Source organism: Mesoplodon bidens, assembly GCF_964165515.1.
Source record: "Mesoplodon bidens genome assembly, chromosome: 8".
Classification (NCBI taxonomy): Eukaryota; Metazoa; Chordata; class Mammalia; order Artiodactyla; family Ziphiidae; genus Mesoplodon; species Mesoplodon bidens.
This window is the reverse complement of record NC_138165.1, coordinates 1,400,757-1,502,815: the sequence shown is the minus strand read 5'-3', so window position 1 is coordinate 1,502,815 and position 102,059 is coordinate 1,400,757. Positions and strand designations below refer to the sequence as shown.

The 102,059-nt window shown below is 38.3% G+C and overlaps 1 protein-coding gene across 4 annotated transcripts; it reads right to left on the bottom strand.

The window, feature by feature from the left end:
- Window positions 1–4,404: 4,404 nt before the first annotated feature.
- MAP3K2 (mitogen-activated protein kinase kinase kinase 2) lies at window positions 4,405–97,655 on the bottom strand. 4 transcript variants are annotated; one of them, XM_081243119.1, is made up of 19 exons: window positions 97,163–97,655; window positions 77,280–77,310; window positions 73,662–73,691; window positions 48,365–48,433; window positions 43,812–43,930; window positions 43,096–43,136; window positions 41,498–41,597; window positions 36,276–36,389; window positions 36,020–36,107; window positions 32,316–32,446; window positions 31,305–31,384; window positions 29,951–30,018; window positions 29,682–29,774; window positions 28,773–28,979; window positions 27,196–27,344; window positions 26,684–26,815; window positions 22,092–22,221; window positions 17,234–17,411; window positions 4,405–13,636 (listed from the first exon to the last, which is right to left on the bottom strand). In XM_081243119.1, exons 4-19 carry the CDS (start codon window positions 48,369–48,371, stop codon window positions 13,411–13,413), a joined length of 1,863 nt encoding a protein of 620 aa, XP_081099245.1. In that variant the 5' UTR covers window positions 48,372–48,433; window positions 73,662–73,691; window positions 77,280–77,310; window positions 97,163–97,655; the 3' UTR covers window positions 4,405–13,410. The 4 variants fall into 4 exon arrangements, with proteins under 4 accessions (XP_081099245.1, XP_081099246.1, XP_081099247.1 ...); XM_081243120.1 differs by lacking the exon at window positions 73,662–73,691; XM_081243121.1 differs by lacking the exon at window positions 77,280–77,310.
- Between the last annotated feature and the right edge of the window lie 4,404 nt (window positions 97,656–102,059).

Sequence of the window (102,059 nt, the reverse complement as noted above, 5' to 3'; positions counted from 1 at the left end):
ACAACGTCATAAATCAACTATACTCCAATAAAATATTTTTTAGAAGTCTACAAATAACAAATGCTGGAGAGGGTGTGGAGAAAAGGGAACCCTCCTACACTGTTGGTGGGAATGTAAATTGATATAGTCACTATGGAGAACAGTATGGAGGTTCCTCAAAAAATTAAAAATAGAACAACCATATGATCCAGCAATCCCACTTCTGGGTATAGATCCAAAGGAAATAAAAACAGGGTCTCAAGGAGATGTCTGCACTCCCATGTTTACCGCAGCATTATTCACTATAGCCAAGGTATGGAAACAACCTCAGTGTCTGTCAGTGGATGAACGGATAAAGAATATTTGGTTTAAATATACAATGGAATATTATGCGGCAATGAGAAAGAAGGAAATCCTGCCACTTGTGACAAATACTGTATGATATTACTCATATGCAGAATCTAAAAAACTCTGAACTCATAGAAACAGACAGTAGAGTGGTGGTTACCAGGGGTTGGGGGTGGGAAGAAATGGGGAGATGTTGATCAAAGAGTAAAACTTCCAGTTAGAAGATGAATAAGTTCTGGGGATCTAGTGTACAGGATGATGATTATACTTAATAACACTGTATTAAATACTTGAAAGACGGGGACTTCCCTGGTGGTCCAGTGGTTAAGACTTTGCTTTCCAATGCAGGGGGTGAGGTGGGTTGGATCCCTGGTCAGGGAGCTAAGATCCCACATGCCTCAGGGCCAAAAAACCAAAAACATAAAACAGAAGCAATATTGTAACAAATTCAATAAAGACTTTAAAAATGGTCCACATTAAAAAAACAACCACCTGTAATAAATAAATACTTGAAAGTTGCTGAGACTAGATCTTAATCTTCTCATCACAAAAAAAGGAAATGGTAATTATGTGATGGATAATGCTACAGTGCTTATCATATTGCAATATGTAAGTGTATCAAATCAACACTTTGTACATCTGAAACTTACATGCAATGTTTTATGTCAATTATATCTCAATAAAGCTGGGAGGGTGGAAAGTATTTTGTACAAAACAAAAACACCCACATTTATCATAGAAGTTTTTAAATTACAGATAAGTAAAAGTAATAACCATCACTTGAGTGACATATATATTCTCTCAATATTTTTTCTAGCTATTTTTAAACGAAAAGTGGGATCAAACTATACATCTTATGTAACTTGCTTTCTTTCAGTCGATAATACGTGATGAAGGTTCCATTGTACAGATACATTACAATTTATTTGCTCAATCCCTGCTATGGTTCATTTTATGTGTCAATTGTCTAGGCTAGGGTATCCAGTTGTTTGGTCAAACACAGTCTAGATGTTGCTATTAAGGTCTTTTTTTTTTTAGATGTAGTGAACATTTGCAATTAGTAGACTTAACTAAAGCAGAATTCCCTCAATAATGTGGGCAGGTCCCATCCAACCAGTTGAAGGCCTTAAGAACAAAGAAAAGTTTCTGAAGGAAAAAGGAATTGTGCCTCCAGACTGTGACCCGGAAGTTTTGCCTCTCTGAGAACCTAGGCTAGTACAGATTTTGGTAAAGGGAAGTGCTGTAATAAATACCCCAAAATGTGGACGTGTCTTTGAAATCAGGTAATGGGTAGAGGCTAGAATTTTGCAATGCACGATAGAGGAAGCCTATAGTGCCTTGAAGAGATGGGTGGTAGAAACATGGACATTAAAGGTGATTGTGCTGAGTGCTCAGACGGAAATGAGCACTATTTTATTGGAAACTAGAGGAAAGATGATTCTTGTTATAAAGTGGCAGAGAATTTGGCTGAACTGCTTCTGTTGGGTGGAAAGGAGAACTTGTAAGTGATGAACCTGGATAAGATTTGGATAGGCTGAGAAGATTTGTAAGCAAAGGTTGAAGGTGTGGCCTGGTTTCTCCTTGCTGCTAAGTTTAAATGTGAGACGAAAATGATAAATTGAAGAAGGAATTGTTAAGCAAAAAGGAGCCAAAATTTGAAGATTTGGAAAGTTCTCGGCCTATCCATTTGGCAAATAACTAGAAAGGATGCTCTGAAGAAAACACCAAGGGTGTGGCTGGACAACCATTTGCTAAAGAGATTAGGCTTGTGACTTGTGGATCCAATCAACTATCAGCAGAAACCCTGACCACTTGGAAGGGGACAGAGATGGGACAAAATGAAGAAAGGTTGGTAGACATCAGGTATTCTACAGGCAGGAAAAGGATAGATAGAGCTTTTCGGCTGCAAATGCGTTATCCTTAATTGAGGGCAGTTCAGATGCCAGCAGGGCTGCTGTTGCCACCACAGGCCCAGAAGAGACAGGCCAGGGTGCAGGTCCACTGACTCTCGACCACCTTCTTGGTTCTGAGGGGGCAGTGCAACTACCCCAGTAGGTTCCTTAAGACAGGGCATGGAGCCAGTGAGGATTCTTCTCAAGTCTTAAAATCTAATGAAACGTGCCCTGCTAGGTCTCAGACCTGACTGGGACTTGTGTCCCTTTTTTCCTGCTGACATCTCCCTTCTGGAATGAAAGTGTCTATCCTCTCTCTGCCTGTTCCACCACTGTGCTTTGGAAGCAGATAACCAGTCTGGTTTCACAGGTTCACAGATGGAAAGGAATTTTGCTCCAGCATGAATCATACCTCTTATCCATAATTGATTTGGAGAATTTAGATGATGACATCTGAGTTGATGTGGTTTAGATGAAATACTGGACTTAGAGTTGACACTGGAACGATTAAGACTTCGGGGGAGGGCTTCCCTAGTGGCGCAGTGCTTGAGAGTCCGCCTGCCGATGTAGGGGACACGGGTTCGTGCCCCGGTCCGGGAAGATCCCCCATGCCGCGGAGAGTCTAGGCCCGTGAGCTATGGCCGCTGAGCCTGTGCGTCCGGAGCCTATACTCCACAACAGGAGAGGCCACAACAGTGAGAGGCCCGCGTACCGCAAAAAAAAAAAAAAAAAAAAAAAAAAAAAAAAGACTTGGGGGAAGTTGGACTGGGGTGGAAGTATTCGGTACCTGGGAAAAATATGAATTTTCAGAGGCCACAGGGCAGACTGTAATGGGTTTGTGTTCCCCACAAAAAGGTATTTTGAAGTCCTAATCTCCAGTAGCTCAGAATGTGGCCTTATTGGGAAATATAGGTGTCTTTTTTTACATCTTTATTGGAATATAATTGCTTTACAATGGTGTTATAGTTTCTGCTTTATAACAAAGTGAATCAGTTATACATATACATATGTTCCCATATCTCTTCCCTCTTGCGTCTCCCTCCCTCCCACCCTCCCTATCCCACCCCTCCAGGTGGTCACAAAGCACCGAGCTGATCTCCCTGTGCTATGCGGCTGCTTCCCACTAGCTATCTATTTTACGTTTGGTAGTGTATATATGTCCATGCCACTCTCTCGCTTGGAAATATAGTCTTTACAGAGGTAATCAAGTTACAATGAGGTCAGTAGGGTGGGCCCTGATCCAATATGACTGGTGTCCTTATTTTAAAAAGGGCAACACACAGAGGGAGACCACCACACGAACACAGGAGGTAGAGACGGGAGTTACAGCCACATGCAAGGAATGTCTGGGGCTACCAGAAGCTAGGAAGAGGCAAGGAAGGACTCCCCTACAGGTTTCAGAGGGAGCACGGACGGCCCTGCTGGCACCTTAATTTTGGTCTTACAGCTTCCAGAGCTGAGGCAATAAATTTCTGTTACAAGCCACCCAGTTGTAGTACTTTGTTGGACATGTAGAACCTCAATTTTGGGCTTTTATGGATATATTTTAGCACATCTGCAATCATATTCCTACATACAAAACTGTTGTGTCAGAAGATATACAAGATTGAGACTGTTGACTTTCATTGCTAAGTTGCCCTCTGCAGCACTCCTCAACCTTTTTGGCACCAGGGACGGGTTTCATGGAAAACAATTTTTCCACCGATGGGGGAGTGGGGTGGGGGGAATGGTTCAGGCGGTAATGCAAGCGATGGGGAGCGACGGGGAGTGATGGGGCGATGAAGCTTCACTCGCTCACCCGCTGCTCACCTCCTGCTGTGTGGCCCAGTTTCTAACAGGCCGTGGACCGGTACCGGTCTGTGGCCCAGGGGTTGGGGACCCCTGCTCTATATGCGGCATTAACTTAAATGACCTCCAATACTGTGGGAGCATCCATTCCTTACCCTCTGACTATAATAGACTTTATGTTTTTAATCACCGTTGATCTCTGATTTGGGTAATCAAAGTGTCCAGAGAAATATGCCAGAGTATGTTGGGTAGAACATTATAAACTTGTATCCTGGGAAGACTTAGTTGCAGTGTTTCTAGGTTGGTCTGTTACTGGTCTCCTAGAAAGTGATCAGCTCAGGCAAAGGAAAGACAACCGTGAGTGCAATGTGTCCAAGAACAGATCTGGACAAAGCAGTCACAGTGGAAATAAATATCAGCTTTATTAACACTCAAAGTGCCATTCATTTATATTCATTCCATAGTCCAGAAGGTTACTTAGAGTAAGCCTTTGCACCACAATCTTTCAAAAAATGAACTAACATGTAAGAAAAAGCAATTTTCATTGTGCTAATTATTGCAGGCCTTCATGCACAATAAATCTAAACAAAGATGGGTGCCAACAATATACAAATTTCCGTATAAACAAAGTCATTGATCACTAACAAAATATAAACATGGTTTCTTTCACATTAGATTTTAAAAAAAGGCTATTTACCAGCAAGAAAAAACAAGTACATAAAATCTGTAAAACTCAGAAATTTTATACATTTTTACAAGCACAATTTTGAATGAACACAAAGTCAAAATGTGCATGAAATGTGGCACACACCACACTGTATCTGGCTTCTGGTAGGTTTTTCTAATCATATCGGCTCCTTGTAACATAATAAGCTTAGTGACATTCAACTTCAACAGTGGACTTTATTCCTAACATAAGTAATTTTACACGGTACCGCATATTAAAAACAAGGTTTTCCTTAAGCACAACAACATTGTCAGATTGGAACTTTAATTCCCAATTCTTTTTCTGCCAGTTACTTAAAATACACAGTACGGTATAAAGACACAATGTATGTTTGGACATTTCTAAACCAATTTATAGTCAATTACAGAGAATCAGAATTTATCAATATATTGTTTTATGAATGAGGTCTGACCTTGCCCAGTAAGAAAAAAACTGAAAGTTGAAATCTTTGGGGTAGAATAAAGGAAATATTCAAAAACAACAGTAGGCCAGGCCAACAGCAACTGGAGATATAAAAACCTTTGACATCTCTTCAAAATAATTCAGTTTCTCACATTTTTTCATAGTTCTGAGAATTCAAAGACTGTTTTACTGGACAGTGTTTTTGCTACTGCTTAAAACCTATTTTTTTCTCTTAATTTGCATTTCATAGAATTCTCAGAGAGAATTCAATGTTGTTCTTTGCAAGAGTATTTTAATTGATATATATCTAAGTAAATCTGCATCCAATTTGTGGAAATACAAATACATTTTGAATGGTTAAAAACAAAATTAAAAAAATATTTTTGATCAGCCAGCTGAAAATATATTCATATAGTAAATAATCTCTCAGAAAGCTTTATATATATTTAATTATTCTAACTAAACAGTACCCTTATAAAACAAGTTCATAAAAATGTAGAAATGAAAATAAGAAATTACTGGGATATATACATGTACCTACAGACAGAAAAAGACATCTCCACACACACATCCTCTGATACACAGAGTTACAAGCATACTTTCCACTTAGTCATGGATTTTAGAATACATATAAAATCAGAAAGTGATGTTGAACTCCTGAGTTCTTCAACAAAGATAGAACCATAGATATGTATACTTTGTAAAAGCAAGAAAGTCCATTTAAGTCAGTAATAGCAGTGCAGTTACTGACGGCTACATCTTGAAAGAAGTTTAAACGTAGAGACACAGACAGTAGTTCAATGCACGCATTCATGATGCTCATACACCCATCAACAATTATTGGTCAGAGTAGTAAATCAGTGTACAAATTAAACATTTCCAAAAATGTGCAAAAAAGTCAACCTTGATAGGAAAAGAACACCTTTGTACATAATTATAAACTGCCCAGCATTCAACTGAGATTAAAAACGTTTACAGAGAGAAACGAATGGATTAAATATAGAGAATTTAATGGCTACATTTAAAAATGTACATTAGGTCAAAGGGTAAATTTACAAATTGATAATCATAGTTTGCAACAATTAAAAGTTTATTCTCAGATTTATCCAAGTTTACTTTTATTTACAATGATATTTGAATAAAAAGAACCATGTGAAATGTAAGAGATGTCAGACATTAAAAGTATTTTTGGTATTAACTCTTTTATAATGTTTCAGAATGCAGGGTAGCAAATTTTAAAACCAACAGCAATAGAAAAAATGTAAACCTTTTACTTACTAATTACGATTGTATTAAAAACAATTGTTTGTTTTTAAAGAAGTATTCTTATCCTTAGACACTGTATTTTCACTTGAACAGGGTATATTGCAAGGGTTTGGCCTACTTTTTTTTTTTTGCCCATAAACCTTTCCAGCTCAAATGTTTCCACTAGTTCTCTCTTCTTATTCCAGGTGGAAAACAGTCTTTGGAAAAAATGAGAACATGACAAATCCATTTTGGAGCCTAAGTATCTAATAGAGTTAGGATGTAATTTTGTTACTTATCTTTCCCCTCCAAGTAATGCTAATGCTAAAGTCACCAATTGTTAGTTACATAAATAAGTGAACACAAAAGTGCTTTTCAGTATAGTCACAAACTTTACTGTTCTCAACTGGCATTAAGGGACTCAGAAATCCTACGTGGGGACAAATTCTGCATGTATGCTGGAGAGCAGACTCGTCCTTACGTTCCAAAGTGTCTATGGCACAAAAAGTCCATAACCTACTTTTCTTCACAGCTTTCCTGAAATGCCCCTCAAGTCAAACACAAGTTCATAAATGTTAAGACATTAGGAAGAAAGTACACCACCAACCTGAGGCATCATATGTCAATGTATATGTATATGCGTTTATGGTCAAGTGACATTAATAAGATTGGCACGTGTACAAACTCAAGCTCATAATGTCTATATAGTTCCATAATAGTTGAAGTAAATTCCTGCATGTCTAAATGCAAACACTGAGCACCTGTCTTTAACTTGAAGGATAGATTGAGATACAAATTCTACTAGTACCTGTTTTATTATTTTCATACTATTAGCTTACGGGTGGGCAGAAGTAACAGTGCTAATCATTTTGGCTGTATGTGCAGAGAATATAAAAGCTTTGGTTTAAAGTGATTCTGATAATACAGATTGTAAATACAAACAAGAAGTCATCAGGCATAGGGAATAATAGTACTCATTGATTTAATGCCTTTGCTGTTATTAACAAAAATATCATTACTGTCAATTAAAATGCACAATTATGAAAAATATGAAAAATTACATAAGAGACTGTATACAGGCAACAGGTAAAATTTATTCTTTTCTTTATGATAGCTGCGACTCCTCCCTCGACCTTCTGAAACGAAACCATGTCTGCTCTCACTATAACCTAGAGAAGGTTCTCTAGACTCCCCTGAGAGCTCACTACCATCTACAGCTTTGAAAGGTGAGTACAGAGAGATGGTTGGCCCTGATACTTTCACACCTATTATGGCATCCTGTCCAGACTGTGGCAGAAGTTAAAGCAAAGCTAAAGACGACTATGAAGTAGCAACAGTGGCTTCACAGCACGCCTTCCCTAGCCAACCAAAAAAGAGGTAAAATTTCCTTTTGAGCACTTGGTAAGCTAAGGAAGCTTGTTTTGATAATGTCTGGCAGAATTTCTATTCCAAAGAGCTCATGAAGAACTATGCAAAACCAATTACTTTCTACTTTAAAATTATATATAAGCTATTATACACACATACAAATTCAATTTTAATCTACTTTTAGCAACCAAGAGCTTGGCAATTTACAATAAATATCTTTATTAAACAACCGTTTGTACTAGCTACTTGTGGGAAATGTGCTGGCATTCCATCATCAGTAGGTCACACACATTTGAGCTGTTCTTCCAAGAACAGAGACTAATCTAACTGGACATTCACACCTTTCCTTCCTTCCCACCCCTACACCAACTCCAAACACACACACACACACACACACACACACTCACACACACACACACACACTTCACAGAAAAGTAAGGTGGAGTTTTAGTCAAAATGTTAGTTAGAAAGTAAGGATTAGAATTTGCTATCCCTGGATTTCTTGCTCATTGCCCTAAGTCTCATTGCCTTAACATCTGTAAACCACTTAAATGAACTCTTTAGGACAAAAACCACCTTTCCAGTTCTGCTTTGAAAATCATAACTGAACCACAACATACAAAAAATTTGGACAGTGCCAGTGTGATTGAAAATCAAGTAATCAACCTGGAAAACAATTCACTATGTCTCTTTAGAATTAGAATACCTCTTTCTATCCTTATCTTAGGAACTTGTGTCTAGTAAAACTGCAATGTGTCTATCACAGAACAATGCTAATGTTTCTCTTCTAACATATTAAAAAAAAAGAGGTAGAAAAGGGTAGGAGGAAGAAGCAGGCATTAAGAAACGTTTAAGGGCCAATACACAGTCTAAGGCCAAATCAACTCTTGAAGCCTAGTGATTTTGGAAAAACCTTCATTTCGGTGGGTAACTTGAATTATTATTGATATAAAACAAAATTAAGGCATACAGAGAAAAAGGCACTACGAAAAATTAACAATTAAATTACTTTCCGTTGACATTTTAACCAATGTTAAAATTCAAATAAATATGAACAGTGCATTTGTAACTAAGGCCAAACTTCATATAAAACAATAAGATCTCAAGAAATTTTCCTGATCTTAGTATAAATAACACTGTTGACAGAATTCAATTTCTATCAAATGTTTTGGGTATTTTAACAATTTAGACCAAAAGAAAATATCTTTTTCTTTAAAGGAAAAAGCAGGAAAAGACACTATGTAATGGAATAAATGCCCCCATTGCTGGAACTGTTTGAGCAGAGGCTGGGTCTTGTAAGAGGGAGTCTTGAGAGAGAGGCTGCTTGATCTACGCGGATCCCTCTAATTTGGGGATACTTTTAATTGCTGTTGTAATGACATTTTAGTTTATAATAGACAATGGTTACCCAAAATTGCTTTCCCTCACTTCATAAGAAATAACATTTTAAAACATCATTGCTGAACTTTCAGATTCAGGATATGCCATAAAAATAAGTAACTGGGGGCTTCCCTGGTGGCGTAGTGGTTGGGAGTCCGCCTGCCGAGGCAGGGGACATGGGTTCGTGCCCCGGTCCAGGAGGATCACGCATGCCGCGGAGCGGCTGGGCCCATAAGCCACGGCCGCTGAGCCTGCGCGTCCAGAGCCTGTGTTCGCAACGGGAGAGGCCACAGCAGTGAGAGGCCGTGTACCGCAAAAAAAAAAAAAAAAAAAAAAGTAACTGTTTGCCCATTTTTCCTCCTAGACTATGACCTCCTTGTTAATTTAGTACCTGACATAATAAGCCACAATACTGAATAAGCAAATGAAAAGGATTCACCATATTTTTTTAAAAAATCAATAGATTCCTATACTTGGTTGACACCAGGTGATTTTATATCATGCTATTGGTCCCAAATGAAATCAGTGACAAAGAATTCTGCTGTGGGCCAAGGAGTTTGCATCTGGCGAACATCTTGGCTTTTGCACCCAAGCTTAGTTGTCCTATAAACTATTCAGATTTGATTTTCTCAATGATTTCATGTATCTTATAACAACTCCATCTCAGAAATACGACACACCAGACCTGACATATATAAGAGCTGAAGTAGCAAAGAAAGCTACTCTAAAGAAATAGTTTCCTCTTTTTAATGTAGCTTCTACTGGGAATAAGATAAAGACTCCTTCAAGTGAAAGCCAATTCAATTTACTATGAAATAAGTTTTAATTTTTCTTTTATAGTTCAGCCTGTGCATTAACATTTCAATCTCTTATATAAATTATGTATGTAAGGTTGACTGTGCCTTTGAAAACTTTCTAAGGCAGTAGTCTTTAACCATTTTTCAGGTTAGAAACGTGTTTTGTAAATGAGGAAAATTAAAGATAGTCATACTGAAAATTTCAAAGTCTGTATATTTTTAAATACATTTTAAAGAATTATCATCAAAACTTCCATTAGTCATTATGATATTTTTCAACCCTTTTATTCAATACACTTTGTTTGCAATGTAAAAGATCTTATATTTGGTCCAAGCCTAAATCATGCCATTTTGAATCTCTCAAGGCCTAAGTAGAAAGATATTTCCTGAAAAGCACATATAAGACTGCTAGTGAATCTTCTCCAGCACCAAAAAGTCTGCCACTATCAAAGCAGAATGCATTTTAAAGGCACAAAGTTAGCAGTCTGGTCATTTTCCAGCCTCAGCAAAGAAACATTACAGTATAGAAGAATCAGTTGTGCATTTAAAAAACAAAATACATTTAGAGTCATCTTAAAAAGTTCAAATTTCATTTGCTGATCCATACCATTATTAGAAAGAAAAAATTGGAGTGTTATTTTAACTGCCCCTGATAGAGGTGGTTACTTTGAAAATTTTCTTTTTTAAATTTAATTTTGGACTTTCATACCTCACCCCACTTTAACCTTTTTTGTTCTAGTAGTTTTTATATATATTAACTTTTACTGTGGTTTTTGGTACCTTTACAACTTGTCTGAAATAAATTCACATCACATTTTTATATAACTCTGTAAACTATGTCTATTCTTAAGTCTTTACATAAAGAACAATACTTTTCCATAGCTAGTAATAATTTTCTTATAAAACAAAGGTCTTGTGCAGCAGTGTTAAAGTAGTAGTTTCTTTTCAGGTGATTTTATTTTCTATAGCATTTCAAAAAGAAAAAGAGACTGAAAAAAAAGCAAACAATTTTGCTTTGGGTTTCACAGTCTCCCAAGATTTCTCTTTAAAGAGCATCTGTCTCATATTTTGCACTGCTGATTACCCTGACAGACCAAAAATGAGCCAAAAGGAAATCACAACCACACAATACAAAGAAACAAAGGAAAAGCCCACTGGTCCAGATACCATGATCTTACTCAAGTAGAAGAGATGCCTTCACTCATAAAAGATAAAGAAATTATAATAGATCCACATCCTTGGGGACTATGTTTATAGCACAAGATTTGGCAGTTGATTTCCCAGGGGGAGGAGGCCAGTAATTCAAGTTCTTCCTTGCAAGCTGCTTCCTTTCATTATAAGGGTATGCGAGAAGCTTTAACAACTATATTTGTGCTTTGACTTCTTCTCAGACTAGCTAATGGAATTTCAAATATTCCTACAGGGAATGCCAGATAGGACCCTGATACAGTAAAGCAAGATCTACTTAACTTCCGAAACAAAGTATTTTAAAAGAGTTCCTAAAGGAGCATACCTTTTAGCCGAAAACAAAATACCTGAGTCCCTTATGAATCCCATGAAAGGCATCACAGTTAGGGCCTCCAAGAAGAATACTATTTTCTAGACCTTTAAAAAAAAACGTACTTAGCATTTGCTTTAATACGTTGAAAAAAATTGCAAGTGGCCAAATTACCGATATCATTCATGTTTTTCAGTAGCACAAGCCCATTAGAGATAGTGGGAGTTTCCCAGCTGTCTCATTGCGCTTCATGTCGTTGCTCTTATACTAGAAATACCTGGCAGTTTTTAACCTTCCTATAAAGTAGCTAATACTTTGTTTTAATATGCCTTTCTTTTCCCACAATTATGAATTGACTTTTGAGGAAAGAAGACACATAGATGACTGAGTTCAACAGGCTCCGTGTTTAAGTTCATTTTGTGTCTAAAATGGAAGTTACTGATTTGGGTGCAATATGCGGCTGGAAGGGAAAGGATTGTTGCTGGCTGTTTGTTGAGACCTTTCACCCTCGACTTGAAGTAGTGGTATCTTCTCTTGTAAAACCTTCATTATGCATTACATCACTCTCTGAAGCTTACTTTTTGCAAGGAACCTGCTTTGTAAATGGCCATTTTCGTTTATAACTGGGGCTGGTATGTACATCAGGGTTTCTCAACTTCGGCACTTTTAACATTTGGGGCAGGATAATCCCTTGTTGGGGGGTTGGACATGCTGTTCTTGTATACTTTAGTTTGTTCAGCAGCATCGCTGGCCTCTAACCACTAGATGCCTCTAGCACCCTCCTGGTTGTGACAACCAAAACTGTTTCCAGTCATCGCCAAATGCCAAGCAAAACTATCCTCACCCCAGCTGTGAAAACCACTGTTTTTACATGCTAACTGTTTTTTGAGGTGCTTTAGTAGTCTGTGATCCAAAGAACAAGAACAAGGGTTTCATATCATGACACTAGCTTTTAACACATGGACACTGCAGGTTAAACTCCTAGTTCCTAAACAGTGTTATCTATGGGGAATCAGGAGCTAGAAACAGGAAGATATAGTATATATGATTTTGATTATTTCTCCTTCCCCTTGATTTTTGGGACATTTCCCCTTGGGTAAAGAACACAGTTTAAAAATACACTAAACAACACTTAGTTCTTCATTATTTCTGTTGACCGGCAAATGTGGTCTCTTCTACTGCGTACACATTTAATTAGAGCAATCTCCTTTTGTCTTTTAATTTGGATTTGCTTATTGACTTCCCATATCTGTTTTAAAATAAAACAGTATCTTTTCTTTTTTTAAGCAGAAAGCTATCCCTCAAGGTTTACAGATTCCAGTAACATGGATCTATTATAGTGTATTTGCTTATTATACTGGTTAGGATTAACAAACAAACATACCTCCTAGAGATTCATATTTTCTATCAAGAGTCCTACTGAGCAAAAAGCTTGGTAGACAGAGGTTAGGATCTAAAGAATACAGATACAAGAAGGAACCTATATTCTTTAAGCTGAGTACCTATCCTAAACTCAAGTTTAGGGCTCAACCCCACAAACAAGAATCTATTTTAAATACTATCACTAAAAACTACAAATTATACATCATTTTCTTCTCCTTGTTTTCCATGTCTCCCCATCACTGCCAATCTGTCAGTGACACAGGGAAAGACTCTACAGTCTTTAGGTATTCCAAATGACCTTTTTGTACTAAAAAGAGTGACTATGTACTAAAGTGCTTTATGTCTCTGAACCACATCAGTACATTATAAAAATTTAAAAACAAAAAAGTTTCAAGTTCTTGTAAGGGAAAAAAGATTAAATATAAAAACTTTAGGAGACTATTATTATTAATCAAATTTAACCAAGAATCAAGAGAAACACTTTCCCTCTTGTCTTTTTTTTCTCCCCCATCTCTCTTTTTTATAAAAAAGAAAAGTGCAGTCAGAGAGAAGGTGAATGAATAGATGGGAGCTGGGTAGAGGCACAGGAGAGGTTACTGGCTGCTAGTGATAGTGCACAAACATGTGCCTTAAAAGTTCATCAGCGGAAGGTCTCAGTTTGGCCTCTACAAAGATCCGTTTGAGGAAATCTCGAGTATGGTCTGAGACATGGGGTGGCAGCTTAGGGTTCGTTGGCTGAGTGGCAATTTTAAAGATGGCAGCCATTGCTTCAAATTCTGCCCAAGGAGGCTTTTCCGTTAGCATTTCCACCACAGTACAGCCCACGCTCCTAAGAAGAAATAAAAGAAAGACCTTACACAAACAACATCATCATGAAGTCAGCTAACTAACTACAAAATGAGAAACAGGCGTGAAGTCCATATACATTTAAATACGACTTGGTTTCAAATGTAAAATTTCATTAAAAGGCTGTAAAAATTGAGGTCGGCGCTCAGCCTCCCGCACGGAGCCTCTGGGGTCGGGGTCGGGGTCGGGGTCGGGGTCGGGGCTGGGGCCGGGGCCGGGGCCGGGGCCGGGGCCGGGGCCGGGGCCGGGCGGGCGGTTCCACACGCCTCGGCAGCGGCTCCCTCTCCTCACTTCCGAGTTGCCCAGGCGCTGCCGCCGCCGCCGCCGCCGCCGCCGCCGCCGCCGCAACCCGGGCAGCCCCGCGGGGTCCCCGGGCCGCCGCAAAGCGCCAGAAAGACGCAGGGGTGCGCGTGGCTTCGGCGGGCCCGGCCTGCAGCGCGGCCAGCACCCGACAGCAGGGACACCTGCCCGGGCCCCGCGCCCCCTCCCGGTACTGGAGGAGAATCCCTCCGCTCCTATCGTCTTGGCGGACACTGAGGGCGCGAATGAAGACAACCCGAGAGAAGAAGGCTTCGGGGCAGGAATGAGGCGATTAAGATCGACTGACACGGAGACCTGACAGAAAGGGCTGAAGAAACGGGGTTTTCTGAATTTGAGGAGACTTTAAGTGAATTTATGTATTCTTAAGGAAAAATATATCCATACTTGATGTGGTATCATTCCCAAACCTGAAAAATGAGCAAAGTCTGTTTTAAAGATAAATATGCCTGCAGACACTACTGGACCTGCCAACAGGGATTTGTCAAGGGCACAGGGCAGTTACAGGGGAAGCATTTTATGTATGCAGTCTTGAAGAAAAATTTATGTTTGGATTCTAGACTTCAATGAATTCTGACAGTTGTAGAAACAGATGGGAAACACTCAAATATTCCTCTTGTTGCACCAAAAAGTTAATTTGTGGTACATGAAATGAATATTGTTTTATAATAACTGTTTTTAGTGAAATACTTTCTAGTGCATTTTATTGACTCTTCTTAGTTTAACAAACAGTTTAAACACCTAATGCAAACTTAAAATGTGCTTTTCCTTCTGAAAGCTGGTACTGTTTTGAAAGAGCTTTCTAAATGTAAAGTAGTGAGAATTTCAATTTGGGTAAAATGTTTGCATAACTTCCAATATTTGACGTTTGTTAAACTAAACTCTGGGCAATCAAAAATGAATAAAAAATAATGAGGAAATGAATTGGTGCTTCCCTCCTTTTCCCAGGATAAGGGGAATGAAATTTATCATATTTCTTTTTTCTAACTTCTTCTTTTGAATTGCTTTGAAGGCATGGTTTTTATTGCTTATTACTTTGGGCTTGTAGTTCTCAATCCTGACAACACTTCAAAAATCTTTGCCTGGGCCCCATTCTTGAGAGATTCTCATATAACTGTTCTGATATGGGCTTTGGGTATAGCTAGTTTTTAAGCACCAATCCTCCTCCTTCCCTCCATTCCTCAAATGTGTGGATAGGTTTGAGAACCACTAGACTAACGGTGGTTTTTCCTGTTTAAAGGAGATAATCAATTTGGGCTTTGTTTTTATATTGCTCTGTTGATGGCTGTTACAACTAAATTACTGTCATTACTATTTCATTGTTAAATAAAGTAAGCAGAGCTTCCCTGGTGGTGCAGTGGTTAAGAATCTGCCTGCCCATGCAGGGAACACGGGTTCAAGCCCGGTCTGGGAAGATCCCACGTGCCGCGGAGCAACTAAGCCCGTGTGCCACAACTTCTGAGCCCGCACACCACAACTACTGAAGCCCATGCGCGGAGAGCCCATGCTCCGCAACAAGAGAAGCCACCGCAATCAGAAGCCAGTGTACCACAACGAAGAGTAGCCCCCACTCACCGCAACTAGAGAGAGCCTGCGCGCAGCAATGAAAACCCAACACAGCCAAAAATAAATTTAAAAAAATAATAAAGTAAGCAGCCTGTGTTTGAGCTAAAAGAAAAAACAAAACACAAACCTGTAGTTTAAACATAAAAATCAATGAAAATAAACTAAAATTTAAGCTCTCAAATTTGTTAGGCAAAGAATATTATTCATTTTATAATTTTTGCTTTATATAATTCTCTAAACTGACATTGAATATAATTGTTTTCTGTCTTTATCTTACAAAGAATACAAACGCTAGAAATTCTTTGTCTTTAGGTGCCTAAAATGCATATCTATCAAAAAAATTTCTCGGGGCTTCCCTGGTGGTGCAGTGGTTGGGAATCTGCCTGACATGCAGGGGACATGGGTTCAAGCCCTGGTCTGGGAAGATCCCACGTGCCTCGGAGCAACTGGTCCCGTGCGCCAGAGCTGCTGAGCCTGTGCTCTGGAGCCCATGAGCCACAACTACTGAGCCGGAATGCCGCAACTGTTGTGGCCTGTGCACCTAGAGCCCATGCTCCGCAGCGGGAGAGGCCACCACGATGAGAAGCCTGCGTACCGCAGCGAAGAGTGGCCCCCACTTGCCGCAACTAGAGAGAGCCTGTGTGCAGCAGCGAAGACCCAACGCAGCCAAAATTAAATAAATTTTTAAAAATACTTCTCAGTGGGAAGTAGGAAATGGCCATTTTATGTTCTAACTTAAAATTATTAAGCAATTAAAGGTTAACTGAATTATAAGACTAATAATAAAGATTAATTACTTTTAAAGTTCTTCAGGGAAATAAAATGAAGATAGCTTTCTAATGCTGAAATTTGCTCAAGATGAAATCCTTCCTGGGACTTCCCTGGTGGCGCAGTAGTTAAGAATCCACCTGCCGGGGCATCCCTGGTGGCGCAGTGGTTGAGAGTCCGCCTGCCGATGCAGGGGACACGGGTTCGTGCCCCAGTCTGGGAAGATCCCACATGCCGCAGAGCAGCTGGGCCCGTGAGCCATGGCCGCTGAGCCTGTGCATCCGGAGCCTGTGCTCCACAATGGGAAAGGCCACAGCAGTGAGAGGCCCGCGTACCGCCATAAAAAAAAAAAAAAAAAAAAAAAAGAATCCGCCTGCCAATGCAGGGGACATGGGTTCGATCCCTGGTCCGGGAAGATCCCACACGCCGTGGAGCAACTAAGCCCGTGAGCCACAACTACTGAGCCTGTGTGCCACAACTACTGAAGCCCACATGCCTAGAGCCCGTGTTCCGCAACAAGAGAAGCCACAACAAGAGAAGCCACCGCAGTGAGAAGCCTGTGCACCGCAATGAAGAGTAGCCCCGGCTCACCACAGCTAGAGAAAGCCCATGCACAGCAACGAAGATCCAACGCAGCCAAAAATAAATACATTAATTAATTAAAATAAATAAAAATAAAAATAAGTTGTCCTCTGTTAAAAAAAAAAGAGATCCTTCCTAAAGAATGGAAGACAGGTTCAAAACTCTATTTATTTAGTCACTTATTAATAAGCCTCAAACACACACAGTTAAAATGATATTAATCCTTGTAATCCTGACATCCCATTTCAAAAGTACAAGAAATAAATTTACCTCAGTAAATTCCATCCTGGGTGGAAATATGTTAAGAAGGCATGTGCTTTCGGTCAAATCCCCCATCAAAACCTACCAGATATCTGCTTTTCTGCCATAGCCTTCTCCACTAATCACTTCAGGGCTCATCCAGTATGGTGTGCCTGTGACAGACTTCATTCCTGTCCCCGAAAGACAGATGGTTTGAAGCCGTTTGCTGGCCCCAAAATCTCCCAGTTTGACGTTGCCTGTTGAATCTCGCAGAATATTTGCACCTAAAATAAGAAATAGCCTCATTTCATTATTTTTATTGGCAATCTGGAATACAGAGTAAGAGAACAAGGGCAGAAAACTACTTAGCAGACTCTTCAATCTGTCTCCAACGTCAGGCTGCTCTTCATCTGCCGAGCAGTACCTGGCACAATGCCAGTCATACAGTCAGTGTGCATTAAAAACTTGTTACATGAACACTGAATATTGAGAGTCACCTGTGTGATTCAAGACCTAAGAAGGTTCTCCCACTGAAAAGGACTGGTGCAAGTGGGAGGCGAGGATGAAAAAGAAGAGAAAGAGGGAAAGGACTAAGAATGTGAAGTTCAGAGAAGGATGAAGAAAGCAGTAGCAGGCTCTTGGCCCCAGTTTCTCTGTCATAAAGTAAGAAGCCCATGTCTATAGATTATTTCCCTGAGGACCTAGCAACTCCTCAGGAACCTCTTAAGGGACCTTCATAATCAAAATTCTTTCATTCTTCATTCTCAATTTCCGTACAGTATATTTTAAATCTAATCTAAGCATGCTTTGAGGTTTCTGTTTTAAAATGTCATTTACTTCTATAATACACTTTTAATTTTATTTATTATAAACTGACCTTGATAGCCTGGCTGAGGTGGTGTTGGCAGAGTCCTCCCCTGTAAAGTTACTCTTTCCCCTTTTCCATACTTAGCTCTCTGGAAGAAGTTCACTATGTGTAAAGGAGTGAGAAGTTATGCTCCAGGCTTAGTAGTTACATATATTGGGGATTATTCTGCATGGGAGATTTGTCTCTTCTCTCCCATGTATTTATTCAACCATCCATTTCTATCAGTCTGAACACATGGATATTAACTTTATACTTTGGGTTATAATCCAATGACTTTTTGCTCAAGTTGTTCCAGCTTTGGCCATTGGGAGCTCTCTCTGTTGGCTCCTGTGTCCCTCTGCCATACCTCAATCATTGCGTTCTTGCTTGATTTGATTTCTGGATTATTTGTTTGTTTCTTAGTATCGTCTTACGTTCTGGTACTAGAAGATGCTCCAGGCTCACCTTGTGTATCCCCGGTACCACTTCTAGAATCAGCCATTTCTCCTTTTACTGAAGAATGGTATCAGAAACCAAGATCTAGGAGCTAGGTTCATTTATTTTTATTCTCTATTTTCCCCCCTTTATCATTCTTTAAACTCAATCTTTTTTCTGGGATTGTAAGTCTAGTTTCTTCTTACGTAAATTATTTCTAATCTTATTTTTAGCTTTTTCTATAAACTACCTGTTTTTAAATGAGCAACTTACTTTACTAGCTTATCTAATTTTAGTTTCTAAATTTACCTCAATCATTTTTAAGTCTTCCTAACCTTAATCATATTTTATATTAAAAAAAAGATTCCCTATTTGTTTGTTTGTTTTTTAATGGCCTCTAAGAAGGAGAGTGAATAGTGGAGAAAATCTGTATTATAGACTGGAAAGAATAGACTGTCCATCCCCACCATGAACTTCTGTACCTGTCTTTCTGTTCTCCCAGCTAATTTCCCAGTCTAGTCAAATAAGGCTTTTCAAAGCCTCTCTCCAGGGAGGGTTAAGGATCCATTCTCTGCATGCCATAAACCTAAGTATGCCATGGTACCAGTGATTCTCTAAGACAGCACTGCCTTTTTAACAACTCCCGCTGTCCAATTCTTAAAGAAGGACTCTGTCAAAAAAAAGCCACCGTGTCTAAAATATTTAACCTGGGGAAGGACAAGAAACAAGCCAGTTTTTACTGGTTACCAGCTGGGAAGGAACAGTCCCAGGCAGGTCACAGACAGAGAGAGCTATCTCCAGGGAGTAATCACCAATGCTGAACCAACGGCCATCCATACAAAGGGCTGAGGAGAAAATGTATAGCCAGGTTCCCAATACAGTTATCTAAGTTTTTAAAAACTTACTTTGGATATGTTAAAAGTAAGCTATGAAGGAGAGTTTTCAAATATACAGAAAAGCAGACCAAACCGCATATGAACCCCTCACACTATCTGAATCAAATGAAAGACGACAACGCGATCAATCAATAGTTCAGTCCAGGGCTTCCCTGGTGGCGCAGTGGTTGAGAGTCTGCCTGCCGATGCAGGGGACACAGGTTCGTGCCCCGGTCTAGGAAGATCCCACATGCCGTGGAGCGGCTGGGCCCGTGAGCCATGGCCGCTGAGCCTGTGCGTCCAGAGCCTGTGCTCCGCAACGGGAGAGGCCACAACAGTGAGAGGCCCGCGTATCAAAAAAAAAAAAAAAAGGTTAGTCCATATCTTTAAAAGATAAAGACTCTTATCACACCTAAGAGAATGGACAGTAACTCCTTTAATATTATTAAATGTACACTCAGTGTTTTTTTGTTTTTCTTTAAAAAACCAGAATTCAAATAAGGTCCTTACATTGAGAATCACTAATACATCTTTTAAGTCTTTCCTAAAGTTCCCTCCAACCTTTTTTTTTTCCTTTGTAGTTTATGAAGAGACTAAGCTGTCTGCCTATAGCTTTCTTATTGTCTAGATTTTGCTGAGTCCATCCCAAGGAGTCACTTAACATGTTCATCTGTTCTATATATATGTTCTATAATTCTCCAATTTGGTAGCTGAATCTAGAGGCTTGATCAGATTCAGGTTCAAAAAAAATTTTTTTTTTGCAAAACTACTTTGTAGATAATGATATAGTCTATGAATAGGAAGTATGTAACGATAGATTGTCTGTGTGAAGTGATGTTAACAGCTATTAATGTTTAGTGCTTATGTCTACTAATCTGTCAGTCATTGTAAAATGGTACTATTCTATCATTCCTGCTTCATTTGTTAGCCAAAATATTTTTGTAAAGGTAAGTTTCCTTTCATCCACCATTTAGTCCTCAGTACAGATCATAAAAGGTCCAATAAAGAAACCCTATTATGAAATAATGAGTTGGCTCCCTAGCAACAATGATCAATTAATTTTTACCCTAGGTTCATTATGAACTCATAAGTCTAAACTTAAAAGTCATCAACTAGCTTTCCTTTGCCCTCGCCATTTAAAAACTGCTCATTATCAAAATTTAGGAAATACATAAAAAGTAAAAAGTATGCAGGAGAAAAACAACTATCACTCATTCTGCCACTTGGAAATAATCATGTAGAGATTGTAAAATTAAAGTATGACCTAGAAGAACAAACTTGAGATCATACTGCTTTATCCAATTTCATACCTTACATTTTTCTTATCGATATATTTCCCCTATAATGTTTTTAAATCAGCTTGTTTCCAACCTCCTCATTTTACTGGCAAGGATAGAGGAGGATCCGCTTGTGGGGCAGCTCCCCTTGGTTCCTTTACCTTATCTTATTATCAGGGGTAAAGAGAAACTGGCTTGAATAGAGATTATTCCTAATAGAATAATTCACAATCAAATCATTTTCCTATGTGTTTTTTTTTAATTGAAGTATACTTGACCTACAACACTATGTTAGTTGCAGGATATACAATATTGTGATTCAGTATTTCCGTACATTACAAAATGGTCACCGCCTTATGTGGCTCTTTAAGCTTTAGGGTTTTGAACTTGATAGCTGAGGTCTGCCTAAGCTGGGTAGACCCTGAGGTGAAAGACAGGCTCCTATTTCTTTCAGATCATGAGCCATGCTGTCATCCTCTAAGACTCACTAGGTAAGGTCCATTCTTTACATGTGATCTGGCTCAGACATTCTGCAGCAGATCCTACTCTGTGACCAGACACTGGTTAGGAATGTTCTCTTTAGCCTGAATATGGCCATATTCAGGGTGTGATATACCACAGAAAGGAAGTAAATTCCTGGTAGCTCGTAAGAGAACCTAGAAAGACCAATGAAAAAAAATTTTCAATTTATTATTTATAAATGTGTGTTGTGTATTTGTTCATTATTCTCGTCAAATGATTGAATAAAGTGATCTTTATATTCGGGTCACAACCTGGTTTTTACAGAATGAAGCCTCTCAGTGTGCTTTGCAGTACAGTTTTATGACTCTCAAACTTACATACCTCCACCACTATTCTGTCTCACTTCATGCAGTTACCTTATGTAACTGATCCATGAAAAGAGTTGAGTTTTTGAGTTTTAAAAAATGAGCTTAACTGAGTTGCAGTTTATCAAAGCTCAGTCTTGGTCTCTCTTCTCATTCTCTCCCTTAGGTAATGAGGTCCACTCTCTCAGCTTTAAATATGATCTCAGCATAAAGTACATCATCACCATAACTAACTTTTGAGTGCTTTCTAGGTACCAAGAATGGTTTTAAGCATGTTATATGCATTAACTCATTTAATCCTTGTAAGAATCCTGTGAGCTGTTCACTATTATCACCCTCCTTAAAAATGAGGAACTGAGGCATAGAGATATTGTCTCGTCTAAGGTCACACATGTGGTGATGGATAAAGCCTGAATCTGAATCAGGTCAAATTCAGAGCCCCTATTCTTAATCACTACGTTCGAATGCCTGTGCGCTATATGTGAAAACATGTCTCATTTTCATGTTCATTTGAACTTTACTGATCCTGTGAGCCCCAACAGGAGAGCTTCCCTCTTGTGGCGACCTGAACAACACAACTAGCTGGAACTGTTTTCCCATGGTATTTTAAAGGTACATGTATTAAATGTTGAATTTCTTAACCACAGCACATGTTTCGTTAAAAGAAAAGAGCTGTGTACTTAAAAAATACCTCATTACTTACCTTTTATATCTCTATGAACAATCATGTTACTGTGCAAATAATGGACTCCCTCCAGAATCTGACGGGTGTATTTCCTAGTCACATTCTCAGTAAGAGCTCCATATGCTTTTAGTTGGTCCTTAATTGAACCCTAGGATAAAAGAAGATGAAAGAAAACTTTAGTATGGTTTGAAATGAAAACTACTAGTAAATCTTTATTTTTAAAGATGTGTACATGGGTATTTATTATTCTTATCAACTGAATAAAGTGATCTTTATTTTATTTTTAACATCTTTATTGGAGTATAACTGCTTTACAATATTTTATTTATTTTTAATTGAAGTTTAGTTGACATACAATGTCATGTTAGTTTCAGGTGTATAACATAGTGATTTGACATTTAAATGCATTACAAAATGATCACCACGATGAGTCTGGTAACCATCTATCTCTGTATAAAGTTATTACAGTATTATTGACTATATTCCTTATGCTGTATATTACATTCCCATGACTTATATATCTTAAAACTAGACATTTTAATTTGGAGCATCCTAGTTCATGACTGGGAGGCTTTAATTGGACAGCACAGGAATTCTCAGGAAGGACATTATATGCCATTAATTTAACATAAAGCTCTACTATATTCCCTGACTAGAATTGTGGAAGGAAGCCTTTAAAACTTTTCTTTGACTGATACCCTTGTTTCTATGACTATGCCGGTTCTATCTCCTGTTTCTTGCAACTGTATTCTTTAAAATTCTCCAGTGCTTTTATCTTGCATTGTTTTTACCCTGAATACATTTTCGACTTTCCTACTTGCTCTTCTGTATACGTCCTACTTTAATTTTGTTTTTGTTCTTACTCTGTTTTTAAAACACAGTTTTATTGATACCTGCAAATTTACTTCTCAGGAGAAAGAATGGGTATGATTAGAAGATCAGAACACACGTGAGATTTTAAAGTTTTTCTTTTATATACTCACCATTTTAGTTCAAAACGTGAGAAAATTAAAAAGGAACTTCTAATTTTCTTACATGTTTTAGGCAGGATGAGGTGCCATCTCTGAGAATAGGGAATCAATCTGGTGAGACATAGGCACCTGAATTTTGAAAAAGCTTCCCTGCTGACTCCAATGTGCAAATTTGATACATAATCACGACTTTAAAAGATGGAAATAAAATGCTTCCTGAGGGAAAAAATCTTTTAGAGATAACATATCCAAATGTTCCTGTCTTTCCTTGAATGTGGTAAACTGTGTACTTTGTCATATAAAAATAGATCCTTGGATTTTACAGGTTTAGCCATTTGCTGTTTCCACTATTCATGAGCAACCCCTGAAGAGACAGCAAGATGCAATTCTGCTGACCCCAACTTGCAAACACGTGTGGAAAGCCTTAGGCAGTGAGTCAACCCAGACAACCAGTCATACCTATAACTCAATGCGGCTTGTTCTTCAGTCAACTTATTATGTCTCTACTTGCAGTAATGCACAAAATAACCCAGCTAGAACTGAGCTTTCCAAACTCTAAGCCCCCAGATACTTGTAGGCTGCAAATGAGTGTCAGACTTACAGATCCTCTGGGACCTCAGGCAGCTGGGCCAGTGGCCCATGGTGCTAACAGCTCCATCAGTGTAGTCTGTTTACTGCTGTGTAACATGAAAATATTACCTTCTTCAGTGGGAACAACTGGAATGGGCTGGAAAGCACTGTGTCAGATAAAGAGAGAGAGAGAGAGAGAGAGAGAGAGAGAGAGAGAGAGAGAGAGAGAGAGAGTGTGTGTGTGTGTGTGTGTGTGTGTGTGTGTGTGTGTGTGTGTGTGTGTGAGAGAGAGAGAGAGAGAGAGAGAGAGAGAGAGAGAGAGAGAGAGAGAGAGAGAGAGAGGAACAGAGAGAAGTCAACTGCTAGGCCAGGTATTGGAAATAAAAGAAAGTGACGGTTCTGGTGTGAAAGTACTTCTAGATAGACTAAGGAATGGAATGTTATTTTGGGAAAAACTGAAGAATGGAATGACAATTTTGGCAAAGCTTGAATCCAGGGCTTAAAGGGGTCCATTATACCAAAGTTAGTTAAAGAAATTATATCGCATCATTTACAGACTTGGAGATTCAGGAAAGTCTAGGAACATCTATGTCCATCCCATATATGCCATGGGCTTGCCATACACATAATTCATTTAGATTGTCAGTGAACTATCATTAATTTAGTAACATGCTTTTCAAATTCAAGGAGTGATAACCTAGACTTTGAAAAGACAGCTCCTTTACAAAACCTAATGAGAAACATGATCTAAACGCCTCTTCCTGAATAGTTCTAGTTTAGTCTTAAGATTGCTAAATATATAAAGATTACCCATATCTCCATTTGCGATGTAAACTGGTTCTAACCAATGAGCCATTTTAATTAATTTTATCTTCAACAATCTGGGTCTCTATTCACATTTATTCATAGTTATTTCCTTATTTTTAATTTAAATATTTGTTGCACAAACAGTAATGGGAATCTGAATAAGAGAAAAGTCAATCACAATCCCAACATAATACATTTTCATTTTTCTAAGTTTCTTCTGTTCTTGTCCAAATACAGATACTTTTAAAAAACCATTACCAATATTAAAAAGCATTTTATATTCTTTTCCTCTCTCTAAGTACTTCCTCCAACTTTGCTACATGAGCTTCACAGTTTTAATTTTTAATATATACTCCCTTGGACAATGCCATCATAATTTACTTCCACTGGGGGAATTGATATTTCCACTTTTTCCATCACAGACAGTACTAAAATAAAGGTTCACAGCTTTCTCCGTCTTTTGGATTACTGCTGTAGACTAAATTTTAAAAAACAATTTACACTGCCAACATAATCTTTGAAAATAAAAAAGCAGCAATGATGAATAACAGTGGTGTCCCTATAAACAATTATTCATGAAGATAAAAATCAAAGTAAAATTTACTGTTGCTGTTGTAAGACCGAGGATGGTTTAAGACCATTACAATCGGCCTGTATTCGCAGGCCTCACATCTGGGGATTCAACCAACTGCTGATTGAAAATATTTGGAAAAAAAAATTCCAGAAAGTTCCAAAAAGCAAAATTTAAATTTGCTGCACTGGCAACTATTTACATAGCATTTACATTGTAGTTGTAACTATTTACATAGCATTTACAGTGTATTAGTTATTATCAGTAATTAAGAGATGACAAAGTATATGGGAGGATATGCGTAGCTTATATGCAAAAAATACTACACCATTATATAAAGGACTTGAGCATCTTTGGATTTTGATAGCCGTGGGAGGTCCTGGAACCAATTCCCTGGGGATACCAAGGGACAACTGTACTATGAGATACTGATCCACAGTTTTATTGATCCATAAGATTAAACTGCAACCTGTACATTCTACATGCAATTCTAATAAGCTATTTCCTCAAAGACCCATAAATCAAGCCTTTTTCTAACATATACTGCCTATTATAAGAATGAACGTATTTTTAAGTGAGTAAATATACCACCATCTTGAAAATCATTAGTATTAGAATGTACTCTACAAATACTAAAAATAATGAAGAAGGAATGACAGAGTTTTTTGCAAATCACATTTTCCACCTCCCAATGAAATTACTGACTCAGGCAATGACTATCAATCTGTGTTAAAAACATTAGGTGGATGGTTGAAAAGGAACTGGATATTCCTATGTGCCACTGCTGTAAGCCCAGATTACTTTCTGGTCTTCAGGAAAAAACAAAACTTTACAATGGAAGAATCAGGACGTCAATCATCCTAGTCAAGCAGTCAATCTTAGCATCACTACCAGTAGAACAACCAGAAATTGTATGTCTCCTAATGGGATGCACAGCATCATTTAGGATGCATGCAAATAAATGCTGAATTTGAATATAATTTAGATTTTAGATCTAACTTGGAGTTTACAGGAAATACAGGGATAAACGAACAAACTAAACACCACCACGAGGATGCAAGGGGAGAAATCTATGAGATGAGACTGTCAACAGAACAACTAGTTTGGTCTCTTTCTTTTTTTTTTCTTAACGTCTTTATTGGAGTATAATTGCTTTACAATGGTGTGTTAGTTTCTGCTTTATAACAAAGTGAATCAGCTATACCTATATGTATATCCCCATATCTCCTCCCTCTTGCATCTTCCTCCCACCCTCTCTATCCCACCCCTCGAGGTGGTCACAAAGCACCAACAGCTTGGTCTCTTTGTCAAATCTGTCACCTAAAACTGTTCTAGATTAAAAGAGGAATAAGAGGCATAGCAGAAAAATGTAATGTGTGGTCCTGGACTAAGTCCTGGTTTGGATAAACCAGTTATTACAGGTTATTTTTAGGGCATTTAGGGAAATCTGAGTATAGACTGCTATGATGTCTGTAACCTATTTTAGTATACTTTAGTATCTTTAAAAAATGAGCTAAAAAATACAAAGATCGATGAAGAAGACAGAAAATAAAATTATATTACCCAGTTCTCATTTAAAACTCTTCCAAAATGTCCTTAACATTTTATAATCAAAGTTTTGTTGTTTTTCTTTATTCTCAACTAAGACTTTAAATAGAATATCTCTATTTTCAAAGGATGTACTAACTTACCCCTGGCATATATTCCATAAATATGGAAAGTGTTTTTTCTTGGGGATCCCTCAAACAGCCATAATACTGAACAATTCGCTCATGCAGCAAGTTTTTCAACAACTGAATTTCACACTCAAGTGCATTTACTTCCTGAAAGACAGAACTCACTGTTAAGTCTTTACAGCATTGCTAGTAAAAGCAAAAGAATTCTAACTTCATGGACCATCAAGGTGATTTCACTCTGTAATTTTCACTTCCCAAGGAACAAACATTTTAAAGTCTCTATCAATAATAACTATTGTAACAGTCCTTGATGGTATGCTAAAGCAACACTAAATCACATTAGGAATATAACTGAGTACTAAAAGAGAAAAATCCATAGTACAAAGCAAACAAACATATCTAGTTATCTATTTTTTTTTCAAATAATTTGTATTGAGGAAAAACAAAAAATTCTATTATGTGTTATATTTATTTTAGTAAAAATGCTTCTTATAATGTGACAAAGTAGCTTATGCAGTGATTCTTACCTTGCTGGTCTCAGGGCTATCTGGGTCAAACTGAACTTGCTTAACAGCCAATTCTCTTCCTGTATCAACATCATAACAGAGGTAGACCCTGCCAAAGGCTCCCTGGCCAAGCAGTTTGCCCAATCTCCAGTTGGTTGGAGCACGGGGTGCTAAAAAAGAACATTTTCTTAAAATAGAATAGCCCAATGGCACACAATGGTTAAGGACTACTGCATTAATGATATCCTTAATTGAATATGCTTGGATATTAAGGGAAAATCATGTTCATCCAAATTCATAATGATCATCATCTTTGAAAACTGTAAGAATTCTAAACCCAAACAAGGTTCAGATCCCTATGACTAATTTTTTCCAATGAGATTTTTTTCACCTGATTATAAACGTAATAGCATCTTTCACTCAATTTAAGATGCCACTGATTATGTAAGATGCACTACTTCTAATCTTTACTGCAGTAAAATCTGTAGTTAGTTTTTCAACTGCCTACAACGTAGAAAGCTGGAAAGACCATCGCTCTCATTCTAACAACAGGAAATCTTGAAAGCAGTCAGCGGGGGGAAAAAGCACATTATACACAGAGGAACAAAGATAAGAAATACAGCAGACTTCTCCTCAGAAAGTATACAAGCCAGAAGACAATGAAGAAATAACTTTAAAGTGCTGAAAGAAAAAAAACTGCCCAGAACTCTATACCCAGAAAAATATATCTTTCAAAAATAAAGGAGAAATATGAGTTTTTCAAACAAACAAAAGCTGAAAGAATTTATTACCAGTAGACTCGTACTACAAGAAATGGTTAAAAACAGTTCTTCAGGCAAAAGGAATTTGATACCTGACAGAATCTTGGATCTACATAAAGATCTACAGAAATAAACTGGAGGTATATTTAAAAGACATTCTTCTCCTATTTTTAATCACTTTAAAATATAGTTGTCTAAGGCAAAAATAGCAGCAATGTAGTGAGTAGCAGATATGAAAGTAAAATATGACAACACTAGCACAAAAGAGAGGAATTCAGAGTATAAAAATATTGCTGCAATAAATATCTTTGAGCATGAATCTTTTATACATTGCTTACATGATAAAGTTCAAATACTTCACAGTCCAGCCTTAGTTACCATTCTAATTCTACTTCCACTGTTTCAAGTAAGATACCCTCCACTTCAGCCAAAAATGAACTATTCCCCATTTTCAGAATATATCATGGCCTCTTGCGCATGTCACCTCCTTAACTGGTGAATTCCTATGCACATCATTCTCCCCATTAGATTACATCTTAGAGGCCATATTTGAAATCTCAGAGCTAAGCACTCAATAAGGATATGCGGAATGAATGAATGAATGACTAATTGGTAACAATTTTCCTAATAAAAGCAAAGGACAGAATCATTTAAAGTAACAGCAGTAATACCATGCTTATACCTGACATTACAACCACCTTTAGAAATACCATTTTTACCTCTTTTGGGATTCTGGTCTCACCATGAAGACTGGCTTGGTATTTATTCTTTTTTAATAATATAAAATTCTGCAAAGGCTCTGCTACACATTTCACTATGCTAATTTCTATTACTCACAGCGGCTGGGTGGGCTGATGTCCATTACAGTCAAAGTAGGATTGTCTATGTCACTTCCCCTTCTTCTTATTCGACTCTCATCATACTCTGGGGTAAAGATACTGCTTCCACTACTAGTGCTTAAGGAGTGGTCTGTAGGACTGAAACTCACAGGAGACCGGAAGCTGGTCCCCTGGGTCCTTCTAGCTCTTGGAAAAGTTTTACGACCTACAAAGTGAAAACAGAATTACCTTGCAACTTTTATTAATATATTATAATTAAAAGTATTTAAAATTTGTAACATAAGGAACAGAAATTTGTTCTGTGACTAGGCCAAGAAACTAAAACAGCAATTATTTGATTATATGTTTTAAACTTAAGAATAGTATTTTTTAAGAGTGCAAAGAAATATCTTTGTTAACACTGAATCATGAAGTAAAAAATAAAAATACAAAGAAGAGAAAAGTGAAAGCAGAAATGAAAAGTGGGGAAAAAAGAAACAGAATCTGAATATAAATTCAAATAACCTCATGTTAACACACACGCATTCATAAAAGCATAGAACTCCCTCAGTTTTGTATAAAAAGGAGAAAAAATATATTTTACTCTCATTTCCAATAATGATTTAAAATACAAAATAAAAATTGGAAAGTTTATAGGCAGCAATTTTTTTTCCTTAAAAGGACAATTCAAGTATGCATTTCAACATCAAGGAATAATTTTCTAATTAATACCATTTTTAACCACTCCTTTCTTTTTTCCAGGGGAAAGATAAGTATTATGAGGTAAGTTGGCATAAAGCTGTTATTGTCGTTTTAATTATGATCCAATATCTTTAAAAAAAGTTTTAAGCAGAAAACTAAGTGATATAGGAACAAGTTTATTTTTCTGAGATTTTTAACAAACTGTTCTTTGATCTAATAAACTTACCATCATTATAGTCTTGATGATGATATGAAACATGATACCTTCTTGGATATGTTCCTCCTTTTCCAAATTTCTCAAAGATAGGGTTATCATAGTCTATTAAGACACACAAGAAAGTTGTATACAAGTTATACAAAAGTCAAATATTTCCAATGATGAAAAACACATTTACTCATTTTTATTTGATTTTTTAAAAAAGTCCCTTCACCCTCCCAGTCAAAAGATTACTCAATGACATAACATTTAAACATTTAGAATGTGAACAGTCTAACCTGAAAATTCCTGATGATTATCTGGGTAGCTCTGGGCCCTAGGCATTCGTGATTTTGGATAGCTCTCTCTAAAAGTAGAAAAAGTCTTGTTATTTTAAGACAAAATATTTAAGACATTTAAAAAAATCTCTATGCAATACCAATATCTATCTGTATGTATGTGTATATATACATACATACATATATAAAATAACATATATTTTATATATACATACATATATACACACACACATACATATATATATATATACATATATACGCTCTCTCTGAAACATTAACTGAGAAAGGGGGAACTTCTTTTCAAACACTTATTTGGTACATGCACCACAAAAAGCCTGGCTTTTAAAATTAACCCACAGAGTACAGTGGTAAGAATGATACATTTTGGAATTACAGATGCATGGAAACACCTGTGTTTCAATCCTAGCTCTGCCACTTAAACTAGCTATTGCAACCTTGGCAAATCACCTTTCTGAGACTATTTCTGCATTTGTAACAAGGAGATAATAATGTCTAACTCATCAATTTTATACCTCAGGACAGTGTCTTTCAAATATTAAGTACTCAATAGATAGCTTTCACAACACAATTTCCCTGAATTTCTTAAATGTTTTAAATATCTATCTTGAGATAGACATGGGCACAGACAAAGGTTTCATGTACATGGGTAACAAAAAATTAAACATAAAGTTCCATACAATATTAGTTATATTTTCCAAATTTGCTTTCATAGACCAATTCCAGAGATTAAATAGGTCATGATCTTAATAGAGATATTGACTTTGCATGCTACAGGTGAACACTGTCCTATTGAGACCAAGAGAGAGGGAGCACTTGTAACCAAAAATTCACAGGTGCAACTTGCCCCAGCTTATATTCCTGAACAGTTGTCTCACAAAAGTACTTAAACTTTAATTGAGCAAAATACTGGGACATAATTACCAAGAATATATGTTATTTATAATTTGGTGCCAGAATGAACATAATCCTGAAAGGTGCAACAACTCAAGAATCTCCAAAACAAATCCTATTATGAAAAATTTGACAGCAGTTTCACCAACACAGGTTTAAAAGTAAACGTACATAAATTCTAAGTTTGCCCTTAGTTTCAAACACAATTTAGCAAGCAGGAAACTCAAAATATTATAATCAGATATCATTTTAACTAAAAAAGATACGGAGCCCATGAAGTTAAGAAATTTGTCCAAACTGAAAAAATCAATTTGCCGTAAGTATAGATGAGTATCAACTACATTCCTCTGAATGTAGCACAAAAGAGTTGATACTTCGACATGTTATATATATGCATATTTACCCACATATATTAAAAAACAAAAACTACAATCAACATTACCCATCCAGAGGGCTATCAAGTGATGGACAACTTCCTGAGCCAGAATTTTCAGGGCTGCTTAAAGATAATGGGTCCAGCATCTAGAAAAATAAATGGGTCCACCTTGAGTCTGCATGATATAACCAGAAGTTACTGTTTTTTAAAAACAGCTTTATTGAGATATAATTCATGTATCATAAAATTCACCCATTTAAAGCATACAGTTCAGTTCAGTGGTTAATACTGAGAATGTATAACCCTCACCATAATCTCAGAACACTTTCAGTACCCAAAAAAGAAAATCCATATCCAACAGCAGTCATCCCCAGAGTTATTCTTTTTTAAATGTTTTAAAAATAGTTGTCCTTGTAGGTAGGCTACAACTTCAAAATTTCCTAACAAAAATAAGAATTTTCTATTTCTTTCTCTCTGGATTTTATCTAAATAATTAAAAGCTAAAACACTTCACATAATTTTGTTTACTGAAAACTGAACAAAGGCACCACCCAAATTGAAACAAATGACACCATGACTGCTACATTATTAGAAAATGTAAACTCCTGTAATAATATAAGCAGCCAATGTAATGTTAAGAGAACAATAGCAAATCCATGAAAATACTTCAATACCACAAAACTTTAAAAAACATTTTAAAATGTTTTAGAAAGTAGACAAACCTCAGCTTCACAAAGTTAAATATTTATAGTTTTATTGTGTCTTTCAAATGTTAATGTATAAAAATCTGAATGTTAATCCCAGGATTATAAACAAATGCATTCATTCACTTATGGATGAGCAACGTAAGAAAATCAGCCTTATTCCACCTTTCTTTATAAATGAATGCACACAGACACATGTAAATTAGTGGGGTTTTTCCTATATTTCTACTATTTTGTTTTCTTATAAAGGAAGATATGGGATTGGAGAAGAGGTAAAACAAATACCCCCTCCGCCATATACCTGCCAAACCACACTATTCCCTGACAACATCCCTTTAAATGAAATTAAAAACCACATCCAAATTTTGCTTACTTGGTCCATGCTCTCTGGAATGAACTCTCCTTCACTGTTGATACTGGTAAATGACCCATTCCGGGCAACCTGGTGTAATTCATCTGGAATGTATCCAGGGGGAGGGGAGCTTCTATCTCTACTAGTGGGACCTCAAAGGAGAAAAATTATATGATTTTATAAATTCCAGCAGGGAACCAATTCTTGTTTTAATTAAATATACACTCAAAATTTCTGGATTATAATACAAATGCTTTTAGCAACTGAAATCTAGTTTTTATTAAAGCTTGTCGGAGCACTCATGTCTGTAAAACTTCAAATGTTTTTATTCCTTTCTAAACTCTCACCTACTGTAATTATTAACCTTATTGTAATATTCACTTACATTTATTAGGTGGTATGTTCTTCTGACTGCTGACAACTGCATTATGAGTATTATATTGATAATAAAGACTTTTAGATAAATGCCACTGCTTCTGCACTTGCAAAGGTCACTTGTACCCTGGTATATGTTACCTCTTAATGTAATTTATGGAAGGCATCATGATGTAGTGGAAAGAATATGGGCTTTACAGTCTAACCTCAATTTAAATCTCAGTTCCAGTTATTTACCAGCTCTGTGTCTTTGGGAAAGTTATCCAATCGCCATGAACCTGTTTCCTCATCTGTAAACATGGGACTAAATCTCTCCTTTGCAAGGGTGTTGTGATGGCAAAATTATTCATAATGAACATATGCTGTGCACATCTGTCTACATGATGTTCTTTTCATTGCTGCTCTTTAATCTTTAGAAACCTAAAGTGAGGTTACTTCTTAGTCATTTAGTCAACATTAGAATGTTTCCAATTTGGAATCCTGGACTTTATTCTTGGGTACTTAAAATTAGGCTTTTGGTGGCAAGCCATATTCCTGGAATTTAAATTTCTTCATAGTTTAGAAAATTAGAGAATCTAATACAGTTCATCTAATTATGCTATGTTTATTAATACAGTTTCTCAGCTTTCCTCCTTATTTTTTGAAATTAAACTATAAAAAAGATATGATGAAATCATGTGAGCATTTGAGTTCTGGTCAGATTTAAAGCAAAAAAGGCTTTTGCCTCATGTAAAGGGGTCACTGTAAATACGTGTCAGCATTTGTTAGTGAAGAGATAGGGAGAAAGAAAACAAAGTGATTATCAGAGATATGCGTGAAAAAGATAATTTTTCTACACGGGACTCCAAAATTATTAGGAACTACTGAGCCAGTGGTTGATTTGGGCTTTGTAAGAACTATGATCACAATGTCCCTAATATTTTTATTTCTTCCATATGCCCTATTTATAAACGAAGATAAATATACTCATTATTCGAAGCAGATAGGGAAGAAAAAAAGCTTAGAAAATTTCTTCATCTTCTTACTTAATAACCCATTTTTTTGAAACTTTCTTATTAATAGGTATGCCAATGCACTCTTGGTCAAAACCTCCACACCAGCATATACTCCCATCCCAAAGGAAGTTCTTCCTCTATCTTTTGTAAAAATAATTGAAGGAGATAATGATCAATACATAAGGAAAAAAGATAATGGTCGTATCTATCAAAGCCATTTCAAGTTTAAAGAGGTGCCAAGAAAAGACTAGTAAATTTTATACTTTACAATTTCCAGTTTCTTCTTATGTTGGCACTGAAGTCAAACAAGAATATTTATTAGTAGAATAACAGTGAGACATTCAGTACAGTTTTACATCAAAATGAATTTAAAATGTCAATTTAATGTATTTAGCTTGTTCTGTCTAATGCAACTAAGATGAATTAGCAATTTTTTACTTTAAAATGATAGGTACTATAATGATAAGAAAAAGGATAAAGAAAGAAGTGTATGATTAATAATAGTCATGCTTTCTAGTTTGAAAAGCAAAATGTAGTTTAAAAGTATTCTCTCAGGGACTTCCCTGGTGGTGCAGTGGTTAAGAATCCTCTTGCCAATGCAGGGGACACAGGTTCGAGCCTGGGTCTGGGAAGATCCCACATGCCGCGGAGCAACTGCGCCCATGCACCACAACTACTGGGCCTGTGCTCTAGAGCCCATGAGCCACAACTACTGAGCCCTTGCGCCACAACTACTGAAGCCCGTGCACCTAGAGCCCTTGCTCTGCAACAAGAGAAGCCACCACGATGAGAAGCCCAGGCACCATAAGGAAGAGTAGCCCCCACTCGGCACAACTAGAGAAAGCCCATGCGCAGCAACGAAGACCCAACACAGCCAAAAATAAATAAATAAATAAATTTATTAAAAAGAAAAAAAGTGTTCTCTCAATTGACTGCTACAACAATCCCATGATTTAAAGATGAGGACAATGTTATTGGTCTCAGGTTAATTATAGAGCTGGAATTTGAATTCAGGTACCCCTAATGTTCTTTCATCAAAATTTTAAATTATATCAAAATGCATCCAAATGAAGACAAGCAATTTTTATTTTACTTGTATATTATCTCTGCTGGTCATACTTCCAACACTTCTGAAACCCAAAGTAAGACAAAAGACAGACACTTAGAAGGAAGTAGTCATAAAAAAGCTTTTGGGTACCAAAACAGAAGATGAATAACAGATTTTTTGGTTGGTTCACATGTTAATTTAATCTTTTCTTTCATGACTAACAATCCTCTTCTATCACCAGTCTTAGATTCCCTTCCTGCTTCCTCCTTATTCATCTGTTTTATGTCTCCTACTTCCCCCTTTAAATCCATCCCTCACATATGTTTTCATGCTATCTTTAATACTCATATTCACTGCCCTGTTAAAAAGATTTATAACAGTGTTTTTTGAGCAATGAAATGTTTTTATCATATAAAAATGTAGATTATCAATGTTTTATACAAATTGAAGAAGATATACAGAACTGGGGAGTTCAGAGCACCTCTGCCCAGCCTATGCCTCTCTAATAGGCCTCCTTTAAAAAAAAAAAAAAAAAAAAAAAAAGGCACACAGGATCCGTTTTTCTTTTTACCATAAATTTAAATATAAGTGTATTTTTAATGACTAATAAAGTAATTATAAAACATAATCTGGAAATTCTTAGCAATCTTTCTTTTGGTAGCATTCTTGGCAATAACTAAAACTTAGAGAAAGGTTTATGAACTTAGTCCATCCATTAATTTTAATATGTTAGAATTACTTCTTTTAATTTTTTTCCCTTCAGCTTATTTGTACAATTAAAACGCTCTTGAGGTTTCCTCTTAACTTGTTAAACATCAAAATACCCTGGGTAGGGCCTCCCTGGTGGCGCAGTGGTTGAGAGTCCGCCTGCCGATGCAGGGGATACGGGTTCGTGTCCCGGTCTGGGAGGATCCCATATGCCGCGGAGCGGCTGGGCCCGTGAGCCGTGGCCGCTGGGCCTGCGCGTCCGGAGCCTGTGCTCCGCAACGGGAGAGGCCACAACAGTGAGAGGCCCGCATACCACAAAAAAGAAAAAAAAAAAAAAAAAAAAAAAAAAAAAAAAAAAAATACCCTGGGTATATAAAGAAAGGAAATATTTAAACTGGAGACTGCTAATCGTGTAATACTTGACATTAACTTTTCAAGGGACATCAGATACCAGAACATAGTTAACTGAACTAAATTACAAAGAGTACAGAGATAGGCTGCTATTTATCAGGATTATGTTTAGGTGTTGCCCTACCTTAAAGGATGGAGATGAAACCAAGAAATCACCCATTTCATGATTTTGACGCTAGCTTTCTTACCTACTATAGAAAGTCTTTTTTTCCTCTCTGCTCCAAATACTGTGTTATCCAAATCTTCTAGTGATGGCAATGGCTCTAAGTTAGTAGCCTATGAAGAAAAAAAGATTCATGCTATTCTTCCCCTTTAGGGCTTTAATCAGAATCCTTTCCCCTACCAAATATAACCCAGGCATTCTATGTAACTATGTTTCATATATTGACTTTTACAAGCATTAATCCTATAATCCTCACTGAAAAAAAAAATCCCAATTCATACCTGTGTACTTCCATTTATTACAAGTAGTATTTTGAGGCTCTTCATATGAATACTACGATCCAGCAGTTCCACAGCTTTGTCCAAGTCATCTTGGGTGGTTAATGGAATCACCAACTAAACAAAAGGGAACATAGGAATTGTGTAGCCATCTCACCAGGTCAAGTCCTCCCAGGAGCATCTCCATTACTATGGAATTATAAATCTCAAAATACCTTGCTCTTTGATTTGTCAGTATAATGAAATTCTGAATGAATACATGTATCTAGATTGTTTTGCTCTTCCCATCCTACCATCGCTAAAATCATAAAATGAATATGGATTAATAAATTCTTTTTCTTTACTGAACATTAAACTCTTCTAGAAAACACATTTAAAGATTAAAGATCAATTTTCTAGGATATTTCCATAATATTATTAAACTTAAGCTATAGTATCTTCACCTCAAAACAGCATTAAGGAACATATACAAAAACTATGTAAAATGAAAGTACTATCTTTTATCAGCATTGATGAAAGTTTTACTTTTTTAATAGCAACCACAGATTCTCGTCCTCACCCTGTATGCTTACCAACATACAAAATACAATGAGCATCAGTGACGGATGCCATGGAGGGGTGCCACCAGTAATGTACCTGCAATCTACAGCCTACCTGGCGCTCTTATCTCTGACTTGACCACTACAGTCTAAAACAAGTAAGCTAAATGGGTGAGCCATCCTACAGTAACGCCTGAATGTTGAAATCTGCTTTCATTAGTCCTCTCTCATGGATCAGATGTTTTAAGGGACAAAAGCACCTGAACAGCCTGTGAGGAAAAAGCATGATTCATACTACTAAACAAAATACTTCTTTTTTAAAAAATGTAAACTTAGTAGCTTAAGATGACTTTGTCAATAATCTTCAAAGTACATTCCGTTTCATTGAAAGGACAGGATAAAAACAAGTGAACATATTCCATACTTGTGAGCCGGCACTAACTAACACAGTATATAAGCCAATCAAACATAAAGGCCTAGTTAGTTAAGGGTCCTCTACAGTACAAATACCTTGCGGGTAAGGACTCCCCCTAAGCCAACAATGAACACAGAGCACATCAAAAACCAAATACTTGGTAAATATTGTTTAATAAATATCATAGGGTAAAAGCTTCATCTGCACCCAAACCCACTAGCTGACATGGTGTGCATTCATTCTCCATAGATTTCTTTATGAAAACTATTCCTTGTTTTAAGAAAGGCTGCCAGACACAAATACAAAGCAGAACTAATGTGAATTACATCATACAATCTGCTTACATTTACTTACTCTGTACTTGAAATTATATTCCCAATTTCTGTTCATATAGCTAGTTTTTTTTAACATTTTTTTATTAGTTTCTGCTTTATATAGCTAGTTTTATACTGTCACAATTTAGCTACTATCAGGCCTTTTTTTCTCTGTGAGAATTTTTTTCTAATAAAAAAAGAATATTAACTGGTATCATAGAACAAGTCTGATCTACTTAATTAAATTCCTTTCATTTTCCTATCAATCATGAACCATATTGGTACACCTTGTCCCCATCTTTAATAGTTTTTAAATTATATTTTAAGCACTAGAAAACATTTTAAAGCAATGAAGAGGATTGTTCTGCCAACTTTTCAGTTAGGGGGAAACGTGAATGTTTACTTTAACTACACATTACTTATAATTGGATTGTTTACTTCTCCAAGATACTGCTGCTTTGGAAGCAAAAGACACTAATTTAAATCACAGTAACAAAGTATGAACATAAATGATTCTGCTCTTCTTTAGCTTACAAAAGTGAAATCTGGACATTCTGGAGTACCTGGAGTGGCACCCTGGACTACTGTCTGTATCACTGATGTAATCCCTTATATGTACTGAGATCACTTATTACAAATTTTAAAACAAGGACTAAGAGTCACGAACAAGTTCCACCCTACCTAAATTATACTAAATAAGTCACCCAATATTTCCCTGCTTGGTGAATTCATTTTGGCCTCATTCATAAAATCTATTTGTCTCTGGCTTATTACTGATAAATTCAGTTGTATGTTAATAAAAATCATTTCTGGAAAGGAAACTAAAAATTAAGTCCAAAACCCCATTAAATAGAACCTAAATTTGAAATAAGTTAATTATCTTCCTAACTTTACATAGTGAAACATGAAAACTGCCCATAGAAAGGCTTGTCCTCCTCTACCTATCTAAAATGGGAAAGGTCTTAGAAAACCCACTTACTTTTGCCTGCACACCCCCATTTATCTCCTGTGACAATACACACACACCCGACACTTTATTAGATAAAGAGTAGCCTAACTCACAGATCCAACCAATCCCAGCTTAAATTTGCTTGTTTCAATTCTGGCAAACCAGAAGTTTAAAGTCTTTTAGAACAGAGGATTTTATATTACACGAGAAAAAATATTTATAGAACTGGAAAAGCAAGCAGTCTAAATGAGTTTTTAGCTTGTCTACAAGTCCACGAAACTAATACCCCTTGTTAAGTCTTTCCCTGGTGCCCCCAGTGTCCAAGGACATGCCCTGGGCTTGTCATGATGTGAATCAGGACATGGTTAACTCACAGAATCACAGATTCTCACAGAAACTCAGAGTTGCAAGACAATTTTAAACAATGTAATGTTCCCCCAATGCCTCCTCCACCACATTTCTGCCAAGAGGCTACCCAGCATACTGGCAAAACCACTCTCAGAAATCCTTTAGAAAGCATGAGAAAAAGAAACGGAAATGGAGACATTTTCCAATTTTTAGACAACGGGAGAGGGTTCCTAAAACTACAGATCAATTAGCTTGATGTCAATCCTCACGAAAACCCTAGAAAAAATTATATGCAGGCACCCCTTGTTTTAGTGTGCTTCACTTTACTGCACTTCACAGATACTGTGTTTTTTACAAATTGAAGGTCTGTGGCACCCCTGCTGCAAGTCTACTGGCACCATTTCTCCAACAGCATTTACTCCCCTTATGTCTCTGTGTCACATTTTGGTAATTCTTCCAAATATTTCAAACTTTTTCACTATTATTATAATTGTTATGGTGATCTATGACCAGTGACCTTTGATGTTACTATTACAAACAGATTACAGTTTGCTGAAGGCTAAGATGATGGTTAGAATTTTTTAGCAATAAAAGTATTTTTAAGTAAGATTTTTTTTAGACATAATGCTATTGCACATTTAAGAGACTATATTATAATGTAAGCATAACTTTTATATGCACTGGGAAACCGAACAATTCATGTGACTAGTTGTATTGCAATAGTCACTTTATTGTAGTGGTCTGGAACTGAACCTGCAGTATCTCCAAGGTATGCCTATAAACAAATTGGGAGAACTCAGAAAACAAACAGCAATTTTAGGAGCTCAGACAGGTACAATATGAACAAATCATGTCAAACTAACTTCATTTTTCTTGACAGAACTACTAAGCTCACAGATCAAGACAATATTGTAGTCAATGTATCTTGGTATTTGAAAGTTTTCCATGATACAATTTTAGACCAAACAAAACCAAAACAAAGATATAACTGGGTTCCTTAGAATCATAACATGAGATAAAGATTCAAGTATGTTTATAAAAGATACTAGGAAACACGGATTGGGGAATGGGGAAGACAGGGAAGAGAAGGAGCCCCATAAAGGGTATCCGATCCAGCTAGTTACCACCGTGGGTAAGCGGGGCCCACCCATCCCCACCTCCCACCACATCCTTGAGCCTCATATCGCCAATCCCAATTCCCCACCGCCATATGTACTTCAGCTTACACCCTACAGCCATACCTCTGAAAAGCCCTCAGAGTCTCAGGGGCTGGCAGATGGAAACCAGGCCAGCACAAACAGAAATAAGTATCACGAGAGGGCCAGGCAACAAGAGGTGTTCATGGCTAACTGAAAACCCAAAAAAGTATTTGAAAAATAAAACTTTAAGGTATTACCACAGTATAACACTCACCACTTTGTTCAGAAATATTATTTGGATATGGATTTTTACTTTATCAAAATATTTTCCACTTTCAGTTATAAGTGGTTTCTTGAGACAAGCTACATTAGCATGTTCTTTTGCTTTAAAAAAATAATTCATTTGAAAATCTAGTGTTTCAAATATGTTTATTAGCACAATGCTCTAACATTTGCAAAGTACATTCACATTTTCTCAAATTAATTTTTACCGAGCTTTCCACTGTCACTCCATTCCCACTGACACTTTTTCTATTCCTGACACACAAGTCTTTTCCATCTTAGGATCTGCGTGTGCTCTGTTCTCAAGCTGCTCTGTCAGGAATGTTGTTCCCCTCAAACTCTCTGCAGGGTTGGCTTTTCATACTTCAGATCTCAACAATTAAATATTACCACCTCACTCAGCTCTTCCTTAGTACTACCTAAATAGGACACCTACTGCCCTTGTCTTTATCATAACACTTTACGCATTTCCTTCAAAGAACTTCATCTATTTAAACAATTCAATTATTAACTGTCTGCTTCGACCACAAGTCTATAAACTCCATGAGGAGCTGTAATTCATAAATCATAGCCATCATGCCTGGCAAGTTCAACAGTATTTTTCGACAGGGAAAAAACCAAATTAACCAGTTAACTAAATTGTCCCTAAAATTTTTTAAATCTCAAGATCTTGATCTGAGATCATAGGACTTGAAAGAAATCTCAGAGATTTGCAATCCAAATTTTACAGAAGGTTGCAAAGGGATTCCCCAGAACACAGAGATCCTGCATGTCACAGTGAGCCCTTAAGATTACACGTACTGACCCCCAATATAAACATGATGATCTAATCACGTCCTTACAAACATGAAAGTAATCCTTTAAGCTTTAACTAAACTGTCCAACTACCAAAGCTCTGTTGCTGTAGACAAGTATACAGTATGAAAAGAAAAGAGAGTTCATCAATAAAGAACAAAGAGTAAAAATAAAACACAAATAAGCAGCAAACCTCTAAGTAATGCATATATTTCCTCCTTTAATAGATTCTCAATTATTTGCACAGTAGCACCTTTCAGTATCTTCCACAATGAAAAAACTCATTTTAATAAGTTAAAATTTACTTTTTATCTTATTCCTCTCTAAAATACCATATCCTTATCAAGCCCCAAATAAAAGCACAACCATCCTAAAACAATCTCTTAAATAAACACACTGTTTTCCAAAATAAGAACTATTGAAAGTTAAACTGTACATGTTTACCTCATTATTGGTATAATGTAGGTCCATAGACTGTCCAAAGGCAATTTTAGCTTTAGACCTCAGATCTTCCAGTTTAACTGGTCTGGGAAACTGAAGGATTCTATATAGACAGAATTTTTATATATTTTATTTTCTTAGGCATAGTTAAACAACTTACTTGCAACTTGGATAGAGAAATATAAAATTAAGTTAAAATGTAAACATTCACTTAAACACTACAATGGCACATTTTTGATCAAATGCACCAATATTTCAACACAAAGTTTAAGAACTCTGAAGTTTGTTCTATCTTAATAAAAATTATAAAAAGGAAATTCTCTAAATGTTTTGCACTTTATAATTTGTGCTGCAAGTGTTACATGAACATAAAAGAGCAATGTAAAATGTTCATTGAGGAAAGTGATTAAACTTAACTATGTGACATCCATACAATGAAATGCATCAAAACTGTTAAAAAGAATAAAGCTGTTCTCCAGGGATCCAAATTTTGATTCCTATACCCTTATCAACTCAACATTTATGAGCACATATATATATCGTGTAAGCATATCTCCCCCAGATAAATATCTTTAAAGAGTTAAAATTTTTTAATTCTAGAATTTTCTTTGTATTTCACAAAGGATTGACTTGTGTTGCCCCTGGGGACCATGCACCTAAGCTTGGAGACTACTCTACTAGACCGTAGTTTTTTTAACAGGAGGGATCATGTCTATTTCACTTACTTTATTCCCTTCATAGCCTAGCATATAGTAAGTACTCAATAAATAGTGCTCAATGAATAAAAAAATTGAGAAAATATCCATAAAGAATTGTAAATAGGAAAAAAGTAGATTGGACAATACATGTATGGTATATCTGGTATGTCCCCCCCTCTTTTTTTTAACCATCTCTGTGTAAAACATTTTTACATCTTCAGGTTGTATGATTTATGAGCCTTTTAAAATTTCTTAAAATGGATAGATCTTTCAATAAATTAATTTAATGAGACACTAATAATAGAAGTAAAATCCCATCTTCTCTAACTCCTATTAGGTCTTGTTTAGCAATTCTGTTGTCAACCACCACTACTACGACTTCCACCATTCCACTGAGATACAGATACCCAGTTGAAGGCTAGGCTTCCACCTCCACTAAGTAATTTGTAGTCACCATTCCAACTCACTTTTCTCAATGTTGTTAATTAAATACAGGTCATATGATTAAAGTCTCTTGAGAATAATCAAAATTGTGAATTTAAGTCCACGCACCTAAATTCTATATAGTATCTGAAGGGATGATACAATTATAATAAGGAGAAATACATTTAATTTCCACTGAGTAAAAATTTTTAAAAATGGTAATATTTAAAACTGCATTATGCAATGACCTTATTTCCTAGTACTGCAAAGTAAAAACATTAATCATTTCTGATGTTTAGCCTGAATTTTGACAGGTTCTATCTTAAGTCCAAGTACACATTACAGTTACCAAGGACTATTCCATTCTCAATTTGTAAGCCAAGAACCTTCATTAAAATCTAAAAGCAACCTCTAATGGTCTTTACTAGGACATGCATTTGATTATATCAATAAACCAACATATAATGTTTCCTTCCTTACCTTTTTTCTCCTCTGTGTTCAAATTTGACTCGGACATCATTCTGTAATGAAATAATAAATCATTTCAGAGATCAGATAAAATTTCCAGAATTTCTAAATCACTTTTTTTTTCTTAGTCACTCATTTAAAATAGAGCAGAGGGGGAAGGAGGTTTCATTTTCAGTGTCAACTCCAATCAATTGATAGTGTCTACCAAAGAGCTGAGCTGAGAATTAGGTTGCTGAATCTGGGCTCAACAGGAAAGAGCACCAAGATCTATCAGTGATGGCATCATGGGTCTGCGACATTTGTTAATTCTGTTAGAGGGAAATATAGAATACTGTATTTCCACTTTTTATGTTAGACATCCCAAACAAATTTTATATTATACTCCAATAAAAATTAATTAAAAAAAGAATCAAAATGGTCTTCATCTGTAAATATACAGAATAATAGACTATTTTAAATAAAAACCATTTGCTTGTGTTACGTGCCTTAAGAACTGGATGAAGTATCAACTCTAGAGAGAAGTTACCACATTAAATGAAACTACCATTTAAAAAAACAAAACAAAACAGACACCCTATGGAAAAATGTATGACAAATAACAAAACACTTGATTCGAAAGTGTAAAAGCTAATCACTTTAAACAAGCCCTCTATAAGATTAGGATATTCAAAGAAAGTAATTCATAGAATAATGATATATATTTATTAAAAAATTATTGAGACAAATACCTGCTTTTTTGGTGATAAGGATTTTGCTTTTCTGGTTTCCTGTAAGGATAATGCTGGTCGACTGGCCTTATGAAGAACAGCCAAATCTTGCATGATTGAGTTCAAAGCTTGCTGATCATCTAGGTATTTTTAAAATAACATATACACAGAATTGTAATTTCAATATGTATTTATCATAGACACCAATACAAAAATTTATAGTAAAATTTAATGCAAAAATACATTAATTTAATGCAAAAATGCATCTAGAACATTTTCAATGCCTACATTCCTGCTATTTTGGTGAAATAAAAATTTAGTCATTTAAAAACTGAAGACAAGTAACATTAAAACTGCACTAGATGGGCTTCCCTGGTGGCGCAAGTGGTTGAGAGTCCACCTGCCGATGCAGGGGACACGGGTTCGTGCCCCTATCCCGGAAGATCCCACATGCCGTGGAGCGGCTGGGCCCGCGAGCCATGGCCGCGGAGCCTGTGTGTCCGGAGCCTGTGCTCCGCAACGGGAGAGGCCACAGCAGTGAGAGGCCCGCGTACAGCAAAAAAAAAAAAAAAAAAAAAAAAAAAAAAAAAAAAACTGCACTAGACTCAAGCACTTGCATCTTACTTGCATAGGTGTTCACACGAGACATTTATAAGGCAAGTAAAGTCATTCTGATGCTTCTAATGATGTAACATCCTAGCATATGGGTCAAAACAGCCCTGTTATGACAAATTCTTTTCTATGACTCCTAAACAAAACATCAACAAGACATCTGAAATCTTAATTAAAACAAGTGGGGAAAAAATAAACAACTTTCTATAAATACCATCATTATTTAACATTTATATTCAAAGTATGGAACGCCTTTTAGAGTTTTTCTCTTTCATCAATACTTCAAGTCAGAAACAAAGAAATGCTTTATCAGTGGATGAAGACCTACTGATACTTGGAAGTGTTTTTTTTTTTAACTTCTTCACCATAACGTTCAACAAGACTACATTTAACAAACTATTTAATGGTTTCAGCACTAACAACTTAAAAGAAAAAAGTAATGAATCCATAAAACTGAATGAAAGGATCATGAACCATGAACTTTTAATCTCTTCCAAACACATCAAAGATTTCTTTTTAAGACTATAAGCATGAGCCTCCTAGTAATGTCAATTATATGATCTCTGGAAAACTTCAGAGACAATTTAATTGATTTTCACTAGTAAATCAACTCTACTAATGATAATCAACAACTGGTAAATAAAGGAACTGAGGGACTTTACAGCTTACATTTTAAAATGTAACCATTTTGGTGAAGAATAATTTATGTTCCAGAGCAGTAGTAATTAAAACATGCTTTATCCTGTAAAGGGAGATCATTAAAAAGAATGAGGCAAGTCAATGGCTTCATCAGTCTTTCAAACACACAAACAGCTGACTTCTCTAACATGTTAATTTTTTATAACACTCAATATATTCTGTTCTACAGTGAAAAAACTTGCATATTAAAATTAAAATAATGGCTCCAAAGGTTTTGTTAATAAATTCCAGGTCTGGAGAAAATGTTAATCCTTCACAAAGTATTCTCTGTAAAATAAAATTTCTACATAATATTAGCTTAGCCAAACAGTAACTGAGCCAGATGGGTATAATGTAATCAAAACATGTGTACTGTATATGGGCCCAAGCCAGATTATGTCATTTATTGATAAAAATAAATCGTCCCTTAGGAAAAGAATAAGTTGAAAATGATCTGAACTGGAATAAAATTATCTGATGTAACCTTCTTAAGAAAAGTAAGACCCTTAATTCTATACTGGGGAAAGGAAAACTCTTAAACATATCTATGTTTTATTTTCTTCATTAAACACTTGAATTTAGGCACTTTCACAATATTTAATGTTTAATATTACATGTTTAATATTATAACACCAAAATAAATAAATGCCTGGGAAGGCTTTGGCTTAAATCTCTTATCATGTTTACATATACTAACTTCCTTGTTTAAAAAAATGAATACTGTTTTCTATAGTACATGTAAAAAAGTAAAGAGAGCCATCTGAATAAAAGTAACTTCTTAGGGAGATGACAAACAACTGAAGGGTTACTTAATTGAATTCCTTCTTTTTCTGGAATGAAGGAGAATCAGATGGTAAATTAGTACCCAGTAGATAACTTACTTTTGATAAGATGTAAGCTAACAAATCCCCAAAGGATCAAGCAAAGTGGTGGACATACACTACAAGCACTGTTCTAACTATTCCTAGACTGTTTTACTCTATTAAGAATCTCTATGGTGGTTACAGGCACTAGGAAAATTAGACAGGTTATAAACGTCATAGGATCATGAGTTGATCCAAATGGCAGAGAGGATGCTTGAAGGATCCCAGAGCCTGACCAACAGTCACACAGGAGAAGCAGTGTATTTCTGACACACGTTAAAAGGACAGTGAGTTGAGCAGAAAACCGGAAAATACTTGGGAAATAATTTCAAATAAAAAATTTATCAGAAATGTTTAATTTGATATCTTATATTCTTATTTTACTTTAAAACTACAGGAGAAAATCTTCAATCAAACATTCAATTATCTGTGACACACTTTTAAATATTCAGTTTCTTGTGATTAGCTTTGTACATGTTTTTAAGCAATGAATGTTCTTTGCACACTATAAGTATCATTTGAGAAGTATGGTATAAATCAATTTAATATAAAGTTCAGACTGCAAGTGAGAGCAACAAAAATGAAAAGTTGGTATGAATTCAGTAAAAGGATATCCAATTTGGAATTGGAGGCGAAGGTGACAAAAGTGGAGAATTTGGACCACATGATGACACTGCACTCATGGTTAAAAAAGGAGAAAGTAGGGCTTCCCTGGTGGCACAGTGGTTAAGAATCTGCCTGCCAATGCAAGGGACACGGGTTCAAGCCCTGGTCCGGGAAGATCCCACATGCCGCGGAGCAACTAAGCCCATGTGCCACAACTACTAAGCCTGCGCTCTAGAGCCGGCGAGTCACAACTACTGAGCCCACGCGCCTAGAGCCCATGCTCCACAAGAGAAGCCACCGTAATGAGAAGGCTGCGCACCACAACGAAGAGTAGCCCCCACTTGCCGCAACTAGAGAAAGCCTGCGTGCAGCAATGAAGACCCAATGCAGCCAAAAATTTTAAAATTTAAATAAATAAATAAATAAATAAAAGAGACAGTAGAAATTTAGAAAGTAGGAAAGTGGAGGATTGTTTTACACACTTACCACGAGTAGACACACTGAAAGTGTGCTAGCCCTTCCACTAAAGAACACGGACAAATTAAAGTTCCTTGGCCTAAATGCCATGTATATACATATATGAGTGACTAATATATTTTTTTTAATTTATTTATTTATTTTTGGCTGCATTGGGTCTTCGTTGCTGCACACAGGCTTTCTCTAGTTGCAGCAAGCGGGAGCTACTCTCCGTTGTGGGGCACAGACTTCTCATTGCAGTGGCTTCTCTTGTTGCAGAGCACCAGGCCTAGAACGCATGGGCTTCAGTAGTTGTGGCTTGTGGGCTCTAGAGTGCAGGCTCAGTAGTTGTGGCGCACAGGCTTAGTTGCTCTGCAGCATGTGGGATCTTCCCGGCCCAGGGCTTGAACCCGTGTCCCCTGCATTGGCAGGTGGATTCTTAACCACTGCGCTACCAGGGAAGCCCCAGCAGACAGATTCTTAACCACTGCACCAACCAGGGAAATCCGAGTGACTAATATTGATACATTTGTTAAGCAAGTGGTAGGAAAAGTGTGACAAAGACAAACATTGGCAAATACATGTCAGCATTAAGATACTGTTATAAGATACTGGTCTAAGTTTAAAACCTTAGCTTCCAACTACCCAGTCCATTTTTCCCCATTTAAGATAGGACAGGCCAGTTGCTCCATTTCTTTCTAGTGTGTCACTGTCCAATCCCTGCCTCACATTGGAACGCTCAATCCCAAGGAGAAAAGAGAAGAAAAGAAAGAAAAGAGAGTAAAGAAGAAAACAAAATGATATATAAACTGAACACCCACAATCCATTCCCATACTTTAGCCTCTCTTTCCATTAACATTATGACACCACAGGAAATTCACAAGAGTTGTAAAACATATCCTCTTCAAGCACCAATGATTTACTGCTCTATTCTTTTATGAAGTTTTATGATTTATTATTTTTATGCAGCTATTTTCTTTAGCCTATCTATATTATTACACTGTTGAGTAATTATAACAATTCATTCTTCAGCATTTATTCAATCTTTAAAATCAGGTTTCTTTACCAAGTATTCTCTCTGGCCACCAGGTTCTAAGAAAATCACAATCCATCCTAACAGTTTATTTTGAATGTGTCCATACTACGTCCTGCATAAACTGGTTATCCCAAAACTGTAAAAGGCAACACAAAAGTGCTTTAATTGAAAATCTATTAAGTAAATAAATGTAAAATATTACATAGATCTACTTAATCATAAAATTTCTTCATAAAAAGCTTATCATACACACAGAGAAAAAGTTTTCCCTCCCATTTTATCCTTTAATTATAGATGAGAAATGCTTTTAGTTGGAACTCACCCATCATGGCAATCAGCTTGACTATGTGAAAATTAGGGAAATGGTTCTCTCATCAGCATTCTCTACTGCCTAAGAAGGTAAAAAGATGAACATGTTAATAAGACGAAGGAAGAGAAGAGGTAGCCACAAAAAGAGAAAAGTCAGTATAAATAACACTAATGTGAATGTACAATATTATTACTTTACACATTTTGCTGGGGAGAAGTGCTTTCTTTTTTCCAGATATTCAATTATTGAGAAGGAACTGAAAATTATTATTATTTTAAATTAAATTTACCTCAGTATTTTTCAGGTTCCTATCTATCTAAGCTAAAGCAAAACAAAACAAAACAATTTTTGAGAGTCAAAAAACTTAAGAGATAATCTAATAAACTCAAGTTCTGGGACTTCCCTGTTGATCCAGTGGATAAGAATCCGCCTTCCAATGCAGGGGACGCGGGTTTGATCCCTGGTAGGGAAACTAGGATCCCACATGCAGTGGGGCAACTAAGCTGGCATGCCACAACTACTGAGCCCACGTGCTCTGGAGCCCATGCATCACAACTACAGAGAAGCTCGCGCACCACAACTAAGACCTGACGCAGCCAAAAATAAATAAATAAATATCAAAAAAACCAAAAACAAAACTGAAGTTCCCACAGGGCAATGGCAGATATAAAGACTGAGTGGCAAATGTCATATTTAGAGACATCAACAAAATAGTAAAGGCCTACAAATCTCCATGAAAGAAAATACTATCACAATCAACAAAAAGGAATTAACCCAAAGTTTGCAGCAGTCTGGGCAGCATTTAGGAGTCACAGTAAAAAGAGAGAACCTTGTGGCATTCTGACCTTCCCTATTCCTATCTTCCTGCCCCTTACTCCCAGCTCCAAAGTAGCAATCTAAACCAACAGCCCACAGTCACCATGAAAATGAGCAGACTGGCAGCAACTGGAAAGCGCAGAATGGAACTGGAAGGCCTTCAAAGTCTGATTCCAAAAAAACTGTCATTATGTGGCCTATCTAATGGTTGGCTGATAGACCCCATTTGAAAGGCTGCCTTTATTTAACCTGACTCAAAGCTTTTCCATTGCAAAGAACTTGGGAGTGTTTGCTGAAATCAATCAGGGACAACATATGTCAACTGTCTGAGGAAAGGGAAAATAGTTGGGCAAACAATAGGTTAAGAAAAAACTTTTTTAGAAAAGCTGAGAAATGAGATGTCAACAGGGAACTCTGAAAAGCTCCAACAGACTCCTGGGACTCTAGAAGGTACACAAATGCCCAAGGCTGTTGCTTACTCAAGAAAGGCCTAAGAAGGCCCTCGGCTTTCACCTCTGGCTAACTCTGAGGCTCTGTGTAGCAGTAAGTAAAGGATAAGGTGGAGTTGTAAATGCCTGGGAGAATGTTAAAGGCCACCCCCAACACACACAGAAAACCACTCAAAAAAGACTTCAAGACTTATCTGTTCCAAGTATCTAAGGAAATCTGTGTCTAATCATTAGATGACAGCTAAACTAAGAGCAGTCTTCAGTGACCATATATGACAAAGAATACAGACTTTAAAAAGTGAGTTCTGAAATGTCACTAAACAAACAAATAAGAACAATAAACAAAAAACACTGAGGAGCGAACTTCCCTGGTGGTCCAGTGGTTAAGACTCCATGTTCCCAATGCAGGGGGCATAGGTTTAATCCCTGGTCAGGGAACTAAGATTCGGCATGCTGTGTGGCACAGCCAAAAAACAAACAAACAACCAAACAAAAAACCACTGGGGAGGGAGAAGAATCTGATTTCCAGAGGTGGCCCATTATAATATTTTAAATGTCCAGTTTTCAAGAAAAAAATGAGACATACAAAGATATTAGTCCATACACAGAGAAAAAGCAATCAACAGAAACTGACCCTGAGAAAGCCTAAATGTCAGACTAACTAGACACATAAAAAAATTCCAGATTCCCAGATGAAAAGCAAGTGTTCAGCATAAACTATATTGTTTGTATAAGCAGCTTAGGCACAATAACCCATTCTTATCAGTTAGGCAGGTGGGAACTCTCCTGAAATCCAAGTTCTCAGATGCCAGCCAATGATAAGCAGTTCATTCCAAGGATAAGCAGTGAGGCTCTGTTAACTCTTTTCTATACAAACAGCAGAAGGAAATTAACAGACAAGTTTAAAGAAACTGCATAAAGCAGTAATTATAAGAGTGTTGTTGGGTGTACAATATATAGATATAATTTGTACAACAATATACACAAGTTTCCCTTTGTGTAGTAAAAAGGAAAGAGGAGGGATGGAGTTAAAAGGAAAGTTTTGTATGCCACTCTAAGTGGCATTAACTCAAACTACATTGTTTTAAGTTGAGATGTTAATTTTAATCCCCAGGTCAACGGCTGAAGAATACATTTTTTTAAATGGCAAAAGAAATGAGAGAATTAAATAGCACACAACAAAATATCTATTTAACACAAAGAAGGCAGTAAGGGAGGAATGAGGAACAACAACAACAAAAAGATACAAAACACACAGAACACAAACATAAAATGGCAGATGTAATCTTATCTTATGTGTAATTATATAAAATATAAGAGAAAGGAACAGACCAGTTAAAAGGCAGAGATTAGCAGACTAGGTTAAAAAACAAGATCTAACTATATGCTGTCTACATCAGACACATTATAGATTCAGGCACAAAACAGGTTGAAAGTAAAAGACTGTAAAAAGATATACCATGCAAACAGTAGCCAAAGGAGACCTAGCTATACTAATAGCACACAAAATGAATATATTATACACAAGAACTGAATATGAAACTGTGATTAAAAATCTTCCAACAAACAAAAGCCCAGGACCAGATGGCTTCACAGGCGAATTCTATCAAACATTTAGAGAAGAGCTAACACCTATCCTTCTCAAACTCTTCCAAAATATAGCAGAGAGAGAAGCACTCCCAAACTCATTCGACAAGGCCACCATCACCCTGATACCAAAACCAGACAAAGATGTCACAAAGAAAGAAAACTACAGGCCAATATCACTGATGAACATAGATGCAAAAATCCTCAACAGAATACTAGCAAACAGAATCGAACAGCACATTAAAAGGATCATACACCCTGATTGAGTAGGGTTTATCCCAGGAATGCAAGGATTCTTCAATATATGCAAATCAATTCATGTGATACACCATATTAACAAATTGAAGGAGAAAAACCATATGATCATCAAAATAGATACAGAAAAAGCTTTTGAAAAAATTCAACACCCATTTATGATAAAAACCCTCCAGAAAGTAGGCAAAGAGAAAACTTACCTCAACATAATAAAGGCCATATATGACAAACCCACAGTCAATATCGTTCTCAATGGTGAAAAACTGAAACCATTTCCTCTAAGATCAGGAACAAGACAAGGTTGCCCACTCTCGCCACTATTATTCAACATAGTCTTGGAAATTTTAGCCACAGCAATCAGAGAGAAAGAGAAATAAAAGGAACCCAAATCGGAAAAGAAGAAGTAAAGCTGTCACTGTTTGCAGATGACATGATACCATACATAGAGAATCCTAAAGATGCTACCAGAAAACTACTAGAGCTAATCGATGAATCTTGTAAAGTAGCAGGATACAAACTTAATGCACAGAAATCTCTGGCATTCCTATACACTAATGACGAAAAATCTGAAAGAGAAATTAAGGAAACACTCCCACTTACCACTGCAAGAAAAAGAATAGAGTACCTAGGAATAAACCCACCTATGGAGACAAAAGACCTGTATGCAGAAAACTGTAAGACAATGACGAAAAAAATTAAAGATGATACAAACAGCTGGAGAGATATACCATGCTCTTGGATTGGAAGAATCAACATTGTGAAAATGACTATACCTCTCAAAACAATCTACACATTCAGTGCAATCCCTATCAAACTACCAATGGCATTTTTCACAGAACTAGAACAAAAAATTTCACAATTTGTATGGAAACACAAAAGACCCCGAATAGCAAAAGCAATCCTGAGAAAGAAAAACTGAGCTGGAGGAATCAGGCTCCCTGACTTCAGACTATACTACAAAGCTACAGTAATCAAGACAGTATGGTACTGGCACAAAAACAGAAAGATAGATCAATGGAACAGGACAGAAAGCCCAGAGATAAACTCACACACATATGGTCACCTTATCTTTGATAAAGGAGGCAAGAATATACAATGGAGAAAAGACAGCCTCTTCAATAAATGGTGCTGGGAAAATTGGACAGCTACATGTAAAAGAATGAAATTAGAACACTCCCTAACAACATACACAAAAATAAACTCAAAATGGATTAAAGACCTAAATGTAAGGCCAGAGACTATAAAACTCTTAGAGGAAAACATAGGAAGAACACTCTATGACATAAATCACAGCGAGATTCTTTTTGACCCACCTCCTAGAGAAAGGGAAATAAAAACAAAATAAACAAATGGGACCTAATGAAACTTGAAAGCTTTTGCACAGCAAAGGAAACCATAAACAAGACGAAAAGACAACCCTCAGAATGGGAGAAAATATTTGCAAATGAAGCAACTGACAAAGGATTAATCTCCAAAATATACAAGCAGCTCATGCACCTCAATATCAAAAAAAACAAACAACAATCCAAAAATGGGCAGATGACCTAAATAGACATTTCTCCAAAGAAGATATACAGATTGCCAACAAACACATGAAAGGATGCTCAACATCACTAATCATTAGAGAAATGGAAATCAACACTACAATGAGGTTTCACCTCACACCAGTCAGAATGGCCATCATCAAAAAGTCTACAAATGGTGCTTCCCTGATGGCACAGTGGTTGAGAATCTGCCTGCCAATGCAGGGGACACGGGTTCGAGCCCTGGTCTGGGAAGATCCCACATGCCGCGGAGCAATTGGGCCCATGAGCCACAACTACTGAGCCTGCGCATCCGGAGCCTGTGCTCTGCAACAAGAGAGGCTGCGATGGTGAGAGGCCCACAGATCACGATGAAGAGTGGCCCCCGCTTGCCACAACTAGGGAAAGGCCTTGCACAGAAATGAAGACCCAACACAGCCAAAAATAAATTTTAAAAAAAAGTCTACAAACAATAAATGCTGGAGAGGGTGTGGAGAAAAGGGAACCCTCTTGCACTGTTGATGGGAATGTAAATTGATACAGCCACTATGGAGAACAGTATGGAGGTTCCTTAAAAAACTAAAAATAGAACTACCATATGACCCAGTCACCCCACTACTGGGCATATACCCTGAGAAAACCATAATTCAAAAAGAGTCATGTACCACAGTATTCACTGCACTATTTACAATAGCCAGGACATGGAAGCAACCTAAGAGTCCATCGACAGATGAATGGATAAAGAAGATATGGCACATATATACAATGGAATATTACTCAGCCATAAAAAGAAACGAAATTGAGTTATTTGTAGTGAGGCGGATGGACCTAGAGTCTGTCATACCGAGTAAGTCAGAAAGAGAAAAACAAATACTGTATGCTAACACACATATATGGAATCTTAAAAAAAAAAAAAAAAAAAGGTTCTGAAGAACCAACGGGCAGAACAGGAATAAAGACGCAGATGTGGAGAGTGGACTTGAGGACACAGGGACGGGGAGGGGTGAGCTGGGACAAGGTGAGAGAGTAGTATGGACATATATACACTACCAAATGTAGAATGGATGGCTGGTGGGAAGCAGCTGCATAGAACAGCGAGATCAGCTTGGTGCTTTGTGACCACCTAGAGAGGTGGGATAGGGACGGTGGGAGGGAGACACAAGAGGAAGGGGATATGGGGTATATGTATATGTATGGCTGATTTACTTTGTTATACAGCAGAAGCTAATCCACCATTGTAGAGCAATTATATTCCAATAAAAATGTTGGGGGAAAAAAAAGCATCATTATGATGTGAGAGCCACCATCATCCATTTTAAAAGTACAAGACAAGCTCTTTAAGAATCAGACATTTTACATCATTCCTTTTACTCCTTGAAATTATATTTCCATTTCACTTCCCCCACAGAATTTTTTTTTTTTTTTTGCGGTAGGCAGGCCTCTCACTGTTGTGGCCTCTCCCGTTGCGGAGCACAGGCTCCAGATGCACAGGCTCAGCGGCCATGGCTTACGGGCCCAGCTGCTCCGCAGCATGTGGGATCTTCCCAGACCGGGGCACAAACCCATGTCCCCTGCATCGGCAGGCGGACTCTTAACCACTGCTCCACCAGGGAAGCCCCCCCCACAGAATTTTATCCTGATGTTATACATTGATATTTTTATGCTTGACAGTCTTTTATTGATCAGTCTCTCATATATCACAGCAACAAAACATGTATGCAAATTTGTTTAAAATTTGTTTCCTATAACCGTAAATAATAAATAATTATTAAATATAAAAAAGAATATATTACAAAATCATTATTAGTGGCAAAGAAGGACATTTATAGTGAAAAAATTGCCAACTTATCAACAAGATATAGTAATTATGAACATGTATGCACCTAACAACAGACTCTCAAAATGCATGGGAAAAAAAAAAGATAGACTTGAAATAAACAATTCAAATATAACAGTTGGAGATTTCAATGCCTCATTTTCAATACTGGATAAAAGAAGTAAAAAGAAAATCAATGAAAAAACAAAGACTTAAATAATGCTATAATATGCTATACAGATAAAATAATGCTATATAGATAGAGAGCACTATATCTATAGAGCACTCAACTCCAAAACAGAAAAATACATTTTTCTCAAATACATGTGCAGCATTTTCCAGGACAGACCACTTGTTAGGCAATAAAACTTATCTCAGCAAGTATAAATAGATTTAAGAAATATGACGTATGTTCCCTGACAACAATGAAATGATATGAGAAACTGATAATAGAAGGAAATTTGGGGAATTTACAAGTATGTGAGAATTAAACAACACATTCCTAAAGAACCAATGGAACAAAAAAGAAGTCACATGGAAAATTAGAAAATGCTTTGAGAAGAATGAAAATAAAAACAAAACATACTGAAAATTACTGGATACACCTAAAGTACAACTTAAAGATAAATTTATAACTGTTGGGAACTCCCTGGCAGTCCAGTGGTTAGGACTCAGCACTTTCACTGCCATGGCCCGGGTTCAATCCCTGGTGGAGGAACTAAGATCTCGCAAGCCATGAAGCATGGCCCCCTCCAAAAAAGAGAGAGAGAGAGAGAGAGAGAGAGAGAGAGAGAAATTTGTAACTGTTAGTGTTTATATTAAAAAAAAAGAGAAAGATCTCAAATCAATAAACTAAACTTCTACCTTAAAACACCAAAAAAGGACGAGCATGTTAAACCCAAAGCAAGTAGAAGGAAAGAAACAATAAGGATTAAAAGTGGAAACAAACCAAAAAAAACAAAAACACAATAGAAATTTTTTGAATCAATGAAACAATGGTTCTTTGAAAAGATCAATAAAATTGACAAAATTTTAGCTAGATTAACCAAGGAAAAAAAGAGGGAAGATACAAATATCTAAACTCAGGAATTAAAGGAGAATTACTACCAATCTTACAGAAATAAAAAGGATAAGGCAATACTATGAAGAACTGTATATCAATGGATTAGATCACCTGGATGAAATAAAGAGATTGAATTAGAAATTTAAAAACTTTTCACAAATAAGAAGTCCTAACCCAGATACATGGCTTCAAACATTTAAGAAAGAATTACCACCAATTATTTTTAAAAAATAATACTGAACCTAGTATTACTCTGATAACCAAACCAGACAAACACGTTACAAGAGAAAACTACAGATTGATAACCTTGTGAATATAGAAAAATCCTCAACAAAGTACTAGCAAACCTAATCCATAACATTAAAAAGGGGGACTCTAGGGCTTCCCTGGTGGCGCAGTGGTTGAGAGTCCGCCTGCCGATACAGGGGACACGGGTTCGTGCCCTGGCCCGGGAAGACCCCACATGCCGCGGAGCAGCTAGGCCCGTAAGCCATGGCCGCTGAGCCTGCACGTCCGGAGCCTGTGCTCCGCAACGGGAGAGGCCACAACAGTGAGAGGCCCGCATACCGCATAAAGAAAAAAAAAAAAAAAAGGGACTCTACACCATGAACATGTAGGATATATCCCACAAAAGCAAGGTAGGTTCAGCATACAAAAATCTATGTAATAAACCACACTGGTAGAATAAAAGACAGAAAGATACATGATCATCTCAACAGACAAAGAAAATGCAAGTGCCAAAATCCAACCGCCTACTCAAAAGACTAGGAAAAAAAGGAAATTTCCTCCAGCTGATAAAGGGGATCCATGAAAAACCCACAGCTAGCATCATACTTAATGATGAAAAACTGCATATGTGCCCCCTAAGATCAGGGACAAGCAAGGATGTCCAGTCTTGTCACTCATACTTAATATTGTACTGGAGGTCCTAGTCAGAATATGAGGCAAGAAAATGAAATCAAAGGAATCCAGACTGGATAAGAAGCAAAACTATCCCTATTTGCAGTTGACAATCTTGTATACAGAAGATCTAAGAAGTTCACAAAAACAGTATTAGAGCTAATGAATGAGTTCAGCACAGTTGCAGGATACAAGATCAACACTGAAAAATCAGTTGTATTTCTATACACTAGCACTGAACAATACAGAAATAAAATTTAGAAATAAATTCCATTTATAACAGCATCAAAAGAATAACAAAAAGTCTTGTACACTGGAAACTATAAAACATTATTGAAAGAAACTGAAACAGATCTAAATATACGGAAAGACATCCCATGTTCATGGATTGGAACAAAATATTTTTAAGGTGACAAAACTCTCAAAGTGATCTACAGATTCATTATAAAGCAGAAACTAACACACCACTGTAAAGCAATTATACTCTTAAAAAAAAGTGATATACAGATTCAATGCAATCTCTACCAAAATCCTCTATCAAAATTCCAATGGCCTTTCTTTGCAGAAATGGAAAAGCTGATCTTTAAATTCATAGGGAGCTACAAGAGACCCTGAAGAGCCAAAACAATATTGAAAAAGAAAAATAAAGTTGGAGGACTCACACTTCCTGATTTTAAAAATTACTACAAAATTATAGCAATCAAAACAGTGGGGGTACTGACATAAGGAGAGAGACTGGTGGAGTAGAACTGAAAGTCCAGAAATAAACCCAAACATCTATAGTCAAATAATTTTTGACAAGGGTGCCAAGACAATGGGGGAAAGAACAGTCTTCAATAACAGGTGCTGGACAACTGGATATCCACATGCCAAAGCATTAAGTTGGACCCTTACCTCAAATGATATGTAAAAATTAACTCAAAATGGATCAAAGACTAAATGGAAAAGGTAAATCTATAAAACTCTAAGAAGGGAACAGAGGTATAAACATCATTTTCTACCTACCACCCTTAGTTTTTGAATGCAGAACTTACCTAAAGTGAACAAATTTTAAATATACATTTTACATATGCATTTACCCACATAACCACCAAACAGATAAAAATATAGACATTTCCAGGACCCATAAAGGCTCCTTTGTACCCATTCCCAGTCACCCTTTCCCCACAAGGGTAACCATCATCTTGACATTTATTGCCATAGATTAGTTTTGCCTTTTAAAATTTCATGTGAGTTGAATCATACAAGACAAACTTCGTATTTTTTTCTTTCTTTTTTTGGCCACACTGTGCAGCTTGCAGGATCTTAGTTCCCCGACCAGCAAGTGAACCCACAACCTTGGCAGTGAAAGCATGGAGTCCTAACCTAAATGGACCACCAGGGAATTCCCTGTATTTATTTTCACTTGATATTTTATGTCTCTGAAATTCTTCCACATTACCTGTATGAGTATTTTGTTCACTTTCATTGCTGTGTAATAATATTCCATTATAAGCCTATACCTCAACTAATTTACCCATTCTACTACCGATGGACATGAAGGCTGTTTCCAGTTACTGGCTACTACAAATAAAACTTCTATGAACCTCTCTGAACGTGCCTTTTGGTAAACATAAACACGTATTTCTGTTGGATATATACCCAAGGAGGGAACTGCTAGATCTCTAAGACATGCATATAGTTAGCTTTAGCAGTCATGGCCAAACATTTCTTCAAAGTGATTGTGTTAAATATATATACTCTCACCAGCAATGTAAGAGAGTTCCAGTTCTTCCACATCCTCAGAAACACTATTAGTCATTCTGGTGGTTGTGTAATATCTCACTATAGTTTTAATTTACATTTATATGATGATTAATGATGTTGAGTACCATTTTCATTGGTTTACTGGCCACTTTAATATCCTCTTTTGTAAAATGACTGCTTAAGTATTTTGCACATTTTAAAATTTCAGATACAAGAACTTTGTTGGATATGTTCATTATGGTCTGTGTCTTCTCCTTACACTCTGTCTATGATATCTTCACTCTAACAAATTTAATGGAGTCAGTAAGTATATAGTGGAGAATTGGGGCAAGTCCTTGATGAGGTGATCAAAATTAACATCACATATAAAGGACGGATGAACATCCTGTGTCTCTAGATGTGATACTCTGAGAAGGACACAACATAAACTAAGCAGTTTTCTGAGAATGTATAACCTAAATACAATTCATAAAGAAACTTGAGACAAATAAAAAATAAGAAACATTGTATTTAAACAAAAAGGGAGATTGCGTTCCTCAGAAATGCCAGTGAGATAGAAGTCAAAGAAGGGCTATGGAAATGTTGCAGATTCAAGGAGAGTAAAGAGACATGGCAACTTAATCCATCCTGACCCTAGACTGGATCCTGTACTAGAGGGAAACAATGCTACAGAGATCATTATTAGGTCAACGGACAAAATTGGAATACGCTCAGTTACTATTTATTCAGAAAGGCTACATTCCAGTCACTACTGTCTCTGCTATCCTTCTTCCTTTTATTCCCAACATCAGAACCTTTATTATATGCATAATAAATGATAAAAAATGGGCATGTGTGTTTTGGTGGTTATTAACTGGCATGAAAGATATTAGAAATGAGTTTTCATTCATGAAACTGGTGGGGTTCAAATAAGTAGGCTGGCTAAAATACCAAAGAAACACCCCTCTACTCTTGCATGAACAACGTATAAGAGCCCATATTCTTTACTCTCTTTTTAAAATTTTTAGACTGTTTTTATTGAATTATAGTTGATTTACAATGCTAGTTTGTGGTGTACAGCAAAGGGATTCAGCTACACATATATATACATATTATTTTTCATATTCTTTTGGTTTATTACAGGATACTGAATATAGTGTATTATGGTTCCCTGTGCTACACTGAATCTTTTTTAAAATCTATTTTATACAGATTAGCTTGAATCTGCTAATCCCAAACTCCTAATTTATCCCTCCCCACCCCCTTTCCCCTTTAGTAACCACAAGTTTGTTTTCTGTCTGTGAGCCTGTTTCTGTTTCGTAAGTTCGTTCATTTGTGTTATATTTTAGATTCCACATATAGTAATATCACATGATATTTGTCTTTCTCTGCCTAACTTACTTAATATGATAATCTCTAGGTCCATCCATGTTGCTGCAAATGGCATTATTTCACTCTTTTTTTATGGCTGAGTAGTATTCCAGTGTGTATATATACCAAATCTTCTTTATCCATTCATCTGTCAATGGACATTTAGGTTGTTTCCATGTCTTGGCTATTGTAAATAGTACTGCTATGAACACTGGGGTGCATGCATCTTTTTGCCCCAATATATGTCCAGGAGTGCGATTGCTGGATCATATGGCAATTCAATTTTTAGTTTTTTAAGGAACTCCATACTGTTTTCCATAGTGGCTGCACTAATTTACATTCCCACCAACAGCGTAGGAGGGTTTCCTTTTCTCCACACCCTCTCTAGCATTTATTTGTAGACTTTTGAACGATGGCCGTTCTGACTGGTGTGAGGTGGTACCCATTGTAGTTTTGATTTGCATTTCTCTAATAATTTGCAATTTGAGCATCTTTTTGTGTGCCTGTTGGCCAGCTGTTCACCTTCTTTGGAGAAATGTCTATTTAGGTCTTCTGCCCACTTTCTGATTAGGTTGTTTCTTTTTCTGTTATTGAGCTGTATGAGCTGTTTGTATATTTTGGAAATTAAGCACTGGTCGGTCACATCATTTACAAATATTTTCTCCCAGTCCATAGGTTGTCTTTTCATTCTGTTTATGGTTTCCTTTGCTGTGCAAAAGCTTTTAAGTTTGATTAGGTCACATTTGTTTCTTTTTGCTTTTATTTCTATTGCCTTGGGAGACTGACCTAAACATTGGTAATGATTTATGTCAGACAATGTTTTGCCTGTGTTCTCTTATAGGAGTTTCATGGTGTTATGTCTTATATTTAAGTCTTTAAGCCATCTTGAGTTTATTTTTGTGTGTGGTGTGAGGGTGTGTTCTAACTTCATTGATTTACATACGGCTGTCCAGTTTTCCCAACATCACTTGCTGAAAAGACTGTCTTTTTCCCACTGTATATCCTTGCCTCCTTTGTCAAAGATTAACTGACCGTAGGTGTGTTGGCTTATTTCTGTAAAAGCCTATATTCTTAAAGATAGTGCCAAGGTCAGTCATTCATTTTGAGGATTCTGGTTATTTGATGCCGCCAATAAGATTAACCAACTCCTGCCTCTACAATTTTGTTGCATCTATATATCAAGTGTATCTTTCATGCAAGGTATGGCTGAAGTACCTTAAGGATAGAAAGTTGGGAAGTTAACATGTTTACAAAGCAAATGGCACTTACTATTTTTGAACTTGCTTGCTAATAAATGTTGGCGAAATAAAAGTCTATTATATTTGGCAGAATTTAGTCTAAGGTTTACTTTCATTATAAGCCAATAGATTACAAGGAAGCAGCTGATCTTCACGTAACTTCATTGATTGGTAGCTACTTTATTTACCTAAAAGAACATAATAATTGTGCATAACCAATTTGACTTTGTTCAATTCATAACACCCAACTTAGGGCCTCTGCACTTGTTTTTTCTACATCTAAGAGTCTTTCCCCAAGTCCTTAAATGGCTGCTCATGTCTACTGACCATCCAATATAAAATATTTCTCCCACTCACTCAATTATTGTTTTTGCATCATCCTATTTTTGCTTCTTGATAGAACTTATCATGATACAAAAATACTTTTAATTTAGTTAATTTACTTATTTATTGTACCTCCACCCCCAATGGCACACAAGAGCCTTAAGAACAGAGACTTTATTGATATGGTTGGTTACTGCATCTCCTATGCCCAGGACAGTGCCTGGCTCATAGAATGCACTGAGTATTTTAGAATGAAAGACAGAAAGCAAAGAAGTGGGAGGTGGGGGATAAGAGAAGAGAGAAGTTAGCTTGCAAAGATAAAAAACTAAATCTAAAAGAACAGGGGAAAAAATAATTATAAAAGAACAGGGGAAAAAAGGTCTACACAAATACTCACACTGTAAGAAAATGAGCAAGACATTAGTAAGACAGTTCTGCACTCCACACTCAAAAAGCCCATGGACCCATAAAGAAAAGAGGAAAAGACACTGCTGCAGTGTCATGCATGTTAACAGAGATATGTCACTGAAATATAGGTAAGAAAAACCCAACTGTGTGACAGTATTTTGCCATACTGTGCTACAACTAATTGTTTAAAGTGCATTTCATTATAATTAAGCACACCCCCATCTGCAAGCAGACCATGAATTCACTGAGATCAAACAAAATGTTATGTAACTCTTTATCCTCAGCAACAAATGACAGTCAAAACTGGTACTCAATCTAAATTTGTTAAACTGTTCTAACAAGACTTTAATGACTTTCACGTTTATAGGAAACTAATGATTAGAAGACTCTGTCCTGATATGAATAAATTACAAGCTAAATGAGATCTATGAAAGTGGTGTACAAGAAGCTGACGGTAAATTGAGAGCATCTCATGACATTTCAGCCTATAAAGATTCAGTCTAAGCAAAGATGACCTATATTCTATGTATCATGTAAAAAAGTTTTTTAAAATTCTGATTGTATGTGGCTTTATTTTCCAAAATATATCCTTTGTCCTGGAATCATTCTCATCCCAGGATCTAATCAAAATACACTTAAAACAAAGTAACCTATTTCTGAAACTCAATAATTCAAACAACTTTCTAGAACACTAAACCCACAAAAATATATGTTAAAAATGAAAACTATAATTTATATTGAAATATCATTAACACTCTATAATCTTCTGAAGCTTTCCAAATAAAATAATTTACACTGACCACACATTTCATGTCACTCACAACCTATCTAAGGTCTTTATCTAAAATCATTTAGGCTTAGACTTGGGAAAAGCCTTTATATCACAGTGTTCCTCACTGTCCAAAACCTCAATTATAAGCATTCACTTCAACAAGATGGCATACTGAAAACTTATTTTCATGTTCTTGTGTAATGTCCTCCTGTTAAGCACAACTGGACCTAGTGACTCTCTTTTCAACAAAAAGAACAGGAAAAAAAATGATGAGATGTCATCTCTGAAATTAGGTTACAAGAAGACTGACTTCTATCTTGCTCTCTCTCTCTCTCAGTAGCATCCTCTGAAGAAAGCCAGACAACATTCTGTAAGCTGCCCTATGGAAAGGCTCACATGGCAAAGAAACAATATCTCACCCAACATCCAACAGGGACTTAAGCCTGCCAATAGCCAACTGAATGAGGAAGCAGGTCACACCCCAGGTGAGCCTTAAAATGACTACAGCATGGCCAAAAAACTCACTGCAGCCTTGTAAGGAATCCAGAGCCAAAAGTACCCAGATAAGCTGTGCTCTGATTCCTGCTCCACATAAACTGTGAGATAACAAATGCTTGCTGTTTTAAACCCCTGAGTTTTGAGGAAACTTCTTATGCAGAATAGGTAATTAACAAAGAGGCAAAAATTAACTTTTTATATCTATGTAAATGTTGATTGATATTTCCAGACAAAAATAAAATACTAACTAAACAGAGATGTATGAGCTATAAAGTGATGCCATTCTAACAATACAAATGCCATTCTGCCTATACATATATACTTACATACTTTAAATCCTTAAAGTATATTTAAAATATTTACACTTCTATTTAATATGTTGTTACTTAAGATTCATAAAACAGATAGGACATTTTTGATGCATAGTGTCTTTCCGTCAAAACTGAATGGATTCACTGCAGCATTGTTTATAGGAGTAAAAAGTGGAACCGACCCAAATGTCCATCACCTGAGGAGTTGATAAGAAAAATGTGATATATCTATACAGTAGACTATTAGTAGGCAATATAAAGAAATAAGATACTCAGGAGTGACATCAGCAACATGATGGACTATGAAGCTCCAAGCCCTTATTCCCCCACAGAACATTTAAAGTCAGCCGAAAGCTGGTGAAATAGGAGCTCTGGAAAACAGTTAAACTAGGAGTTCTGGAAAACAGTTAAATGACTACAACAACCAAGTAAATATCTAATCAAGTAAAAGCTACATTCAAAATAGAAACAAATTTTGTGGCATTTTTATTGACCTTGCTCCACCCCCTCCCTACACAGTCTTGGTCTGGAGCAAACAGCCTGGTTCCCAAATCCCTCCCCCAAACTAGAGGGAACAAAGCAAATTTCTTTGCAGTGTTCTAAGCTGCTGGGAGCTGCTTGAAGGACTGACTGCTCTCTGTTGTACCTAACTGAGAACTCAGATGGAAAAGATGCCAGTACTATGTGGGTAAACTGCAGGGGGCCTACAGACCTGCAAATGCCTGGAACAAGAGATTATGATACATACAACAGATCATCTAGGGCCCTGAGGAGAAGATTCAAGGGGAAGATTCTTTGGAAATTTAAGACCTTTAAAAGTAGTTGTGGGGACTTCCTTGACAGTCCAGTGGTTAAGAGTCTGCACTTCCACTGCAGGGGGCGCAGGTTCAATCCCTGGTCAGGGAACTAAGACCGCACATGTGGTGTGGCCAAAATAAATAATTTTTTTTTTTAAAAAGGAGTGTCAGGGGCTTCCCTGGTGGCGCAGTGGTTGAGAGTCCGCCTGCCGATGCAGGGGACACGGGTTCGTGCCCCTATCCCGGAGGATCCCACATGCCACGGAGCGGCTGGGCCCGCGAGCCATGGCCGTGGAGCCTGTGTGTCCGGAGCCTGTGCTCCGCAACGGGAGAGGCCACGGCAGTGAGAGGCCCGCGTACAGCAAAAAAAAAAAAAAAAAAAAAAAAAGGAGTGTCAGATATAGCAGAAAGGTCAGAGTTTGGGGTACAAGGTGCAGGACAGTGGGACCCCATTAACCTCCAATGGAGGTTAATGGTAGAGAGACTGGGATCAGCATTTTTAAAAAAAGGGCAGTTGTGGATATGGGGAAACTGAAGAAGTCACATGGAGATTTAGCAAAAGGTATGCCCAGAAAAGGCCTGAGAAGACAAAAAGCCTTCACACTGGGCTGATCCTAAGCCCCAAAGCACACTCGGCTTATTAGTGAAAGACTGGTCTGATAAACACAGAACAAGTCTGCAAAGGCAGGGAGAAGTGATCATTTTTTCAAATGATTAATTTTCAACAAAAAATGACAAAGCATACAAAAAACAAAAAACAGGAGAACATGGCCCATTCAAAGGAAGAAAAATAAGGTGGGAAAACCAGCCCTAGAGAAGCATAGGTGAGGAACTTACTGGATAAAGACTTTAAAACAACTGTCCTAAATATGTTTAAAAAGCTAAAAGAAAACACAAAGAAAAAAAGAAACAAGGAAAACAATATATAAACAAAATTACATTATCAACAAAAAGAAATTACAAAAGGGAACCAAACAGAAATTCCAGAGCTGAAGAATAAAATAAAGGGGTTCAACAGTAGACTTGAGTATAAAGACAAATCAGCAAACTTAAATATAGAATATTTGAAATTATCAAGGCTGAGGAATAGAAAAATATAATAAAGAAAAGTGAACAGAGCCTAAGGAACTTATGGGACACCATCAAGCAGACCAATATATCAATATAAACATTATAGGAGTCTGAGAAGAAGAGAGTGAAAGGGGCAGAGAGATTACCTGAAGAAGTAATGGCCAAAAACTTGCCAAATGTGACAGAAGACACGAATTTACAAATCCAAGGAGTTCAATAAATTCCAAGTAGGACAAACCCAGGCAGGTCTACACCAAGACACAATATAATCAAACTGTTGAAAGACAGAGAGAATCTTGAAAGCAGCTAGAGAAAAGTGACTCATTATGTAGATCCTCAAAAAGATTATCAGTAGAAACTGTGGAGGCCACAAGGCCGTGGGATAATACATTAAAAGTGCTAAAAGAAAAAAAATGCCAACGAAGAATTCTGTATCTACCAAGAGCTAAGGAAGTTCATTACTATTAGTACTGCCCTACAAGAAATGCTATGGAATTTCTTCATGTTCAAATGAAAAAACACTAGACAGTAACTCTAAGATATATGAAGATAAAGACCGCCCGTAAAGGTAAATACATGGGCAAATATAAAAACCGGCATTACTGCAATATTGGTCTGTAACTTCACTTTTTATTTTCTACAGGATATAAAAGACAAATGCACAAAAATAATTTTAAATCTACGTTAATAGGAACACAATGCATAAAAATGTAATTTGTGACACTAACAATAAACAGGGATGAACAGAGCTATATAGAAATAGAGTTTTCATATGTGATTGAAATTAAGTTGATTTCAATTCAAAACAAACTGTTATAACTTTAGGATGTTATATGCAACCTCATGTGTGTGTGTGTACACACACACACACACACACACACACACAACAAAACAGAATATAGATTTTAAAAAAAGGTGAGAAAAATCAAACTGCGTCACTACAGAAAAATCAACTAAACACAAAGATAGGCAGAGATGGAGGAAATGAGGGACAAAAAAATACAAAAATACAAAAAACAAATAAAATGCCTTCTCTATCAGTAATTACTTTATCTGTAAAGTAATTAAGCATTCCAGTCAACAGGCACAGATTGGCAGAACGAATTTAAAAAGCATGATGCTCCTGTATGCTGTCTACAAGAGACTCGCTTTAGATCTAACGACACAATAGCTTTAATGTGAAAGGACAGAAAAAGATATTCCATGCAAATAGAAACAGAAGAAAACCAGAGTGGCTATACTAATATCAAACAGAATAGACTGTAAGTCAAAAATTGTTACAAGAGACAAAAAAGAACATTAAACACTAACAAAAGGGTCAATTCATGAAAAAGATATAACAATGATAAACATCAGAGCTCCAAAATATATAAAGCAAACTGATAGAACTGAAGAAAAAAATTGACATTCTTAAACAATAACAACAGTTCACTCAATACCCCACTTTCAATAATGGATAGAACGACCACACAGATCAATAAGCAAACAGAAGACTTAGACAACACTAAGAGCAATTAAACCTAAAAGACATATACAGAACACTCCACCCCAAAACAGAATATATATTCTTCTCAACTCCACATGGAATATTCTCTAGGATAGATCATATGTTAGGCCACAAAAAAGTCTTAAAAATTTAGTAAGATTGAACTCAAAATATTTTTTCCAAGCACAATGAATGAAACTAGAAATCAATAGCAGAAGGAAAACTGGAGAAGTCACAAATATGTAGAAATTAAACAGCAAACTCTTAATCAGCCAAAGAAGTCAAAGGAGAAATCATAAGGGAAATTAGAAAATATCCAGAAACAAGTGAAAATAAAAACACAACATACCAACACTTTTGGGATGCAGTAAAAGCAATGCTAAGGGAGAAATTTATAGCTGTAAACGCATACATTAAAAAAAAAGATTTCAAGGGACTTCCCTGGTGGTGCAGTGGTTAAGAATCCACCTGCTAATGCAGGGGACACGGGTTCCATCCCTGGTCTGGGAAGATCCCACATGCCACGGAGCAACTAAGCCTGTGCACCAAAACTACTGAGCCTGTGCTCTAGAGCCCACGAGCCACAACTACTGAGCCTGCATTCTGCAACTAATGAAGCCCATGCGCCTAGAGCCCGTGCTCCACAACAAGAGAAGCCACCACAGTGAGAAGCCCGCAGACCGCAACAAAGAGTAGCCCACACTCGCCGAGCAACAAAGACCCAACACAGCCAAAAATTAAATAAATAAATAAATAAATTTTTTTAAAAATAGAAAAGATTTCAAATCAACGACCTAACTCTACATCCTGAGGAACTAGAAAAAGAACAACTAAACCTAAAGCTAGCAAAAGGAAAGAAATAATAAAGATCAGAGCAGAGAGAAGCAAAATAGAGAAGAGATAAACAACAGAGAAAAATCAATAAAACCAAGAGTTGATACTCCGAAAAGATCAACAAAATGGACAAATCTTTAGCTAGACTAAGAAAAAAGAAAAGATTCGAATAACTAGAATCAAAAATGAAAGAGGGAACATTACAGAAATAAAAAGGATCAGGGAATTCCCTGGCAGTCCAGTGGTCAGGACTGCATGCTTGCACTGCAGGGGGTGCAAGGGTTTGATCCCTGGGTGGGGAACTAAGATCCCACATGCCATGTGGCACTGCCAAAAACAAAAAACAAAACAAAACAAAAACCCAAAAAAAAAAAAAAACCCTCCAAACAAGAGAAGCCCAGGGACTTCCCTGGTGGCACAGTGGTTAAGAATCTGCCTGCCAATGCAGGGGACACAGGTTTGAGCCCTGGTCCGGGAAGATCCCATATGCCGCGGAGCAACTAAGCCCATGCACCACAACTACTGAGCCTGTGCTCTAGAGCCTGCGAGCCACAACTACTGAGCCCATGTGCTGCAACTACTGAAGCCTGCATGCTGAGAGCCTGTGCTCCGCAACAAGAGAAGCCACCGCAATGAGAAGCCCATGCACTGCAATGAAGAGTAGCCCCCACTCGCCGCAACTAGAGAAAGCCCACGCACAGCAATGAAGACCCAATGCAACCAAAAATAAAATAAATAAATAAATTTATAAAAAACAGAAAAGCCCAGAACCAGATGGAAGGAACACTTCCTAACTCACTGGATGAGGCCAATATTACCCTGATACCAAAACCAGACAAAGCCATTACAGGAAAACTATAGACCAATTATCTCTTATGAATACTGATGCAAAAATCCTCAACAAAGTACTAGGAAACCAAACTAAGCAACATATTAAAAGGAGTATTCATCACAACCAAGTGGGATGGATTATTAAAAGGCAGGATGGTTCAACACATGAAAAGTCAATGTAATATATTATATCAGTGGAAGGAAGGGGAAAAAACACACAATCATCTCAACTGATGCAGAAAAAGCATTTAACAAAATTCAATACTCTTTCATGATAAAAACACTCAACAAACTAGCAACAGAAGGAAACTTCCTAAACATAATAAAGATCATATAAGAAAAACCTATACCCAACATCATACTCAATTGTGAAAGACTGAAAGCATTTCCCCTTAGCTTTTCCTGGTTCAGATTAGGAACAAGACACAGATGCCCACTTTGCCACTTTTATTCAACATAGCACACTGGAAGTTGTAGTAAGAGCAATTAGGCATGAAAAGAAACAGGCTTCCAAATTGGAATGAAATAAGTAAAATGATCTCTGTTTGAAGGTGACATGATCTTATATGTAGAAATACCTAAAGACTGTACACACACACACACACACAAACATACACAGAGTGCTGGAGCTAATGAACAAATTCAACAACACTGCAGGATACAAGATCAACACACAAAAATCAGTTACATTTCTATACACTATGAACAATCTGAAAATGAAATTAAGAAAACTCCATTTACAATAACATCAAAAAGAATAAAATACTTAGAAATTAACTTAACCAAAGCAGTGAAAGACTTATACAATGAAAACTACCGAATGCTGCTGAAATAAATTAAAAAGACATAAATAAATGGAAACACATCCCATGTTCACGAATGAGAAAACTTAATACTAAGATGTCAATACTATCCAAAGGGATCTACATATTCAGTGCAATCCTTATCAAAATCCCAATGGGGGCTTCCCTGGTGGCACAGTGGTTGAGAATCTGCCTGCTAATGCAGGGGACACGGGTTCGAGCCCTGGTCTGGGAGGATCCCACATGCCGCGGAGCAACTAGGCCCGTGAGCCACAACTACTGAGCCTGCGCGTCTGGAGCCTGTGCTCCGCAACAAGAAAGGCTGCGATAGTGAGAGGCCCGCGCACCGCAATGCAGAGTGGCCCCCGCTTGCCACAACTAGAGAAAGCCCTCGCACAGAGGCGAAGACCCAACACAGCAAAAATAAATTAATTAATTAATAAACTCCTACCCCCAACATCTTAAAAATAAAAAAATTCAGTGTCCTTATTTAAAAAAAAAAAAATCCCAACGATTTTTTGTTTTTGTGGAAATAGAAAAACCCATCCAAAAGTTCATAAGGAATCTCAAAGGATGCCAAATAGGCAAAACAATCCTGAAAAAGAGCAAAATAGGAGGACTCACACTTCCTGATTTCAAAACGCACTACAAAGTTACAGTAATCAAAACAACATGTGGTGCTGGCATAAAGACCAATAGAATAGAGTCCAGAATTAAACCCTTGTATATTTGGTCAAATAACTTTTTACAAGGGTGCCAAGACTATGTAACAGGGAAAGAACAGTTTTTAAAACATTTGGTGATGGGAAAACTAGACATTCACATGCAAAAAAAAAAAAAGAAAGTAGCCTTACTTTACACCAAATACAAAAATTACCTTAAAATGGATCATAAACCTAAATGTAAGAGCTAAAACTATAAAACCCTTAAAAGAAAATCTAGAGGGAAATCTTCATTTTTGCAACAATGTCTTGGATGTGACACCAAAAGCACAGTCAACAAAAGAAAAAATAGATAAACTGAAGTTCATCAAAATTTAAAACATCTCATGGATGAACCTGGAGGACACTATGTTAAGTGAAACAATCCAGTCATAGAAAGAAAAATAACGCATGATTCCACTTATATGAGGTATCTAAAATAGTCAAATTCATAGAAGCAGAGAATAAAATAGTTGTGGGGTTGGGGGGTCAGCAGGTGGTGGAAATGGGGCATTGTTATTCAATGTTCATAAAGTTTCAGTTATGCTGATTAAGTTCTAGAGATTTGCTGTACAACACCTGAAGTTATTAATATGGTATCGTGCACTTAAAATTTTGTTTAAGAGGTAAATATGTTAAGTGCTCTTACCACCACCAAAAACAAGGGGGGAGGGGGACACAAGGAATTTGGGGGAGGTGTTGGATATGTCTATTACTCTGATAGTGGTGATGTTATCATGGGTGTTCATATATGTCCAAACTCATAAAATTGTATACATTAAATATGTGCAGTTATATTTTTTTTATCAATTACACCTCAACATAACTGTTTAAAAAATGTTAAACTTCTGTGCCTCAAAGGACACAATCAGCAGGGTGAAAAGGTAATACATGGAATGCGAGAAAATGTTTGCAAACCATTTATCTGATAAGAGGTTAACGTCCAAATATATAAAGAACTCTTACAATTCAACAACAAAAAAACAACATGATTAAAAAGTGGGCAAAGGACTTGAATAGACATTTCTTCAAAGAAGATATACAAATGGCCAATAAGAATATGAAAAGATGCTCAATATCACTAATCATTAGGGAAACTAATGCAAATCAAAACCACAATGAAACACCATCTCACACCCCTTACAATAGTTACTATCAAGAAAAAAGAAAATAATAAATGTTGGCAAAGATGTAGAGAAATTGCAACTCTTGTGTACTGTTGGTAGGAATGTAAAATGGTGCAGTCACTATGGAAAACAGTATGGTGGTTCCTCAAAAAATTAAAAACTAAGTTACCATATGATCCAGCAATTCCACTTCTGGGTATATACCCAAAAGAATTGAAAGCAGGGACTCAAACAGGTTTTTGTACTTCCATTTTCATAGGAGCATTATTTACAATAGCTAAAATGTTAAAGCAACCTAAGCACTCACTGACAGATGAATGGATAAACAAAACATGGTGTATATGTATACAATGAAGTATTATTCAGCCTTAAAAAGGAAGTAGATTTTGACATATGCTACAACATGGATAAACTTTAAGGACATTTTACTAAGTGAAATAAGCCAGCCAACAAAAATACAAATACTGTATGATTCTACTTATTTGAGGTACCTAGAGTAATCAAATTCATACAGACATAAAGTAGAAAGGTGGTTGTCAGGGGCTGGGGTCAGAAGTAAAGGAGGAGTTGTTGTTTAATGGGTCTAGAGTTTCAGTTTTGCAAGATGAAAAGAGTTCTAGAAAAGGACGGTGGTGATGGTTGTACAACAATGCTAATATATTTAATGCCACTGCACTGTACACTTAAAAAAATAGTGAAGACAGTAAATTTTAAGTTATTTTTATTTTACTACAATTTTAAAAATACCAAAGAAACAGCCCAAAACACTTACTTCTTGCAAAATCCCAACAAGACTCAAATCTAAACTTAATGATCCTGCACCGTGCTTTCCTTCAAATGCAACTTTTTTTTTTTTTTTTTTTTTTTTGGCTACATTGGATCTTTGTTGCTGTGTGCGGGCTTTCTCTAGTTGTGGCAAGTGAGGGCTACTCTTCATTGCAGTGCGTGGGCTTCTCATTGTTGGTGGCTTCTCTTGTTACGGAGCATGGGCTCCAGGCGCGCGGGCTTCAGTAGTTGTGGCACACGGGCTCAGTAGTTGTGGCGCATGGGCTTAGTTGCTCCGCGGCATGTGGGATCTTCCTGGACCAAGGCTCTAATCTGTGTCCCCTGCATTGGCAGGCATATTCTTAACCACTGCATCACCAGGGATGTCCTGCAACCATTTACTTTTAAAATGTAGGGTTTTATTTTGTATTTTAAATGATCTACTAACATTGTAAATACCTCCATTTCGTATGCTTTGAGGACTACCATTCACTCATGTCTTAAAAAAAAAATTATTAAGCGTCCACTCACTATGTGCCACATATACGGTAGTAAACAAAATCCCTGTACTCTTGGGGCTTACACTTTAATGAGGAAGACATACAAGTGAATACAAAGTGCCAATGAAGAAAACAAACTCAGTGAATGAGTAAATAGGTGAGCTCTCTAAAAACTGAGAAGGTATCAGTCTGAAGAAGAGTCAATGGGAAAACTCTCAAGGCTAAAGAATAGCACACACAAATGCCCAAAAAGCTTAGCATGCTCCAGGAACTGTAGGAAGGACTGTGTGGTCAGTACTTTACAAAGCAAAGGGGAAGTGGCAAGAAATAAAATGAAAATGTAAGCTACAGCCACTACCAAGAAAGTTCATAAAGGAATTTGACTATCATATACAATAGAGTAGAAAGCCAATAAGTGGTTTTAAGCAAAGATAAGATATGATTTGATTTGGGGTTTTTTGTTCGTTTGGTTGCATTTGTTTTTGTTTTGTTTTTAAGTATGACATTGGGGGACCTCCCTGGTGGTCCAGTGGTTAAGACTCCACGCTCCCAATGCAGGGGGCCCAGGTTCGATCTCTGATCAGGGAACTAGATCCACATGCCACAACTAAAGATCCAGCAGGCCGCAACAAAGATCTCGCATGTAGCAACAAAATATCCTGCGTGCCACAACTAAAGACCCCGTGCAGCCAAATAAATATAAATAAATAAATAAATAAATATTAAAAATAAATAAATAAATATCACATTGGCTGCTGAATGAATGTAACAGCCAAAATGTGTATCACGGGCTTCCCTGGTGGTGCAGTGGTTGAGAGTCCGCCTGCCGATGCAGGGGACATGGTTCGTGCCCTGGTCCAGGAAGATCCCACATGCCGCGGAGCGGCTGGGACCGTAAGCCATGGCCGTTGAGCCTGCGCATCCGGAGCCTGTGCTCCGCAACAGGAGAGGCCACAACAGTGAGAGGCCCGCGTACCCCCCCCCCCAAAAAAAATGTGTATCACTCATAGAATGGATACACTATAAATTCAGGCACTGAATGTTATTCAGTTGGTTCATTTGCATTACTACAGATACATGTAACAAAACATGGATATTTATTCATATTGAGCAAACAATGCTTGAAGTTAAAAACATATGTTGAGCAAAATAGCAAACAAAAAAGAATGCTTACAGTGTGTTTTCATTTGTAAAAGAGGGGAGGAATGACTTTACAGTGCAGATATATAACAAGTACTACCTCAGCCAGGTGGCCAAGGTCAACATTACAGTGATAAATCAAGTTTATATTCAATGTTTAATATGATGTTATCAAATATGATGAAAATGGCACTTTACCTTTGTGGTCTTCCTCCAAGGACTCATAAACTAAGTAATATGAGAAAATACCAGTCAAAATGAAATTTGAGAGACAGTCTATGAAATATCTGATCAATATTCTTCAAATCTGTCAAGGTCATTAAAAACAAGGAATGTTTGAGAAGCTACTACAATCCAGAGGAATTAAGGCATTATAAAAACCAAATGTAATCTGGCATCCTAGATGGGATCCTGGAATGGAGAAAGGGCAGCGAAATCTGAATAAAATATGAGATTAATAATGATGTATCAATATTGACCCCTTACTTGTGACAAATGTATCATAATAACATAAGATGTTAACAATATGGAAACTGGGTGCAGAATACAAGAACCCTCTGAACTATCCAAAAGTTTCCTGTAAATCTAAAGCATCCCCAAACTCAAAAAATTATTTAAAGAATGAACTGTAAGAGAAACAGAAGCAGCAAATACCGTTATAAGGTTACTTAAGGTCCAGAAGGAGATGATGGTATATTAAAGTGTTTAGAATAATATGGCAGCAGGCAAGATGGAGGGAAAAAAAAGGATTCATGGTATATTTTGAAGACAAAATAAAAAGAGCTTGGACTTCCAGTTAATGCGGAATAAAAAGGTCAGCAAATCCTCTTCCCCAAAAATAAGAATAAAACTGGACAAATTGCCAAAAATTACTATTTCAGGGATCTGGAAATTGCCAAAAGATAAACAACAAATTGAGAAGTATTTATTCAGGGAAAACTACCAGAACTTCAGGTAAAGCAGTGGGAGTCAGCAGATTCCCAACACTAACCCAGTTTGGTCTACATAAGAACTTTCAACAGGGCAGAGCTGGCCCTGAAATTCAGCAACTCCTGCTAAAGGGCTTGACTTGACTTGGTGTGAAAGACGAGAAGTCAAGCTAAGTGACACTGTCAATAAAAGGAAAAAACAGGGTAAAAATGAACAGAGAAAACCAGTAGCTCTGCTAGGAGAAGGAGGAAAGGGTCTCAGCTGGGGGCAAAGTCAGACCAGTCAAAAATTTAATGTGAAGATCTTGAAAATGAGAGAGCCACAGAAGTGCTGGATGAACTGTACAAATCCCTGGCTGACTAGGAAACTATGGGCATATGTAGACAGAGGAAACCCAAGAGGGCCAGGTACAAAGTAAAAAGTAAGGTCCACTTGGCTATTGCCTTAAATTTGCACTCTCCAATTCACACACATCACACCACAGAAGATTTTTAGGCCACAGAAGATTCTATAGGGTATTTTAATAATAGTAGATATATGTCATTATAAATTTGTCAGGACTCATTCAATATATAACACAAAGAGTGAACTCCAATGTAAACTATGGACTTCAATGAATAAGAATGTATCGGGACTTCCCAGGTGGTCCAGTGGTTAAGACTCCACAATGCAGGGGGCCCGGGTTCGATCCCTGGTCAGGGAACTAGAACCCTCATGCCACAACTAAAGATGCCACATACCGCAACGAAAGATCCCGCACATGTTGCAACTAAGACCCGGCACAGCCAAATATAAACAAACAAATAAATAAATAAATATTTTTTTAAAAAGAATACATCAGGGCTTCCCTGGTGGCGCAGTGGTTGAGAGTCCGCCTGCCGATGCAGGGGACGTGGGTTCGTGCCCCGGTCTGGGAAGATCCCACATGCCGCGGAGCGGCTGGGCCCGTGAGCCATGGCCGCTGAGCCTGTGCGTCCGGAGCCTGTGCTCCGCAACGGGAGAAGCCACAACAGTGAGAGGCCCGCGTACCGCAAAAAAAAAAAAAAAGAATACATCAATACAGGCTCATCAAATGTATCAATATCACACTAATGCAAAATGTTAATCATAGGGAAAACTGGGAGGGGTGAGGAGGTAAATGGGAATTCTGTACTTTATCATCAATTTTCCTGTAAACCTAAAACTGCTCAAAAAAAAAAAAAGTAAAATTCCTTCCTTTTCACAGTTGGAAGGCGGGGGGAATACAATGAGATTCCAAAAGAATGGCCATATATCCTTGTTGGCAAGGATGTTGTGCAACAAAAACATCCACATTGCTGGTAAGAATGTCAAACAGTACAACCACCTTCTGAAACAGTTTGGCAAAATCTTACAACCCATCCATTTCACTCCTACATACTTACTCAAGAAAAATGAAAGCATATGTCTACACAAATGCTCATAGCAGCGTTATGTGTAATAGCCCCAAACTGGAAACTCAAATGTCCATCACCAGGTGCATAGTTAATTTATGGGGACACAAAGCAGATCATTGGTTGCCTAAGGACAGTGGAAAGAGGCAAGACAGTGATGGGACTACAAAAGGGCATGAAGAAGCTTCTGGGGGTGGTGGATATGTCCACTATCTTGATGGGGTGATGGTTTTACAGGTGTGTATGTCCAATTTTACCAAATCACATACTTTAAATGTGCAGTCTGTCAATTACCTCAATCCAGCTACAAATTTTTTTCTATAATGCTACTAGCACTGCAACTCTGACCACTGGCTTTAAGCCAACTTATGAGTTACACAAGTCTCACTACCTTACAGACACCCCTTGCTTTTGATTTTTAAAAAATTACGCAGACTGGTGAACCCTTTATTGGCCAGACTACAAATGAATTCTGACTCTAAAAAAATAAAGTCTGCCATCATTTGTCAGACACATCCCAATTTCAGGTATTCAAAAATTTGGAAGACAGTTTCAAAGGAGTACTTCCCCAGTAATACTGGTCACTTCCAGTTAGGAAGAACTGGGTAGCTGGGGGTGAGAGTTGCACTGTGTATCTTTTCATCGTTTCTGAACTTTGTACCATATTATCTACTCAAAAGCATAGAAAGATGAAATTTAAAGAGAACTTTAAAAGTGTCCCCAAAACATCTTAAGTACTGATATAATAACAACAATATGTAGCCTCCTAGAATGAGTAAAGAAAATACTTACCTAGATGCAATAAATCTGGTTAATTCTTAATAATTTAATAGCGCTAGCTCTAATGTAATTTCAAACTGGTTGCATGATCACCCTCATGTGCAGGCAATCATTTGTAAACAGGCCTGCACATCCTCAGAAAGGCAGAGAAAAATCTAATGTCCATTTAGTGGCCCCTGTTGTCATGACAATCATCATATTTAGGATGTTTTTGCTTCCTTTCTGTTATCAAGTTCTAGAAGACTTTTTAGTTAATAAAATGTTTTATTATTTCTTGAACTGACATTTCAAAAGAACAGGTAGTTTATCTGGCAAATCAAATTTGAGTTTTCACATTTCCTTGGGAAGCAGAGTATTGTAGTAGAATGTTTTAGAGTCACACAGGGGCTTGCATCCATAACTCTGGCCATTCTGAATACAATCAGAGTATTCATGGTCTTGTTTATAAAATGAAAATATCAGAGGTCATATTCCAGGTTTGCTTTAAGCACTGAGTAAGATGATACGTATAGCACCTAATACAAATACCTAACATAGAGATTCTAACTTAATAGATGTCAGTTGCCTTCTCTTCCACCAAACAACTCAGAGCTAAAGGCAGGTTAAATTCTAAAAAGCAAATTCTAATTTTTCTCCTTTTTTAAGTATAACACAGTAACAATATATTTGTGATCTGTAACATTGTCATACTCACCTGCATTTTAACATTCAACAGGTCATGCTCCCTATAAAAATAAAAATAGCAAGCATAGTGGTTAGGAGCTCAGACTGTGGAGCCAAACTGCCAGGGTTTGAAATCTGCATCTGCCACTCACTAGCTGTGTAATCTTAGGCAAATGACTCAATCTCTCTTTGCCTTAATTTTCTTATCTGTAACAGGAAGATTTATATAGGTATAATCATCACCAGATTGCCACAGAAATTAAACAACTTAATGTCTGTAAAGTGCTTAGAATGGGCCTAGCATATAGTAGTAATTATGTAAATGTTTGCTAAAATTCAGTTGATATATTAAGGTTTTTTTTTTTCTCTTTCTTAGTTCTTAAATCATACTAAGAATGTTGGGGGATTTATTTTAAATGTCTACAAACCTTAATTCTTTTGTACATTTTATTAAATGGATCTTAAAGGAGAATGGGGTAGCTCTTCAGTCAATACTCTAAGAAATTTGGGCCTTTTAAAAACTTTCAGGACTTCCCTGGTGGTACAGTGGTTAAGAATCTGCCTGCAATGCAGGGGACACGGGTTCAAGCCCTGGTCCGGGAAGATACCACATGCCACGGAGCAGCTACGCCCGGGCGCCACAACTACTGAGCCTGCGTTCTAGAGCCTGCGCGCCACAACTACTGAGGCTGCGTGCCACAACTACTGAAGCCCATGCACCTAGAACCTGTGCTCCTCAACAAGAGAAGCCACCTCAATGAGAAGCCCACGCATCGCAACAAAGAGTAGGCCCCACTCGCGGCAACCAGAGAAAGCCCGCAGGCAGCAATGAAGACCCAACGCAGCCAAAAAAAAAAAAAAAAAATCTCTCAAATCACTGTAGGCTGATGTAGATGTATTCGTACCCTGACTGGTATTCCCTGATAATTCTATCATGCACTAGAGAGGAAAAAACTCAACATTAGTTTACCAAAAATGTCACAAAATTCCCTGACAATAATGATAATGATGGCTTTCAAAGCCCATTTCCTCATCTATAAAATGGGGACAGTAACTGTACCTACTTCATGTGATTATTATAAGGCTTAAATGAAATATCTGTAAAGCACTTAGAACAATACCAAAGCATAGCGAACACTCAAAAAAATAATAATAAGTTTATTAAGTTCAGCTTTGGAACCCACACAACCTTATTCAGAATCCACTCTTACATGCTACATTATATTGCCTCTCATTTGTCCACCAACACTTAGCCCCTGCCTACTGTGTACCAATATGCACCCCTCGCTAATCTCCTGGATTTTAAAAATGACAAAACACCAAATTCTAAAATACCGATGTCTTTTTAAAATTCTAAAATCTATCCAAAGCTTAAAAAATAAGCAAATATGTATACCTTATACTGGTATAATAAAATCACAGCCAGGGTTATATTCAAAATAGGATTATGTTGAGCACACTCATTCTGCTGGTAGCAGTCGGACACTTTCTATTGCTTATATAAAACAAAACTGCCAAATAATATGAAACATAGTACTTCTCAGTCAGAACTCTGAATTCAATATATATTGCCAGAACCTCAAATTCCAACATAAAACCCCAAGGCTAGCCAATTTTCATCAAATCAATTCCAATAATCCCTTTCATTTCATGCTGAGTAAAAAAGTTATGTGTACCGGGCTGTGTCCTCATGATACAGTAAGCTCCTGGAGGGCAAGGAACATTACTTACAAATCTTTATATCTCCTGAAGCACCTAAAAGCACTTTGTAAATAGCTAGGCCATTAACAAATACCTTATACCTCAAATTTGAATCTCTTTACTACCACAACAAAACACAGCACACACCTGTTTCAGTCAATCCAATCTACCTGCCTTCCCCAAAGGACTTGATAGATCCTACTTACTGGGCCTTGGCTTCCGTTCATCTCCTGAACGCCCATTTGCCCCTCCTCTTTAGAAATTCTTACTCCTAACATTCATCTCAAAACAACCTATTCATGAAACCTTTTCCAATTAACTTAATTGCCACTCTGAGCACTTTGCCCCCTATTTCCCCGATTTCTGGGCATGATCTCCTACATATCCAATTTGAAAATTCTAAAATTTTTGTCCACTGTGGCTTTTGCCATGTTTTCATTAGGCTAAGCTGACATTTAGGTATCCTTCATTCCTGTAAGATCAAAAGTATTACGGCTATCATTATTTAATTAAATACAGCTTCAGCATTTCAATATTATATTACTACCTATACTTTTGTACTTAATTTTTATATTTTATAATATATTATCTGTGATATTCCCATGGTACTTTGTATTTGCACATATGTACAGTAAACCGTTAAGTCCCAGGTTGCTAAGGACAGTCCCAGTTTATTTTTTAAAATCTTTATTGGAGTATAATTGCTTTACAGTAGTGTGTTTCTGCTTTATAACAAAGTGAATCAGATACATATATCCCCAAATCTCCTCCCTCTTGAGTCTCCCTCCCACCCTCCCTATCCCACCACTCTAGGTGGTCACAAAGCACGGAGCTGATCTCCCTGTGCTATGTGGCTGCTTCCCACTAGCTATCTATTTTAGATTTGGTAGTGTATATATGTCCATGCCACTCTCTTCATCTCAGCATACCCTTCCCCCTCCCCATGTCCTCAAGTCCATTCTCTATGTCTGTGTCTTTATTCCTGTTCTTCCCCTAGTTCTTCAGTAACTTTTTTTTTTTAAGATTCTATATGTGTTAGCATACGGTATTTGTTTTTCTCTTTCTTACTTCACTCTGTATGACAGACTCTAGGTCCATTCACCTCACTACAAATAACTCAATTTCGTTTCTTTTTATGGCTGAGTAATATTCCATTGTATATATGTGCCACATCTTCTATATCCATTCATCTGTCGATGGACACTTAGGTTGCTTCCACGTCCTGGCTATTGTAAATAGAGCTGCAATGAACATTGTGGTACATGACTCCTTTTGAATTATGGTTTTCTCAGGGTACATGCCCAGTAGTGGGATTGCTGGGTTGTATGGTAGTTCTATTTTTAATTTTTTAAGGAACCTCCATACTGTTCTCCATACTGGATGTATCAATTTACATTCCCACCAACAGTGCAAGAGGGTTCCCTTTTCTCCAAACCCTCTCCATCATTTACTGTTTGTAGATTTCTTGCCAATGGCCATTCTGACTGGTGTGAGGTGATACCTCACAGTAGTTTTGATTTGCATTTCTCTAATGATTAGTGATGTTGAGCACCCTTTCATGTGTTTGTTGGCAATCTGTGTATCTTTTTTAGAGAAATGTCTATTTAGGTCTTCTACCCATTTTTGGACCGGGTTGTTTGTTTTTTTGATATTGATTGCATGACCTGATTGTAAATTTTGGAGATTAGTGCTTTGTCAGTTGCTTCATTTGCAAATATTTTCTCCCGTTCTGAGGACTGTCTTTTTGTCTTGCTTATGTTTTCCTTTGCTGTGCAAAAGCTTTTAAGTTTCGTTAGGTCCCACTTGTTTATTTTTGGTTTTATTTCTATTTCTCTACAAGGTGGATCAAAAAGGATCTTACTGTGATTTATGTCATAGAGTGTTCTGCCCATGTCTTCCTCTAGAGTTTTATAGTGTCTGGCCTTACATTTAGCTCTTTAATCCATTTTGAGCTTATTTTTATGTATGGTTTTAGGCAGTGCTCTAACTTCATTCTTTTACATGTAGTTGTCCATTTTCCCAGCACCACTCATTGAAGAGACTGTCTGTTCGCCAATGTATATTCTTACCTCCTTTATCAAAAATAACATGACCATATGTGCGTGGGTTTATCTCTGGGCTTTCTATCCTGCTCCATTGATTTGTATTTCTGTTTTTGTGCCAGTACCATACTGTCTTGATTACTGTAGCTTTGTAGTATAGTCTGAAGTCAGGGAGCCTGATTCCTCTAGCTCTGTTTTTCTTTCTCAAGATTGTTTTGGCTATTCAGGGTCTTTTGTGTTTCCATACAAACTGTGCAATTTTTTGTTCTAATTCTGTGAAAAATGCCATCGGTAGTTTGATAGGGATCGCACTGAATGTATAGATTGTTTTGAGAGGTATAGTCATTTTCACAATGTTGATTCTTCCAATCCAAGAACATGGTGTATCTCTCCATCTGTTTGTATCATCTTTCATTTCTTTCATCAGTGTCTTATAGTTTTCTGCATACAGGTCTTTTGTCTCCTTAGGTAGGTTTATTCCTAGGTATTTTATTCTTTTTGTTGCAATGGTAAATGGGAGTGTTTCCTTAATTTCTCTTTCTGATTTTTCATCATTAGTGTATAGGAATGCAAGAGATTTCTGTGCATTAATTTTGTATCCTGCTACTTTACCTACCAAATTGATTAATTAGCTCTAGTAGTGTTCTGGTTGCATCTTTAGGATTCTCTATGTATAGTGTCATGTCATCTGCAAACAGTGACAGCTTTACTTCTTCTTTTCCAATTTGGATTCCTTTTCTTTTTCTTCTCTGATCGCCGTGGGTAAAACTTCTAAAACTATGTTGAACAATAATGGTCAGAGTGGACAACCTTGTCTTGTTACTGATCTTAGAGAAAATGGTTTCAGTTTTTCACCACTGAAAACAATGTTGGCTGTGGGTTTGTCATGTATGGCCCTTATGATGTTGAGGTAAGTTCCCTCTACACCTACTCTCTGAAGGGTTTTATCATAAATGGGTGTTGAATTTTGTCAAAAGCTTTTTCTGCATCTACTGAAATGATCATATGGTTTTTCTCCTTCAATTTGTTAATATGATGTATCACATTGATTGATTTACATATACTGAAGAATCCTTGCATTCCTGGGATAAACCCCACTTGATCATGGTGTATGATCCTTTTAATGCGCTGTGGGATTCTGTTTGCTAGTATTTTCTTGAGGATTTTTTGCAACTATGTTCATCAGTGATAATGGCTTGTAGTTTTCTTTGTGACATCTTTGTCTGGTTTTGGTATCAGGGTGATGGTGGCCTTGTAGAATGAGTTTGGGAGTGTTCTTCTCTGTGCGATATTTTCTAAGAGTTTGAGAAGGATAGGTGTTAGCTCTTCTCTAAATGTTTGATAGAATTCGCCTGTGAAGCCATTTGGTCCTGGGCTTTTGTTTGTTGGAAGATTATTAATCACAGTTTCAATTTCAGTGCTTGTGATTGGTCTGTTCATATTTTCTATTTCTTCCTGGTTCAGTCTCAGAAGGTTGTGCTTTTCTAAGGATTTGTCCATTTCTTCCAGGTTGTCCATTTTATTGGCATAGAGTTGCTTGTAGTAATCTCTCATGATCCTTTGTATTTCTGCAGTGTCAGTTGTACCTTCTCCTTTTTCATTTCTAACTCTATTGATTTGAGTGTTCTCCCTTTTTTTCTTGATGAGTCTGGCTAATGGCCTATCAATTTTGTTTATCTTCTCAAAGAACCAGCGTTTAGTTTTACTCATCTTTGCTATTGTTTCCTTCATTTTCTTTCATTTATTTCTGATCTGACCTTTATGATTTCTTTCCTTCTGCTAACTTTGGTGGTTTTTTGTGCTTCTTTCCCCAATTCCTTTAGGTGTAAGTTTAGGTTGTCTGAGATGTTTCTTGTTTCTTGAGTTAGGACTGTATTGCTATAAACTTCCCTCTTGGAACTGCCTTTGCTCCATCCCATAGGTTTTGGGTCATCGTGTTTTCTCATTTGTTTCTAGGTATTCTTTTATTCCATCTTTGATTTCTTCAGTGATTTCTTGGTTATTTAGTAATGTATTGTTTAGCCTCCATTTGTTTGTATTTTTTACATTTCCCTGTAATTAATATCTAGTCTCATAACGTTGTGGTCGGAAAATATACTTGATATAATTTCAATTTTCTTAAATTTACCAAGGATTGATTTGTGTCCCAAGATATGATCTATCCTGGAGAATGTTCCATGAGCACTTGAGAAGAAAGTGTGTTCTGTGGTTTTTGGATGGAATGTCCTATAAATATCAATTAAGTCCATCTTGTTTAATGTATCATTTAAAGCTTGTGTTTCCTTATTTATTTTCATTTTGGATCATCTGTCCATTGGTGAAAGTGGGGTATTAAAGTCTCCTACTATGATTCTGTTACTGTTGATTTCCCCTTTTATGGCTGTTACCATTTGCCTTATATATTGAGGTGCTCCTATGCTGTGTGCATAAATATTTACAACTGTTATATCTTCTTCTTGGATTGATCCCTTGATCATTATGTAGTGTCCTTCTTTGTCTCTTGTACTAGTCTTTATCTTAAAGTCTATTTTATCTGATATGAGAATTGCTACTCCAGCTTTCTTTTGATTTCCATTTGCATGGAATATCTTTTTCCATCCCCTCACTTTCAGTCTATATGTGTCCCTCGGTCTGAAGCAGGTCTCTTGAAGACAGCATATATATGGGTCTTTTTTTTTTGTATCCATTCAGCCACTCTGTGTCTTTTGGTCAGAGTATTTAATCCATTTACATTTAAAGTAGTTATTGATATGTATTACCATTTTCTTTATTGTTTTGGCTTTGTTATTATAGGTTTTTTCCTTCTCTTGTGCTTCCTGCCTCAAGAAGTTACTTTAGCATTTGTTGTAAAGCTGGTTTGGTGGTACTGCATTCTCGCAGCTTTTGCTTGTCTGTAAAGGTTTTAATTTCTCCATCAAATCTGAATGAGATCCTTGCTGGGTAGAGTAATCTTGGTTGTAGGTTTTTTTCCCCTTTCAGCACTTTAAGTATGTCCTGCCACTCCCTTCTGGCGTGCAGAGTTTCTGCTGAAAGATCAGCTGCTAACCTCCCGGGGATTCCCTTGTATGTTACTTTTTGTTTCTCCCTTGCTGCTTTTAATATTTTTCCTTTGTATTTAATTTTTGATAGGTTGATTAATATGTGTCTTGGCTTATTTCTCCTTGGATTTATCCTGTATGGGACTCTGCACTTCCTGGACTTGAATGGCTGTTTCCTTTCCCATATTAGGGAAGTTTTCAACTATAATCCCTTCAAATATTTTCTCAGTCCCTTTCTTTTCCTCTTCTTCTACTGGGCCCCCTATAATTTGAATGTTGGTGCATTTAATGTTGTCCCAGAAGTCTCTGAGACTGTCCTCAATTCTTTCCATTCTTTTTTCTTTATTCTGCTCTGCGGTAGTTATTTCCACTATTTTATCTTCCAGGTCACTTATCCGTTCTTCTGCCTCAGTTATTCTGCTATTGATTCCGTCTAGAGGACTTTTAATTTCATTTCTTGTGTTATTCATCATTGTTTGTTTGCTCTTTAGGTCTTCTAGGTCCTTGTTAAATGTTTCTTGTATTTTCTCCATTCTATTTCCAAGATTTTGGATCATCTTTACTATCATTACTCTGAATTCTTTTTCAGGTAGAGCGCCTATTTCCTCTTCATTTGTTAGGTCTGGTGGGTTTTTATCTTGCTCCTTCATCTGCTGTGTGTTTCTCTGTCTCCTCATTTTGCTTAACTTACTGTTTGGGGTCTCCTTTTCACAGGCTACAGGTTTGTAGTTCCCATTGTTTCTGGTGTCTGCCCCCAGTGGCTAAGGTTGGTTCAGTGGGTTGTGTAGGCTTCCTGGTGGAGGAGACTACTGCCTGTGTTCTGGTGGGTGAGGCTGGATCTTATCTTTATGGTGGGCAGGACCGTGTCCAGTGGTGTGTTTTGGGATGTCTGTGACCTTATTATGATTTTAGGCAGCCTCTCTGCTAATGAGTGGGGTTGTGTTCCTGTCTTGCTAGTTGTTTGGCGTAGGGTGTCCAGCACTGTAGTTGCTGGTCATTGAGTGGACCTGGGTCTTAGCGTTGAGATGGAGATCTCTGAAAGAGCTTTCGCTGTTTGATATTATGTGGAGCCAGGAGGTCTCTGGTGGACCAATGTCCTGAACTTGGCTCTCCCACCTCAGTGGCACAGGCCTGACACCCAGCCAGAGCACCAAGACTCTGTCAGCCACATGGCTCAGAGGAAAAGGGAGGGAGGGAGAGAAAAGAAAAAAAGAAAGAGGAGAGAAATACAGAAAGAGAGAAAGAAAAGAAGGAAGGAAGGGAGAGAGAGAGAGAGAAAGAAAAAAAGGAAGAACAGGAAGGAAGGAAGGAAGCGGAGAAAGGAAAAAAGAAATGAAGGAAGGAAGAAGAGAAAGAAAGGAGGGAAAGAAAGAGAGAAAGAAGGAAGAGAAAGAACAAAGGAAGGAAGGAAGGGAGAGAAGAAAAAAGAGAAAGAAAAGAAAGAAAGAAAAAGAACGAAAGAAAGAAAAAGAAAAGAATGAGGAAGGAAGAAAGAAAAAGCTATTAAAACAAAAAAATTATAAAAATAAACAAAGTAAAAGTAATTAAAAGAAAAAGACAAGAAGAGAGAAACCAAATCAAAAAACAAATCCACCAATGCTAACAATCACTAAAAAACTGTATTAAAAAGAAAAACAAAACCAACATGGACAGACAGAACCCTAGGACAAATGGTAAAAGCAAAGCTACACAGATAAAATCACACAAAGTCCACCAACTCAATTTTCGGATGATCTGTTGCCTATTCAGGTATTCCAGAGATGCAGAATTCATCAAGTTTATTGTGGAGATTTAATCCACTGCTCCTGAGGCTCCTGGAAGAGATTTCCCTTTCTCTTCTTTGTTCATACAGCTCCTGGGGTTCAGCTTTGGATTTGGCCCCGCCTGTGCATGTAGGTCGCCTGAGGGCATCTGTTCTTTGCTCAGACAGGACAGGGTTAAAGTGTGGCAGAGGCCGACGTGATGGTGCAACAGTCTGAGGCACACTGTGTGTTTTCCCAGGGAAGTTGTCCCTGGATCATGGGACCCTGGCAGTGGCGGGCTGCACAGGCTCCTGGGAGGGGAGGTGTGGATAGTGACCTGTGCTTGCACACAGGCTTCTTAGCGGCTGCAGCAGCAGCCTTAGCATTTTATGCCCGCCTCTGGGGTCCACGCTGATAGCCGCGGCTCGCGACCGTCTCTGGAGCTCATTTAGGCGGTGCTCTGAATCCCCTCTCCTCACGCACAACAAAGCAATGGCCTCTTCTTGCCTCTTAGGCAGGTCCAGACTTTTTCCAGGACCCCCTCCCAGCTAGCTGTGGTGCACTAGCCCCCTTCAGGCTGTGTTCACGCAGCCAACCCCAGTCCTCTCCCTGAGATCTGAACTCAGAAGGCAAAGCCTCAGCTCCCAGCTCCCACCCGCCCCAGTGGGTGAGCAGACAAGCCTCTCGGGCTGGTGAGTGCTGGCTGGCACCGATCCTCTATGCAGGAATCTCTCCACTTTGCCCTCTGCACCTCTATTGCTGTGCTCTCTTCGTGGCTCCGAAGCTTCCCCCCGTCACCACCCATCTCCACCAGTGAAGGGGCTTCCTAGTGTGTCAAAACTTCTCCTCCTTCACAGCTCCCTCCCAGAGGTGCGGGTCCCATCCCTATTCTTTGGTCTCTGTTTTTTCTTTTTTCTTTTGCCCTACCCAGGTATGTAGGGAGTTTCTTGCCTTTTGGGAAGTCTGAGGTCTTCTGCCAGTGTTCAGTAGGTGTTCCACAGGAACTGTTCCACATGTAGATGTGTTTCTGATGTATTTGTGGGGAGGAACGTGATCTCCATGTCTTACTCCTCTGCCATCTTGCAGGTCTTCCCCAGTTTATTTTTGTTGCTCCAAGATCATTATTAAAATAGCATCCTTTCACTTTCAAAAGTAGCCCAGTTTGGATGACTAATTATGAGGTCACCCTAATATGTCTGTCTCTCCCCAACCAGAATGGAGTCTATGACTACAGGAACAATGATCAATTTATTTATCTTCAGTGCTAACACAGAGAAGGCAGTCAAACATTTTAGTAATAACTGTGCACATGAACAGCTAAAACTAGATAACAAACTTACTAAAAGCTTATTTTACTGATTCCTAAGATTTTTCAATAAACATTCAGTGAATTTAAAAATTAAAATAGAAAGAAAAACAATGTGAATACTTCCATTAAAAAATCACTTATAGGGCTTCCCTGGTGGCGCAGTGGTTGAGAGTCCGCCTGCCGATGCAGGGGACACGGGTTCGTGCCTCAGTCTGGGAAGATCCCACATGCCGCGGAGTGGCTGGGCCCGTGAGCCATGGCCACTGAGCCTGCGCGTCCGGAGCCTGTGCTCCGCAACGGGAGAGGCCACAACAGTGAGAGGCCCGCATACCGCAAAAAAAAAAAAAAAATCACTTATATACTCCAACAACACAATGAAAAAATTATCATTAATAAAACATCCGTACAGCCTTTTAGGTCTGATTATACAAGAGAAAACAGGCTGGAATAATATCTTCAAAACGCTGAGGGAAAAATAACTGCCAATCTAGACTTTCACTCACAACTAAAATGTCATTCAAGAACAAGAGCTAAAAATTTCCAACAAACAGAAATCGTAATTTATCACCAACAGACCCTTCTTAGTTGAGGAACTTCTAAAGGATATACTTCATGAAAAAGGAAAGTGATTCCAGGAGAACGAAAGCTGGAAAAAATTGGTAAACGTGGTTAACTTACACATATATTAATTGTATTAATAGAATAAAATGCTTAATTCGAGGAACTGAAAAATAACAAGGTAGAATTATTGTACCAAATGACTATAACGAAAGGAGGGACTCATCCATAGTGGCCTTCTTCTGGAAGCTTGTCCCTTCTACCACGACCACCTCCAACCACCCATTTGATTACTAAGTGTCACCAAATTAGCTCAGTGTGGTCCCACACCATAACTGATGGTCCAGAGGTGGGCAATTGGCCCAAGCAGGAGCAAACACGGACAATCTTTAGAAACTACAAACAGATTACCGAAAGCAAAGAGTGGAGTCAACAGGTCCCAAATTGGTGTTAATGAAGTGCTACATGCCTTGTCCATGTCTCCTCCTATTTCTGCTGTCTGAAATGCTTCCTCCCTTTTTCTATTCGTCTAAACAAGGACCCAGCTTAAGCCTCCCCTACCCCCCTCATCTGGACATCTTTCCTTCTATGAATAAGACGTGGAAACTAATTCACGTCTGTGGACAGCCAGTGTGCTAGGAAGTTCACGTACATTCGTGCTTCACCTGAGCTGCCCTGGAATGACAGCACTTGCTGCCCCTCCGCCCATCAGAGCAGTCACGTTTCTTACAGGATATTACCTTACCTAACAGCTTCCCAACCAGGCTTGATGTTTACACGTGCTCTCTGCAGCTTGACTATAACACTCTCCAATACAGGAACCACGCATTCTACTTCACTCTTACCTCATCTGCTGTACCTCTCCCCTCCCTTTCGAAATACACCCTCCCTTCTCATTACCACTGCAACTACCACTAATAACGAAAGCTTCTACGTACAATATGTTACATCGTGCTGACGCTCTGCTAAATGCTTTACAAACATTTCATTCAATCCTCACGATAATCCTGTAAAGTAGGTATTATCTCCCCATTTCACAGAGGAAGAAAAAGGCCCAGAGATTTTAAAGAACATGCTCTCTCACAGGAGGATGAACCTAGATCTAGAAAACATCACTGTGGACTCCCGCAACTACCGCATCCCCTACTGTGGCTTCCCACCCCTCACTCTCACCTGCAGTGATAGTTTGTACCATGTCAAACTACAGTTCCCAGAATCCTCTTCCCACATGGTTCCAGGTTAGAGCTGGCCAAAGATGGACATTACTCTCGGGAGACTATGGTTAGATGCAGAGTTGCCAGAAGAGTTCACCGTGTCTCTGCTGTCCCCTGCACTGCAGGCGGCTCTTCTTCCTGATTGCCAACCCTGCTGACCAAACAGCAACCTCAGCCCCACCACCAAAAGCCTGACAGAAGACCACAGAACAGGGAGCTATGCAGAGGCAACAGCTTTCCATACTTTCCACCAGCTCTACTGTGCAGTCCCACTCCAGCATCTGGGCATACCTAGCTTCTCAGATTCACCTGCAAACTCTCACTTGCCCACTGCACCACTGCTTCAGGAAGGCTGATTAGTGACTTCTCTGATCTGCCGATTCCCCCATACAGACTCTGGTTTCCAAGTTTCTCCCACAACTCCGTAAGGTCTTCCTCCTTTCATAAATCCCTTAATTCCATAATACCATAGCAGTTCTTCTTCTGTGACTGAATCCTAACTCATGCAACTACTCAAGACTCCCCCCATCTACTGACCAAGATCTCTGCAACTTTCCCTTTTGAGATCTTCCTGCATAACCAAATCTAGGCCACTCAGTCCTTTCATAATCCCCAATCAAGCCTTCTTTTTTTGTGTGTGTGTGGTATGCGGGCCTCTCACTGTTGTGGCCTCTCCCATTGCAGAGCACAGGCTCCGGACGCACAGGCTCAGTGGCCATGGCTCACGGGCCCAGCCGTTCTGGGCATGTGGGATCTTCCCAGACCGGGGCACGAACCCGTGTCCCCTGCATCGGCAGGCGGACTCTCAACCACTGCGCCACCAGGGAAGCCCAAGCCTTCTTTTATAGGTCCTGAGCTGCCCATCTTTGAAAACAGGCTGAAGTGTCCCTCATTCTAAAGAAGCCATATCTCCCTTACTTGATCCTCCCGTTTGCAAAAGAGCAAGATTTACATGAGAGAAAACACTAGAGTGGATATCAGATTAACAAAAGCCAATACCAATTTATTAACTAAGGACAAAATAAGCTAAGCACTCTTAAGGTACTTCTGTGCTTTGGTTAGAGATGTGAAGATGGAGAAAGAAAGAATATGGACACAGAAAGATTCTGAGGAAAAAAAAATTTGCTGATGTATAATTTGTCCCAAATGTTTTTTCTGTTGGGAAGTAGAAAGCTTCATTCTTTTATGTAATCGTTTTGGGCTTATCCAAGTACATCCATAAATTATTTTAAAATTTCTAGTGGGCATAAAAGACTGCATGTACAAGTTTTCCTATACTATTTTTCTCCTTTTCCAGAAAGATCTTCCCTCCCTTTTGGCTAAAGTATTTCCAAGAATGTATTTCACTAGTCTTGGCTTCCCATTCATGAGAATAAGGTAGTTCTTCTCTGTTATTTTCTAGGGTTCAATGCTTGCTATCCTGGATTTTATCACTAAACTGATCTATGAGTGATTCTGATTTGTATCGCATCAGTCCTGAAGTTATTCATTCACTCTTTCAACAAGCATTTACTGAGAGCCCACTATAGGTTATCATAGTTCAACACAGGTACTTGGCTATAAACTACCTTTAAGTAAAAAATCTCATTCTGACAAACTACTCACATGTAAAGAGAGCTATTTATCTTCCAAATGCTGCCCTATAACTAACATTCCCTGGACTGTTGTCATCTTAACAACCTCCTAACCAAGAAAACTTAAATCTCTTTTGACTCTTTACTAGTTTCTATTATGTTGTGGATCTCACAGAATCAGAGACTAGACAGGTCCTTAAGAAATCAACCAGGGCAACTTTTTCAAATTCAGAAATGTTGAAGTGGGCTTCCCTGATGGTGCAGTGGTTAAGAATCCACCTGCCAATGCAGGGGACAGGAGTTCGAGCCCTGGCCGGAAGATCCCACATGCCACGGAGCAACTAAGCCCATGTGCCACAACTACTGAACCTGCGCTCTAGAGCCCGTGAGCCACAACTACTGAGCCTGTGCACCACAATTACTGAAGCCCACGCGCCTAGAGCCCGTGCTCCGCAACGAGAAGCCACCGCAATGAGAAGCCTGCGCACCGCAATGAAGAGTAGCCCCTGCTCGCCACGACTAGAGAAAGCCCGCACTCAGCAACAAAGACCCAATGCAGCCAAAAATAAACAAAAATTAAAAATAAAAGTTTTTTTAAAAAAAGAAATGTTGAAGTCACTTTATCACAGTCTATTTCTAATTAATGGCAGATTTAAAACTCACCTCAGGCTTCCTACCTACCATCAGTGTTCAACAAACAGCATGAAATACAGTTTGTAGTTTGTGGTAGTCACTTCAGGAACACTAGGCAAGATACATCCCTGAGTAAACCTTCTAAGCCTAAGGCAGTATGCAACAGTCCATGACTACGGGACATAACTTTGAGATGCTGATTAATATACATTACATGATCTAAGAACACATAACTCATCTATCCTTTCTCATATCATGGGGCAAGATTTATATATGCAGGTACACGGTGGTTTGGGGGTGAAGTCAATAGAATGCAGCCAGGTACTGCTCACAGGTTGGATGGTTAGTGTTGCACCATCTCTCAAAGTAGATCTTCATCAACACTAAGGCTGAGCTACCTTCTACTTCTTTCATTTCCTTTTAATGTCTAAGCAAATCAGAAAGTTTGTAAATATAGTTTGACATTATTTCAGACTATACAATAAAATATTACTAATTTTACAAAGCAGTTAACAGGCTACTTAAAAATGCCTAAACTGATTTAAAAATACATTGAAGTCATCATATAAATCATGATATTAATTCTCCTTAAATTTAGGCAGAGGACATTGGTCTCATTTCTTTCACATTGAAACAAAAGAACAAAATATTTTGGGTTAATTTAAAACTCCACAAATACGATTAAAATGTAGCCAAGTCAGTCAAACTTAAGAGTAATCACAAACTTATCAAATAATGAAAATGATAATGAAGCATCTTCAAGTCACAAATCTAAAATACAATATGAGTTGGAAGTATTTAACTATTATTTAACAATAGCACAGAAACAATTGAAAACTGGCTTCACCTTAGACTGTAGATCTGTTCTCAAAGACTTACAAAAATAATAAATATTATCTCATATTCTCCCACTAGTCCTATTAATAATTTTCAAAAACTTTTCGAGGGACTTCCCCGGTGGTGCAAGACCCTGTGCTCCCAATGCAGGGGGCCTGGGTTCAATCCCTGGTCGAGGAACTAGATCCCACATGCATGCCGCAACTAAGAGTTTACATACCACAACTAAGAAGCCCGTGTGCCGCAACTAAGGATCCCGCCTGCCACAACTAAGACCTGGTGCAACCAAATAAATAAATATTTAAAAAAAAAAAAAAAACAACTTTTCCACAACCTTGCCTCTGTGGTAGAGCTGTTCACAAATACTTAATTTTCTCCTGGGCATATGGAAGTATTTTATTGAACTTCCCCACCTTGTTCAACTCAGGCAGGCATGACCTTTTAAGACTCCTATAACAGTGCAAAAGGAGGTCTCTTCTGTCAACTCCCTATTCACTTAATAAACATTTGGCAACAGGCATTGTGCTCGGTGTTGGGGCACCAAAATCAACAAAACACTGCCTCTGTCCTTGAAGAGCCAGCTTCCCAGTGGAAGGCACAGAGATGTGCACAGTGCAATGCGCACAGTGCAATGCGGTCAGTGGGTGGTCGAGGCAGGTGCAGGGTGCCCAGGGAGCATTGTGCCTGAGGTAGTAGCGCTGAGGGGACCCCATCTGGGAATTATCACAAGAATACTGATACAATCATATCTTAAACTATTCTTTTAATCGCTCATCATTAATAATTAAAGTCCACACTAAATGACTAACTGCACAACTGGGGGGAAAGCTCTAGAAAAAACTTCTGAAGTTTATAAACACCACAGTGCTTTTTAAATTTATGGGACATGAATCTCAAGCGTAACACTCCTGAACACTTACAAGAAAGGTGGTGAGCAAGTTACCAGAGGAACTCCAAAGAAGATTCTACCCCTATCCTCCTGACAAAGTATGCGTAACAAAAAAAAGTAAGCAACAAAAGTAACAATAAAGGCAACAACACAAGAGATGTTACAAAGCAAATATGTGATTAACCAGAATGAGAAACAGTCAGCCCATGTTCCTAATAAATCCCAGGGATATCCTAGATAAAAGATGAAATTATACAGACATGTTTCTTATAAATGTGTGTGTATAAAGAGGTATACCTCTCACAACGCTTAGAGAATAAGGGAAAAGTTTTTTTAATTTCCATATATACAGCTCATCCTGTTTATAAAAGAGATGTGTGGAAAACCTTCATGTAAACTTGCTTCATGAATTAAATCATATTTTTAATGAGAAAATGTGTTACTTAAGTAGGTTCTATTATGAACCCTTCATTAAAACAATCACCTACTAAATGTCAGTTAATTCGTTGGGAAATAAATTCAATTTTATATTACACATAGTTGATTTATTTCTATGTGGCTAAATTAAAGTGAGGTTTGCCTCTAAATGTAACCAACATGTCTCATTATCAGAAATTCACAAATGTTTACTAACAATCATTATGACGTAAGAATACAGGGTGAAATTTAAAAACTTATAATCCTTGCACTTCACAGAATGGTAGAATTAGGCCTAGAGTTTAGATCTTCTGATTCTCAATCCAGTGCTCCTTTGTATTACACCAGAAAATGGACAGTTTTGTCAAAACGTTTTTTAGTAAGGCCATTCTCCCTTTATTGTATTTCTGGCTATTCCTGTGCAACAAATATTGGCTAAGAAAAACTGAAAAGAAACACACTCCTTGAGGGAATTCCCTGGTGGTCCAGTGGTTAGGATTCCATGCTTTTACTGCCAAGGGCCTGGGTTCAATCCCTCATCGAGGAACTAAGATCCCACAGCCACACAAGCTATGTGGCACAGCCAAAAACAAAAAAAAACGAAACACACACACATTCACACACACACTCACACTCCTTGAGACAGATGAAAGAGTACAGGAAAAGACAGGCACTGAATTTTTCTCATTTTTCTCAGGCCAGGTTTCTTTTTATTCATAAGAGGAGATACCTTGAATTCATGATTAAAAATCTTTAAAATCCTAGAAATCAGAACCTGATTAATATAGCTGCATAGATTTTTACAATTCCTGTGATGTTGTTACTATCTAAAGACCAACAAAGGATCGTTAACATTGAAATTCAAAAGTTACCTTGACAAGGATCAGCAATAGATGCAGCAATAGATAAAACTATTAGGTGAAAGATGACTGGAGAACAGGCCAGCACTAGAGTGCTAATGTATCATGCCAGACTACTTGCCAACTGCAATGGGGAAAATATACCTCACCTTAACCCCCATAACCAAGCGATCAAACTCAGCATCACAAATAACAGGACTTGACAATATACATCCCGATGGGAAGCAATATAAAGCACACAGCAACACTCAGTAGTTATTCTTGCCCAAAATATTTAATTTGAAACTAATCAATCCTTTAAACCTAGCTTACAGTTAGTGTAGGGGGAATAGAGGAACATGCTAAATGACACGAGGGAAAAAAATCAGACAAATCCAGAATGTGACTCATTTTATAAGGTAACTGGCTTGATCTCTGAAACAAAACAAAACAAACAAAAAACCCCACCATTTTAAAAGGGAGAGGTAATGGGACTTCCCTGGCATTCCAGTGGTTAAGACTCCGCACTTCCACTGCAGGGGGCACGGGTTCGATCCCTGGCCAGAGAAATAAGATCCCACATACCATGTGGCACAGCCAAAAGACAGATAGATAAATAAAAAATAAAAATAAATAAAAGGGGGAGGTGAGGCTGTTCTAGATTCAAAGAGATCAAAGAGACCTAACCAAATGCAGTGAATAAACCTTGATGGGATCCTGGTTTGGTGGGGTTGAGTATAAAAAGCCATAAAAGACCGTGCAGCACAAATGGGGAGATTTAAACATGGATGGATACTAGATTACATTTAAAAATGATCAATAAGAAACTATTAACTATCAATAAAAAGTATTAACTAAGAAAGTTAACAATAATGGTATTTTGGCTATGTAAGAAAATGTCCTTATCTTTGGAGATGCAAGCCGACATATTTAGGGGTAAAGTGTCATAACGTTTACAGCTTAGTTTTCAAATGGTATGGCCAAAAATAATATACGCGTATTTATACACAAAACAAATACGGCAAGACGTCAACAAATGAAACTAGAGAGTTATCATACGGATGTTCAATATTACCAACTTCCTGTGTACTTGAAATTGTTTTATAATAAAAAGTTGGGGCTGGGTTTGGGGGTGGTGGTGGGAGGGAGACTAGAGAGCTCCGATTCTACAGGGAAAAAAAAAAAATCAACCTGAAACCAAAGCTGTGGGCACTGCCTAGAACCAAACATGATTTCATTTTAATATAGCATCTATTAAATATAGTTTACCCCTTTGGTAGCAATAAGGTAAACTAGGAATGAAAGTTCCAACTAAAACACTGCTTAAAAGATTGAATCTATAATGTAATCCAATTATTTAAGATAAATCTTTAATAGTTAATTCTTTCAAGAGAGACACACGGGGCTTCCCTGGTGGCACAGTGGTTGAGAGTCCGCCTGCCGATGCAGGGGACACGGGTTCGTGCACCGGTCCGGGATGATCCCACATGCCGCGGAGCGGCTGGGCCCGTGAGCCATGGCCGCTGAGCCTGCGCGTGAGAGGCCCGCGTACCGCAAAAACAGAAAAGAGACACATGGAGAGCATGACTGGATAAGCATTCTACAATGATATTATATTCAACAAGACTCACCATACATTTATACTTTAACCAAACAACAAATCAATCTGTGAACCATCCACTTCTTAACTATATAATTCGACCTTTTCTCTTACAGACATTAACAAAGACATTCAACTACAAATTTTCTTAAACCTGAGAATACACTGAAGGAAATTATAAAGTACTACAATTTTGGGCATCAATAGATTTCTTAAACATTTACAACTATGCATGAAGCTTGAATTACTCAAAGGGACTTATCAACACTTTCTTCTGTAAAGAGAAATGTAAAGGAACTTTAGTTTTTCCCTAACCATAACCAAAGAAACAGTACAGGCCAATGTTAAAATTAGAGTTTCAATTAGTTTATAAACACTCAATAGTTGCTACATACAAAGGAAAGAAAAAAATCACACCATTAAAAGATAACTTTTTACAATATTCTGCACATTAAATTTTGACACTCTACTCAGAAATATTGCACAAATTAACGCACAAATTACTAAGCGTGTTGCCATTGCCACATAATCCAGCAACAAATTTTGCAATAAGGAAATCTCAAGGAAATAACCCAACTGCGAGTTCCCTGTACGCATCAAGAATTACACAAAATTGTAACTTTTCAAGAAACATGGAGTTCTACCAAATCTATTTCTTCTTTTTGATGAGAGGAAATATTTTCTGCTCATTCAGTCCCACTGCAAAAAAAAAAAGGTAAAGGTGCATGGAGTCACCTTTTAAAAGTAATTAAAAAAAAAAAAGAGCCAAGAAAATCATCTGTCTAGGCTGCAGCAAAACACATCGAACAGCCTACATTACGGGCAAATGAACTCTACCTATGTATTTAGAATTTACTCCGAAGAAGGAACTTTCCAGCTATTCTCATTTTCCTCACAAATTTATTTTCGCAAGACCCAGAAACCGGTTCTACAAAAAAGACATCATATTCGAATCAAGACTTTCCCAGATTACAAAGCTGCACGACCTTGGGCAAGTTCTTGAATCTGAGCCTCGATTTTTTCAACTGTAAAATGGGGAGACACGTACCCACCTCACTGGGCTTCGAAGGTGAAGTGAGACAACGCACGACAAATACCGGGAGCGCATTAAGTGGTAAGTGCTAGCTAAACGGTCCGTAAACAGAAAGGGGCCTCGACCCTAACCACTAGTGAACCACGAGGTAACAGTGCAAAGACAAGCACTTTCTCGCTCACTGCATATAACATTTCTGCTTCTGCCAAGGACCAGGGACAATCTTCTTTCCCAAAGCCCTGTAGAGTACGCGTCTGACAGCTCCACCGCCCAGCAGTCTAGTTCGCTCAGACCTGGACTTCAGCACAGGATGCAGGGGGCCAGAAGCCCGCCCACCCGGAGCGAGGCAACCACCTAGCGAAACCTCCGCCCCAGGAGCAGCGCACAGGCCGGCGGCGGCCCCCTCCCCACGTCCGGCCCGCACCCCCGCCCCCGCCCCCGCCCCCACCCCCACCCCCACACACATGCGCGCGCCCGAGCACACGTACCGGCCGCTCCGCCGGGACATAGGGAGCCGCAGGCCCACCCCTCCGCCCCCGCGCGGCCTGTCACCGCGCCCCCCGGTCGGGGGAGGCTGCGGGACCCCGGGAGCCGGAGGGGCGCACGAGGAGTCGGGCGCGGGTCGGGGGGCCAGGCCCGTCCCTCCTTCACATGGAGCGCGACCGGGCGCGTGGACCGTGGCGGCCGGCCGGAGCCTCTCGGAGCCCCTCGGTGCTTCTCGCCGCCGCGGCCCGGAGGCCCGCGGGAAGCTGGGTAGGAAAGGAGGAAGCCGCGGCCGGGCGCCGCCGAGGCCGGAGAAGGGGCGGGAGCAGCGACTCCGCGGCTGGGAGCGCCGGGCCTCCCGGTCGTGGTCGCTGCCGCCGCCGCCGCGGGCCGCAGGACCCCCGAACGCCGCACCCAGCGGCCGCACCGCCCTCGTCAGGAGCCGCTGCAGAGGGCAGCCCGGCCGCCACTACACACGGACCCGTGACGTCGGGCGTAGCGCGGCACACGTCACGGCCGGCTCGCTCGTGCGCGCGCAGCCCTCCGCCTGTCGGGAGCGGAACCCGCCGTGGGCGCGCGCCCGCCCGGAGCGCCGCGCGCAGGCCGAGGGGAGCGTGTCCGCGCCTGCGCAGTGGCCGGATGCGTCCACGCACGTCCCGCTGCCCGCGCCCGCTCCGCCGTGCGGAGATTCCCGGCCCGGGCCCGGGCCAGGCTGCCGCGCCGCCTTGTACTTAGGTAGCTAAACGGTCCATAGCTACCGGTTCCCGGCCGGTGAGCCGCGCGCACACACACGCGCGCACGCATCTCGGTCCCCTCGCATCTGCGGGCGTCCTCGGCGCCGAGATTCCAAAGCAAACCTCGAAAAGGGTCTCCCGCGTGGCTTCGGGCAGAGCGGGAGCAGCAGAGCAAGAAGAGGCTGCGACCCACTTCGAGTCCATGGCAAGTCGTTTGCAGGCGAAAAGCCATCCGCCTCTTCGTTTTTGGATCTGGCTTCAGAATTTTTTCCTAAAGGACTTAAGAAAGTCTTGTCGGCTTGTCACCTGACCGTAAACCACCCCCCTGGAGATCAGCCTTCTACGTTTTATAGTTGTTTTCTGTTTAGTTATTACATGTATGTATTCGAGGTCGGCCCAGCAAGTATTACCTTTTCAGTTTAACAGATGTGGAAATCTCGGCCCAGAGAGATGAGTTGACACCCCACCCCCAGAACTCGTGGCAGGGTCTAAAACCCAATCTCTTTCACCGAATCCATTTTCACTCCCTCTCGCCCCGCGGGATAAAATACAAATTCATCGTGCTAGCGTTGGAGGCCTCTGTGATGTGACTAACGTACACACTACTCTGATCCGGAAAGTATCTGTCCCGCCCCATCTCTTCTTTCCTCAAACACCTCCTTACAACTTCCTGTGCCATTTCTCCTCTCTCTCAGCATCTGCTTGGTTTCTCGGCAAGTTGTGGGTCCACCCGCTTCCTGACTTTTCCAGACCGAGAGTTGGGGGCGGCACCCACCCAGAGGTAAGCAACTGCCCCAACTCAGGGCCCTAGAGGGCAGGGGAGCTGGCATCCGTGGGGCAGGGACTGAGGAGGAGGATGTTATGTAATAAAATATCTGGATCCCCTTCGTGGAATTTTTATTACAGACCCATTAGCGGTGTTGTCAAAGGAGCAGGCACGGAGATGTTCATTGGCAGGTGTTTGTAACAGTGAAAGCCTGGAAACCTGAATGACTATAAGCCTGAGCTGGCAGTGGTTCATCTGCTCTGCGGAGGATTAGGCAGCCAACGCAAAGAAGGGCTAACGCTGAAGGACTTCACAAACACACAGCGAAATAGAAAAGCAGATTGCTCCCACTAATTGAAGGAGTGGAGGAGTTTTAAGCGTACATACGCATAAAATCAGTCTTTAAGATTGCTTTTGGTTCTAACATCTAAGCCTGGTAGACCACAGAAAAGAAGGATCTCGGTATTGCTTGGGCAGGATTTAAATCTTAAACGTCTGTATTGTTTTCAACAATTCCTGGCCTGACCACATAGCAGGCGCTCAATAAATACTTGTTCACTAAATAATCTAGAGATGGAGACGGATTTTTCTTCACACCTCTGATCACTCCTTCCCTCCCTACCCGGGGACTTCATCCACCACTGGTTCCTTAGAAGCAGCACCCCGCCCCCTGCCCCGTGTACATTAATAGTCTCTTTTTTCTTTTTCTCCAGTCTCTTTTTACATTGGTGAGACTCTTGCTTAGACGTTAAATTTCTGGCAGCCTGGGTTACTTTAGTATACATGATTACAAATTAGTGATCTCAGGCTTTCTTTTCCTGGATGAAACCTTCATTGCACAAATACTTTTTGCTTTTGCCTCCCTGCTCTGTTCCTGGGATTACAATGATAAAGTGGTAGTCCCCATCCTCTTCCAGGAACTCAGAATCTTTTGAGGAGAGCAGACTGGTAAATGAATCATTATAATACCGAGTGACATGCCCCATAGCAGGATGTTTATGAGGTGCCACAGCAGTGGAGAGGAAGATGGCACAAGGGTACCCAAGGAGTGAAGGAAAACTTGCGAGAGGAGGCATGATGTGTTTGTTTTCTGTTGCTGCATGACAAATGACCAGAGACTTAGTGGCTTCAAACAACACCTGTTTATTAGCTCACAGTTCTGTAGGTCAGAAGTTTGCACAGCATCCTGGCTGGGTTACCTCTGGTCAGCATCACAGGCTGAAAGCAAGATGTCAGCTGGGCTGAGTGCTCATCTGAAGTCCCTGGGAAAGATCTGCTTCCAACCTCGTTGTTGTTGGCAGAATTTGGTTCCTGGTGGTTATAGGGTCGAGGTCCCCATTTCCTTGCAGGCAGTCAGCCAGAGCTTGCTGTGGGCTCCTAGAGCCCACTCGCATTCCTTGCCGTGTGACCCCCTCCATCCTCAAAGCCAGCAGCAAAGGATTTCTTGCACACCAGATCCCCCTATACATGTTGAATATCTGACTTCCTCTTTTGCTACCAGCCAGAGGAAACTGTCTGCCTTTAAAGAGTTCATATGATTAGATCAGGCCCACCCAGACCCACTGTCCTACAACATAACCATAGGAGTACAGCTCATTGTATTCACAGTAGCCAGGGTTATGCAGGCCATGTCCACCAATGGGCAGGAATTTTCAGGGACACAGGAGAATCCTGCGCACCACACACGGTGAGCTAAAACTTGGTTCAGGGTAGTCATTTGCTGGGAGAAATAACGATGGAGGAGTGGGCATTCCCAAGCAGAGGGAATCGAGTATGCACAAGCTTGGAAGTGTAAAAGAACATGCCCTGTCCAGGGAACGGCAAGAGTTGCTGGCCTTGGGGTGTTGGAAGAGATGCAGGCAGGGGATAAGGCAGAGAAGGAAGAGAGCAAGAGCAAGGGTGTTGGAGCGGGCTAAATATCTTAAGGAGGTGACGGTGTAAACCACAGTAGTGGCTGTGAAAGTGATTTGAAGAATGTCAGTTGAGATGCATTCAGCTGCAAGGAACAAAACACCCGGACCAAAAACAGCTTAAACAGTGAAGTTTATGTTCTCGTATAACAGAAATCCAATAGATGGCTCCAAAGTTGGTTAGGGCTGTGAATTGTAATCTTTGCAGTCAGAAGATGGCTGCCTCAGCTTCCAACATTATGACCTCCCACTCAAGAAAGAGGGGAAAACGTCTTTCTCTCTTCTCTCTCTCTCTCTCTTCACTTTTTTGTTTTTGCTTTGTTTTGGCCACGCTGTGCAGCGTGCGGGATCTTAGTTCACTGACCAGGGATTGAACCCGGGGCCATGGCAGTGAAAGCGCCAAGTCCTAACCACTGGACCGCCAGGGAAGTCTCTCTCTCTCTCTCTTTTTAATAAACGTTTAATTTTAGAATAGTTTTAGATTTACGGGAAAAATTGAGACGATAGTGCAGAGGGTTCCCATATACCCCACACCCAGTTTCCTCTGTTATTCATATTTACATTAAAATGGTACATTTGTCACAATTAGGGAACCAATATTAATACATTATCATTAACTAAAGTCCATACTTTATTCAGATTTCCTTAGTTCTTTTACTTAATGTCCCTTTTCTGTTTCAGAATCCCATCCGGGACACCACGTTACTCTTAGTCATCACGGCTCCTTAGGCTGCTCTTGGCCATGACTTCCCTTGTTTTGGATGACCCTGACAGTTGTGCAGAGTACTAGTCAGGCGTTTTGTAGAATATCCCTTCACTGTGCTATGTCTGCTGTTTTTCTGGTGATTAGACCAGGGTTATGGGTTTGGGGGATGCAGAGCACAGAGGTAACGTGCCATTCTCACCACAGCCTGTCAAGGATACATCCTATCCACGTGACTTATGACTGTTGAGCTTGACCTTGATTGCCTGTTAGAGGTCTGGTTCGTCAGGTTCCTACAGTCTTTTTGCCCCCCTTTCTATACTGTACTCTCTGCAGAGGAGGCACCGGGCTCACACCTGAGGAGTGGGGAGATATGCTCCACCCCCTGGGCTGCAGAGTATGGACACGAGTTCCATAGAATTCTTCTGCGTGGGAGATGTGTCCCTTCTACCTCAGTTACTTACTTATACAGTCATTTATTTACATTACTATGAACTCACGGGTATTTATGCCTTACTCTGGTTTATAACCCAGTGCCACATGATTTTGTTCAAGTGGCTCCAGGTTTGGGCATTAGGAGATCTTTCCATTGACTCCTGTGACCCTCTGACATACCCCCGTCACTGTGCGGGTTTGTTTTTGTTTTTGTTTTTGTTTTACTTTTTTGAGCACTCCCTTACTTTCTTGCCTTCACAGATGTGCCCGATTCATCTTGACTATTTCCTGCCCTAGTCCTAGATTCAGCCATTTCTCCAAGGAGCCCTGTTTCCTTTTATTGGGGGATAACAT

What these genes read in the sequence shown, in the direction of transcription:
- MAP3K2 (XM_081243119.1), bottom strand. An exon ending in GAACACAGAGGAGAAAAAAG is followed by an intron (nt 41,598 to 43,095) that starts GTAAGGAAGGAA and finishes CTGTCTATATAG; the next exon opens with AATCCTTCAGTTTCCCAGAC. An exon ending in AAAAAGACTTTCTATAGTAG is followed by an intron (nt 32,447 to 36,019) that starts GTAAGAAAGCTA and finishes TTCTCCTTTGAG; the next exon opens with GTCCCACTAGTAGAGATAGA.